Source organism: Salmo trutta, chromosome 7 (assembly GCF_901001165.1).
Source record: "Salmo trutta chromosome 7, fSalTru1.1, whole genome shotgun sequence".
NCBI lineage: Eukaryota > Metazoa > Chordata > Actinopteri > Salmoniformes > Salmonidae > Salmo > Salmo trutta.
Genome location: NC_042963.1, coordinates 51,465,710 through 51,609,888, shown reverse-complemented (window position 1 = coordinate 51,609,888; position 144,179 = coordinate 51,465,710). Strand labels below are relative to the sequence as shown.

The 144,179-nt window shown below is 42.8% G+C and overlaps 4 protein-coding genes across 14 annotated transcripts in view; 1 reads left to right on the top strand and 3 right to left on the bottom strand.

Annotated features, from left to right (window-relative positions):
- The window catches only part of LOC115197647 (CUGBP Elav-like family member 2), a 59,140-nt gene extending 31,499 nt beyond the window's left edge, over positions 1–27,641 (bottom strand). For 5 of the 8 annotated variants that reach the window (XM_029759371.1, XM_029759373.1, XM_029759372.1 and 2 more), the window contains exons 1-2: positions 27,439–27,641; positions 101–291 (exon numbers count right to left, since the gene is read on the bottom strand). In XM_029759371.1, coding sequence (XP_029615231.1) covers positions 101–291; positions 27,439–27,560 — 313 coding nt within the window. In that variant the 5' untranslated portion in view covers positions 27,561–27,641. Of the gene's footprint in view, positions 1–100; positions 292–20,624; positions 20,912–21,146; positions 21,455–27,438 lie in introns of those variants that run through there. The other 3 variants (XM_029759375.1, XM_029759378.1, XM_029759379.1) reach the window with 3 other exon arrangements.
- Positions 27,642–38,852: 11,211 nt separating this feature from the next.
- LOC115197643 (transcription initiation factor TFIID subunit 3) lies at positions 38,853–61,315 on the bottom strand. Its single transcript, XM_029759367.1, has 7 exons — positions 60,970–61,315; positions 59,974–60,225; positions 57,868–59,729; positions 57,663–57,745; positions 53,311–53,572; positions 51,902–52,008; positions 38,853–41,497 (listed from the first exon to the last, which is right to left on the bottom strand). The coding sequence occupies exons 1-7, from the start codon at positions 61,133–61,135 to the stop codon at positions 41,383–41,385; spliced, it is 2,847 nt and encodes a 948-aa protein (XP_029615227.1). The 5' UTR covers positions 61,136–61,315; the 3' UTR covers positions 38,853–41,382.
- Positions 61,316–61,358: 43 nt separating this feature from the next.
- On the top strand, positions 61,359–82,574 carry LOC115197644 (rab GDP dissociation inhibitor beta). Its single transcript, XM_029759368.1, has 11 exons — positions 61,359–61,514; positions 62,503–62,610; positions 63,716–63,815; positions 64,267–64,401; positions 65,270–65,468; positions 65,880–66,011; positions 66,301–66,400; positions 71,760–71,931; positions 72,290–72,434; positions 81,855–81,909; positions 82,023–82,574. The coding sequence occupies exons 1-11, from the start codon at positions 61,470–61,472 to the stop codon at positions 82,176–82,178; spliced, it is 1,347 nt and encodes a 448-aa protein (XP_029615228.1). The 5' UTR covers positions 61,359–61,469; the 3' UTR covers positions 82,179–82,574.
- Positions 82,575–82,634: 60 nt separating this feature from the next.
- LOC115197642 (uncharacterized) lies at positions 82,635–111,904 on the bottom strand. 4 transcript variants are annotated; one of them, XM_029759365.1, is made up of 24 exons: positions 111,851–111,900; positions 111,424–111,640; positions 110,676–110,824; positions 108,293–108,388; positions 108,003–108,075; positions 103,967–104,058; positions 103,586–103,723; positions 103,193–103,317; positions 103,044–103,060; positions 102,801–102,900; positions 102,456–102,550; positions 101,260–101,363; positions 101,073–101,145; positions 100,908–100,979; positions 97,762–100,791; positions 96,775–97,086; positions 96,282–96,594; positions 95,585–96,050; positions 91,517–95,467; positions 91,255–91,380; positions 90,956–91,109; positions 90,602–90,707; positions 84,534–84,715; positions 82,635–83,283 (listed from the first exon to the last, which is right to left on the bottom strand). In XM_029759365.1, exons 2-24 carry the CDS (start codon positions 111,452–111,454, stop codon positions 83,183–83,185), a joined length of 9,906 nt encoding a protein of 3,301 aa, XP_029615225.1. In that variant the 5' UTR covers positions 111,455–111,640; positions 111,851–111,900; the 3' UTR covers positions 82,635–83,182. The 4 variants fall into 4 exon arrangements, with proteins under 4 accessions (XP_029615225.1, XP_029615223.1, XP_029615226.1 ...); XM_029759363.1 differs by having other exon boundaries at positions 96,282–97,086; XM_029759366.1 differs by lacking the exon at positions 96,775–97,086.
- Between the last annotated feature and the right edge of the window lie 32,275 nt (positions 111,905–144,179).

Genomic DNA, 144,179 nt, shown 5'->3' with positions numbered 1-144,179 from the left:
TTAAATTGATTATTTGCTCTGCGGGTGTCTGGGTGCAGTGTGTGTGTGTGTGTGTGTCTGGGCGCAGTGTGTGTTCGCTCTGTGCCCGTCTCCCCCTTACCTTTGCTCTGGGGGGGTGTGGCGGTGCGGTCTCGGAGGATGTTGATCTGGTGGACGGCGCCGTAGGGCTCAAACAGCTCCTTGAGCTCGGTTTCTGTCCAGGAGCGAGGTATCTGGCCAACGAACATCTTGATGGAGTCATGGTCAGGCGTTTCCAGGTTCTCAATGGAACCGTTCATCTTGCTGCCGTTGCTGTGGAGGAGAGGTGAGGGATTATTAGACTGTACCAGAACCTGAAATATACTTTTGGGTCCACCAGTCAGGACCTGAAACATACTTTTGGGTCCACCAGTCAGTGTGGCTGGTACAGTTGCCTGGCACTAAAGCAGTTAAGTCGTGCTGCAGTATTACCAGAATAATTGCTCCCTAGCGATAGTTTGTCACATCTGTACCACGTTTATTTTTTTTACATACATTTTAGAGCACGTAACTAACAAGTCTGGCTGACAGAAAAAAAGAGCAGACTGATGAAAATAATCACACATCCTCTCCAAAATGACTGGACAATCCCCCATCTTTAATCATTGAATGTATGCTAAACGTGTAAGTGTTTGTTGACAGGTCCCATTTCAGTCATTGGCTAGCCTAACTATTGGCCCCTCCCACCACTTGGAGTTGGAAACTGGTGTATTAATTTGACAGGCAGCGGCTAGTCACAAGGATGAAGTGGGGAGTGTGTGTTTAATATTGATCTAATAGTTTGTACTTTTAATCCTTGTTTTAACCTTTTAGCATTCTAGTTGGTTTTATTTACTTTTACCAGCCAATGAAATAGTACTTCAACTTGCACTGTTTTATAAACAAACAATTCAGCGAGACGGTAACACAAGCCACACACCACCCCCCCTTGCTCTCTTCTCTCAGGGTGGGTCAGCGCCAATGCAAGGCAGCTCGACGGGCCCTGAGAGGAGATCAGCATTCTCAGGATGATTAAGTTAAGGCTAGACTAGGACTGATTAAGCTTAGTACTCTACACAGCACAGGAGCATACCTCACAGACCCCCACTATGATTTAGAGACCACGTCGTGAGCGTACCAGTATCACACAGTTCACTACAACACAGCAGAAGCCTCTCTGAGGACATGCCTCCACTGAGCTAGGCTGGGAAGCTGAGGGGGGCAGCATCTCACAATCTCTGACCATAGCCTTCCTGACTCAGCCAGGCTGGAAGAGGGCCAGGAGGCCATGACTCTGGTCCTACATTTAGCTGGGAGGGAGGGGAGTTCGTTGTGATTATGGCCCTAGAGCAGGGTTCCCCAACTGGCGGCCCACGGCTAAAAATAAAAACTGGAAATCAACTCGAAGTGATTTCAATTAAAAGAAATCTGTTCAAGTGGTGATCGTACACAAGACGCATGCTAGATCTGAAATGACCGTTTTGTCTTTTTGGGCTTCTTGCGGTCAATTTGCAGCCTACAAATTTTTCATTAAAGCCTCGCCGCCAAACAACCATTCCAGAAAAACAATGAAAAATATAAAATGATCGTCCCGCGGCTGAATCGAGTTGATCCCTGCCCTACAGTCTCCTAGGTACAGGTAATGCCAACGAGAAGTTATAATTCACTCACAGCAGAGCACACATGAGCTTGAGGAACACAAGTGTGTGTGTGGTGTACACACAGCCAGATGATGAGCAGAGGGACTCCTGGTGGATAGCAAGCTGGCGACACACCGATTAATTTTAATGGGATAGTAAGCAAAGGGCCTGAGGAAAACAAACAGGGTTAAGGTGACTAGGCTAAATTTAAATGATAAAAGGGTAAGTATACAGACCTTTGGACACGAGCCATCCATCTTTTACACACAGAGCCCAAACGCTCGGCCGACACACCAAGGGACGACCTAACCGACATGTTAACTGACAAGTCCCTTAGCGATTCTTCCTTTGGAAATCCAACTCTTAGAAAACACCCAAATCCAATACTTGTTAAGTAATCACACATATTTTAGGGTGGAAAAATAGAGGCACAAACCATCCTACTGTAGTCAATTCATCCAAGCAGCTATTCACCGCTACAAAAAATATATATATATATATATACACACACACACACACACACACACGACTGAAATTGGAAGCATAAGACGCTTTACAGTCCACACAAAGCCATGGGGCGACTTCACTACCCCCGCCACCCACCCTGACAGCTAGCTACACAGAATCCTCTCAGCAGGAAGGCCCCAGCACAGTAGGGTCAGTCAGCACAAATTGAAAGATAGCAGGCCGAAAACACAGGAAGGACTGAACTTCTCCAAAAAAAGACAAAAAACTCCTTTTGTATTTTCGTTACATAATGTTTTACCCTCTAAAAACAGTTCAGTAAGCAGAGGATTGTTGCCTGTAAACCATCACCATGTCACTCCTCAGGTATTGGTTTGGTTGGCAATGGAACAGGGAGTAACCTACCAGCGTTCCATAGACATAGAATTCTTAGAATGGACATCCCCTATTCCAAGTCAACCTACTGTGATAGCAGGTTCCATTCTACAAATTATTTTTCTATGCCATCCCCAGCACAGCAGCAGGGGAAACAAGCTTATATTGTTCAGATGCTGGAGAGAACACTTCACAGATACCCTCCACGATAACAATGGGCCTTTAGTGAGTCAGAAGGACGCTTTGTAATCCTCCCACTTAACGCTACGTCTAACTAAAGCAGCGGGCATTGTGTCGTGTGACACCATTATCTAGTAACCAGACAGCCTGACGCCATTTTGCTGAGTGACTTGCCTTCTGAACTCGTACATATGTACAGTGCATTCGGAAAGTACTCAGACCCCTTGACCTTTTCCACATTTTGAAACATTACAGCCTTATTATAAAATGGACAAAAAAACTCTTCTCAGCAATCTACACACAATGCCCCATAATGACAAAGCAAAAACAGGTTGACATTTTTTTATACATTAATGATATACATCTTATTTTCATACAGTAACAGTTGTTTCCAGGGTTTCTTTATTTTTACAATTTTCTACATTGTAGATTAATGGTGAAGACATCAAAACTATTAAATAACATATGGAATCATGTAGTAACCCGACCTCAAACCAATTTATTTAACTAGGCAAGTCAGTTAAGAACAAATTATTATTTACAATGACCGCCTAGGAACAGTGGGCTAACTGCCTTGTTCAGGGGCATAACGACATTTTTACCTTGTCAGCTCGGGGATTCGATCTAGCAACCTTTCGTTACTTGTCCAACGCACTAGGCTACCTGCCGCCCCAACTGAGATGGTTGAGTTGGACCGCAGAGTGAAGGAAAAGCAGCCAACAAGTGCTCAGCATATGTGGGAACTCCTTCAAGACTGTTGGAAAAGCATTCCAGGTGAAGATGGTTAAGAGAATGCCAAGAGCGTGCAAAGCTGTCAAGGAAAGGGGTGGCTACTTTGAACACATTTTTTTGGTTACTACATGATCCCATGTGTTATTTCATAGTTTGTCTTCATTATTCCACAGTGTTCATTTTTTTTTTTTTTAAATAAAGTAAAAATAAAGAAAACATTTAATGAGTAGGTGTCCAAACTGTTGACTGGTACTGTATTTCAGACCCTCTATGAGACTTGAAATTGGCGCATCCTGTTTCCATTGGTCACAACTAGGTTTTTACAACTTGGGAGTCCACCTGTGGTAAATTCAATTGATTGGACATGATTCAGAAAGGCGCACACACCTGTCTATATAAAAGTTTCCACAGTATACAGTGCATGTCAGAGCAAAAACCAAGACGAGGTTGAAGAATTTGTCCATAGTGCTCCGAAACAGGATCATGTCAAGGCACAGGTCTAGGGAAGGGTACCAAAAAAATGTCTGCAGCATTGAAGGTCCCCAAGAACACAGTGGCCTCGCCTCCATCATTCTTAAATGGAAGAAGTTTGGAACCACCAAGACTCTTCCTAGAGCTGGCCGCCCGGGCAAACTGAGCAATCGGGGAGAAGGGCCTTGGTCAGGGAGGTTACCAAGAACCCGATGGTCACTGACAGAGCTCCAGAGTTCCTCTGTGGAGATGGTTGGCCTTCTGGAAGGTTCTCGGTGCAGCACTCCACCAATCAGGCCTTTATGGTAGTGGTCAGACAGAAGCCACTCCTCAGTAAAAAGGCACATGACAGCCCACTTGGAGTTTTCCAAAAGGCACCTAAAGGACTCTGACCATGAGAAACAACATTCTCTGATCTGATGAAACCAAATTGAACTATGACCTGAATGCCAAGCATCACGTCTGGAGGAAACCTGGCACCATCCCTAAGGTGAAGCCTGGTGGTGGCAGCATCATGCTGTGGGGATGTTTTTCAGCGGCAGGAAATGGGACACTAGTAAGGATCGATGGAAAGATGAACGGAGCAAAGTACAGAAAGATCCTTGAAGGAAACCTGCTCCAGAGTGTGGTCCCAACACAGCACCATTTTGCTGAGTGCCTTCATTCTCCTACATGTACAATCAAGATTTTTATTTAACTAGGCAAATCAGTTAAGAACAAATTCTTATTTACATTGACAGCCTGGCCAAACCCTCCCTTAACCCAGACGACGCGGGGGCAATTGTGCGCCGCCCTATAGGACTCCCGATCATGGCCGGTTGTGATACAGCCCGGGATCGAACCAGGGTCTGTAATGACGCCTCTAGCACTGAGATGCAGTGCCTTAGACCGCTGCGCCACTCGATACAGACACAGTTGCCTGTCACATATGATTATCTTGATAACTATGCATGTGGTGTGAATTAGACCTGGATGATATGGCCAAAGAGTCAAAATATTTATACAAATAAAAACTACACTATATTTGGTTTTTCAATAATAAAAAGTTCAACATCTCACCCATCTACACACACAGCTCATAAATTACATGTTTAGAATTTTCTTCCATAACGTATTGAAAAGGAAATACAGAACTCATTTAAATAAGCATTCACACTCGAGTTAATACTTTATAGAAGCACATTTGGCGGCGATTACATCTTTGAGTCGTCTTGGGTGTGTATCAGTTTTGCACATCTGGATTTGGGGATTCTCCTATTCTTCCTTGCAGATTTTCTCCAGCGCTGTTAAGCTCGATTGGGAGTGGTGAATAGCAATCTTCAAGTCTATCCACAGGTTTCCAATGGGATTCAAGTCTGGGCTTTGGCTGGGTCACTCAAAGGGACTTCCACATTCTTCTTCTTTAGCCATTCCCAGGTTGCTTTGACTGTATTCTGGGGGGGGGGGGTCATTGTCCTGCTGCAATGTAAATCTTCACCCTCATTCTAAGGTCGTTTGCACTCTGCAGCAGGTTCTCATCAAGGATTTGCCTGTATTTGCCTTATGGTATAGTTTCTGCTTTGACATGCACTGTCAACTGTGGGGACCTTTTTATATAGACAGGTATGTTTCTAAATCATGTTCAAACTATTGAATTGGCCACAGGTTGACAATCAAATTGTATTGACATCAAGGACGATCAAAAGGAAAATTGGATGCACCTGAGCTCAATTTGGAGTGTCATAGCAGAGAGTTGTGAATGCTTATGTAAATTAGATCTGCATTTAATATATTTGCTAAAATTTCTAAAAACAAGTTTACACTATCATTATGGGGTATTGTGTGTAGACGGGTGAGAATATTTTTTTTAATCCATTTTGAAATCAGTCTAACAAAACGTGAAATAAATCAAGATGTATGAATACTTAAGGCACTGTAAATGCTAAGTGATTTTTAAAAACATGGGGCCATCCCCATTCTGATTGTTTTATACTGTTCAATTAAAACTTCAACAAAAATAATTCCTTGAGGAAACTTAATGATTAGTCACTTAAAGCACTCTCCAAGTAAAGGGGGAAAGAGAAAGGGTTATTCCATTTAAAAACGGAAGTCTCCAAAGTATCCAATAAGAAGAAAACACGTGCCCTTTTAAGTTGCAAAGCGTTTTGCTACATATGTTGTACCCCAATGAATACGACCCAGACCATGGAAAGACTGAGGCCTGGCGGCCCTATGATGTGGCAGGTGACCTGTCCCAAAGACACCCGGGAGCAGCTGACGCCTGGGCTCCAGAGGACTCCAAGGAACAAGTCTGAAATTAGCATACCTGCTGTTGCTCTTCCCATAAAATAACATGATTTACCGGGACCATATGCCTGACCTGGCCGTTCGCTGTGGTCTGACCGCAGAAGCATGTCAGCTACACTGCTGCTGCATCTTTCCTAGAAGCTCCCATTATAGCGAGACTGTCATGGAGGCAGCACCAGTCGCCAATATAAGGCTATATACTCTAGACTACATGTCAACCATCTTCTCAAAATGTGTCACCTGGTGTCGTTGGGTTCTGTATGAATCCTAAACTAATGGAGCATTAACACCAACCAGTTTAACTTAAAATACAAGCCTAAGGCTTTTCCTTGGCTTGGCTGGGATTGTTTGATCACTCGACTCTACCTAAAAAAAATATTATTATTATTATTTTAAATAAATTACGTTTTAAAATTCATAGGCCCATCCACACCCTGTGATATCATGCAGCGTTGCTTCATGTTTTGGTTCAATTCATAGTTGTGGTAAAATGGAGTTTGTGTAAATAGCCATGTTAACAAGAGGCTCTCCCTCGTTTGGGTTATAACTGATGCTCCCTTCCCTCGGGAGTCACTTGGCAGTAGGAGACGGCCTTAGGTTAAGGTCACAGGGCTATGTCGCCTCAGAATGGTTAGATCACACAGCAAGGCACATGACAACAAGCAACACAGAAATAGCAGCAGTTGGTTTCTGGTGTGTGTGTGTGTGTGTGTGTGTGTGTGTGTGTGTGTGTGTGTGTGTGTGTGTGTGCGCGCACGCGCGCGCTAGCCCCAGCACTACAAGGCTGTAAACCACAACGATTACATTAAATGACGTCACACAGGAAGGGCAGCCTGCACCTTGAGTCACTAGAGCAAGGCGCAACACCACATTCTTCAGTCTGATATCTCATCTGAATTCCATACAAGGTGCTGCAGACTGCTGAAAGGACTGTTGTCCTGGTCTATAATCAGTACATCGGTGCTCTGATGAGGGCCCCATTAAAAGACGTTTTCATCACAGGATTAACTCCAATTCTATCCTCAATATGGCCTCATTTTCATTGTTGCATTTCCCCTGATGAAGACAGATGTGTCCAATCAGTCTGTGACTAGAGCCCCATGTTAACAGGCTGTGACTAGAGCCCCATGTTAAACAACAAGCAGCCAGGGCCTGACAACAAGACCTACCCCATTAGCTTCTAATCTCATGGAGTGTCCCTGGTGACCATGGTTATGGATTGAAATGAATAAGTGAGTGTCCCCAGGTGACTGTGATTAAGGCCAAGGGGATGCAAATTAGGAGGTGAGTCAGGGTGTGAATGGATGCATGAATAAAAAAAATAAAAAAAAAATAAAGGACAATCAAAATGTCTCCAGAATAACGATTCAGAGTAAAGCAGGTGTGAGTGAATGCTCTAGAATGTAATAGGAACCTGACTGAGGATGATCCAAATCAACTGGGGTCTGGTCACACCTCGTCCAGCTGTGCTAGTATGCAAAATTATGCATCAGGCGAAGAGAAGCTTGTTGGCAGGAGCAGAGCCTAGATCCAAACTGAATTATGGGATCCAGGCTAGCAGCGAAGGGTCCTCAGGGGAAAAACTAGCAGCATATTAGAGACCCAAATACACTGAAGGTAGACCCAGGGGTTCCTAGTCTGGTGCTTAGAAAAGCACTCAATATAAAAATTGTTTTAATAAAGATACTACTGTAGCTGTTAAGACCAGAGTAAACTGCTGTTTGATTCTGTCCCTTAATGATTTAAAAAAGGAAAAATAAGAAACCTACTCAGGTCCAGTTATTTTTATGCAGTTAGTGATGCATTTTTTTTAACCAATACCCGACATTTTCCTTGCTGAAAAAAACTACAGCGACACTTAATTTTAGCGGCCTTTTAAGCATTCTAGTAGTTAAATAGTTAACACGCACACAGCGGTCTAAGGCACTGCATCTCAGTGCAAGAGGCAGAATAACAAACAAATCCTGAAAAATGTAAAAAAAAATGTAATAAAATGATTTGCATTTTAATGAGGGAAATAAGTATTTGATCCCTCTGCAAAACATGACTTAGTACTTGGTGGCAAAACCATTGTTGGCAATCAGAGGTCAGACGTTTCTTGTAGTTGGCCACCAGGTTTGCACACATCTCAGGAGGGATTTTGTCCCACTCCTCTTTGCAGATCTTCTCCAAGTCATTAAGGTTTCGAGGCTGACGTTTGGCAACTCGAACCTTCAGCTCCCTCCACAGATTTTCTATGGGATTAAGGTCTGGAAACTGGCTAGGTCACTCCAGGACCTTAATGTGCTTCTTCTTGAGCCACTCCTTTGTTGCCTTGGCTATGTGTTTTGGGTCATTGTCATGCTGGAATACCCATCCACGACCCATTTTCAATGCCCTAGCTGAGGGAAGGAGGTTCTCACCCAAGATTTGACGGTACATGGCCCCGTCCACCATCCCTTTGATGCGGTTAAGTTGTCCTGTCCCCTTAGCAGAAAACACCCCCAAAGCATAATGTTTCCACCTCCATGTTTGACGGTGGGGATAGTGTTCTTGGGGTCATAGGCAGCATTCCTCCTCCTCCAAACATGGCGAGTTGAGTTGATGCCAAAGAGCTTCATTTTGGTCTCATCTGACCACAACATTTTCACCCAGTTGTCCTCTGAATCATTCAGATGTTCATTGGCAGACTTCAGACGGGCATGTATGTCTGCTTTCTTGAGCAAGGGGACCTTGCGGGAGCTGCAGGATTTCAGTCCTTCACGGCGTAGTGTGTTACCAATTGTTTTCTTGGTGACTATGGACCCAGCTGCCTTAAGATCATTGACAAGATCCTCCCGTGTAGTTCTGGGCTGATTCCTCACCGCTCTCATGATCATTGCAACTCCACGAGGTGTGATCTTGCATGGAGCCTCAGGCCGAGGGAGATTGACAGTTCTTTTGTGTTTCTTTCATTTGCGAATAATCGCACCAACTGTTGTCACCTTCTCACCAAGCTGCTTGGCGATGGTCTTGTAGCCCATTCCAGCCTTGTGTAGGTCTACAATCTTGTCCCTGACATCCTTGGAGAGCTCTTTGGTCTTGGCCATGGTGGAGAGTTTGGAATCTGATTGATTGATTGCTTCTGTGGACAGGTGTCTTTTATACAGGTAACAAGCTGAGATTAGGAGCACTCCCTTTAAGAGTGTGCTCCTAATCTCAGCTCGTTACCTGTATAAAAGACACCTGGGAGCCAGAAATCTTTCTGATTGAGAGGGGGTCAAATACTTATTTCCCTCATTAAAATGCAAATCAATTTTTAACATTTTTGACATGCGTTTTTCTGGATTTTTTGTTGTTATTCTGTCTCTCACTGTTCAAATAAACCTACCATTAAAATTAGATGGATCATTTCTTTGTCAGTGGTCAAACGTACAAAATCAACAGGGGATCAAATACTTGTTTCCCCTCACTGTATGTCGTGAAGCTAATAGCAGTGACAATATTACTGTGTAACTCCGGTAGGGCAATATCTGAAAAATAGCACACTTGGTAGTGTGTACCGGTGCTCGGCCAGTCGGCGAAAGCCAACAACACCCACGACGGAGAACGGTTGATTGTCAAGGGCAACGAATTCTATTATTTTGGCTTTAATAGATTTCACCTTTAAGATCATTTCAGTGAGACAACTCTTTCAAATGACTGCCCGACTTGTTGACTGCTCGATCCACACAGCAGACATTGTGGGCTAGGTTAGGAATGCTGTGGCACGTGTAGCGCAAAATTGTGTGTGGCGTTATTACGTCCTGTACCTACGTTATATAGGTATGCACGGTAGCTTTGACATCGGGTTTTTAACGTCAGCGTTAAACTAGACACCGGGCCGATACCGTTGGCATTTTTAGCTAATATCGTGCGACTCCGATATGTTCACCGATATACCATGCATCTTTAACAGTTATGCGCTCCTTCCAGCGCTTCTTGGAACTGTCAGTCACCAGCTAGCTAGAAGCTTTCTGCTCCACTTAGGCCACTGTCCAAGAGGGAGAGGTCAACCTGCCTACACACTCCCCTGGTTCCCGAAACCTATCCAACACAAATGCCTGAAACAGTGAGGGACTATACAGAGCCGTTTAAAAAAAAAAAAAAAAAAAAAACGGGAAGGGACAAGGACTACCTGGGCTTGTCCAATAAGAAATTCTTATTTTCACTTTCCATTGGAAAACGTTTTCCATTGTGTACACCCAATCATAAACAACTTTTGCCTGGCAGCCGATTCCACCCAACTTTGACAAGACAGTGCTAACTCATCCCATGTGCCGTGTACCATGAGTCACCTGGTAGATCAAGTGCATGCCATTGCAATCTTCAAGATTTATTAGCAAGGCTTAGCTTCCTATATCATAATGTGCCACTTGTGTATGCCATAGGGGATGTTCCAACTTCCATACAAACGGGATTTTTCTATTTACCTTGGCACTGGTCAAATCCAAGACACCTTCCTGTCTCAACGGTTTCCATTTCCAAATCTAACACTGTGCATGTAATGTGAAAGTAGGCTCTACTTCCTGTCCCCGTGCTCTATAGAGCACCAGTTAGGTCCGGGACGACACCACTAACGCAATATTTTTCCCGCCCAAAATTACAAATGAAGCATACAAGACTCAGGAGAACGGTTTAAAGTCGATGTAGGCCACAGCATACGCAGTTTGATCTAAGCCTACATCTTCAGCCAAACTGGTTTTGGACCAGAGCAGACAACTTTTATTTTTATTTTTTATTTAACCTCGATACAGGGTGCATATCCAACATCACAACAGGTGACAAACCAGAATGGAGCCCTCTCAGCCGGCAACATCTGTCTGCACGGCTCCCTTTCTCCCTCTTGAACACACACACCACGAGAACAGCTGGTCACCACCGTCAGCCCCAGGACTCCGTGCCAAGAGGCCACACTTTGAGAGCAGACAGCCAGCTCAAATTTTATTAGTCACATGCTTTGTAAACAGGTGTAGACTAAGAGTAAAATGCTTACATACGGGCCCTTCCCAACAATGGAGAGGGAAAGAAAAAAAATGGGGAAATAAAGTAATAAATACAATGAGTAAAGATAGTGGCTATTTACAGTACCAGTCAAAAGTTGCCACCTACTCACTCAAAGGTTTCATTATTTTTTAAGTTGTACAGTAATAGTGAAGACATCAAAACTATAAAATAACATAGAATCATATAGTAACCAACTGTTAAATCAAATCAAAATACATTTTATATTTCAGATTCTTCAGAGTGACCACCCTTTGCCTTGACAGCTTTGCACACACTTAGCATTCTGTCAACCAGCTTCATGAGGTAGTCACCTGGAATTAGAGGTCGACTGATTATGATTTTTCAACGGCGATAGTGATTAGAGGACCAAAAAAAACACATACCGATTATATAAAGTTTGGAATAATGACTATTACAATAATGAATGAACACTTATTTAACTTAATACAAAAATAAAATCTATTTTGTCTCAAATAAATAATGAAACATGCTCAATTTGGTTGAAATAATGCAAAAGCAGTGTTGGAGAAGAAAGTAAAAGCGCAATATGTGCCATGTAAAAAAAAAGCTAACGTTTAAGTTACTTGCTCAGAACATGAGAAAGCTGGTGGTTCAATATTCCCAGTTAAGAAGTATTAGGTTGTAGTTATTATAGGAATTATGACCTGGCAACTATTTCTCTATACCATTTGTATTTCATATACCTTTGACTATTGGATGTTCTAATAGGCACTTTAGTATTGCCAGCCTAATCTCTGGAGTTGATAGGCTTGAAGTCATAAACAGCTGTGTGATTCAAACATTGCTAAGAGCTGCTGGCAAAGCAGTAAAGTTTGAATGAACGCTTACGAGCCTGCTGCTGCCTACCACCACTCAGTCCGACTGCTCTATCAAATCATAGACTTAATTATAATAAACACAGAAATACAAGCCTTTGGCCATTAATATGGTCAATTCCGGAAACTATCTAAAAAACAAAACATTTCTTCTTTCAGTGAAATACAGAACTGTTCTGTATTTTAATCGAACGGGTGGCAACCCTAAGTCTAAATATTGCTGCTACATTGCACAACCTTCAATTTTGTCATAATGACGTAAAATTCTGGCAAATTAGTTCGCAACGAGCCAGGCGGCCCAAACTGTTGCATATACCCTGACTCCATGTGCAATGAACGCAAGAGAACTGACAATTTCCTTAAATAATATTGCCTGCTAAGCATGAATTTCTTTTAACTAAATATGCAGGTTAAAAAAATATATGCATTGTGTATTGATTTTGAGAAGGGCATTGTTTGTTTATGGTTAGGTACATTCGTACAATGATTGTGCTTTTTTCGTGAATGTGCTTTTTTTTTTATAAACATCACCCGTTTGGCAAAGTTGGCTGTAATTCGATGATAAATTAACAGGCACCGCATTGATTATATGCAACGCAGGACAAGCTAGTTAACCTAGTAATATCATCAACCATGTGTAGTTAACTAGTGACTATGTGAAGATTGTTTTTTTTATAAGATAAGTTTAATGCTAGCTAGCAACTTACCTTGGCTCCTTGCTGCACGCATAACAGGTGGTCAGCCTGCCACGCAGTTTCCTCGTGGAATGCAAATGTAAATCGTCATCCAAAAATGCTAATTACCGATTTGTTATGAAAACTTGAAATCGGCCCTAAATAAAAATCGTCCATGCCGATTAAATCGGTCGACCTCTACCTGGATTGCATGTCAATTAACGGGTGTGCCTTGTTAAAAAGTTATTTTGTGGATTTCTTTCCTTTGTAATGTGTTTGAGCCAATCAGTTGTGTTGTGTAAAGGTGGGGGTGGTATACAGAAGATGGCCCATTTGGTTAAATACCAAGTCCATATTATGGCAAGAACAGCTCAAGTAAGCAAAGAGAAACGACAGTCCATTACTTTAAGACATGAAGGTCAGTCAATACGGAAAATGTCAACAACTTTTAAAGTTTCTTCAAGTGCAGTCGCAAAAACCATCAAGCGCTATGATGAAACTGGCTCTCATGAGTGCTACAGGAAAGGACTGTCGTTGCTCTTTGCTTATTTGAGCTGTTCTTGCCATAAAATTTACTTGGTCTTTTACCAAATAGGGCTCTCTTCTGTATACCACCCCTATCTTTTACAACATAACCGATTGGCTCAAACGCATTAAAGAAAGGACATTCCACAAATTAATTTAAATGCATTCCAGGTGACTACCTCATGAAGCTGATTGAGAGAATGCCAAGAGTGTACAAAGCTGTCATCAAGGCAAAGGGTTGCTACTTTGAAGAATCTCAAATATATTTTGTTCAACACATTTTTGGTTACTACATGATTCCATGTGGTATTTCATAGTTTATGTCTTCACCATTATTCCACAATGTAGGAAATAGTAAAGAAAGAAAAACCCTTGAATTAGTAGGTGTCCAAACTTGACTGGTACTGTAAGCAGGGTACCAGTACCGAGTAGATGTGCAGGGGTACGAGGTAATTGACTAAAAAGGCAAAAGGATAGATAGTGACAAGTCAAAACAGTTACTGCAACAAAAAAAAAAAAGGGTAAATGCAGATAACCAAACTACACCCGACAAAAATATAAATGCAACATGTAAATTGTTGGGACCATGTTTCATGAACTGAAATAAAATACATTTTTCATACACACAAAAAGCTTATTTCTCTCAAATTTTATTAACAAATCTGCCAGTGAGCATTTCTCATTTGCCAAGATAATCCATCCACCTGACAGGTGTGGCATATCAAGAAGCTGATTAAATAGCATGGTCATTACACAGGTGCACCTTGTGCAGGGGCCAATAAAAGGCCACTAAAAATGTGCAGTTTTGTCACAACAAAATGCCACCAATGTTGCGGGAGCGTGCAATTGGCATTTTGACTTAAGGGATATTCACCAGAGCTGTTGCTGGAGAATTCTGTTAATTTCTCAATCATAAGCCGCCTATGTCGTTTTAGACTGCAACTGGCCTCACAACCGCAGACCGCGTGACCACGCCAGCCCAGGACCTCTACATCCGGCTTCTTCACATGCAGGATTGTCTGAGGGGAGGGGGAGTGCTGAGGAGTATTTCTGTCTGTAAAAATGCCCTTTGGTGGAGAAAAACACATTTTGATTGGCTGGGCCTGGACCCCAGTGGGTGGGCCTACGCCCTCCCAGGCTGACCCATGGCTGTAACCCTGCCCAGTTGTGAAATCCATAGATTATGGCTCAATTAATTTCAAATTGACCGATTTCCTTATATGAACTGTTCCTCAATAATATCTTTGAAATTGTTAAGTTTATATTTTTGTTGGATGCCAAGCAGTTGCCATAAGAAGCTGTTCAGGTTCTGTTGGTTCCAGACTTGTTTAATAGGTACTGCTTGCCGTGTGGTAACAGAGAGAACAGTCTGACTTTGTTGGCTGGAACCTAGGGCAGTCCCCGGAAGAAAACAAATCTTTGTTGACCAAGAGTCGTGTGTTCTTTTGACCAATCTACAGGTAGAAGTTTTACAGTATGTATTTTTCCATTATTAGGACACAGCCTATGTTTTAAAGAAATCAACCATATGTAGGCTACTGGGCTTGTCTGACACTAAGCACACTGATTCAATAATTAAGACAAATAACTCAAGGAGGGAGCTAGAGATCAAGATAGCCTAACCAGCAGGGAAAAAAACCTGTTCCCGAATCTCCTCCGGCTGCTGCTGGCTTTCGCAGATTCTGCCATAACGCTCACGAAGTTGCCGGTAATAGGATACACCAGGGATCCGCAACCCTTTCCATTTGCAGTGCCAATTTGTGTCACCGTTTTTAACCAACCTGCGTGCCAGTTATGAGCTTCATCTAAATTAAAAATCATACAAATCTAAAAGTAACTTCTATTGCCATCACCAAACATGTAAAAAATTGCCTACATAAAGCCAACAAATAAAACACTGCAGCTGGAAAATATCCTGATAAAAAAAAATTCATCACATTGCCTTCTCATGGCTTGTCTGCAAGGAACTTGAAACATTGTATCAACAATCAACTTCATCCAGCCAGAAGCTTGCACTAACAAACGTGCAACATTATATAAATAAATAAATAAATATGTTTCCCCCCAGGCCTACTTTGGGATGTTTCAACTGGATCAGTACATAACTTTTTTTTTCTTTTTTTTCTTCACGCTGAGTGGTTATCGAAAAGGAGAGGGCTGCAATGATTTTTTCAAATAGGCTACATTGAGGAAGTATTTTCAAAGGACGTAAAAACAGACTTGATTTACTTGCCATTTCAGGTGAAGAAAACATTTAGTTTGAGAAGCTACACAGCTTATTAGTGGTGGTGAGTTAAAGACAATCAGAAATAGAAATCAGATCCCCAAATGGGCACATTTATAAGCCACATTTGCATGCAGGCCCCACTTCTTTGCATAATCGGGCCAACATCCTTACTCAACATTGACAGGAAAGCTCCAAACACAATAAATTGACAACTCGTAAATAGAACAAGTGTAGCCTAGGTTGTGCGCTCTGCTAACAAAGTGTACACTAAGACAACGAAAACTGTAAAAGACAAATAATATGAATGCATTAACAGAAATTACAGTAAACAAACAAATTCTAGATTAAAAATTATGGGAATTAACAGTAAATGTACTACTGGTGATGCTGTTGTGCCATCCAAGCGGCATTCACAATGGATTAGGCCACTGAGACAGGCGTCAAAACATTGACCCAACAAAATCGGTAAGTCGACTAAATGGAGTGAGCCCTACATCAAATGAAATTTGATTTGTCACATACACGTTTAGCAGAAGTTATTGCGGGTGCAGCGAAATGCTTGTGTTTCTAGCTCCAACAGTACAGTAATATCTAGCAATAGACAAGTCTAAAAGTAAAGGAATTAAGAAATACAAATATTACGGCCTTCCTCTGACACCGCCTTGGTATAGACGTCCTGGATAGCAGGGAGCTTGGCCTCAGCGATGGACTGGGCCTCTGTAGCGCCTTGCTGTCAGATGCCAAGCAGTTGCGATTCCAAGCAGTGTGAAGCAGTCAATCAAGTTGCTCTCACAAATGGTGCAGCTGTAAAAATGTGAGGATCTGAGGGCCCTTGTCAAATCTTTTCTGCCTCTAGGAGGAGAAAGAGGCATTATCATATCCTCTTCCCGACTGTCTTGGTGTATCTAGATCATAATAGAACCATAGTGATGTGGACAAGAGCCTTGACCCAATCCACCACAGCCCCGTTGATGTGAATGGGGGCATGATCAGCTCCTTTTTGTCTTGCTGAAGTTGAGGGAGAGGTTATCCAGGCACCACATTGCCAGGTCTCTGACTCCCTCCATATAAGCTGTCTCATCATCATAGGTGATCAGGCCTACCAACGTCATGTCGTCAGAAAACGTAATGTTGGGAGTCGGCCGCAGCCACACAGTCCTGAGTGACCAGGAAGCACTGGAGGGGACTAACCACGCACCCTTGAGGGGCCCCCCGTGTCCAGGGTCAGCATGGCAGATGTATTGATGACTTCCCTCACCACCAACGGGCAGCACGTCAGGAAGTCCAGTTGCAGCATTCTCACATAGGTGTTCCTCTTGTCCGGGTGGCAGTGGCGGTTCTAGACCATTTCAACTGGGGGGGCCAAGCTGGGGCCAGTTGTACTGTTAGAGGGCCAGTTGTACTGCCAGTTACATTAGACGTTATTGTTGTCATATAATTTTCTTCAGTGCATTGCAGGCATTAGCAGGCAAAATACCATGTTCATAATCATTAGTGTTCCGCGTTACCACTGTCTAACAACGGGTGTAAAAAAAGAACGATAGCAAACATTTGTTATGTAAAAATATTTCATACTGCACATTTAGGGGGTCCAAAATTGTTGTCACAGGGGTACTGCCCCCCCCCCCCCCAGAACCGCAATAGTCATATAGACAGGTTCCTTCTGCGTTTTTGGTATGGTATAGAATGGAGCTGCAATGGATAGCTGTTGTTTTACGGGCTCCTGGCCAATTCTGCAATTTTGTGTGTTTATTTGTGTCGATAAACTTTTGTGCGTAATGTTTCCACCATCGTTTCCTATGACTGAATAAAGCTTCTAAACATCAGAACAGAAACCACTAACCTGGATTTGGATGAAGATTCTACTTCAACGTTTCGGCGGCGCAGGACGTACTGCTCACCCCGGACAAGGCCCCAATACCAGAGACTCTGAAGAGTCTGCGTAAGATGCCAACGTGCGGGCACCCTGACAAACTACATTGGAAAATAAATCTGCCTCTACCCTCTGAGACTATTCTATCAACGGGACCTGAAGAAATGGAATATCCTATGTTCCCGAGTCGTGGCTGAAAAAGGACAATATATACTGCTCAAAAAAATAAAGGGAACACTTAAACAACAATGTAACTCCAAGTCATATCACACTTCTGTGAAATCAAACTGTCCACTTAGGAAGCAACACTGATTGACAATACATTTCACATGCTGTTGTGCAAATGGAATAGACAACAGGTGGAAATTATAGGCAATTAGCAAGACACCCCCAATAAAGGAGTGGTTCTGCAGGTGGTAACCACAGACCACTTCTCCGTTCCTATGCTTCCTGGCTGATGTTTTGGTCACTTTTGAATGCTGGCGGTGCTTTCACTCTAGTGGTAGCATGAGACGGAGTCTACAACCCACACAAGTGGCTCAGGTAGTGCAGCTCATCCAGGATGGCACATCAATGCGAGCTGTGGCAAGAAGGTTTGCTGTGTCTGTCAGCGTAGTGTCCAGAGCATGGAGGCGCTACCAGGAGACAGGCCAGTACATCAGGAGACGTGGAGGAGGCCGTAGGAGGGCAACAACCCAGCAGCAGGACCGCTACCTCCGCCTTTGTGCAAGGAGGAGCACTGCCAGAGCCCTGCAAAATGACCTCCAGCAGGCCACAAATGTGCATGTGTCTGCTCAAACGGTCAGAAACAGACTCCATGAGGGTGGTATGAGGGCCCGACGTCCACATGTGGGGGTTGTGCTTACAGCCCAATACCATGCAGGACGTTTGGCATTTGCCAGAGAACACCAAGATTGGCAAATTCGCCACTGGCGCCCTGTGCTCTTCACAGATGAAAGCAGGTTCACACTGAGCACATGTGACAGACGTGACAGACTGGAGACGCCGTGGAGAACGTTCTGATGCCTGCAACATCCTCCAGCATGACCGGTTTGGCGGTGGGTCAGTCATGGTGTGGGGTGGCATTTCTTTGGGGGGCCGCACAGCCCTCCATGTACTCGCCAGAGGTAGCCTGACTGCCATTAGGTACCGAGATGAGATCCTCAGACCCCTTGTGAGACCATACGCTGGTGTGGTTGGCCCTGGGTTCCTCCTAATGCAAGACAATGCTAGACCTCATGTGGCTGGAGTGTGTCAGCAGTTCCTGCAAGAGGAAGGCATTGATGCTATGGACTGGCCCGCCCGTTCCCCAGACCTGAATCCAAATGAGCACATCTGGGACATCATGTCTCGCTCCATCCACCAACGCCACGTTGCACCACAGACTGTCCAGGAGTTGGCGGATGCTTTAGTCCAGGTCTGGGAGGAGATCCCTCAGGAGACCATCCGCCACCTCATCAGGAGCATGCCCAGGCGTTGTAGGGAGGTCATACAGGCACGTGGAGGCCACACACACTACTGAGCCTCATTTTGACTTGTTTTAAGGACATTACATCAAAGTTGGATTAGCCTGTAGTGTGGTTTTCCACTTTAATTTTGAGTGTGACTCCAAATCCAGACGCCCATGGGTTGATAAATTGGATTTCCATTGATTATTTTTGTGTGATTTTGTTGTCAGCACATTCAACTATGTAAAGAAAAAAGTATTTAATAAGATTATTTCATCCATTCAAATCTAGGATGTGTTATTTTAGTGTTCCCTTTATTTTTTTGAGCAGTGTACATCTAGCTGTTTCTTATGCATCTTCAAGACCGTATGACAGCATCAAGGGGGCAGGGGTGTGTCTCTAACAACTGGTGCTCGAGCTCTAATATTAAAGCAAGGCTCAAGGTTCTACTCGCCTGAGTTTAATACCTCATGACAAGCTGTAGACCATACTATTTACCAAGAGAGTTCATGTATACTTTTCATAGCAGTCTATTTAAAAAAAAAAAATCAGTCAGAGTCCACAACAATGGGATCACAGCACCATCAAATGTAGCTTAGCCCAGATAACACAGTGTGTTCCAAATGCCACCCTATTCCCTATATAGTGCACTACTTTTGGACCAGGACCCATAGGGTAAAAAGTAGTGCACTATATAGGGAAAATGGCACCATTTGGGATGCTTCCCATGTCAGTGTTCGCTGCCAAAGGATCACACTTAAGCCCAGATATTCACCATCTCACTGTCCTTTATCAGAGGCTCAATCAAATCACAGATGAGTTGGGTTGAGATTGCATCACCTGTGTGTGGGTCCAAAGCCAAAAGATGAGATTCCTTTCATTTCTATAGTCCCAAACCACTGCTCTGCTAGGCTTTAGACACACAATCATGCAAGTGCCAGATAACCATGATGACCTTTGCACTCACTTAATCATCCCTTGTTTAGGTCACCTTTTTTCCTGTGTGTGTGTATGTATTTCAAATGCATGTAGTTACTACAGTATACTTGCTGTATGATGTTGACCTAGTGAGTGATAGGCGGGGATCACAGTAACATCATTCATAAATCCACACAACAGATGTGTGCAGGACAGGATAGAGGTCGAAAGAGTTCCCATGAGGATTATGACAGACCTATTTGTAGTAGATACAAAAAACAAAAATGGATTCCCTGTCGCTTAATGCTTCCTACTTGTCATTCACCATGTTTTTACTGCAAATCCATTTATCAGCCCATTTAATAATCAATATCGGGCTAAGGAGGCTGCTGTAAACATGTTTAAGTATGTAGCTTGCTATGTAGCTAAATAGGTTATGTTTCATGAACGTTACAGGGCCAAGCCCATTTCTAGAGCTAACTATGGGAGGGGGAGAGTGTACTCTCCCCGAGCAACGCACAGCCTTGAGCTGTATACCCTTTATATGGCTGAGAGTTAAAATCCAGTCATGGTAAGCCGAATTAGCCTCCGGGTATTTCTAAAACAACATGCATGTGTGTTTTTGACTGGCTTCTTTTGCTAACAATCTATTATTTCGGCGGTCACAAGATGTCCATTAAATTGCTCAATAATATACCACGTGTGTTCCGCAAACCACCCAACACGAACCTCCATTACGGGAAATCGATCGCTAACGGGGAACTACGGTCGCTACTCGCTACAAAAAGAAACGTATTTAGTTGCCTGCCCCTCGTGAAAACATCGAGTAGAAATGCATTTACTGTGTCGTGAAAAAAAAAAAGCATAACGTTTACACTATAGCGAATTATGCAATACATCGACTTGATATCAAAATCGTTGCAATAGGGTTGAATTTCGTGTTTGTTTTGAGCCATTTTCTATCATGGCCTACCTGTTACTGAACAGAAGACTCCGTTGCTGCCCTCTCTGTTCCTCTCTATCCGCTCAAGCAAGCGGCATGAACAAAAAAAAAGAAAAATCAAAAGGGCGGCTGCCGCGTGTGCTGGTTTTTCCTCTCACAGTAACCACACCGAAACACACAAGCAATTCTTTCTAACTGGCTATGTTAACAAACAAAACAAAAAAAACACACACACTTTAGAATGACGACTACCTAGTCCGATAATGTCTGGAACATGTTAACTCCGGAAGCACATGTCACTTAACTAGCATTTCCTTAGCCAAGAAGTAAACCTTTTTTCCCCCCCTTCTTCAGCTAGCAAGCTAGCTAGCTACCCATTTCACTTGCTATGTTACTCAGACATGTCGGTGAATTGTCTCGTAAAATTATCAGTGCGTTGAAATGCAACTTTTGTGGAGGTTAGTTTATTTATAGGCAATTAATGCAACGACAACAAACAAAAAAATATATTTAAAAATGTCGGTTATTAGAATCTAATAAACAGTTACTTACGTTGTATCTTCCGAGCTCATCATCAACCGGCTTTCTACCATCCTATCTGGATGAAAATCCAGACCACTGTACGTCGAAGTCATTTTCCCGAGCTACAACCAGAACCCACCACGCTGTAGTCAACAATGAAAGTGAGTGAAATCGCCTCGAGATTCAACTCCTGCGCGACCACAAGACGCAGCGGGACAGGTGCAGGGAGGGGGGCTTAATTCTAGCCTTTCTACTCAGAGCAGCAGCATGCGAATACTAATCATCAATCGTTTGACATTCGTATTCTTGCAATCCCCAGCTAATTTCTCCTACAGGCGCGCAACTGGGCGGATTCGATTATGTTGAACCGCGGGGCCCCGTTCTGTGGCCCATGACGTGAACGGGCAAAAGCGGCGATGGAGGAGCGCCCTTCTCAAATTGAACAATAACAGAAACATACATCTCTTTACCATAAAATAAGATTTAATTTTCTAACCAGTTTTCATTGGGAATCCAGACAAACCGTTTTTATTAAAAGTAATCACTTTTGCATGTGAACACACAGAACCCTACGCATTACTCCACATGCTTATTAACTTTACTTTTGTTTTAAGGGGACTTTGAAATGGGCACCTGGCTGACGCCCGGGAGGCAGCCCAGTTCCAAAACGAATGCAATCAATTTTCCCCCGTTGCGAAACACGTCTACCCGGACCAGGTTAATCGAATCCCCTCACTGTCAAAGCGACTGCAGATAGGGATAGCTAGAGAGGCGTGGCCACTTCCATTACATGTCAAGTATGTAAAAATAATGTAGGCTAGGCTAGTCCAGTCATCTTGGTTTACACTTCCACAGAATCCACAATGTGTTTGACTATTTTTTGTCAGTCTATTTAAATTAGGCTACACAAGTGTCTTCACTCACACCAACCAACCACGGCTCTCAATCTGACCTAAATGATGTGTTTAGGAAATATGGAAGGTGTTGATCCAAGGACATGAAGACCCCCACATTCCCTAGCTAGACTAGTACAGACCCAACACAGATGATAGCAGAAAGCAATTTACATTTTGTCTCAGAGGTAAAATATTATGAGAGAAAGGAAAAGTATACAGCAACCCAAACACCTTCCTTGAACCTTGACTACAGACACAATACCATTTGTGAGAGAGGTTAGAGAGTATAGGCTATATGGCAAACCCATTCCCTGAGGAGTCCTTAGCCCAAGCACTTCGCTATTGCTGAACCAATCAAGTAGCTATAGGAAATTCTCATTCTATAATCCTCTCGCCAATAATTCGAATGAATTGCTGCTCCAGATTTTAGGCTGAGCCACTCGACTCCGAGGCCAGTCCTTTCCTATTAGTATCTGGGCCAGTATTCAGAGTAGGAGTGCTGATCTAGGAGCAGGTCCCCCCTGTCCATTTAGTCATATTCATTATGATATGAAAGGTAAAACTGATCAGCACTGCTCTTCTACTCTGAGACTTTTTTGTGACTATAGGCCAGGAAGAAAACCAAGTGATTAACATCATTAAAATAAATAAAAAATCCCAGGCATCCTGAGTCTTTGGTACATTCCAAATGGCACCCTATTCCCTACAAAGTAGGGGCCCTGGTCAAAAGTAGTGCATTACATAGGGAATGGGGTCTATGGGCCCTGGTCAAAAGTAGTGCACTACATAGGGAATAGGGTGCCATTTAGGATGTACACTTTGCTTCTATAGAAGTCACAGTTCATGTTCCCCTTTTGTGATTTTGCTGGTGTTTTCCTGGGGGGGAGGAGCCTGTCTTTCTTTGTTGAACTGGACTTGCCAGGCGAGGTCTTCCTATATTAAAACCACTCCGAGGGGGGCTGAAACCACGGTTGTCAAGTACTGGTTGTACCAGAGCAGAAGGGAGCAGAGCAGGGGTGTATTCATTAGGCACCAAATGGAAAAAAAAATGTATTGAATCACAGAGGGAGGGAGGGGCTATCTGAACTTGCCTAATAAGAAACACTCGTTTTGGTTTGCTGTTGCAAAATGTTTTGGTATGTTGTGGCCTAATGAATACAACCCAGAGCAGAGAGAGTTTGGTAGCCTCATCAACTGGACAGGAATTGTTCATTATAACATTCGCAACAGCTTCACATTTACATCCCCCCTAAAATAATATTGGGAGTGACTCAGTCGCACTGATAAGGAATCTCCCATTTATGAAACCCCAGTTAATCCTGTATCCATAGCCATTTTCAAGGCAGACTACACTGCAGTTTGTGTTTATGTTAAGCAGAGTTTAAAAGAGCTTTGCTATGCATCGCCTACATACAGTTGAAGTCGGAAGTTTACATACGCCAAATACATTTAGACTCATTTTTTTACAATTCCTGACATTTAATCCTAGTTAAAATTCCCTGTCTTAGGTCAGTTAGGATCACCACCTTATTTTAAGAATGTGAAATGTCAAAATAATAGTAGAGAGAATGATTTATTTAAGCTTTTATTTCTTCCATCACATTCCCAGTGGGTCAGAAGTTTTACATACACTCAATTAGTATTTGGTAGCATTGCCTTTAAATTGTTTAACTTGGGTCGAACATTTCGGGCAGCCTTCCACAAGCTTCCCACAATAAGTTGGGTGAATTTTGGCCCATTCCTCCTGACAGAGCTGGTGTAACTGAGTCAGGTTTGTAGGCTTCCTTGCTCGCACATGCTTTTTCAGTTCTGCCCACAAATCTTCTATAGGGTTGAGGTCAGGACTTTGTGATGGCCACTCCAATACATTAACTTTGTTGTCCTTAAGCCATTTTGCCACAACTTTGGAAGTATGCTTTGGGTCATTGTCCATTTGGAAGACCCATTGCGACCAAGCTTTAACTTCCTGACTGATGTCTTGAGATGTTGCTTCAATATATCCACATAATTTTCCTCCCTCATGATGCCATCTATTTTGTGAAGTGCACCAGTCCCTCCTGCAGCAAAGCACCCCCACAACATGATGTTGCCACCCCCGTGCTTCACGGTTGGGATGGTGTTCTTCGGCTTGCAAGCATCCCCCTTTTTCCTCCAAACATAACGATGGTCATTATGGACAAACAGTTCTATTTTTGTTTAATCAGACTAGAGGACATTTCTCCAAAAAGTACAATCTTTGTCCCCATGTGCAGTTGCAAACCGTAGTCTGGCTTTTTTATTGCGGTTTTGGAGCAGTGGCTTCGTCCTTCCTGAGCGGCCTTTCAGGTTATGTCTGTATAGGACTTGTTTACTGTGGATATAGATCATTTTGTACCTGTTTCCTCCAGCATCTTCACAAGGTCATTTGCTGTTGTTCTGGGATTGATTTGCACTTTTCGCACCGAAGTACGTTCATCTCTAAGAGACAGTACGCGTCTCCTTCCTGAGCGGTATGACGGCTGCGTGGTCCCGTGGTGTTTATAATTGCGTACTATTGCTTGTACAGATGAACGTGGTACTTTAAGGTGTTTGGAAATTGCTCCTAAGGATGAACCAGACTTGTGAAGGTCTACAATTTTTTTTCTGAGGTCTTGGCTGATTTCTTTTGATTTCCATGATGTCAAGTAAAGGGGCACTGAGTTTTGAAGGTAGGCCTTGAAATACATCCTCAGCTGCACCTCCAATTGACTCAAATGATGTCAATTAGCCTATCAGAAGTTTCGAAAGCAATGACATAATTTTCGGGCCGTGCGGATGTTTTCTGTAAACCATGACTTCAGTTTGGGATGTGTACGTACGGTCACTGTGGAGACAACATCATTGATGTACTTATTGATGAAGCCGGTGACTGAGGTGGTAAAACTCCTCAATGTTATCTGATGAATCTCTGAACATATTCCAGTCTGTGCTAGCAAAACAGTCTTGTAGCTTAGCATCTGCTCTTCATTGGACCACTTCCGTATTGAACGTGATTTAAAGGTGATCTAGAGTTTTTTTCACCTTTAATTGCACAGGTGACATGCTGGTAAAAATGAGGTAAGACGGATTTCAGTTTCCCTTCAATAAAATCACTTGCCACTTGGAGCTCCGCCTCTGGATGTGCATTTTCTTGTTTGCTTGTGGCCCTTTACAGCTTGTTGAGTGCGATCTTAGTGTCAGCATCGGTTTGTGGTGGTATATAGACAGCTGTGAAAAATATAGATAACTCTCTTGGTAAATAGTATGGTTTGCAGCTTATCACGAGGTATTCTAACTCAGGTTAGCAAAACCTCGAGACTTCCTTAAAGGGATACTTTGGGATTGTGGTAATGAGATCATTTATCTACTTCCCCAGAGTCAGATGAACTCGTGGATACCATTTTATGTCTCTGTGTGCAGTATGAAGGAAGTTAGAGGTAGCTTCGCAAGCCAATGCTAACTAGCGTTAGCGCAATGACTGGAAGTCTATGGGTATCTATATGCAGAAACCCATAGACTTCCAATCATTGCGCTAACACTAGTTAGCATTGGCTCGTGTAACTAGCTCTAAATTCCTTCATACTGGACACAAATAATTGTGACTAATAATATTAGATCTCCAAAAATCTCATTAAGAAAAGAAGATAAATTTCAACAGTAGTCTCGTGGAATCCGACGAGTTAGTCTGAATATTGCAGCGGTTAAGAGAGTTGAGCCAGTAACCAAAAGGTCACTGGTTCGAATCCCTGAGCCGACTAGGTAAACAAATCTGTTGATGTGCCCTTGAGCAAGGCACTGAACTCTAATTGGTCCTGTAAGTCGTTCTGGATAAGAGTGTCTGCTAAATGACTAAAATGTACTAAATATAGTCAAGTCTGGCATGGGAGATCTGCAGTGAAGCCTTCAGTAGGCTATATTATGGGCATAAAAGGAACATATTGTGCAGAGATAGTAAAATAAATACTGTTTTATTGTTGCAATGGAAGTATGTTGCCGCCTCTCTCAGTGCTAGCTTCCCATGTTTAATCCATCAGATGATTACTATGATAATCTTATTGTAATCCCTACACATACCATGCCTTCCTTGTTTACATCTTTTCTATTGTATCCCTCTGTAATGTGGGACGATCCGGACTATTCCTAGCCCCTACGAATCAATTCATCCAGCATTTGATTTGCACCTCTTCTAAACCAATGGTGGAGCGGGTCAAGTAAAAATAGGCCAACTGCACAGAGCAACCCAAATGGGTTATGTCACGTCTGTTTGTATATGTCGCCATAAACTTGCTGCCTGCCTGCCTGCCTGCCTGCCTGCCTGCCTGCCTGCCTGCCTGCCTGCCTGCCTGCCTGCCTGCCTGCCTGCCTGCCTGCATGACTGCCTGCCTGCATGCCTGCCTGCCTGCATGACTGACATACTTTCTCTTAGCTCTGAAAGCATTTGCAGAATGGCAAACAACTGAAGCTGGCGCTCTCAAAATGGAGAAGGAGAGGATATGAGTATGACTCAATGTTGTAATCTAATCTGAAAAGAAATGCACAGCGTCGTAGCCTGGCTGTAACGTTGGTTAACACAAACCTTATCAGAGTAGCTTGAGTTTAGGTTTGTGGTACTGGTTTATGCAAATTCCTTATTGGCTAATGTAAATTGTCCCGTGCCTTGCAGAAGATAGCTCAGGGTTTATGCTGATTTTGACTAGAGGTGTTAGAGACAGGATGGATGAACTTGTTCTAAGTACTCTGCCCTGTACTTTCCAGTGGCCTCTCTGTCATTTTCAGGAGGTAGATTCTGTTTGCGTCACTGACAGCCTGACTGACAGAGCCCCATTTCTTCAGTTTTTAACTGTGAATGAGAGTCGCACCTATTTTTGTCTTCGACCCATTTATTTTTCTTCCATTTATTTTCATATCTGGGTGACCGCTGACCTTCAGAAGGGACATTCTTTAATTTAGATGCTGTTAATACATTAGTATTGAATACACAATTCTTTGGTTTTTAAATCAGATAATATAATGTTGTTTTTTTTACACAATTTATTTGAAGATAACTTCAATCAATAGGACTAATAGGTGCGTCCTGATCAGATCTGTCTGTTTCTTAAAGATGACGGAGCAAGGGTGGATTTTCGGGCAGAGGGGGGAGATTTTCCCCCAGATCACAAGTTAGATTGTGTCTCTTTTCTTTCAGTGAAAAACATACACATCATAAATCTACCCTAACCCACCATGGAATGGGAATGAATACTGCAAACAATGAATCCATCCTATCACAATAGCCATTATCCACCACCACAGGAACAAAGAAGCATTACAATCACTGACTATAGCTCCAACCACAACCACAACTACAACAAAAGCCAGCCAGTTTAGATCTGATTCCTTCTGAATGAACTAGGGGCCAACCCAACATCCAACCAACCCGACGGACGTACCTCAGAGATCCTAGGTCCTCATTCCTGACGGGGACACCAGCGGCGGAGGCAGAGGGGGGACAGCGCATGCTGTTAACATACAAGCTCTGCACCAGGGCTAGATCCGACGAGTGTTCCAACATCGCACGGTGCTCTTCCAGAAAAATCCAACTTATTGTGTGTGTTTAAATGGCCACTTGTCTTCTTCTCACTCTTTCTCCCTCTCTCCGGGTATCCTATTTCTCTCTCTCTCTCTCTCTCTCTCTCTGGCTCTGTCTCTCTGTCTCTCTCTCTGTGTCTCTCTCCCGCCCCCCCACCCCCTCTCTTTCTCTCCTCCTCTGGTTTAGTGCAGTAGAGCACCCCCTTCGCTAACTGGCGTAGCTGAAATAATCCTTTTTGACAGCTCATCGTGGGCTAATGCATTGTGCCGCCCGCGGCAGCCTGGTTCACAGGCTGCAAAGCTGCGGCCACAGTAGCACTCTTCCACTAATTGACACCCGTATTAGGAAGAGTCCAGGAAATTGGACAGGGTTGGTTGGTTCCTACTGTCACACTGGGCACACTAGGAGACATGGGGCAAAGAAGGGGAAACTTCTGAATAATTTGCCCATGGATCCTTGGATCTGTTTTTCACTCAGGTCCTGGGGTTCAGGTTGTTGTGGCACGATCCCTGTTTCATGTTTTACATGTATTTTCAATGATGCCTGGATACAGGAGAAATACAGTATAAATGTAGTTCAAACCCACGTCAAATGTAGGTCAAACCCAGGTGTTGTTGTGATGAAGCACATACATGGAAGCTAAACCCCAGGTGCACTTGTGGCAGGAAGTTTGGTCCAACCACAGTCTCTGGGTCCAACAAGAAAATCAATACAAAAAGAATAGCACCACACTCTTTTGTAACAGATAAAGGAATTTGTATATGTTTATAAACTGTATTCTGAAGTGTCAAACTTCAAATGTTGACATATTTCAATTTTCAAACTCCTACAACTACCAACTATGCAATTAAATGCGGGGCTTTTGCCCAAGATTTAAGCTGTGAAAACACAAAATATTTAACACCAGCAAATATTTATTGGGGCTCTTATCTAAAACCCATCTCCAATCCAGTCATAGCATCACTTCCTGAATAATCTCCTGTCTGACCGGAGGGGATGTGCATATGTCACATTCTCCAGATTCCCTCGGCTGATGGATGATAAGCCACAGGAGGAGAGAGAGAGAGAGAGAGAGGTACAGTGAAAGAGCAGAGACACAGAGGGTGTGATAGAGACATTGAGAGAATGGGGAGAGGGAGAGAGCGAGACAGTGTCATTATTACACTACAGTAGAGATGGGGGGGGAAGGATAGCGTGCTGCCTATACCGTATATGTTTAGTCAGTAAGCCAACAATGTGGTGAGCATGAGTACCTTTTAATAAAGGAAAGATTATGCTTGTCTCCTCTCTCTCAGACGGCATTTTGTTTGCCATCTCTGTCAGGCCGCATGTTGAGCCTGACCTGAACAGAAATCTCTGCAATACTTTTGCTAGATTAAATACTGTATATCCCCATTGAGACATGGTGTGCATCCTAAATAGACTCTATTCCCATAGGGCTCTGGCCAAAAGTAGTGCACTATAACGGGAATATGGTGCCTTTTGGGACACAACCGTGATCATATCCCATTGACAGTGTAGCATATTAGCTGTTTGACCATCTCTGTATGGTCATCAGATGTGCTTGTACTACAGACAGCGTTTCTTCTACTGTAACATGCGTTCAGTTGGCATGACAACACGAGTTAGAGAAGTTGGCTATTAGCACACTCAGATCTGACAACTTGGCCAGTCAAAATGCACTCTCATCAACCTCTTCACATGAGATAAGCATGCACACAAACAAACACACACACACACACACACACACACACACACACACACACACACACACACACACACACACACACACACACACACACACACACACACACACACACACACACACACACACACACACACACACACATACACACCAACACAATATGTTACCCAAACAGGTTCCAGAACTAAAATATTTACATAGTGTTGTCCCAGACCCTGGAGCCATTGGCCATCACCCAACTGACAACAGGAAGTGAAACATGAAGAGGCATACCCTAGTTTCAAATTACTTGTTTATTACTCTAATTACTAAAATATGACAACAGGAAGTGAAACATGAAGAGGCATACCCTAGTTTCAAATTACTTGTTTATTACTCTAATTTAGTTACTCATATCTCATCCGCCATCATATTTATCAAACTAAAGAGTATGGCAGGCAAGATGTTACATCATTTCCTGCTCATAGCCATATGTAGTTTCAAATTACAACTCTATTTACTTCGTTTGTAAAGCAACTCATCGTTGCTCATCCACCTACACTACATTGTTCAAAAATATGATCACTATGACATGCAATTATATTAGTTCCTGTTGATGCGTTTAGCTCCTCCTTTCATTCCAGGTACACCATGGAACAACCCAATGCTTTCGCCTAACCAACATTAAGACGACATTTTGAATGAGATTTGCTCTATGATATCCTTCTCTGACTCTGAGAGCCCAGGAGAAAATAAATCTAGGCCTCCGACCCCCATAGGTCTCTCTCTCTCTCTCTCTCTCTCTCTCTCTCTCTCTCTCTCTTTCTCTTTCTCTTTCTCTTTCTCTTTCTCTCTGTCTCTGTCTCTGTCTCTGTCTCTCTCTCTCTCTCTCTGTCTCTCTCTCTCTCTCTCACTCTCTCTCTTTCTCTGTCTCTGTGTCTCTCTCTCTCTGTGTCTCTCTCTCTCTGTATCTCTCTCTCTCTCTCTCTCTCTCTAACATTAAGTAGGAAAGGGATTTGAATGCAGTGCATGTGGATGTGTGTGTGTGCGTGCAGTGTGTGTGCGTGCGTGCAGTGTGCAGGCTGGGCGGGTATCATAGGGATAAGACTGACATGATGAAGGGGATCCTCTCTTCCTCTGATCTGAGCATAAATCCCTCCTGTTTCAGCCCTACTCTTACAGTCTTAGTTTCCACATAAATCATTTAACACTGATGTGGAAATACTAGCGAGTCTTTGTGATGTGTCTCTGCCTGTCTCTCTGCCTGTGTCTCTCCTGTGACTCTGCCTGTGTGTCTACCTGTGTCTCTGCCTGTGTCTCTGCCTGTGACTCTGCCTGTGTCTCTGCCTGTGTGTCTGCCTGTGTCTCTGCCTGTGTCTCTGCCTGTGACTCTGCCTGTGACTCTGCCTGTGTCTCTGCCTGTGTCTCTGCCTGTGACTCTGCCTGTCTCTCTGCCTGTGTGTCTGCCTGTGTCTCTGCCTGTCTCTCTGCCTGTCACTCTGCCTGTCACTCTGCCTGTCTCTCTGCCTGTCTCTCTGCCTGTCTCTCTGCCTGTCACTCTGCCTGTGTCTCTGCCTGTCACTCTGCCTGTCACTCTGCCTGTCTCTCTGTCTGTGTGTCTGCCTGTGTCTCTGCCTGTGTCTCTGCCTGTGTGTCTGCCTGTGTCTCTACCTGTGACTGTCTGTGCTAGGGGCAATTGTATATTCATATTCTGCACATCTACCATTCCAGTGTTTAATTGCTATATTGTAATTACTTCACCACAATGGCCTATTTATTGCCTTACCTCCCTTATCCTACCTCATATGCACTCAATGTATATAGACTTTTTCTACTGTATTATTGACTGTATGTTTGTTTATTCCATGTGTAACTCTGTGTTGTTGTATGTGTCAAACTGCTTTGCTTTATCTTGACCAGGTCGCAGTTGTAAATGAGAACTTGTTCTCAACTAGCCTACCTGGTTAAATAAAGGTGAAATAAAAAAAAAATATAAAAAAATGTATGAAGCAGAGAGCTAAAGTTCCTGGATTCTTGGCCTGCACTAAGTTAACTTACATTAGTATTTCCTGAAATACCTTTGATCCAAGTGTTACATTCTAACACTGTAGTATCTATGGTCTGATCCAAGTGTTATATTCTAACACTGTAGTATCTATGGTCTGATCCAAGTGTTATATTCTAACACTGTAGTATCTATGGTCTGATCCAAGTGTCACGTTCAACAGTAGGCTTGATTCTAATGGAAGCGATTTTGAAAGTAAAGCTGCATCTATTACAGAAACAGTGAAATTATATAATTCAGGAAATAACATAATAAAGGTAACACTTTTTAGAAGGTCAATATAATCTGAAAGGAAAGTCAACCACATCCGTTAGTCAAGCACATCCGTAGTATGAATGTGTTAAGCTACTGAAAGACATGTTTCAGTCTCTCTCTCTCCCCTCTCTCTCTCTTTCTCACTCAATTTAACTCAATTCAAGGGGCTTCATTGGCATTGGGAAACATATGTTTACATTGCCAAAGCCAGTGAAATAGATAATAAACAAAAGGGAAATAAACAATTAAAAAAATTACAGTAAACATTACACTCACAAAAGTTCCAAAAGAATTAAGACATTTCAAATGTCATATTATGTCTATATACAGTGTTGTAATGATGTGCAAATAGGGAAAATAAATAAACATAAATATGGGTTGTATTTACAATGGTGTTTGTTCTTCACTGGTTGACCTTTTCTTGTGGCAACAGGTCACAAATATTACTGCTGTGATGTCACACTGTGGTATTTCACCCAATAGATATGGGAGTTTATCAAAATGTGATTTATTTTTGAATTCTTTGTGGGTCTGTGTAATCTGAGGGAAATATGTGTCTCTAATATGGTCATACATTTGGCAGGAGGTTAGGAAGTGCAGCTCAGTTTCCACCTCATTTTGTGGGCAGTGTGCACATAGCCTGTCTTCTCTTGAGAGCCAGGTCAGCCTTTCTCAATTGCAAGGCTATGCTCACTGAGTCTGTACATAGTCAAAGCTTTCCTTAATGTTGGGTCAGTTACAGTTACACTGTGTAATCTCTGTTTAGGGCCAAATAGCATTCTAGTTTGCTCTGTTTTTTTGTGAATTATTTCCAACGTGTCAAGTAATTATCTTTTTGTTTTCTCAAGATTTGGTTGGGTCTAATTGTGTTGCAGTCCTGGGGCTCTGTGGGGTCTGTTTGTGTTTGTGAACAGAGCCCCAGGACCAGCTTGCTTAGGGGACTCTTCTCCAGGTTCATCTCTCCGTAGGTGATGGCTTTGTTATGGAAAGTTTGGGAATCGCTTCCTTTTAGATGGTTGTAGAATTTAACGGCTCTTTTCTGGATTTTGATAATTAGCGGGTATCGGCCTAACTCTACTCTGCATGCATTATTTGGTGTTATTCGTTGTACACAGAAGATATTTTTGCAGAATTCTGCATGCAGAGTCCCCTTTTGTGAATTCTTGGTTGGTGAGCGGACCCCAGATCTTACAACCATAAAGGGCAATGGGTTCTACAACTGATTCAGGTATTTTTTGCCAGATCCTAATTGGTATGTCAAATTTGATATTCCTTTTGATGGCGTAGGCCTTTCTTGCCTTGTCTCTCAGATTGTTCACAGCTTTGTGGAAGTTACCTGTGGCGCTGATGTTTAGATCGAGGTATGTATAGTTTTTGTGTGCTCTAGGGCAACGGTGTCTAGATGGAATTTATATTCATGGTCCTGGCAACTGGACCTTTTTTTGGAACAACATTATTTATGTCTTACTGAGATTTACTGTCAGGGCCCAGGTCTGACAGAATCTGTGCAGAAGATCTAGGTGCTGCTGTAGGCCCTCCTTGGTTGGGGACAGAAGCACCAGATCATCAGCAAACAGTAGACATTTGACTTCAGATTCTAGTAGGGTGAGGCTGGGTGCTGCAGACTTTTCTAGTGCCCACGCCAATTCGTTGATATATATGTTGAAGAGTGTGGGGCTTAAGCTGCAGCCCTGTCTCACCCCACGGCCCTGTGGAAAGAAAAGTGTGTTTATTTGCCAATTTTAACCGCACACTTGTTGTTTGTGTACATGGATTTTATAATGTTGTATGTTTTCCCCCAACACCACTTTCCATCAATTTGTATAGCAGACCCTCATGCCAAAAATGAGAAAACTTTGCCTTTGTTTTCTTGTTTGTTTGTCAATTAGGGTACGCAGGGTAAATACGTGGTCTGTCGTACGGTAATTTGGTAAAAAGCCAATTTGACATTTGCTCAGTACATTGTTTTAACTAAGTCTGCTGTTAATGATAATGCAGAGGGTTTTCCCAAGGTTACTGTTGACGCATATCCCCCTGTAGTTATTGGGGTCAAATTTGTCTCCACTTTTGTGGATTGGTTTCAAATATTGGGGAAGATGCCAGAGTTAAGGATGATGTTAAAGAGTTTAAGTATAGCCAATTTTAATTTGTGGTCAGGATATTTTATAATTTCTCAGGCACTCACATGCTCACCATGCCCCAAAGTGACAGGGTCAGTCTGTGTGGTGATCCACTGCAGGAGGCTTTTTTAACGATAAACTAAAACAACTACCAGCAGCTTTCCCTTTCTATTAGTGGATGCACTTTCACATGGGTCTGATTGTGAAAACAGATTCTGAAACTTCTGTCAGTCTGTGTCTTGTTTTCCATTCTTTTGTAGAAATGAAAGCTCCATCCATAGCTATTGGTTCTGGGTATTGGTTCAGGGTCTTGGTCGTTTTCTGGCCAGTGACTATGTCTATGAGAACCTCCAGTCCAAGCCCTGTGATGACCAGCTTTAATTGGGTCGTCTAAACACCCTCAGATAAACAATTTATGATGGAACAGATGACCCGGCAACAAGACCCGGCAACAAGCTGTGAATGTATGAGACTTGACACTCAACAGCATGTGGGAGGGGTGGAGGAAGAAAGAGAGAGAGAGAGAGAGAGAGAGAGAGAGAGAGAGAGAGAGAGAGAGAGAGAGAGAGAGAGAGAGAGACACATCTTAACTACCCAACACCATAAGATGCGTTTGGCTAAGATGATCAACAGGACCAGACAGTCATGGTCATCACGAGAGGAGGTCACAAGCATTCCTATAACCTTGTTTCTCCTGACGTCGCCCTATCCCTGTAGGTCTCACACATCTCCAATATATCTCCTAAGGTCTCACATGTCACACAGGAGAGGATACGGTTTGCTTGTAAGAAAGGATATGCTCGACATTGATATTATTCTTACATTAGCAGGGAAGAGCTTGTACAAGTCCAGTTCAATTTCAAATGCCAAACTTGTTTACAAAATGTTTACACCACTTTCTCTCTCTCTTTCGGTCTCTCTCTCTCTCTCCCTCTGTTTACACTTTCTGTAACAGTGACTTGACTTAAACCCTGCACATACTGTATAATGCTTCCTGGCTTTTTATAAGCACATCTGAGCATTCCACACTTTCTATAAAGAAAGGCATTTGAGGGAAATGTTTACACATTCAATGATCTATGAATTGTTCAATGAATGCATGATGTTGTATAACCTGATGAAGCTGGCAGAGATCTGCCATGAAAACACGTTTTAGTTATCTGTACAAAGCACAGTTGGTAAATGAGCTTATCTTGCAAGAGAACACTTTTCACTTCTCTTTTTCCAAGATCCTGTTTCACTTCCTCTGTGACTTCTTCACATCAGAAGACTGTCTCCTTCCCATCGAGGGCCAGCTGTGGCACACACACACACACTTTCACTCTTTATCTCATAACACTCTCTATACACCATTACATTTTTAGCACTCACCTACACTATCCACCCACCCAGCCACCCCCCATACAACACAACACAGCCCAAGCATGACAGTATAGTGCATCAGTTCTGCTTTCTGCCTGGCCAAATATTTCAATTTACTGTGAAGATTTCAACAAGATTTGGAGCCCACATCATCTGACTCAAGCAGCCTAAAATAGACCAAAATGAAACCCCCAGCATGAGATGTACCAGGTTGTGACAGACAGGCAGGCAGGCAGGCAGACAGACAGACAGACAGACAGACAGACAGACAGACAGACAGACAGACAGACAGACAGGCAGAGAGACAGACAGACAGAGAGACAGACAGACAGGCAGACAGACAAACAGGCATATAGACTGACAGAGAGACAGAGAGACAGACAGACAGGCAAACAGACAGACAGGCAAACAGACAGACAGACAGACAGACAGACAGTAAGACAGACAGACAGGCAAACAGGCATACAGACTGACAGAGACAGAGAGACAGACAGACAGGCAAACAGACAGACAGACAGGCAGACAGACAGACAGGCATACAGACTGACAGACAGACAGAGACAGGCATACAGACTGACAGAGAGACAGAGAGGCAGGCGTACAGACAGGCAGGCATACAGACAGGCAGAGAGACAGACAGACAGACAGACAGGCAGACAGACAGGCAGGCAAACAGGCATACAGACTGACAGAGAGAGACAGACAGACAGGCAAACAGACAGACAGGCAGGGAGACAGACAAACAGGCAAACAGACAGACAGACAGAGAGACAGACAAACAGGCAAACAGACAGACAGACAGACAGACAGACAGGCAGACAGACAGACAGGCAGGCAAACAGGCATACAGACTGACAGAGAGAGACAGACAGACAGGCAAACAGACAGACAGGCAGGGAGACAGACAAACAGGCAAACAGACAGACAGACAGAGAGACAGACAAACAGGCAAACAGACAGACAGACAGACAGGCAAACAGACAGACAGACAGGCAAACAGGCATACAAACTGACAGAGAGACAGAGAGACAGACAGACAGGCAAACAGACAGACAGACAGACAGACAGACAGGCAAACAGACAGAGAGACAGACAGACAGACAGACAGACAGACAGGCAGGCAGACAGACAGACAGACAGACAGACAGACAGACAGACAGACAGACAGGCAGCCAGGCAGAGAGATGGACAGGCAGAGAGAGACACAGACAGACAGAGAGACAGGCAGAGAGACAGACAGAAGAAAGGAATAGTGTAGGTATCTCCTTAAAGGTGCAATCTGCAATGGTTACAGCTATTCAATGGTTGTTTCAATTAATAATATATTATAGACACATTGGAGTACAGATTACAGATTCTGGTTTTAAAAGTCATCACGATGCAACTTACAAACCAATTGCCTCCTAACTCGTGGAGAGAAATGAGATAAAAAAATACTGCCTGTTACTATGGTGATGATTTCGCTGCTTGCATGGTGTTGCTATTCCTATTATTGGCACAGGTACTGTTATATACTGTACATAAAAGGATGAGAGATCTGGAGAGCGAAATGTAACATTAACATGCATCCTATTCATCCTATTAAAGACGGCAAAACAAGAACCCCATTCCTATTCACTGGGTTGCCGTGTCTAGTTATTTGACCTCTGAAGTGAAGGACCATAGGATTTGGCAAGATAGCACAAAAATATATATATATATATATATTTTTTTCTTTTCTTTTTTAAAATCAAACATTGCCAAGAGCACATGCCATTTTTACCTACAGACAGATGGGTAGCAATAAAATAGTCCCCTGCATGATATAGGCCTCATTATGGTCCAATCAGAAAATAAATTTACTCGTCTATTGTAATCCCATGGCACCTGTGGTTTGTTGCATCATGTGGGCTAGAAGACAGACACTATAAAAGCTACTGGACTTTCATTACAGTTCAAATTGCAGAAAGTGAAAGGGTGATACCTAGTCAGTTGTACAACAATGTATTCAACTGAAATGTGTCTTCCACATTTAACCCAACCCCTCTGAATCAGAGAGGTGCAGGGGGGCTGCCTTAAATCGACATCCACGGCGCCCGGGGAACAGTGGGTAGAACGACACATCCACGGCGCCCGGGGAACAGTGGGTAGAACGACACATCCACGGCGCCCGGGGAACAGTGGGTAGAACGACACATCCCACGGCGCCCCGGGGAACAGTGGGTAGAACGACACATCCACGGCGCCCGGGGAACAGTGGGTAGAACGACACACCACGGCGCCCGGGAACAGTGGGTAACGACCATCCACGGCGCCCGGGGAACAGTGGGTAGAACGACACATCCACGGCGCCCGGGGAACAGTGGGTAGAACGACACATCCACGGCGCCCGGGGAACAGTGGGTAGAACGACACATCCACGGCGCCCGGGGAACAGTGGGTAGAACGACACATCCACGGCGCCCGGGGAACAGTGGGTAGAACGACACATCCACGGCGCCCGGGGAACAGTGGGTAGAACGACACATCCACGGCGCCCGGGGAACAGTGGGTAGAACGACACATCCACGGCGCCCGGGGAACAGTGGGTAGAACGACACATCCACGGCGCCCGGGGAACAGTGGGTAGAACGACACATCCACGGCGCCCGGGGAACAGTGGGTAGAACGACACATCCACGGCGCCCGGGGAACAGTGGGTAGAACGACACATCCACGGCGCCCGGGGGTAGCCCCCGGGGAACAGTGGGTAGAACGACACATCCACGGCGCCCGGGGAACAGTGGGTAGAACGACACATCCACGGCGCCCGGGGAACAGTGGGTAGAACGACACATCCACGGCGCCCGGGGAACAGTGGGTAGAACGACACATCCACGGCGCCCGGGGAACAGTGGGTAGAACGACACATCCACGGCGCCCGGGGAACAGTGGGTAGAACGACACATCCACGGCGCCCGGGGAACAGTGGGTAGAACGACACATCCACGGCGCCCGGGGAACAGTGGGTAGAACGACACATCCACGGCGCCCGGGGAACAGTGGGTAGAACGACACATCCACGGCGCCCGGGGAACAGTGGGTAGAACGACACATCCACGGCGCCCGGGGAACAGTGGGTAGAACGACACATCCACGGCGCCCGGGGAACAGTGGGTAGAACGACACATTTTTACCTTGTCAGCTCGGGGTCAAACTATTCCTCAGAGACGATCCACAAATGGTTTCTACAGCATTCTGTGCACAAAATTAATTCCACTTCTTCACGCCCCAGAATCCAACATTGGATAAGAGCTCCACTCTCAATGTCGCGGCATGTAAAGAAACCTGCCAGTACCTGCATTAAGAATGACACCATGTGGTCATATGGAGAAATGCTGAATTTGAAGAATTTCTGTGTAATGGAACATGTAACTGTGCTGCATAGTGCCTGACAGACCTTAATACTGTGTATTACCACACCAGGAAGACATTACTTGTTAAACATTCTACCTACACTAGGATTTTTAAGTCTTATAAAGACATGAAGGATCATAGATGTCTTTAGCAAATAATAAAGCATTTTACCTGTCAACTTTAAGTAAAGTGTTACTGGAAAGTTTACACTAGGCTTTAGGCTCTACGTAAACGCTCTGCTCTACATGAGCCGTTTCTTGAATATTATACACAATACTTCTGTGTGTCAGTCTGTTTAATCTCTTGCCAACTCCTTATGGAAGGGGACTGTGGACAAGGGAGAGGAAACTACTTATTTTGGGCTGTATGACTCCATACTCCTCAGACAATTCAAATCCAAATGACAGCAAAAATGACACACTGCTTCTTTATCCAAACATTTCAGATTCATTTAACAAATTCAACTTCGGTTTTGTTAAAATATTTCCACTGTATTTCATGAATTAAATGCATCGAAACAAAATAAACGAATAAAAAAAAAGTATTTTAGGGTAAAAGGGTGAGGATTGCACACAGAACAATCAATGTAAAAGAAAATGTACGATGGAAGACAGAAGTGGGATATCAACCTGAAATCATGACGAGGACAGAGGCCTACAGAGAACTTGGGTACAGATGACGACCAACTACTCTTTCCATTTTTTAGGATGGCAATGACATTTCTGTGTAGTTAACAGCCTGTTAGGCTTTAATATATGAAATATCCGCAAAATTAGATACCTTTACAATGAGCACAGCTACTGTATAACTGATTGTCTCCCAATCTATATGAAAAATAAAAATACGAAACTTTCATTTAAAAAAAATATATATACATAAATTACAGAAAATCATTCAAGTTAAAAACCAATAATCTGGAAATGGATTTAACAAATTAGAATAAAAGTCCTAAGAACAAAATGCATGTGGCTTGGTTGGAAGTTGGTATTTACACACAAAGGCAGTCACCTCTATATACAATCCCCTACGTATTTATTTGGACAGGGAAGCTAAAACTTTTACATTTGGCTCTATACTCCAGCATTTTGGATTTGATCAAATGTTTGAGGCGACAGTAGAGAATGTCACTTTTTATTTGAGGGTATTTTCATAAATCTGTTTTACTCTTTAGAAATCTAAGCACTTTATGCATTTAGTCCCCCCCATTTGAAGTTGTCATTACAAGTACAGTATTTGGACAAATTAACTTATAGTGTGTTACATTTAGTCAAAAGTTTAGTATTTGGTCCCATATTCCTAGCACACAATGACTACATCAACCTTCTGACTCTACAAACTTGTTGGATGCATTTGCAGTTTGTTTTGTTTGTGTTATGTTGTGTCCAATAGAAATTAAATGAATGGTAAACAACGTTGTGTAATTTTGGAGTCTCTTTTATTGTAAATAAGAATAGAATGTTTTCTGAACACAACTACATTCATGTGGATGCTACCATGATTACAGATAGTCCTGAATGAATCGTGAATAATGATGAGTGAGAAAGTTAGAGGCATAAATATCATAACACCTTATAAAAAATGCTAACCTGTTTTTGTTAATGGTTAGAGGTTAGCATGTTTTGGGGGCATGATCTTTGTGAATATAACTTTCTCACTCATCATTATTCACGATTCATTATCCGTAATCATGGTAGCATCCACATTAATGTAAAATATTCTATTCTTATTTACAATAAAAGTGACTCCAAATTGACACAATACGTTATTTACCATAGATTTCTATTGGACACAACATAATCAGAAACACAGCCAAAACAAACTGCAAATGCATCCAACTCGCTTGTAGCGTCACAAGCTTTATGTAGTCATTGTGTGCTAGAAATATGGGAACAAATAGTCAACTTTTGACTAAATGTAATACACTATAAGTGAATTTGTCGAAATTCAAATAGGCAGACTAGATACATAAAGTGCATTAATTTCTAAACGGTATAACATATGTATGAAAATACCCTCAAATAAAATAGGACATTCTGTAGTCACCGCATATAAAATATTTGATCTCAAATCCAAAATGCTGGAGTATAGAGCCACATTAAAAGGTTTAGCTTCACTAGCTTGTCTCCAACTCAAGACAATAGCCATGGGAATTGGCAAGAGAGCACACAGATCTGGGACCAGGCTATGACAATACTAAGGAAACAACAAGAACAATATGGAAATGGATGGATGTAGACTTCTCTCTATACCCTGTTCTCTTTGACAACACTGAACTCAACAATGATCTGTTTGAAGCCATGATGATTGAAAAGCACGATCTCCGTGACGACATCGGAGCACCTGAACATTCCTTCCTGAACGCTGGGCTCTCACGTCAACAGAGGCTGCGTCCCGATTATCTACCCAAGTGTGCACTTGCAAGTGCGCACTCCAGGAGATTGTTCAATCCATGAAAGGGACTGTGCAAGTGCACACTTGGGTAGATATCCATGATGTGGAGTGCTAGTGCACACAGAGAGAAGGGTAGAGAACCAGGACGCAGGCTTAAAAGCACCCCCCCCTCCCCAAAACACTTTACAGAAGGGAGGGGAAGGAAGCGTAGTAACCATGGAACACACAGAACGGCGGTTGGACATGTGCTGGTTAAAGAGTCTGTATTTCTTTGTTTCCTACAGTCATACACGGGCGCCATCATATCATTAGCTCATCATGTCATTCACTAAAGTCATCAGGAGGTGTGAATGTCTCATCTGTCATGTTTCTCCACCTTCCTTTCAATCTTTCTTTCTCTCTCTCTCTCTCTCTCTCTCTCTCTCTCTCTTTCTTTCTTTCTTTCTTTACAGCAGTGCCAGGAGTGTTCCAAGAGGATGGCTTGAAGAAGCAGTCAGTCCAGCAAATGAACAGTCCTAAATCCAAAGTGAGCTTTGTTTTGCATAGTCTCTCTCAAAGCACTTTGTGTTTCCTCTTCTTGTGTTTTTTGTCCTTTTTCTTGCCGGCACACTTCACACAGAACCACTGTTGGTCCTCGGGAGGAGCCGAGACCATCCCGACACAAGGCCTGGGGGGAGAAACACAGAATCAGTGAGTGATAAAATGGAGGGAAGATGGAATGATCAAAACGAGATACATAGTAAGATTAGATCAGCTTTCCACAGCGAAGCATGAGTTGTATTCTTTAGGTTCCAACTAGTCAATGTTCCTCACTATGGTTCTACAGCAATAACTAGTCAATGTTCCTCACTATGGTTCTACAGCAGTAACTAGTCAATGTTCCTCACTATAGTTCTACAGCAGTAACTAGTCAATGTTCCTCACTCTGGTTCTACAGCAATAACTAGTCAATGTTCCTCACTATGGTTCTACAGCAGTAACTAGTCAATGTTCCTCACTATGGTTCTACAGCAATAACTAGTCAATGTTCCTCACTATGGTTCTACAGCAGTAACTAGTCAATGTTCCTCAGTATGGTTCTACAGCAATAACTAGTCAATGTTCCTCACTCTGGTTCTACAGCAGTAACTAGTCAATGTTCCTCACTATGGTTCTACAGCAATAACTAGTCAATGTTCCTCACACTATGGTTCTACAGCAATAACTAGTCAATGTTCCTCACTATGGTTCTACAGCAATAACTAGTCAATGTTCCTCACTATGGTTCTACAGCAATAACTAGTCAATGTTCCTCACTATGGTTCTACAGCAGTAACTAGTCAATGTTCCTCACTATGGTTCTACAGCAGTAACTAGTCAATGTTCCTCACTATGGTTCTACAGTAATAACTAGTCAATGTTCCTCACACTATGGTTCTCCAGCAATAACTAGTCAATGTTCCTCACACTATGGTTCTACAGCAGTAACTTAACTAGTCAATGTTCCTCACTATGGTTCTACAGCAGTAACTAGTCAATGTTCCTCACTATGGTTCTACAGCAGTAACTAGTCAATGTTCCTCACTATGGTTCTACAGTAATAACTAGTCAATGTTCCTCACACTATGGTTCTCCAGCAATAACTAGTCAATGTTCCTCACTATGGTTCTACAGCAATAACTAGTCAATGTTCCTCACTATGGTTCTACAGCAGTAACTAGTCAATGTTCCTCACTATGGTTCTACAGCAGTAACTAGTCAATGTTCCTCACTCTGGTTCTACAGCAATAACTAGTCAATGTTCCTCACTATGGTTCTACAGCAGTAACTAGTCAATGTTCCTCACACTATGGTTCTACAGCAGTAACTTAACTAGTCAATGTTCCTCACTCTGGTTCTACAGCAGTAACTAGTCAATGTTCCTCACTATGGTTCTACAGCAATAACTAGTCAATGTTCCTCACACTATGGTTCTACAGCAGTAACTTAACTAGTCAATGTTCCTCACACTATGGTTCTACAGCAGTAACTTAACTAGTCAATGTTCCTCACTATGGTTCTACAGCAGTAACTAGTCAATGTTCCTCACTATGGTTCTACAGCAGTAACTTAACTAGTCAATGTTCCTCACTATGGTTCTACAGCAGTAACTAGTCAATGTTCCTCACTATGGTTCTACAGCAATAACTAGTCAATGTTCCTCACTATGGTTCTACAGCAATAACTAGTCAATGTTCCTCACACTATGGTTCTACAGCAGTAACTTAACTAGTCAATGTTCCTCACTATGGTTCTACAGCAGTAACTAGTCAATGTTCCTCACTATGGTTCTACAGCAGTAACTAGTCAATGTTCCTCACTCTAGTTCTACAGCAATAACTAGTCAATGTTCCTCACTATGGTTCTACAGCAGTAACTAGTCAATGTTCCTCACACTATGGTTCTACAGCAGTAACTAGTCAATGTTCCTCACACTATGGTTCTACAGCAGTAACTTAACTAGTCAATGTTCCTCACTCTGGTTCTACAGCAGTAACTAGTCAATGTTCCTCACTATGGTTCTACAGCAGTAACTAGTCAATGTTCCTCACTATGGTTCTACAGCAGTAACTAGTCAATGTTCCTCACACTATGGTTCTACAGCAGTAACTTAACTAGTCAATGTTCCTCACTCTGGTTCTACAGCAGTAACTAGTCAATGTTCCTCACTATGGTTCTACAGCAATAACTAGTCAATGTTCCTCACACTATGGTTCTACAGCAGTAACTTAACTAGTCAATGTTCCTCACACTATGGTTCTACAGCAGTAACTTAACTAGTCAATGTTCCTCACTATGGTTCTACAGCAGTAACTAGTCAATGTTCCTCACTATGGTTCTACAGCAGTAACTAGTCAATGTTCCTCACTATGGTTCTACAGCAGTAACTAGTCAATGTTCCTCACTCTGGTTCTACAGCAATAACTAGTCAATGTTCCTCACTATGGTTCTACAGCAGTAACTAGTCAATGTTCCTCACACTATGGTTCTACAGCAGTAACTTAACTAGTCAATGTTCCTCACTCTGGTTCTACAGCAGTAACTAGTCAATGTTCCTCACTATGGTTCTACAGCAATAACTAGTCAATGTTCCTCACACTATGGTTCTACAGCAGTAACTTAACTAGTCAATGTTCCTCACACTATGGTTCTACAGCAGTAACTTAACTAGTCAATGTTCCTCACTATGGTTCTACAGCAGTAACTAGTCAATGTTCCTCACTATGGTTCTACAGCAGTAACTAGTCAATGTTCCTCACACTATGGTTCTACAGCAGTAACTTAACTAGTCAATGTTCCTCACTCTGGTTCTACAGCAGTAACTAGTCAATGTTCCTCACTATGGTTCTACAGCAGTAACTAGTCAATGTTCCTCACTATGGTTCTACAGCAGTAACTAGTCAATGTTCCTCACACTATGGTTCTACAGCAGTAACTTAACTAGTCAATGTTCCTCACTCTGGTTCTACAGCAGTAACTAGTCAATGTTCCTCACTATGGTTCTACAGCAATAACTAGTCAATGTTCCTCACACTATGGTTCTACAGCAGTAACTTAACTAGTCAATGTTCCTCACACTATGGTTCTACAGCAGTAACTTAACTAGTCAATGTTCCTCACTATGGTTCTACAGCAGTAACTAGTCAATGTTCCTCACTATGGTTCTACAGCAGTAACTAGTCAATGTTCCTCACTATGGTTCTACAGCAGTAACTAGTCAATGTTCCTCACTCTGGTTCTACAGCAATAACTAGTCAATGTTCCTCACTATGGTTCTACAGCAGTAACTAGTCAATGTTCCTCACACTATGGTTCTACAGCAGTAACTTAACTAGTCAATGTTCCTCACTCTGGTTCTACAGCAGTAACTAGTCAATGTTCCTCACTATGGTTCTACAGCAATAACTAGTCAATGTTCCTCACACTATGGTTCTACAGCAGTAACTTAACTAGTCAATGTTCCTCACACTATGGTTCTACAGCAGTAACTTAACTAGTCAATGTTCCTCACTATGGTTCTACAGCAGTAACTAGTCAATGTTCCTCACTATGGTTCTACAGCAGTAACTTAACTAGTCAATGTTCCTCACTATGGTTCTACAGCAGTAACTAGTCAATGTTCCTCACTATGGTTCTACAGCAATAACTAGTCAATGTTCCTCACTATGGTTCTACAGCAATAACTAGTCAATGTTCCTCACACTATGGTTCTACAGCAGTAACTTAACTAGTCAATGTTCCTCACTATGGTTCTACAGCAGTAACTAGTCAATGTTCCTCACTATGGTTCTACAGCAGTAACTAGTCAATGTTCCTCACTCTAGTTCTACAGCAATAACTAGTCAATGTTCCTCACTATGGTTCTACAGCAGTAACTAGTCAATGTTCCTCACACTATGGTTCTACAGCAGTAACTAGTCAATGTTCCTCACTATGGTTCTACAGCAGTAACTTAACTAGTCAATGTTCCTCACTCTGGTTCTACAGCAGTAACTAGTCAATGTTCCTCACTATGGTTCTACAGCAATAACTAGTCAATGTTCCTCACTATGGTTCTACAGCAATAACTAGTCAATGTTCCTCACACTATGGTTCTACAGCAGTAACTTAACTAGTCAATGTTCCTCACACTATGGTTCTACAGCAGTAACTTAACTAGTCAATGTTCCTCACTCTGGTTCTACAGCAGTAACTAGTCAATGTTCCTCACTATGGTTCTACAGCAGTAACTTAACTAGTCAATGTTCCTCACTATGGTTCTACAGCAGTAACTAGTCAATGTTCCTCACTATGGTTCTACAGCAATAACTAGTCAATGTTCCTCACTATGGTTCTACAGCAATAACTAGTCAATGTTCCTCACACTATGGTTCTACAGCAGTAACTTAACTAGTCAATGTTCCTCACTATGGTTCTACAGCAGTAACTAGTCAATGTTCCTCACTATGGTTCTACAGCAGTAACTAGTCAATGTTCCTCACTATGGTTCTACAGCAGTAAATTAACTAGTCAATGTTCCTCACTATGGTTCTACAGCAGTAACTAGTCAATGTTCCTCACTATGGTTCTACAGCAATAACTAGTCAATGTTCCTCACTATGGTTCTACAGCAGTAACTAGTCAATGTTCCTCACTATGGTTCTACAGCAATAACTAGTCAATGTTCCTCACTATGGTTCTACAGCAGTAACTAGTCAATGTTCCTCACTATGGTTCTACAGCAATAACTAGTCAATGTTCCTCACTATGGTTCTACAGCAGTAACTAGTCAATGTTCCTCACTATGGTTCTACAGCAATAACTAGTCAATGTTCCTCACACTATGGTTCTACAGCAGTAACTTAACTAGTCAATGTTCCTCACACTATGGTTCTACAGCAGTAACTTAACTAGTCAATGTTCCTCACTATGGTTCTACAGCAGTAACTAGTCAATGTTCCTCACTATGGTTCTACAGCAGTAACTAGTCAATGTTCCTCACTATGGTTCTACAGCAGTAACTAGTCAATGTTCCTCACTCTGGTTCTACAGCAATAACTAGTCAATGTTCCTCACTATGGTTCTACAGCAGTAACTAGTCAATGTTCCTCACACTATGGTTCTACAGCAGTAACTTAACTAGTCAATGTTCCTCACTATGGTTCTACAGCAGTAACTAGTCAATGTTCCTCACTATGGTTCTACAGCAGTAACTTAACTAGTCAATGTTCCTCACTATGGTTCTACAGCAGTAACTAGTCAATGTTCCTCACTATGGTTCTACAGCAATAACTAGTCAATGTTCCTCACTATGGTTCTACAGCAATAACTAGTCAATGTTCCTCACACTATGGTTCTACAGCAGTAACTTAACTAGTCAATGTTCCTCACTATGGTTCTACAGCAGTAACTAGTCAATGTTCCTCACTATGGTTCTACAGCAGTAACTAGTCAATGTTCCTCACTCTAGTTCTACAGCAATAACTAGTCAATGTTCCTCACTATGGTTCTACAGCAGTAACTAGTCAATGTTCCTCACACTATGGTTCTACAGCAGTAACTAGTCAATGTTCCTCACTATGGTTCTACAGCAGTAACTTAACTAGTCAATGTTCCTCACTCTGGTTCTACAGCAGTAACTAGTCAATGTTCCTCACTATGGTTCTACAGCAGTAACTAGTCAATGTTCCTCACTATGGTTCTACAGCAGTAACTAGTCAATGTTCCTCACACTATGGTTCTACAGCAGTAACTTAACTAGTCAATGTTCCTCACACTATGGTTCTACAGCAGTAACTTAACTAGTCAATGTTCCTCACTATGGTTCTACAGCAGTAACTAGTCAATGTTCCTCACTATGGTTCTACAGCAGTAACTAGTCAATGTTCCTCACTATGGTTCTACAGCAGTAACTAGTCAATGTTCCTCACTATGGTTCTACAGCAATAACTAGTCAATGTTCCTCACTATGGTTCTACAGCAGTAACTAGTCAATGTTCCTCACTATGGTTCTACAGCAATAACTAGTCAATGTTCCTCACTATGGTTCTACAGCAGTAACTAGTCAATGTTCCTCACTATGGTTCTACAGCAATAACTAGTCAATGTTCCTCACTATGGTTCTACAGCAGTAAATTAACTAGTCAATGTTCCTCACTATGGTTCTACAGCAGTAACTAGTCAATGTTCCTCACTATGGTTCTACAGCAATAACTAGTCAATGTTCCTCACTATGGTTCTACAGCAGTAACTAGTCAATGTTCCTCACTATGGTTCTACAGCAATAACTAGTCAATGTTCCTCACTATGGTTCTACAGCAGTAACTAGTCAATGTTCCTCACTATGGTTCTACAGCAATAACTAGTCAATGTTCCTCACTATGGTTCTACAGCAGTAACTAGTCAATGTTCCTCACTATGGTTCTACAGCAATAACTAGTCAATGTTCCTCACACTATGGTTCTACAGCAGTAACTTAACTAGTCAATGTTCCTCACACTATGGTTCTACAGCAGTAACTTAACTAGTCAATGTTCCTCACTATGGTTCTACAGCAGTAACTAGTCAATGTTCCTCACTATGGTTCTACAGCAGTAACTTAACTAGTCAATGTTCCTCACACTATGGTTCTACAGCAGTAACTTAACTAGTCAATGTTCCTCACTATGGTTCTACAGCAGTAACTAGTCAATGTTCCTCACTATGGTTCTACAGCAGTAACTAGTCAATGTTCCTCACTATGGTTCTACAGCAGTAACTAGTCAATGTTCCTCACTATGGTTCTACAGCAATAACTAGTCAATGTTCCTCACTATGGTTCTACAGCAGTAACTAGTCAATGTTCCTCACTATGGTTCTACAGCAATAACTAGTCAATGTTCCTCACTATGGTTCTACAGCAGTAACTAGTCAATGTTCCTCACTATGGTTCTACAGCAATAACTAGTCAATGTTCCTCACTATGGTTCTACAGCAGTAAATTAACTAGTCAATGTTCCTCACTATGGTTCTACAGCAGTAACTAGTCAATGTTCCTCACTATGGTTCTACAGCAATAACTAGTCAATGTTCCTCACTATGGTTCTACAGCAGTAACTAGTCAATGTTCCTCACTATGGTTCTACAGCAATAACTAGTCAATGTTCCTCACTATGGTTCTACAGCAGTAACTAGTCAATGTTCCTCACTATGGTTCTACAGCAATAACTAGTCAATGTTCCTCACTATGGTTCTACAGCAGTAACTAGTCAATGTTCCTCACTATGGTTCTACAGCAATAACTAGTCAATGTTCCTCACACTATGGTTCTACAGCAGTAACTTAACTAGTCAATGTTCCTCACACTATGGTTCTACAGCAGTAACTTAACTAGTCAATGTTCCTCACTATGGTTCTACAGCAGTAACTAGTCAATGTTCCTCACTATGGTTCTACAGCAGTAACTAGTCAATGTTCCTCACTATGGTTCTACAGCAGTAACTAGTCAATGTTCCTCACTCTGGTTCTACAGCAATAACTAGTCAATGTTCCTCACTATGGTTCTACAGCAGTAACTAGTCAATGTTCCTCACACTATGGTTCTACAGCAGTAACTTAACTAGTCAATGTTCCTCACTATGGTTCTACAGCAGTAACTAGTCAATGTTCCTCACTATGGTTCTACAGCAGTAACTTAACTAGTCAATGTTCCTCACTATGGTTCTACAGCAGTAACTAGTCAATGTTCCTCACTATGGTTCTACAGCAATAACTAGTCAATGTTCCTCACTATGGTTCTACAGCAATAACTAGTCAATGTTCCTCACACTATGGTTCTACAGCAGTAACTTAACTAGTCAATGTTCCTCACTATGGTTCTACAGCAGTAACTAGTCAATGTTCCTCACTATGGTTCTACAGCAGTAACTAGTCAATGTTCCTCACTCTAGTTCTACAGCAATAACTAGTCAATGTTCCTCACTATGGTTCTACAGCAGTAACTAGTCAATGTTCCTCACACTATGGTTCTACAGCAGTAACTAGTCAATGTTCCTCACTATGGTTCTACAGCAGTAACTTAACTAGTCAATGTTCCTCACTATGGTTCTACAGCAGTAACTAGTCAATGTTCCTCACTATGGTTCTACAGCAATAACTAGTCAATGTTCCTCACTATGGTTCTACAGCAATAACTAGTCAATGTTCCTCACACTATGGTTCTACAGCAGTAACTTAACTAGTCAATGTTCCTCACTATGGTTCTACAGCAGTAACTAGTCAATGTTCCTCACTCTAGTTCTACAGCAATAACTAGTCAATGTTCCTCACTATGGTTCTACAGCAGTAACTAGTCAATGTTCCTCACACTATGGTTCTACAGCAGTAACTAGTCAATGTTCCTCACTATGGTTCTACAGCAGTAACTTAACTAGTCAATGTTCCTCACTCTGGTTCTACAGCAGTAACTAGTCAATGTTCCTCACTATGGTTCTACAGCAGTAACTAGTCAATGTTCCTCACTATGGTTCTACAGCAGTAACTAGTCAATGTTCCTCACACTATGGTTCTACAGCAGTAACTTAACTAGTCAATGTTCCTCACACTATGGTTCTACAGCAGTAACTTAACTAGTCAATGTTCCTCACTATGGTTCTACAGCAGTAACTAGTCAATGTTCCTCACTATGGTTCTACAGCAGTAACTAGTCAATGTTCCTCACTATGGTTCTACAGCAGTAACTAGTCAATGTTCCTCACTATGGTTCTACAGCAATAACTAGTCAATGTTCCTCACTATGGTTCTACAGCAGTAACTAGTCAATGTTCCTCACTATGGTTCTACAGCAATAACTAGTCAATGTTCCTCACTATGGTTCTACAGCAGTAACTAGTCAATGTTCCTCACTATGGTTCTACAGCAATAACTAGTCAATGTTTCTCACTATGGTTCTACAGCAGTAAATTAACTAGTCAATGTTCCTCACTATGGTTCTACAGCAGTAACTAGTCAATGTTCCACACTATGGTTCTACAGCAATAACTAGTCAATGTTCCTCACTATGGTTCTACAGCAGTAACTAGTCAATGTTCCTCACTATGGTTCTACAGCAATAACTAGTCAATGTTCCTCACTATGGTTCTACAGCAGTAACTAGTCAATGTTCCTCACTATGGTTCTACAGCAATAACTAGTCAATGTTCCTCACTATGGTTCTACAGCAGTAAATTAACTAGTCAATGTTCCTCACTATGGTTCTACAGTAATAACTAGTCAATGTTCCTCACTATGGTTCTACAGCAGTAACTAGTCAATGTTCCTCACTCTGGTTCTACAGCAATAACTAGTCAATGTTCCTCACTATGGTTCTACAGCAGTAACTAGTCAATGTTCCTCACACAATGGTTCTACAGCAGTAACTTAACTAGTCAATGTTCCTCACTCTGGTTCTACAGCAGTAACTAGTCAATGTTCCTCACTATGGTTCTACAGCAATAACTAGTCAATGTTCCTCACACTATGGTTCTACAGCAGTAACTTAACTAGTCAATGTTCCTCACTATGGTTCTACAGTAATAACTAGTCAATGTTCCTCACTATGGTTCTACAGCAATAACTAGTCAATGTTCCTCACTATGGTTCTACAGCAGTAACTAGTCAATGTTCCTCACTATGGTTCTACAGCAATAACTAGTCAATGTTCCTCACTATGGTTCTACAGCAGTAAATTAACTAGTCAATGTTCCTCACTATGGTTCTACAGCAATAACTAGTCAATGTTCCTCACTATGGTTCTACAGCAGTAACTAGTCAATGTTCCTCACTATGGTTCTACAGCAATAACTAGTCAATGTTCCTCACTATGGTTCTACAGCAGTAAATTAACTAGTCAATATTCCTCACTATGGTTCTACAGCAGTAACTAGTCAATGTTCCTCACTATGGTTCTACAGCAATAACTAGTCAATGTTCCTCACTATGGTTCTACAGCAGTAACTAGTCAATGTTCCTCACTATGGTTCTACAGCAATAACTAGTCAATGTTCCTCACTATGGTTCTACAGCAGTAAATTAACTAGTCAATGTTCCTCACTATGGTTCTACAGTAATAACTAGTCAATGTTCCTCACTATGGTTCTACAGCAGTAACTAGTCAATGTTCCTCACTCTGGTTCTACAGCAGTAACTAGTCAATGTTCCTCACTATGGTTCTACAGCAATAACTAGTCAATGTTCCTCACACTATGGTTCTACAGCAGTAACTTAACTAGTCAATGTTCCTCACTATGGTTCTACAGTAATAACTAGTCAATGTTCCTCACTATGGTTCTACAGCAGTAACTAGTCAATGTTCCTCACTATGGTTCTACAGCAGTAACTAGTCAATGTTCCTCACTATGGTTCTACAGCAGTAACTAGTCAATGTTCCTCACTATGGTTCTACAGCAATAACTAGTCAATGTTCCTCACTATGGTTCTACAGTAAACGAATTAATGAATAAACAAATTAATGAATTAATCAATGGATGGATGAACAAACCAATTAACAAATAAATGAATTAATGGCTGGATTAATGAATCCAAACCTCTCTCTTACCAGTGGTACCAGTCATCACAGTCATCACACCCAATCATGGGACTACCGTCGTCAGGCTTGTTACAGCCAGGACAGATCCAGACCTTGTTTCCCCACTCATCACGGACCTGCAGGGAAAACAACGTCAGCAACAAGACACTCAGGAGTAGAATATCTGGGTTCCCCACTCATCACGGACCTACAGGGAAAACAACAAGACACTCAGGAGTAGAATATCTGGGTTCCCCACTCATCACGGACCTACAGGGAAAACAACGTCAGCAACGAGACACTCAGGAGTAGAATATCTGGGTTCCCCACTCATCACGGACCTACAGGGAAAACAACGTCAGCAACGAGACACTCAGGAGTAGAATAGCTGGGTTCCCCACTCATCACGGACCTACAGGGGAAACAACGTCAGCAACAAGACACTCAGGAGTACAATAAGAATAATGCATCACATAAAACAAACGTGTTTATTATGTATGCTTATGTACACAGTGTACAAAACATTAAGAACATCTGCTCTTTCCTAGGTGAATTCAGGTGAAAGTTGTCATCCCTTATTGATGTCACTTGTTAAATCCAGTTCAATCCGTGTAGATGAAGGGGAGGAGGCAGGTTAAAGAAGGATGTTTAAGCCTTGAGACAATTGAGACATGGATTGTCTATGTGTGCCATTCAGAGGGTGAATGGGCAAGACAAAAGATTTAAGTGCCTTTGAGCAGGGTATGGTAGTAAGTGCCAGGCAATTGGTGTCAAGAACTGCAACACTGCTCAACAGTTTCCCGTGTGTATAAAGAACAGTCCACCACCCAATGGACATCCAGCCAACTTGACACAACTGTAGGAAGCATTGGAGTCAACATGGGCCAGCATTCCTGTGGAACGCTTTCAACACCTTGTAGAGTCCATGTCCCAGTGAATTGAGGCTGTTCTGAGGGCAAAAGGGGGAGCAACTCGATATTAGTGAGGTGTTCCTAATGTTTGGTATAGTCAGTGTATATCCATTACCTGTTACTATCCAGAGCAATGGAGAACATGCTCAAGACTATGTATGCTGCAGTAGTTGCTAAGTTTGAATTATTTCGCCACTATGGCCTATTTATTGCCTTACCTCCCTTATCTTACTACATTTGCACTCACTGTATATATATATATATATTTTTTTCTTCTATTGTATTATTGACTGTATGTTTGTTTATTCCACGTGTAACTGTGTGTTGTTGTTTGTGTCGCACTGCTTTGCTTTATCTTGGCCAGGTCGCAGTTGCAAATGAGAACTTGTTCTCAACTGGCCTACCTGGTTAAATAAAGGTGAAATAAATAATAAATAAATGAGATGTATATGAGTGATTAAGGGGGTCCCTCAGGAAGACAGAATAGTCAGGAGAGATACATGAGTAATAAAGTGGGGTGGCACTCACCACATATGTCTTGACAGTTTCAGTGACCACGCTGCGTACACATGTTTTGCCGGAGGATGCGGGGGACAGCATGGCAGGGGGAGGGCTGTCAGGGGGAAGATGGGATGCAGGAGGTGCCAACGAGGGTATTGGAGGGAGGATTGGAGGAGGTGGCGGCAGCTGAAGGCGATTGCCGGGTCCAGATTTGGTGGCGGGGGTCTTGGGAGCTGGCATCTTAGGCGGTGGCGGCGGCTCGGAATTCACGACCACCTTGCTGATAACTCTGGAGACAGGCAGAAAGAGAGAGAGAAAAAGAGGGAAGGCAAGAGAGAGAAGAGAGACATCAGAACAGAGCCAATGAGAAATGACTTCATGCGGGTCAAAATGAATCAGGCCCTGAACCACATAGGACCAGCCACAGCACTTGTTTTGTACATCTATGTAGAATTATTCCTGTGTCAGTGTGTGCTATACATGTTTGATGCAGCTGAATGCCGCAGCCAAATTAAGTTAAAAAGGTGCAATATGTAGAAATTGCTCAGCATTTCCTTGTTACTAAAATTCTAATAGTGTGCTTAATTTCAATGTGTGACAAAACAAGCAATGTATAGTGTAGATAATCATTGTACCATCTAAACCGCTGTGAAATCTATTTTCAACAACCAAAGATATTGTATTTTCAAATGTTTGAAGCTGGTGTACAAAATCAAAAAGACACAAAAATGTGACTTAAGTACGGGAAGCATAGAAATAGCGCCACATAAAACAGATTTACCTACATACACCAGTCAATGGTTTAGACACACCTACTCATTCAAGGGTTTTCTTTATTTTTACATTGTCAAATAATAGTGAAGACATCAAAACTATGAAATAACACATATGGAATCATGTAGTAACCAAAAGTGTTAAACAAATCAAAATACATTTTATATTTGAGATTCTTCAAAGTAGTCACCCTTTGCCTTGATGACAGCTTTGCACACACTTGGCATTCTCTCAATCAGCTTCATGAGGTAGTCACCTGGAATGCATTTCAATTAACACATGTGCCTTCTTAAAAGTTAATTTGTGGAATTTCTTGGCTTCTAAATGCATTTGAGCCAATCAGTTGTGTTGTGACAAGGTAGGGGTGGTATACAGAAGATAACCCTACTTGGTAAAAGACCAAGTCCATATTATGGCAAGAACAGCTCAAATAAGTAAAGAGAAACGACAGTCCCTCATTACTTTAAGACATGAAGGTCAGTCAATACGGAACATTTCAAGAACTTTGAAAGTTTCTTCAAGTGCCGTCGCAAAAACCATCAAGCACTATGATGAAACTGGCCCTCATGAGGACCGCCACAGGAATGGAAGACCCAGAGTTACCTCTGACGCAGATGATAAGTTCATTAGTTACCAGCTTCAGATTTCACCCCAAATAAATGCTTCACAGAGTTCAAGTAAGAGACATTTCAACATCAACTGTTCAGAGGAGACTGCATGAATCAGGCCTTCATGGTCGAATTGCTACAATGAAAACACTATTAAAAGGACACCGATAAGAAGAGACTTGCTTGGGCCAAGAAACACGAGCAATGGACATTAGACGGTGGATATCTGTCCTTTGCTCTGATGAGTCCAAATTTGAGATTTTTGGTTCCAACCGCCGTGTCTTTGTAGACGCCGAGTAGGTGAACGCATGATCTCCACATGTGTGGTTGCCACCGTGAAGCATGGAGGAGGTGTGATGGTGCTTGCTGGTGACACTGTGTGATGTATTTAGAATTCAAGGCACACTTAACCAGCATGGCTACCACAGCATTCTGCAGCGATGACCTGGCCTCCACAATCACCTGACTTCAACCCAATTGAGATGGTTTAGGATAAGTTATACCACAGAGTGAAGGAAAAGCAGCCAACAAGTCCATGCACCGAATACAACAGGTGTAGGTAGACTTTACCGTGAAATACTTACTTACAAGCTCTTAACCAACAATGCAGTTTAAGAAACAAAGCTAAGAAAATATATACAAAATAAACTAAAAGTGTTTGTTTTTTTACAAAAACAAAAGTAAAAAAGTAACAAGAAAATAACATAACAATAATGAGGCTATATACTGGGGGTACCGAGTCAATGAGCGGGGGTACAGGTTAGTCGAGGAAATTTGTAAAGTGACTATGCATAGATAATAAACAGCGAGTAGCAGCAGTGTACAAACAAAGGGTGGGGGGTCAATGGAAATAGTCCGGGTGGCCATTTAATGAATTGTTCAGCAGTCTGATGGCTTGGAGGTAGAAGCTGTTAAGGAGCCTTTTGGTTCCTAGACTTTGCGATCCGGTACCGCTTGCCGTGCGGTAGCAGAGAGAACAGTCTATGACTTGGATGACTGGAGTCTTAGACAATTTTTTGGGCCTTCCTCTGACACCGCCTTTTATATTGGTCCTGGATTTCAGAGCTTGGCCCTAGTGATGTACTGGGCGATACGCACTACCCTCTGTTGCGCTTTACGGTACCAGGCGGTGATGTAACCGATCAGGATGCTCTCGATGGTGCAGCTGTAGAACTTTTTGAGGATCTGGGAACCCATGCGAAATCTTTTCAGTCTCTTGAGGGGGAAAAGGTGTTGTCGTGCCCTTTTCACGACTGTCTTGGTGTGTTTGGACCATGATAGTTTGTTGGTGATGTGGACACCAAGGAACTTGAAACTCTCGACCTGCTCCACTTCAGCCCAGTCGATATTAATGGGGGCCTGTTCAGCCCTCCTTTTCCTGTAGTCCACGATCAGCTCCTTTGTCTTGCTCACATTGAGGGAGAGGTTGTTGTCCTGGCACCACACTGCCAGGTCTCTGACCTCCTCCCTATAGGCTGTCTCATCGTTGTCGGTGATCAGGCCGACACTGTTGTGTCGTCAGCAAACTTAATGATGGTGTTGGAGTTGTGCTTGGCCACATAGTCGTGGGTGAACAGGGAGTACATGAGGGGACTAAGCACGCACCCCTGAGGGGCCCCAGTGTTGAGGATCAGCGTGACAAATGTGTAGTTGCCTACCCTTACCAGCTAGGGTCCTTAGCTTAGTGATGAGCTTTGTGTGCACTATGGTGTCGAACGCTGATCTGTAGTCAATGAACAGAATTCTCACGTAGGTGTTCCTTTTGTCCAGGTGGGAAAGGGCAGTGTTGAGTGCAATTGAGATTGCATCATCTGTGGATTAGTTGGGGCGGTATGTTAATTGGCGTGGGTCTAGGGTTTCCGGCATTATGGTGTTGATGTGAGCCATGACCAGCCTTTCAAAGCACTTCATGGCTACCGACGTAAATGGGGCAGCAGGTAGCCTAGTGGTTAGAGCGTTGGACTAGTAACCGAAAGGTTGCAAGATCGAATCCCCGAGCTGACAAGGTAAAAAAATCAGTTGTTCTGCCCCTGAACAAGGCAGTTAACGCTGTCATTGAAAATAAGAATTTGTTCTTAACTGACTTGCCTAGTTAAATAAAGGGAAAATAAAAAAGTGCTACGGGGCAGTAGTCGAAAAGAGTTTGCTACGAAAAGACTCTGCTACGGGGCAGTAATCATTTTAGCAGGTTACCTTTGCTTTCTTGGGCACAGGGACTATGGTGGTCTGTTTGAAACATGTAGGTATTACAGACTCAGCCAGGGAGAGGTTGAAAATGTCAGTGAAGACACTTGCCAGTTGGTCCACGCATGCTTTGAGTAGTGTTCGTCCTGGTATTCCGTCTGGCCCCGCGGTTTTGTGAATGTAGACCTGCTTAAAGGTCTCGCTCACATTGGCTACGGAGAGAGTGATCACACAGTCGTCCGGAACAGCTGGTGCTCTCATCCATACTTCAGTGTTTCTTGTCTCGAAGCGAGCATAACAGGCATTTAGCTCATCTGGTAGGCTCGCGTCACTGGGCAGCTCGCGGCTGGGTTTCCCTTTGTAGTGCTCAGCATATGTGGGAACTCCTTCAAGACTGTTGGAAAAGCATTCCAGGTGAAGCTGGTTGAAAGAATGCCAAGAATGTGCAAAGCTGTCATCAAGGCAAAGGGTGGCTACTTTGAAGAATCTAAAATATATTTTGATTTGTTTAACACATTTTTGGTTACTACATGATTCAATTTGTGTTATTTCATAGTCTTGATGTCTTCACTATTATTCTACAATGAAGAAAACAGTAAAAATAAAGAAAAACCCTTGAATGAATGACTAGGTGTGTCCAAACTTTTGACTGGTACTGTCCAATGCCGCTCTGACATATATGTATATATATTCTTAATCAATTCATTACTTAGATTTACTTGTATTTTGGGGTAGGTCAAGGGGTCTTAATACTTTCTGAATGAACTTTAAATGGACTATTAAAGTTGTATTGATTTGAATTGAGAAACTTACATTTTGTCCTGTCCAGCCCCCACCCTCAGGGTCAGCCTGGGGATGACAGGAGACGGGACAGTCACTGGAGTCTCCACCCTCACCTGGAAAAGTGGGAAAAAGAAGAAGGAGCAACGTTTTATTGTGTGTGTGTGTGTGTAAGATGCTTCACTAATATTTTAGAAAACGCTACACTACAAACCAATACTGGGAAAAGACAAGTTACCTTTTCTAGTCTGATCTTCTCTTTTTCCTTCTCTTTCTTCTTCTCATCTTTTTCTCTCTCTTTCTCCTTTTCCCTCTCCTTTTCCCTCTCCTTTTCCCTCTCCTTTTCCCTCTCCTTTTCCCTCTCCTTGTCTTTATCCTTCTTCTTCTTCTTCTCCTTCTTGTCTTTCTTCTTGTCCTTCTCTTTGCTCTTCACATCCTTGTCCTGGAGGATGGGGGGAAGAGGGGGCAACATCGAGGGGATGCGGAGACACGTCAACGGGCTGAACGGGACAGGCATGTCACCCAAACTGAACGGGGTGAGGGAGGATATCTTCTGTCTGTCCTTGCCCTTCTCCCGCTTGTCTTTGTCCTTCTTGCTCTTCTCCTTGTCCTTCTTCTTGTCTTTGTGTTTGTCCTTCTCCTTCTTGCCACTGCCATCCCCTCCAGCACGGGACTTGATCTTGATCATGGAGCCATCCGGACTGCCAAACCCTGGCATCTGACCCTGGAAGTGTTCCCTGAGTTCATCCTTGTTTCCAAAGTCCTTCCATGGCATCTTGGACTCTTTAGAGAAAGAATCTTTGCTCTTGTCCCTGTTCTTATCCTTGTTCTTCTCTTTCATCTTCCCCTTATCCCTCTCTTTATCTTTCGGCTTCTCTCCTTTCTCCTTCTTCTTTGTCTTGAGCTCCTTCTTCAGTTTCTTCTTGATGTCAGCCGAGGAGACAAGCTTGTTCTTCTCCTCGTACATCTTGAGGAGGGGCTCTGGCGTCGGGGGTGAGGCGGACGTTGAGGAGAGGTACGATTCGTCCTGGGGTTGTCCTGCCGAGGGATCCCCCTGGTTTACCTTGCGTATGACCTCGTTGATGGAGTCGTCCATGGTCCAGTTCCCGGGGCCGCCACCTGCGTTGAGGTGTAGTGGCGTGGACAGGTCTTTAGCCATGCTGTTGGCTCCCAGTGAGAGCTTAGGCATTCCTCCTGGCTCCATGATAGTGAGCTTCCGGGGAGAGAAGCCATCGTTCTCCGACTCGCAGCCCGACGAGAAGGCGAAGGGGTCGGGCTCCCGCTCGGCGCATGCCCTGGCAATCACAGTGTCGATGGAGTCATCAATATCGGCGTTGTCGGTGCCAGGTTCGACGAGTTTACTTGAGACGAAACCTGCAAGTTCGTGGTCCTCCAGGCTTTGCACGTGGATATTCTCCTTCCCCATCCTCTCACTGAGGGCTGACAGGGGCAGCCTCTGTAGGCCAAGGGCCTGAGCCTCCGACTTGCCCTGGGGGTGAGACCCAGACTTGGCTCCAGAGCCTATCTTGGGGCTCTTGGGACTTTTAGGGCTCTTGGTCCGGCCAGGGGACTTTTTCCTTTCCTTGGAAGATTTGGGCGAGCGGATGGGGCTGCCTGACATAGCCCCACCAGCGTTGACCCCCTTGGGGGACTTAGTCCGTGGCCTGCCGGGGGATGAGCCTTTGGGCCCTTTGCGGCCTTGACTGCCATGTGACTTATGATCCGAGTGTCTCCCGGGGGTCACCGGCTGGGGTCTGAACGACGTTGGAGGCCCAGGTATCTCAGGGGACAGAGACATTGAACCCAGGCTTTCGTGAGAGTGGGAGGCCATCATGCCTGGAGGAACACGCTGGGGGTTGAGGGAGGTGAGGGGCTCCCTGGGCTCCATGCTCCAGTCGGGGCTGAAGCCAGGGTGCATGCGAGGCCTCTTGGAGGTGGGCATCATACCCATGGCGGCGTCGGGGCTGTCCAGGTGTCTCTTCACAGGGTGGTTCTCATCGTTCACCGCCTCGTCATCATCCATACCCTCGTCGGTATCGTCCAGCGGGACCTGCATGGCCTCGGCAGAGGTGCCCATGTCAGCCAGGGCTTCCTCCTCTTCTGCAGTTGAGAGAGAGAGAGATAATACTGAGTTAAATCAAATCACTCAATCTTCCAGGGTCGGATTGGCATTGAATTAAAGGTCAAAGATAAAAACATTATCTGTTTGACAAAACCCCATAAACACACAAATACAGAAGCATACTCTCCCCATCACTCCCCATCTCACAACATTATCCGTGCACAGCTGTTCTCCATAGAGGTAAGTTGTGTAACACAAACACACACTATGCTACAGCCTTACCTTCCTGTAGTGAAACCAAGGGTGGCATATAATCTGGAATGTAGTCCTTCCTCTCCTCTGCGTTCCCCCGGACCCCCACTCCAGGCTGAGGGAACTGCAGCATGTTGTTCTTGCTGAGGGGGAAGAGGGGCGTCTGCTGGGCGAACCCTACGGGCTCCAGGTTGTGGACATAGTCCTCCAGCTCAGATAGACTCACCCCCAGCAGCCTAAATGCCTGGCCTACGTCATCCAGCACTGGGTCTGTTCTCCCATCTAGGAACAGACAGGAGAATGCATGAGACATCACCCCGAAAGGTCTTCTTTTACATGCATCTTCCTAAGGGTCAAACCCAAGGGGGTGAGACTGAATGGACAACAAGGATCATATCATACCAGGACTTGTCTGCATACAGTATTTCCTTTGTCCTACAGATCATCCTCTTTCTTAAATCATGGTTTGATTGAGCCAAAAGGAAGATATCCTAAACCATTAGCTGTTATGTCTTCTGCAAATAGTTCGATTTTCTGTAATTTCATCTCCAGGAGAAAGACGTGCAATTATTGACAAACCTACAACATTTATAGGACAGTATTTTCTTAAAAGCCATTCTAAATGAGATAGCACACTGTTTTCCTTCTCTGCCATGTTGAACACTCCCCTGTGTTGACATCTGAGCTAACCATGTCGGATACAGCATGACCGGTTTTAGAGAAACACAAATACACATGGCCAAAACATACACAATTTAGCTAACTAAACAGCTACATAAACGCAATACGTAGAAAATGTATACTCGCAAACATAACTAAGTCTGGTCATTGATTACATTATGTGGTTAACTAACATAGTTGGTTAGCAGCTTGGATATCTTTACTAAAAATGTATATTATTAGCACTAACGTTAGGCCTCGGTTGGAGGGAGCGCTGGTCACAGAGCCGGGAATAAACAACGTGACTCAATACCTAGCCAGATCACTTTCACTTCCAAGTAGACATATCACAAATACAGTACTTACAGAGCTCCGAATATCGATGACAACCCCTGGCCAACTGCTGGATATATCTGTGCAGAACATCGGAAAGCAGGTCGCAGGCGGTGAGCTGCACTGCATCCCAGCCCAACGCCTGGCAGATCTGCGCCACCGACACACGCAGCAGCGAGCGGGCATAGCTCTCGCACATCACGCTGACTTTAGTAACGGTCGTGGCTTCGTCAATCCCTACTGTAGAACATCTTCCTGGTCTTCATGATGCATGAAATACATGCAGGTCGCGAACCAAAACGCTCGATGAGGGTTAATTTTGACATCTTGTCAGAGCCGCCATCTTGTTTCCACCGACAAACCCGTCGATTAGACATGCGCAAAAACATGGGACCAACCCACTGAAGAAAGGTACGTTCGCAGGGATCATTACCTGCGCTGCGCAGCCGGAAAACTTTTCAACTAGCAAACAGCCATTCCATTTTCACTGACAGAAATAACCGTAGGAGTAAAGTAAAGAAGGACACTCCGCTATGGATGAAGATTATGATGTTATCGTTCTCGGTACCGGCTTAACGGTGAGAAAATGGACAAAGAAATAGTACGAACTTCCAATAGTCGAAGCGTGATCATGCATGACATGTCACAGTTAGGTGTGTAGGCTAATCTGTAGGCTAAATGTCATGGCTAACTAGTGCTAAATTAGCTTGCTTTCTCTTTTGTTAGATATTCATTTTAAGTTATTTTCAGAAATGTGTCTGCTTTGTTTTTCAGTAGTGTTATTTGTGTGTGGTGTTACTTTTCACAGTCTGCAACAAGTGACAGCTCACGTACAAATAACTAGTATTTCCTGTTATTTTCAACTAGAGTAAAATCACAGATAGAACAATGAGACAGATATTTCACAGGATGTATAAATGTGAAGCATCCGCTTGGCGTTTCCACTCACTACCAAATATGGTAGTGAGAGGAAGCCCACTGGCGGCAGTGGGAGGAGAGGGATTTTGGCCGACATTCTGCAAATTCTTATCGACAAAACATTTGATCTCAATACAGTTTTCCGTAGCCAAAACTAAAATATGCTATGAACAGAGTGGACCAAGGTTTGTAGACTTTACCCTTTTGTGAACGTTTTAAAAAGTATTGTTGTTTAGAAGTAATGCAAAGGCGGAATTAGCTATTGCAAACGCGCCCTTCACAGAATAGGCGTTCCCTAACGGAAATATGCAAATGATGCTAGAACGCGCAAATAGGATTTCGCTCACACGTGCCTGGCGCTTCGCCCCTCCTTCCTTGTTCTGCCCACTATGACTCACGTTTTCACATTGGAAACGACAGGCTGTGGTCTATCTTGGTTTAGTTATAAAAAATCTTTGGTAAAATGTAGCTAACGTTGGCTACACTAGCTAGCTACCAGTAGCCAGTTTAGCTAGTTGTGGTGTTAAGCTGTTATACTGTTTACATTGTTCTTTAAACATCTGTCTAAAACATAAAATACCACTTTTTATACATCTAGTTTTGTGTAACTAACTTACCTATCTGACTTCTATCTATTTATTTCCAAAGGAATGCATTCTGTCTGGCATTATGTCAGTGAAGGGGAAGAAGGTGCTTCATATGGACAGGAACTCGTACTATGGAGCAGAGAGCGCTTCCATCACACCACTGGAAGACGTAAGCGAAGGCACACAAGATGACCATTTTCATGCTATCATGCCTGTCCTGTTTTCTTTTAGTCAATCCTTAACTAGGCCAGCACAGTAATTGGCTCAACTCAGATCAGTAGTGTGGAAAGGGTATTAACCTGGGCTGTATTCATTATTCAAATTCCGTTGCAAAACGTTTCATCCTTTGCCAAACGTTTTGCAATGCAAACCGTTTACCATTTACTCTAGAACCCAATCGGAACCAAACGGGGAGGGACCTACCTGAATTTGTCCAATAGAAACTTGTTTCCGTTGCAAAACATTTTTCAGTTTGTAGTAAACCAAATGTTTTGTAACGGAATCCAACTAATGAATACACACCAGTGGTTCTAAAACAGCCCACATCATGTGGTGCTATCACACAAATATAGAGTTACATGTTATATTGTCTATGCTGTCACACAAATATAGAGTTACATGTTATATTGTCTATGTTGTCACACAAATATAGAGCTACATGTTCTATTATCTATGTTGTCACACAAATATAGAGTTACATGTTATAGGTCTTCCCTGTGGCTCAGTTGGTAGAGCATGGTGTTTGCAACGCCAGCATGGTGTGTGCAACGCCAGGGTTGTGGGTTCGATTCCCACGGGGGGCCAGTACAAAAAAAAAAAAAATGCATGAAATGAAATGTATGCATTCACTACTGTAAGTCGCTCTGGATTAGAGCGTCTGCTAAATGACTAAAATGTAATGTAAATGTAACATGTTCTATTATCTATGTTGTCACACAGACATAGAGTAAGTAACATGCTATGTTATCTATGCTGTCACATCTCATTATTATTGTTGAGGCACAGCTGAGTTTGAGCTACTCAAACTGACAGCACTGTTTTACTGTCAAAGAAATTAAGTAATCAAATCAAAGTTTATTTGTCACGTGCGCCGAATACAACAGGTGTAGACCTTACAGTGAAAGGCTTACTTACAGGCTCTAACCAATAGTGCAAAAAAAGTTATTAGGTGAACAATAGGTAGGTAAAGAAATAAAAACAACAAGTAATAAAAAAGTAATAACAAATAAAATGTTTAATCATTCCTGTTTTGTTTTTTTCTTGTGTCACCCCAGTTGTACAAGCGCTTCAGCCTTCCAGGTAAACCTCCGGAGTCCATGGGAAGAGGTCGGGACTGGAGCGTGGACCTCATCCCAAAGTTCCTGATGGCCAATGGTAGGAAAGCAATATGGCATTCTAGATATAATACTGAGTGCAGGGTTGTGTTTATTAGCCAACACACAGGGGAGGGACTGGAACAGGAAGGGACTGGAACAGGAAGGGACTGGAACAGGAAGGGACTGGAACAGGGAGGGACTGGAACAGGGAGGGACTGGAACAGGGAGGGACTGGAACAGGAAGGGACTGGAACAGGGAGGGACTGGGACTGGAACAGGGAGGGACTGGGACTGGAACAGGAAGGGACTGGAACAGGAAGGGACTGGAACAGGGAGGGACTGGAACAGGGAGGGACTGGAACAGGGAGGGACTGGAACAGGGAGGGACTGGAACAAATGGAACAGGGAGGGACTGGAACAGGAAGGGACTAACTGGACTTGTCCAATAAGAAATGTTTTCTGTTGCATGCCCTAATGACCAGGTCTCTTTTCCTCTCGGCTCTACCCAGGTCAGCTGGTGAGGATGTTGCTGATCACTCAGGTGACCCGTTACCTGGACTTCAAGGTGATCGAGGGCAGCTTCGTCTACAAGAAGGGAGCCATCTACAAAGTGCCTGTCACTGAGACAGAGGCACTGGCCTCCAGTGAGTGTATATACACTAAGTGTACAAAACATTAAGAACACCTGCTCTTTCCATGACCGACTGGCCAGGTGACAGCTAAGATCCCTTCTTGATGTCACTTGTTAAATCCACTTCAATCAGTGTAAATGAAGGGGAGGAGACAGGTTAAAGAAGTATTTTTAAGTCTTGAGACAATTGAGACATGGATTGTCTATGTGTGCCATTCAGAGGGTGAATGGGCAAGACAAACGTTTTAAGTGCCTTTGAACGGGGTATGGTAGTAGGTGCCATGCGTACCGATTTGTGTCAAGAACTGCAACGCTACTGGGTTTTTCACGCTCAGCAGTTTCCTATGTGTATCAAGAATCGTTCACGACCCAAAGAACATCCAGCCAACTTGACACAACTGTGGTCAACATGTTCTGAGCACAATAGCGGGGGGTGCAGCGCAATATTTGGAAGGTGTTCTTAATGTTTTGTACATTCAGTGTATATCAATGGGATTCTCAGATGCTTATTCCTATAATATTATGCCATTAAGCACAAAGAAACTTACAGTACAGTGAGTGCATACATTTGTTGGTATGTATATGCTATCTTCTCAGTTGATTATTTGTGGATGACCTATGCTCCCCAAGGAGAGAAAGTTAAGTCTAGTAAGTTGTATTCTATTAACTTATGCTATAGCTATACCACTTAACCAAAACTATTATCCCAAGCGACTTACAGTATTTCTGAGCGCATCCATTTTTTTTGTATGTGTATGCGACCCCCACAGGAATTAAATCCACAATTGAACCCACAACCACACAGGACCACATTCTTAGTCTCATTTCAGACAACAGCAGCTTTTTCTATTTCTGTCTGACTGACTTTTCTGACACCTCAGGTTTGATGGGGATTTTCGAGAAGAGGCGGTTTAGGAACTTCTTGATCTTCGTTGCCAACTACGACTTGAACGATCCCAAAACCATGGAGGGTGTCGACCCCAACAAGTCGACGATGCGTGACCTGTACAAGAAGTTCAGCCTGGGCCAGGATGTGATGGACTTCACTGGTCACGCCCTCGCTCTCTACAGGACAGACGAGTAAGTCTGAAATAGGACAAATATAAGCACCAACATTATTATTATTATAATAATAATACAATTATATGGAATTGGGTGCCATTTCTATATATACTATATGTGTGGATGTTTCTTGTGTATCAGCGTTACTATACATGTGGATGTTTCTTGAGGTTTTATTTAGTATTTTTATTTAGTATTATTTATTGTGAGAGCTCGGGTAAGTACGATTTTTGTCTTCTACACTGTTAGAAACTTGCATGATGGGAATTAGTAGGATGGACGACTGTCCACTGTGTTCAGGCAGGTACAAATAATTCAAGGGGTGGCAAATATAAAATATGTAACATCTATAAGCATTTTTGATGGCTTATTCATGAACATTTTAACAAAGTAACCGTGTTACAATCTAGTATTTGTGTGATCTCTCAGCTACCTGGATCAGCCCTGCATCAACACTATCAATAGGATCAAACTATACAGTGAGTCTCTGGCCAGATACGGCAAGAGTCCTTACCTCTACCCTCTCTACGGCCTGGGGGAGCTGCCACAAGGCTTTGCCAGGTAAGATGACTTTGTCCCCGCCCTGCTATTATGTAATTGTTCCTGATTAATCAAGAATTCCTGCTTTTCTGATGCTATCGTTTTCAGTACATACTAGAGCTGAAGTTAACCTACTCCCAAACCAATATCCTACTGATTTCAGTTGTTCTGATCGTATAAATAAAATCTCATTCTAGTTCTGTGGTTCTGATCACATCCCTGATTTGACTGTTTTTAGCCTTTTGCTTAACTAACCCATCCCATACTCCACTATTCACCAGTGTCTTTGACTTGACTTCTCTCCCTCTAGGTTGAGCGCTATCTATGGTGGGACCTACATGCTGAACAAGCCCATAGAGGAGATTGTTATGGAGAATGGAAAGGTGGTGGGGGTCAAGTCAGAGGGAGAGGTGAGTTTTTGTCACATTTTTGCCTCATGTTATAATTAAGCAATAAGACCTGAGGGGGTGTGATATATGGCCAATATACCACGGCTAAGGACTGTTCTTATGCATTACGCAACTCGGAGTGCCTGGATACAGCCCTTAGCCGTGGTATATTGGCCACATATCACAAACCCCCGAGGTGCCTTATTGCTATTATAAACTGGTTACAGACTTAATTAGAGCAGTACAAATATCTTTGGGATTAATACCCGTGGTATAGGGTCTGATATATTTTTGGTCATGTAGTGTATGCGTACACCTGCTCGTCGGCATTAATATGGAGTTGGTCCCCCTTTGATGCAATAACAGCCTCCACTCTTTTGGGAAGGCTTTCCACTAGATGTTGGAACATTGCTGCGGGGACTTGCTTACATTCAGCCACGAGCATTAGTGTGGTCGGGCACTGATGTTGGGCAATTAGTCCTGGCTCACAGTCGGCGTTCCAATTCATCCCGAAGGTGTTCGATGGGGTTGAGGTAAGGGCTCTGTACAGGCCAGTTCTTCCACACCGATCTCGACAAACCATTTCTGTATGGACGTCGCTTTGTGCATGGGGGCATTGTCATGCTGAAACATGAAAGTGCCTTCCCCAAACTGTTGCCACAACGGTGGAAGCACAGAATCATCTAGAATGCTGTAGCGTTAAGATTTCCTTTCACTGTAACTAAGGGGTCTAGTCCAAACCATGAAAAACAGCCCCAGACCATTATTCCTCCTCCACCAAAATGTACAGTTGGCACTATGCTTTCAGACAGGTAGCGTTCTCCTGGCATCCGCCAAACCCAGATTTGTCCGTCGGACTGCCAGATGGTGAAGGGTGATTCATCACTCCAGAGAACGTGTTTCCACTGCTCCAGAGTCCAATGGCGGTGCGCTTTACACCACTCTAGCCGATGCTTGGCATTGTGCATGGTGATCTTAGGCTTGTGTGCTAATGCTCGGCCATGGAAATTTTATTCATGAAGCTTCCGACAAACAGTTTGGAACTCGGTAGTGAGTGTTGCAACCGAGGACAGCGGTCCCGTTCTGTGAGCTTGTGTGGCCTACCACTTTGCGGCTGAGCCGTTGTTGCTCCTAGATGTTTCCACTTCACAATAACAGCACTTACAGTTGACTGCGGCAGCTCTAGCAGGGCAGAAATATGACGAACTGACTTGTTGGAAAGGTGGCATCCTATGATGGTGGCACGTTGAAAGTGACGGAGCTCTTCAGTAAGGCCGTTCTACTGCCAATGTTTGGCTATGGAGATTGCATGGCTGTGTGCTCAATTTTATATACCTGTCAGCAACAAGTGTGGCAGAAATAGCCGAATCCACAAATTTGAAGGGGGTCCAGATACTTTTGGCTGATAGCTGTGGTACACTATATATACAATCAGCATTCAGGGCTCGAACCACCCAGTTTATAATTATTGTTTTATCAAATTGATTTATAAAGCCCTTCTTACATCAGCTGATATCTCAAAGTGCTGTACAGAAACCCAGCCTAAAACCCCAAACAGCAAGCAATGCAGGTGTAGAAGCACGGTGGCAAGGAAAAACTCCCTAGAAAGGCCAAAACCTAGGAAGAAACCTAGAGAGGAACCAGGCTATGAGGGGTGGCCAGTCCTCTTCTAGCTGTGCCGGGTGGAGATTATAACAGAACATGGCCAAGATGTTCAAATGTTCATAAATGACCAGCATTGTCAAATAATAATCACAGTAGTTGTCGAGGGTGCAACAGGTCAGCACCTCAAGAGTAAATGTCAGTTGGCTTTTCATAGCCGATCATTGAGAGTATCTCTACCGCTCCTGCTGTCTCTAGAGAGTTGAAAACAGCAGGTCTGGGACAGGTAGCACGTCCGGAGAACAGGTCAGGGTTCCATAGCCGCAGGCAGAACAGTTGAAACTGGAGCAGCAGCACGGCCAGGTGGACTGGGGACAGCAAGGAGTCATCATGCCAGGTAGTCCTGAGGCAAGGTCCTAGGGCTCAGGTCCTCCGAGAGAAAGGGAGAATTAGAGCGAGCATACTTAAATTCCTCATGGTGAATGTCTTTTGACAGTGTATACAACTGACAAAATTTGAATGGTTCCAGATGGCGGTTCGCTAACTCTTACATGGTGCCGACAGAGATGGTCGCTTCGCGTTCTTAGGAAACTATGCAGTATTTTGTTTTTTGATGTATTATTTCTTACACTGTTACCCCAGGAAATCTTAAGACTTATTACATACAGCTGGGGAGAACTATTGGATTTAAGAACAACGTCAACTTACCAACATTACGACCAGGAATACGGCTTTCCCGAAGCGGATCCTCTGTTTGGACCACCACCCAGGACAATGGATCGGATCCCAGTAGGCGACCCAAAACAACGGTGCCGCAGAAGGGGCAGACGGAGCGGTCTTCTGGTCAGGCTCCGTAGACAGGCACATCGCTCACTGCTCCCGAGTATACTACTCACCAATGTCCAGTCTCTTGACAACAAGGTAGACTAAATTCGAGCAAGGGTTGCCTTCCAGAGAGACATCAGAGATTGTAACATTTTCTGTTTCACTGAAACATGGCTCACTTGGGATACGTAATCAGAGTCGGTACAGCCACCCGGTTTCTTCACGCATCGCAGCGACAGAAACAAACATCTCTCTGGTAAGAAGAAGGGCGGGGGTGTATGCCTTATGATTTACGAGTCGTGGTGTGATCATAACAACGTACAGGAACTCAAGTCCTTGTTCACCTGACCTAGAATTCCTTCCAATCAAATGCCGACCGCATTATCTACCAAGAGAATTATCTTCGATTATAATTACAGTCGTGTATATCCCCCCCCCCCATCCCCCAAGCAGACACCTTGACGGCCCTGAAAGAACTTCATTGGACTCTATGTAAACTGGAAACCACATATCCCGAGGCTGCATTTATTGTAGCTGGGGATTTTAACAAAGCTAATCTGAAAACAAGGCTCCCTAAATTTTATCAGCATATCGAATGCGCGACCCGGGTTGGCAGCATTCTGGATCATTGTTATTCTAACTTCTGCGACGCATACAAAGCCCTCCCTCGCCCTCCTTTTGGCAAATCTGACCACGACTCCATTTTGTTGCTCCCAGCCTATAGACAGAAACTAAAACAGGAAACGCCCATGCTTAGGTCTGTTCAACACTGGTCCGACCAATCTGATTCCACGCTTCAAGATTGCTTCGATCACATGGACTGGGATATGTTCTGGATAGCCTCAGACAACAACATTGATGAATACGCTGATTCGGTGAGCAAGTTTATTATCGAGTGCATTGCTGATGTTGTACCAACGGTGACTATTAAAACCTTCCCCAACCAGAAACTGTGGATTGATGGCAGCATTCGCGCAAAACTGAAAGCGCCAACCACTGCTTTTAATCAAGGCGACCGGAAACATGACCGAATACCAACAGTGTAGCTATTCCCTCCGCAAGGCAATCAAACAAGCTAAGCGTCAGTATAGAGACAAAGTAGAGTCACAACTCAACGGCTCAGACACAAGACGTATGTGGCAGGGTCTACAGTCAATCACGGATTACAAAAAGAAAACCAGCCCCGTCACGGACACCGAAGTCTTGCTCCCAGACAAAGTAAACAACTGCTTTGCTCGTTTTGAGGACAATACAGTGCCGCTGACTGGCCCGCTACCAAAACCTGGGGCTCCTCCACCGCAGCCAATGTGAGTAAAACATTTAAACGTGTTAACCCTCGCAAGGCTGCCAGCCCAGACGGCATCCCTAGCCGCATCCTCAGAGCATGCGCAGACCAGCTGGCTGGTGTGTTTACGGACATATTCAATCAATCCCTATCCTAGTCTGCTGTTCCCACATGCTTCAAGAGGGCCACCATTGTTCCTGTTCCCAAGAAAGCTAAGGTAACTGAGCTAAACGACTATCGCCCCATAGCACTCCCTTCTGTCATCATGAAGTGCCCTACCTGACACCCTAGACCCACTCCAATTTGCTTACCGCCCCAATAGGTCCACAGACGACACAATCGCAATCACACTACCTTAACCCCTCTGGACAAGAGGAATATCTATGTAAGAATGCTGTTCATCGATTACAGCTCAACATTTAACACCATAGCACCCTCCAATCTCGTCATTAAGCTCAAGACCCTGGGTCTCGACCCCGCCCTGTGCAACTGGGTCCTGGACTTTCTGACGGGCCGCGCCCAGGTGGTGAGGGTAGGAAACAACATCTCCACCCCGCTGATCCTCAACACTGGGGCCCCACAAGGGTGCGTTCTCAGCCCTCTCCTGTACTCCCTGTTCACCCACGCCTCCAACTCAATCATCAAGTTTTCAGACGATACTACAGTGGTAGGCTTGATTACCAACAACGACGAGGCGGCCTACAGGGAGGAGGTGAGAGCCCTCAGAGTGTGGTGTCACACTCAATGTCAACAAAACAAAGGAGATGATCGTGGACTTCAGGAAACAGCAGAGGGAGCACCCCCCTATCCACATCGACGGGACAGTAGTGGAGAAAGTGGAAAGTTTATTTTTATTAAAAAAAAAAATATTTTTTTAATTCTCCCTCGGCGTACACATCACAGACAAACTGAAATGGTCCACCCACACAGAGAGCGTGATGAAGAAGGCGCAACAGCGCCTCTTCAACCTCAGGAGGCTGAAGAAATTTGTCTTGTCACTGAAAACACTCACAAACTTTTACAGTTGCACAATCGAGAGCATCTTGTCGGGCTGTATCACCGCCTGGTACGGCAACTGCTCCGTCCACAACCGTAAGGCTCTCCAGAGGGTAGTGATGTCTGCACAACGCATCACCGGGGGCAAACTACTTGCCCTCCAGGACACCTACAGCACTCGATGTCACAGGAAGGCCAAAAAGATCATCAAGGACAACAACCACCCGAGCCACTGTCTGTAGCCACTTTAATAATTAAAAATTGGATGTAATAAATGTATCATTAGTCACTTTAAACAATGCCACTTTATATAATGTTTACATACCCTACATTACTCATCTCATATGTATATACAGTACTCTATACCATCTACTGCATCTTGCCTATGCCGCACGGCCATCGCTCATCCATATATTTATATGTACATATTCTTATTAATTCCTTTACACTTGTGTGTATAAGGTAGTTGTTGTGAAATTGTTATATTACTTGTTAGATATTACTACACGGTCGGAACTAGAAGCACAAACATTTCGCTACACTCACATTAACATCTGCTAACCATGTGTATGTGACCAATAAAATTTGATTTGATTAACTCTGAACCTATCCTAACCCACCCTCACCTGAATTATAAACCCTAAACACTACCATCTCTCCTTTCCTCTCCAGATAGCCCGCTGTAAGCAGCTGATCTGTGACCCCAGCTACATCATGGACAGAGTCAGCAAGGTCGGCCAAGTGGTCCGTATCATCTGTGTCATGAGCCACCCCATCAAGAACACCGGCGACGTCAACTCCTGCCAGATCATCATCCCTCAGATCCAGGTCAACAGGAAACATGGTGAGACCCCTGGATACCAGGGTACCTAGCCTACATAAGGACTTCGTAACACATTTATAACCCATACATACCACATTCATAAGCAGTACATGAGCATTTCATCAATTCATGTGTGTGTGAAATGAAGTTGCCACTAGTTGTGACTTTTTTGAATGGCATCGCCTGTGTTCATTCGGCACCAGACGGAAGAAAACAGAAACAGGGAGGGTCTACCTGGAAGACACGCAGATGTTTTTGCTTTTTTTTTTTCTGTTTTCAAAACGTTTTGCTACTTTTTACACCCTACTGAACACAAGGCAGTGGAGCTTAATTGAGGGTGTATGAGATGTCACTGGTCTCTTGTGCTTTTTTGTGGCAGACATCTACGTGTGTATGATCTCCTCGGCCCACAACGTGGCAGCGCAGGGCAAGTACGTTGCCATCGCCAGCAGTGTAGTGGAGACTAACGACCCAGAGAAGGAACTCAAGCCAGCCCTGGATCTCCTGGAGCCCATTGAACAGAAGTAGGCTTTTGATTCTATGTTGCTATACTGTACTGTACTCTACTATAAGATACACTGTTATACTACTGTACTGTTACTCTAGTGTCTAGTAAAGGGTCTTCACTGACATTGTCAACCTATCCCTGACCCGGTCTGTGATACCAACTTGTTTTGAGTAGACCACTATAGTCCATGTGTCCAAGAACGCCAAGGTAACCTACCTAAATGACTATCGCCCTGTAACACTCATATATACAGTAAGAATATGTACAGTTGAAGTCGGAAGTTTACATACACCTTAGCCAAATACATTTAAACATTTTTTTTCAGAATTCCTGACATTTAATCCTAGTAAAAATTCCTTGTTTTAGGTCAGTTAGGATCACCACTTTATTTTAAGAATGTGAAATGTCCGAATAATAGTAGAGAGAGTGATTTATTTCAGCTTTTATTTCTTTCATCACATTCCCAGTGGGTCAGAAGTTTACATACACTCAATTAGTATTTGGTAGCATTGCCTTTTAAATTGTTTAACTTGGGTCAAACATTTTGGGTAGCCTTCCACAAGCTTCCCACATAAAGTTGGGTGAATTTTGGCCCATTCCTCCTGACAGGGCTGATGTAACTGAGTCAGGTTTGTAGGCCTCCTTGCTCGCACACAGTTAGGGTTCTGCCCACAAATTTTCTATAGGATTGAGGTCAGCTCCCTGCCATCCAGGACCTTTATACCAGGCGGTGTCAGAGGAACGCCCCCAAAATGTTCACACTCCAGTCACCCAAGCCATAGACCGTAATCTCTGCTACCGCACGGCAACTGGTACCAGTGCACCAAGTCTGGAAACAACTGCTTAATAAGACAACTAAATAGCTACCGTAATTTCCGGACTATTAAGCGCACCTGAATATAAGCCGCACCCGCTGAATTAAAAAAAATATATATTATTTTGAACATAAATAAGCCGCACATGTCTATAAGCCGCAGGTGCCTACCGGTACATTGAAACAAATTAACTTTACACAGGCTTTAACGAAACATGGCTTGTAACAAAAATAAATAGGCTTTAACGAAACATGGCTTGTAACAAAAATAAAATAGGCTTTAACGAAACACGGCTTGTAACAAAAATAAAATGGGCTTTAACGAAGCACGGCTTGAACAAAAATAAATAGGCTTTAACAAAACACGGCTTGTAACAAAAATAAAATAGGCTTTAACGAAGCACGGCTTGTAACAAAAAATAAAAAATTAGCAGTAAACAGTAGCCTACCAAGAAAGTCATTGGTCACTATCTTCCTCCTCCTGTGCACTGAAACCATCTCCTTCGGTGTCGGAGTTGAATAGCCTCAGAATTGCTTTATCCAATATTGGATCGTTTTCATTGTCGCTCTCGTCACTTTCATCCGGAGGCAAATCCCCCGCTGAGCCCTCTTCAACACGCAGCAGTCCAGCCTTTCGAAACCCGTTGATGATAGTGGATTTTTTGACAATGCTCCACGCTGTCAGGACCCACAAATTTGAAAGCGGGAAAAATCCATATATTAGCCGCGTCATTGTTTAAGCCGCGAAGTTCAAAGCCTGGGAAAAAAGTTGCGGCTTATAGTCCGGAATTTATGGTAATCAAATGTCTAAATGGACATTTTATTTTTTTACTAATTATTGCACTGACTCTAAGCACACATACTGGACTCTACCCACACACTCGCACCAACACACACATACTGGACTCTACCCAGACACTCGCACCAACACACACATACTGGACTCTACCCACACACTCGCACCATCACACACATACTGGACTCTACCCACACACTCGCACCAACACACACATACTGGACTCTACCCAGACACTCGCACCAACACACACATACTGGACTCTACCCACACACTCGCACCATCACACACATACTGGACTCTACCCACACACTCGCACCAACACACACATACTGGACTCTACCCACACACTCGCACCATCACACACATACTGGACTCTACCCACACACTCGCACCAACACACACATACTGGACTCTACCCACACACTCGCACCATCACACACATACTGGACTCTACCCAGACACTCGCACCAACACACACATACTGGACTCTACCCAGACACTCGCACCAACACACACAAACTGGACTCTACCCACACACTCGCACCAACACACACATACTGGACTCTACCCACACACTCGCACCAACACACACATACTGGACTCTACCCAGACACTCGCACCAACACACACATACTGGACTCTACCCACACACTCGCACCATCACACACATACTGGACTCTACCCACACACTCGCACCAACACACACATACTGGACTCTACCCACACACTCGCACCATCACACACATACTGGACTCTACCCACACACTCGCACCAACACACACATACTGGACTCTACCCACACACTCGCACCAACACACACATACTGGACTCTACCCACACACTCGCACCATCACACACATACTGGACTCTACCCACACACTCGCACCATCACACACATACTGGACTCTACCCAGACACTCGCACCAACACACACATACTGGACTCTACCCACACACTCGCACCATCACACACATACTGGACTCTACCCACACACTCGCACCAACACACACATACTGGACTCTACCCACACACTCGCACCATCACACACATACTGGACTCTACCCAGACACTCGCACCAACACACACATACTGGACTCTACCCACACACTCGCACCAACACACACATACTGGACTCTACCCACACACTCGCACCAACACACACATACTGGACTCTACCCACACACTCGCACCAACACACACATACTGGACTCTACCCAGACACTCGCACCATCACACACATACTGGACTCTACCCACACACTCGCACCATCACACACATACTGGACTCTACCCAGACACTCGCACCATCACACACATACTGGACTCTACCCACACACTCGCACCATCACACACATACTGGACTCTACCCACACACTCGCACCAACACACACATACTGGACTCTACCCACACACTCGCACCAACACACACATACTGGACTCTACCCACACACTCGCACCATCACACACATACTGGACTCTACCCACACCCTCGCACCAACACACACATACTGAAAGTATTCATACCCTTTTACTTATTCCACATCTTGTTGTTACAGCCTGAATTCTAAATAGATTCGTTTTTTTTACCCATCTAGACACAATACCCCATGATGATAAAGTGAAAACATACTTTTAGAAATGTTTGCAAATTTATTGAACATGAAATATAGATATCTAATTTACTTAAGTATTCATGCCCCTGAGTCAGTACTTTTTGTATAATAACTTTTGGCAGCGATTACAGCTTTATGGGTAAGTCTCTAAGAGCTTTCCACACCTCGATTGTGAAAAATGTGGCAGTTCTTTTTTTTATTTTTCAAAATTCTTCAAGCTCTTTCAAATTAGTTGAATTTATCTCCCAGTATCTGGTGGAAAGCATACTGAACCAGATTTTGCCAGTGCTTAGCTTCCATTCTGTTTACTTGTTATATCCTGAAACTCCCTAGTCCTTAATGATTACAAGCATATCCATAACAAGATTCATCAGCCACTATGCTTGAAAATATGGAGAGTGATACTCAGTAATGTGTTGTATTGGATTTGCCCCAAACACAACTTTTTGTCCTGAATACAAAGTGTTAACTGCTTTGCCACATTTTTTGCCAATACTGCATCCTGTTTGCCTTGTTGCAAACAGGATGCATGTTTTGGAATAGTTTTATCCTGTACACGCTTCCTTTTGACTCTGTAATTTAGATTAGTATTGTGGAGTAACTACCCTGTTGATCCATCCTCAGTTATCTCCTGTCACAGCCATTAAACTCTAACTGTTTTAAAGTCACCCCCCCCCAGCAACTGAGTTAGGAAGGATGCCTGTATCGGTGTAGTGGTTGGGTGTATTAATACACATAAACATTTTTTTGCCCATTTAGCAATAGGTGCCCTTTGTGAGGCGTTGGAAAATCTCCCTGGTCTTTGTGGTTTAATCTGTGTTTGAAATTCACTGCTCGACTGAGGGACTTTACAATTATGTGTGGGGTACATTCAAAAGGTCCATGCAACTTATAATGTGACTTGTTAAGCAAATGTTTACTCCCGAATTTATTTAGGCATGCCATAACAAAGGGGTGGAATAATTATTCACTCAATACATTTCAGCTTTTCATTTTTTCATTTGTTAAAATTTCAAAAAACATAATTCCACTTTGACATAATGGGGTATTGTGTGTAGGCTAGTGACCCAAAATATCTACATTTGAATCTATTGTAAATTTGGCCTGTAAACACAACAAAATGTTGAAAAAGTCAAGGGGTGTGAATACTTTCTGAAGGCACTGTAAATATTTTGTCTTGCCCATTCCCCCTCTTAATGGCACACAGTCAATTGTCTGCAGGCTTAAAAATCCTTATTTAACAGGTCTCCTCCCCTTCATCTACACTGATTTGAAGTGGATTTAACAAATTACATCAATAAGTGATCAAATCTTTCACCTGGATTCACCTGGTCAGTTCATGGAAAGTGCAGGTGTTCCTAATGTTTTGTACACTGTGTGTATTGATCTATCTAGGGCCCGTAAGTAACCATTTCAGTCATCACGTTTCCATCCGCAGTTTTTATGCGAATAAAGTCATACCGTATTATAAATGCCGACCGGTCATTTATTCATTCGACATGGTAGAAACGTTTTGTGTCTTTATAATTAAATTAGCGAGAAATGGCAGTTGGAAATGCCTTTATGTGCAAATATTACTATAATAACCATCATATCGAAGTAAACTTCACGCGATAATATGGTGTTTGGTATTCCCATTACGACTCGGGAAACCATGTAGTTTATTAGGTTTACAGATGATATAAATGATGATCTTCACAGGGGGGGTGAAAGTGATCTTGATTATTTTTTCCAATAAATATCGAAGGTCTTATTCTGGTGACCTGATGATCGATGCTTGACTTTTGACAAATAAACATATTGTCGCTCATCCATCAGCCTACCTGCACTGTATTTGCGAGCTGTTGGCTGGCTACCAAGACCATAGTACTGTAGGTATATTTGCTATTTGTGATAAAACTACAAGTAGAGTTGAACATGTGATGAAAACATATTGAACTTGACATTTTTATACGGTAAATGAAAATGTAGAGCCACTGAACACGCCGATTGGCACGTTTTTCTGTTGCTCATTAGAACAATTTGTATTTCAGTCATGGAGGTGTGTTTCCTGAACGATTTCAACGTTAGGTTAATGATGTTTGTCCCCCATGAGACACTAGATGTGGAAGCCAATTTAACTTCCGCAAAATCCACAGAATGAATCTAAGATAACTGAAGAAATCAGTAATGTTGATGTTTTTGCCAAATATGTTTAGTTGTGCAATTTTACATCAAACGTATGTGTCTGGTGCAATAAGAAAATGTGCGACGTGTTGTATTATATAAACAAAATCAGAGCTGCTGGGTAGGTCTGTCCCACTGAACAAGTCCGTTTGGTGGAAATACCACTGTTGGAAAATGCTAATATTTTATTTATGCAGATCTTTGAATATTCGCATGAAAATCTGTCACCGATTGGATGGAAACGCAGCTACTGTTAGTCTACACCTGTTGTTTACGAAGCATGTGACAAATACAATTCGGTTTTTGGTTTACTACTGTAACTATTATACTGTTATGTAAGGGATAATCATCAGGGGCTATGCAGTGTAAGGAAAAGTGTGTTTCCAGAGTTGCATTGATGTCCGTAAAACGCATATAAAATGTGAAGTAGCTAGTTAGCTAGCTAGCAAGTTTACTAGATAGCTACAGCGGTTACCATGGTAACTAAATAGACTTACTAGTTTAGCTAACCAAACCATCAGTCCTAGCTTGCTATTATGAAAGTCGAATTTAACAAAAACAATATTTTCAATTCCACTTTTACTTCCAAAAGCAGCTCAAACAAAATATGTAAAAAAAAAATAAAAAAATAAATGAACTATTGAATTGTACTGTGGGCTATTTAAGTGATAATGCCCGAGAAGCCAGTGTTTGGAGGATTTATATATCCGGCTTCGAGGGCATTATCACTTTTATGCAACGGGTTACCAACATATTCAAATAATGATTTACATACAGTACCAGTCAAATGTTGGGACACACCTACTCATTCAAGGGTTTTTCTTTATTTATATTATTTTCTACATTGTAGAATAATAGTGAAGACATCAAAACTATGAAGTAACACATATGGAATCATGTAGTAACCAAAAAAGTGTTAAACAAATCAAAATATATTTTAGATTCATCAAAGTAGCCACCCTTTGCCTGATGACAGCTTTGCACATTCTTGGCATTGTCTTCACTATTATTCTACAATGTAGAAAATAGTAAAAATAAAGAAAAACCCTGGAATGAGTAGGTGTCAACTTTGAACTAATACTGTATTTTCATAAAAGACGTTATTGTGATGAATTCCACAAGATATAGTCCAGACACAAATCTAGGGTTGCAACCCAAGCCGGCTGACCCAGTCGTTCAGTCTTTTTGTTCTGCATCTATGGACACAGCCTATGGAACACTGTTTGGGTCTTGTCAAAAAAGATACACATCAAATAAGATTGTTGACCAATCAGGAGCTGAATATGACTACACGTCACATAATAATTTTACGTAGTTATTACACATTGATTACACAATCACTCGTATTTCATATGTCACAACGATTCATCGATACGTATGCTATGATGCTAGTAAAGTTCTCGCGCACATACAGTGCTGGTCATTTAAAAAAAAAAAAAAAAGGTAGCTAGCTCATGGATGCAAACAATGTTCTTCCCCAAAAACATAGAAACATATTTCAGTAGCTATAGTTAGTATGCTATCTATATAGCTAGGTGTCATCATCTAAAATAACCCTAATTTACAAGACAGTTCTTATTTGATTAATGGTGGAGAACATTAGTGTTATGTTATTGCGGGACTGAAACAACTAGTGTAACAGTGTAGGTTCCGTCCCTCTCTTCGCCCCAACCCGGGCTCGAACCAGGAACCCTTGCACACATCAACAACTGACACCCCACGAAGCATCGTTACCCATCGCGCCACAAAAGCCGCGGCTCTTGCAACACAAGGGGAAACCCTACTTCAGGTCTCAGAGCGAGTAACGTCACTGATTGAAACGCTATTAGCGCGCACCACCGCTAACTAACTAGCCATTTCACATCGGTTACACCAGCCACATTTATCGTCAGCCTATGTGTATTGAACACTATTCCTGAGGAAAAACAATACTGCGTGGATGTTTTGGAGTCTGATAACTCTGAGGAGTATGTTGGTTAAAAAAAAAATATTGGGTATTGAGAAGACTGATACCATTTCATTGATCCCCAATCCTTAGGTAAAGCTGTACAGTGCAATATGAATGTCAATACACACAATAGGCTGACTCACAGTCCTGCAATAAGAGCTACAACGCTAATATTTGCTTAAACTCTTCACATGTGTGTTCTGTGGGTGTTACAGAGTAGACTCACATTCCAACCTTGTTTAACATTATCAAGTCTAAATATGGCATAATTTCACTAATTTCTAACCTTCTTTTGCATCACTTTCAAATAGGTACTTTTATTTTGAAGTTCCACTATTGTGCCTAATCCTTATTGTGGCGGAGCTTCACAACACATAACCCGGTCAGGTCGAGCCTCTCTAGCCAGATGAAGCAAAATGGCTGCTTATCATGTTAGCTTTGGGATACAGGGTTAAGTAGCTGGCTAGCTAGTTACATTTCAATAGGCTAACAACAAGTGACTACCTTGCTAATACTTACTCACAATGATTCCTAAATCATTGCTAAGAATAATTAAAATGACTGCAGTTTCTACTGGTCATTGTTTTCAGGCTGGTTGTATTGGTGTTAGCTAGGTACCAAGCTATAGCTAGCTACCCAAGAATTTGCATTACCAACGTGGTATTGTAAACACATCGTTCGTAACCGGTGTGTTTGCTGACTTTTTTTGTACAGCATTGACAGTGGCGCTTGGCTTGCATATGCAAATTCAGTACACACAACGTTCAATAATATAACGGTGTTATTTGACGTGTCAAATTAAAAGCTTATTTCACTTTTTTGACACGCAAAGACCCAAACTGCGTTCAATAGCAACCCAGTCATTCATTATACATTTTCCATTGCTATACTGCTAGATAGCCAACTATGGCTAACTTAGTCACGTCAAAAAGTGCAGCCAGAATAACAGCAAAGTAACCGCATTTGTTAAAGCTGTTTTCTAGTGACATTTATTTAAATGCATCCATAACAATGAGCTAATGAGGTGCGATTTCGCCTGGCTTAGAAAATGTGCTCACTCGTCAGAACACTGGTCTTTCAGAGGAGCTAGCCAACAACACAGCTAACACAATCACTTCAAACTGACGCTGGAAAGACTGCAAACTAGCTGCACTTCGTTTCGTTGTAACTTTTTTCAATTAACATTTATTTGTATATATCCATAAAAATAAGGCCAGCTGATTCATGATTTGACTGGCTGAAAAACGCTGCATGAGTTCATTACTATGGGACAGCTGGAGATCAAATTTGAATATTGAAACAATGTTGCAAATGTCGGAGAGACAGACAGCAATGTTTATACAAATCTCTGCTGTTGAAGACTGTTGGTCTAAAAGAAATGTGAGATAATGTCTGATGTTTTTTATAGTGGAGATCAAGTTGATAAATTGCTTGGCTGGGCTGATGACAGTGGATTGTGCAGTCAGATGGAACAGAGTAAATGGGCATTTTAATGTCATAGATTTAGCCGGTGGTAACTTGTGGAATATACACCGGCTGGAATGCGGTTTAAACCAATCAGCATTCAGGATTAGACCCACCCGTTGTATAAAGGAAATTATAAACTGGGTGGTTCGAGCCCTGAATGCTGATTGGCTGACAACCATGGTATATCAGACCATATACCACGGGTACGACAAAACATTTTTACTACTCTTAATTACATTGGTAAACTGTTTATAATAGCAGTAAGGCACCTTGGGGGTTTGTGGTATATGGCCAATATACCACGGCTAAGGGCTGTGTCCAGGCACTCCGCATTACGTCGTGACTAAGAACAGCCCTTAGCCCCGTGGTATATTGGCCATATACCACACCACCTCGGGCCTTGTTGCTTAAATAATGCATGCTCTAGAATGCCCTTCAAGCCAATGAGAAACAAGCATTCAACAATGCCATGGTATGAACTGTTATACTACTAGCACAGGGGCTCACACCACTGGAACACAATGCTGTAAATATCATTTTCACACTACTGAGATGTACTGCACTGGCCTGGTAACGTATCCTCCATTCGTTGATGTTTCCTGACCATGTTCAAACCTTCTCTCCTCACAGGTTTGTGAGCATCAGTGATCAATATGCACCAACTGACATGGGAAAAGACAGCCAGGTGAGTGAATTAGTCCTAATCCTCATGTTGGCCTGCATTTTATTTATTAATTTTTTTTAAATACATGGTCAAAATGTATCTATCCCTTCTATGCTTCTGGGATATCTATGCAGATATTTATTTCACGTACGTATGACGCAACGACCCACTTTGAGACCACCTGTGACGACATCAAGGACATCTACGAGCGTGCGATGGGCACTGAGTTTGACTTTGCAGAGATGGAGCGCACAAAGAATGACATCTTTGGAGACGCAGGTGATCAGTGATAGTATAACCAACGTGTTTGTGTCCAGACAACTCCAAATCTTAACAAACTGGTTTATAATCCAAATGTATTGTTGGAATCTGTATCTATGACCCTTTAAAACAATGGAAATACATTTGTAGAAAAAGAAGAATGAAATATTTTACTAATAAGCGAACAATTTGTGGTGGCTGCGTTTTGTAGGCTAATTTGTTTGACAGTTGGTTAAAAACATGCAATGATCACATTGCGTGACATCATGAAGGTTTCTTCACTTTCTGACAAATGTGAATGTCGCCAAATAATTCGTTTTATTCGGGTTTATACGTAGACAATATAAATGTGATATAAATTGTATTTTTTACATAAGGCACTATTCTGTGTTGGTGAAATAAAGATGTATTTTATCTGGAATGGAGAAAAGAACCATGGTCACTTTCTTTTTTTGTTGCATGTTGAAAAGAAAAGATGAGGAACAGTACTTCAATTTCTTTATATCGCAAAAGTACAATAAATGTCTTTACAAACATACATATAAATACACAATTGATGAAATATAATGCCTGAAGCAGATGTTAATCTATACACAATCTAGCTGTTATAAAAAAAAATATGAATAAATAAATACATGGAACTGAAGGCAATTTACACAAAAGGAACCAAAACGTTGATCTAAGTAAATGTTTTTAGCCTTGATATAAACATTATATCTTTTTTTTGTATTATTACACTACAATGATTTAGATCTGGGTTAGATCGTCAGTATGTATTAAACTTCTGAGAGAACTCCCAAGAATTCCCTAAAAAGTAGATTTTGGAATACAAATGCTTATTTCTTAAAGGGGCCTCCCCCTTCCGAGTGGTTCCTCTCGAGGTTTGAAGGTTTCCTTAGAGTATTTCTTTGCTCATTGGCCTCTTGGTCAGGTTAATTTAAATCACTTTGACAACTAAAAAAAGGGCTTTATAAATAGAATGTTATTGCATTTTGATGTACTGAGGACTTCTGTGGACAGCTTCCCCATCAGCTTAAGAAATAGTGCATGTGTCACTCTCAGAAATCAGCAGGAAAGAGTTAATATTCATTGTGAAGATCCCATGTTTTGCAAACGCTTTGTCTGCCGTTGTGTCTGCAAAATAAATAAAGAATTATGTCAGAAACAAGCTTTCTTGCGACTAAGAATCCTCATGCACATTGAACAAAAATATAAATGCAACATGCAAAGTGTTGGTCCCATGATTCATGAGCTGAAATAAAACATCCCCGAAATTTCCTATATGCACAAAAAGCTTATTTCTCAAAAATGTTGTAAAAAATTATAATTTACATCCCTGTTAGTGAGCATTTCTCCTTTGCCAAGATAATCCATCTACCTAACAGGTGTGGCATATCAAGAAGCTGATTAAACAGCATGATCATTACACAGGTGCACCTTGTTCTGTGGACAATAAAAGGCCACTCTGAAATGTGCAGCTTTGTCATACAACACAATGCCAGATGTCTCAAGTTGAGGGAGCGTGCAATTGGCATGCTGACTGCAGGAATGTCCATTAGAGGTGTTGCCAGATAATTGAATGTTAATTTCTCTACCATAAGCCGCCTCAATCTTGTTTTTTAAAGAATTTGGCAGTACGTCCAACCTGCCTCACAACTGCAGACCACGTGTATGGCTTTGTGTGGGCGAGCGGTTTGCTGATGTCAACATTGTAAACAGAGTGCCCCATGGTGGAGTTATGGTAGGGCAGGCATAATCTATGGACAATGAACACAACTGCATTTTATCAATGGAAATTTGAATGCAGAGACAACGTGACAAGATCCTGAGGCCCATTGTCGCCATCACCTTATATTTCAGCATGATAATGCACTGCCTCATGTCGCAAGGATCTGTACACAATTCTTGGAAGCTGAAAATGTCTCAGTTCTTCCATGGCCTGCATACTCACCAGACATGTCACCCATTAAGTATGTTTGGGATGCTCTGGGATCAACGTGTACGACAGCGTGTTTCAGGTCTCGCCAATATACAGCAACTTTCCACAGCCATTGAAGAGGAGTGGGACAACATTCCACAATCAACAGCCTGATCAACTCTATGCGGAGGAGATGTGTCGCACTGCATGAGGCAAATGGTGGTCACACCAGATACTGACTGTTTTTTTAATCCACGCCCCTAATCCCCCCCCACCGTTTTTTTAAAGGTATCTGTGACCAACAGATGCAAATCTGTATTCCCAGTTGTGATATCTAGCCTAATTAATGTATTTCAACTGACTCAGTAAAATCTTAGAAATTGTGTTTTTATATTTTTGTTCAGTATATTTATTAGCTACACATGTAATCTTAACGAATTCTGTATAGGAAATTCTGATATCTCACCAGTTATAAATACAGGTAAACGAGCAGATACATTCTGGACCTGCAGGCGAACTAGACAGTGGAGGTAGTTGGGTCGTTCCCTTGAAATGACATCACATTCATGGTAGGGTAAGACCTCCACCATTCCAGCCTCCTGACAGACATCCATGAAGATTTTTTTGCCTTGTGCTTCCGCACTAGACCTGTAGAGAGAGGTAAGAACAGTTATGGCAGTTAGGATTTTACGGGATCATTAGTTACCTTGAAATATAAAATTGACTTTGTCCAAGATTCAAATTAAATGCAGTGTCTTTGACTACCTGCCCTAGACCTGTATCAAATAAAATCTACCTTAATTTTAAAGTGCATTTAAAATCGCAACACACTACAGTAAAACAATACAATTTTGCAAACAGAAGAATAAAAAGTGTAATGAACAATTCTGGTGGTTAGTAAGGATCTTTTACAGGATGATTAGTTCCCTTTAAAATATAAAAATGTACTTTGGCCGACATTAAATGAAACGCAGTGTCTTTGATGACTAGTGCACAGCAGTCGACTTTTAAAGGGGATTTCTGCTTGAGCTGACATCTGTGGCATTTACAGAATTAATTCTCTAAAATATCAAGTCATCACTAGGGCTGTGGCGGTCATTAAATTCTGTCAGCCGTGATTGTCAAGCAAATAACTGCCGGTCTCAAAGTAATTGACCGTTAATTAACAAACACATTTTTTAGCATCTCCTGGCTTCCACACTGATGCAGACCTTTGGAACATCTACATTTTTAAAAAGTCTATTAAATCCATTTAATATAGCCGACACCATCACAATAAATCCATTATTTATTTTAGACGTATAAAGAAACATGATATGAAGAAAATGAAGTCTATTTCAGAAGAGCAGAATAGCATACTATATTGTCCTTATGGTAGCGCGCACATGCGGCTATTCTGTGTTGAGCGGTTTAACAAAGAAACATATCCTCCTATATGCTTCATTTAGAGTATACATATACATATACAACCCACCACTGCGACCTGTATGCTCTCGTTGGCTGGCCTTCACTTCATAATCGTCGCCAAACACATTGGCTCCAGGTCATCTACAAGACCCTGCTAGGTAAAGTCCCCCCTTATCTCCGCTCACTGGTCACCATAGCAGCACCCACCTGTAGCACGCGCTCCAGCAGGTATATCTCTCTGGTCACCCCTAAAGCCAACTCCTCCTTTGGTCGTCTCTCCTTCCAGTTCTCAGCTGCCAATGACTGGAACGAACTACAAAAATCTCTAAAACTGGAAACACTTATCTCCCTCACTAGCTTTAAGCACCAGCTGTCAGAGCAGCTCACAGATCTCTGCACCTGTACATAGCCCATCTTTAATTGAGCCCAAACTACTACCTTTTCCCCTACTGTATTTATTTATTTTGCTTCTTTGCACCATACTATTTATATTTTAACTTTTAACTTTCTTCAAACTACAAATCTACCATTCCAGTGTTTTTCTTGCCATACTTTATTTACTTTGCCACCATGGCATTTTTTTGCCTTTACCTCCATTATCTCACATCATTTGCTCACATTGTATATTGTATATAGTCTTATTTTTTTTCTACTGCATCATTGATTGTATGTTGTTTTACTCCATGTGTAACTCTGTGTTTTTGTATGTTGTCGAACTGCTTTGCTTTATCTTGGCCAGGTCGCAATTGTAAATGAGAACTTGTTCTCAACTTGCCTACCTGGTTAAATAAAGGTGAAATAAATGAAATAAAAGAGTTACAGTTGAAGTCGGAAGTTTACATACACCTTAGCCAACTACATTTAATCTCAGCTTTTCACAATTCCTGACATTTAATCCTAGTAAAAATTCCCTGTCTTTGGTCAGTTAGGATCACCACTTTATTTTAAGAATGTGAAATGTCAGAATAATAGTAGAGAGAAGGATTTATTTAAGCTTTTATTTCTTTCATCACATTCCCAGTGGGTCAGAAGTTTACATATACTCAATTAGTATTTGGTAGCATTGCCTTTAAATTGCTTAACTTGGGTCAAACGTTTCGGGTAGCCTTCTACAAGCTCCCCACAATAGGTTGGGTGAATTTTGGCCCATTCCTCCTGACAGAGCTGGTGTAACTGAGTCAGGTTTGTAGGCCTCCATGCTCGCACACGCCTTTTCAGTTCTGCTCACAAATTTTCTATAGGATTGAGGTCAGGGCTTTGTGATGGCCACTCAATACCTTGACTTTGTTGTCCTTAAGCCATTTTGCCACAACTTTGGAAGTATGCTTGGGGTCATTGTCCATTTGGAAGACCCATTTGCGACCAAGCTTTAACTTTCTGACTGATGTCTTGAGATGATGCTTCAATATATCCACATAATTTTCCTGCTCATGATGCCATCTATTTTGTGAAGTGCACCAGTGCCTCCTGCAGTAAAGCACCCCCACAACATGATGCTGCCCCGTGCCTCACGGTTGGGATGGTGTTCTTTGGCTTGCAAGCCTCCCCTTTTTCCTCCAAACATAACAATGGTCATTATGACCAAACAGTTCTATTTTTGTTTCATCAGACCAGAGGACATTTCTCCAAAAAGTACAATCTTTGTCCCCATGTGCAGTTGCAAACCGTAGTCAGGCTTTTTTATGACGGTTTTGGAGCAGTGGTTTCTTCCTTGCTGAGCGGCCTTTCAGGTTATGTCGATATAGGACTCGTGTTACTGTGGATATAGATACTTTTGTACCTTTTTCCTCCAGCATCTTCACAAGGTCCTTTGCTGTTGTTCTGGGATTGATTTGCACTTTTCACACCAAAGTACGTTCATCTCTAGGAGACAGAACGTGTCTCCTTCCTGAGCGGTATGACGGCTGCGTGGTCTCATGGTGTTAATAATTGCGTACTATTGTTTGTACAGATGAACGTGGTACTTTCAGGTGTTTGGAAATTGCTCCTCAGGATGAACCAGACTTGTGGAGGTCTACAAAAAAAAAAATTCTGAGGTCTTGGCTGGTTTCTTTTGATTTTCCCATGATGTCAAGCAAAGAGGCACTGAGTTTGAAGGTAGGCCTTGAAATACATCCACAGATACACCTCCAATTGACTCAAATTATATCAATTAGCCTATCAGAAGCTTCTAAAGCCATGACATCATTTTCTGGAATTTTCCAAGCTGTTTAAAGGCACAGTCAACTTAGTGTATGTAAACATCTGACCCACTGGAATTGTGATTAAGTGAAATAATCTGTCTGTAAACAATTGTTGGAAAAATGACTTGTGTCATGCACAAAGTAGATGTCCTAACTGACTTGCCAAAACTATAGTTTGTTAACAAGAAATTTGTGGAGTGGTTGAAAAACGAGTTTTAATGACTCCAACCTAAGTGTATGTAAACTTCTGACTTCAACTGTATATATGCAACTTTAGTTGTGATACAAACGTTAGGCTATATGTTTTGATTTTTAATAGATTCTAAGGCTGCATGATGCGAGTTGCATGAAAGGCATGAGCTCTTTGTTTTTTGAGCAGGCTGTTCTCATTCACAATTTGACAAGCGGATGAATCAGAATTAGTTGGGTAATATAGATAATTAAGATGTTTTAGAATGAAACATTGTCTTCATATGTGAATGTGTCTTTACCTAATCTTAAACCATGTGAAGGGATGGCGTGATTAATGGGGAACCAATTATTTGTCTCCACAATGTCTGTGTGCAAGTCACTCCCCTCAGTGAGCTTGTCCTGGAGTGGGGTCAAGAGGGGGTTTACTTGAGATGGGAGTATCTAGAGTTGACAATTGATATATGCCATTGGATGAAATTGTGTTTTTGTTCTATGAAATACCAGGGACGAGATTAGAACCTCGTCATTAGGGATCAAACTGAACGATAATTTATAGCGAATGCTATCTGGCTGTGGATACTCCTTTCTAAAGTATAAGGTCCCTTTGTGAACTGTTCCTAAGAGCTGTGGTTCGTCATGTACATTGAAGGGGTGGTTCTTGGGTATAAAAGATCTTTGTACTTTTGTGTAATCACTTTTCAAAGGCATCATTGAAGGTCAAGTGCTTTTGCAAAAGTATCTTAATTATTAAAGATGTAGTTTAACTCAGACTGTTGTGTTTGTAACTCTCCTCATTTGGTAATGCAGAAATTAGCCACCACACTTGATAATGCCTCGAATTTCCCGGTGACATCTCCCTAGTGTGGCCGTAATGCCCTCTAATAAAATCTAATAAAAACATGCATTTTGTGGCCGTTGTGCCCTTGGGCTGAATATAATAATTATAATTCCCTTCTCCCGGCTGCATGTTCCGACGCACCTCTCACTCACATGGTTCTCAGATATCTCAATTCTTATTAGCCAATGCCCGTAACGTGATCGGGTTCTTCTTACAGGCATCTATCGCAGCTCTGAAGTAGGCTACAAGTGAAGACAAGACACATCGAGGACGCAACTGCGCTAATCAATCTTATCAAATTCCGAGGTGCATATTGAAGATGCTAGAACTGTCCACGTTTACTTTTCGCCAGCTAACAAGAAGAGTAGGCCTAACGAAGTGCAAAAGCACTAGCCTATGTCAATCTACATTTTTTTTCAATTTACCTTTTTATTTTAACTAGGCAAGTCAGTTAATAACACATTATTATTTACAATGACGGTCTAGGAACAGGGGGTTAACTGCCTTGTTCAGGGGGCAGAACAACAGATTTTTACATTGTCAGCTCAGGGATTCAATCTTGCAACCTTTCGGTTACAAGTTCAACACTCTAACCACTAGGCTATCTGCCGCCCCACTATCCCCCATAGTTATAAAGTTGACCTATTTGATTGGTCTGAGAAACATTCCAAACAGTCTGGGACAGATGTGGGATGCGATTAAATACCAAATGAATACAACTACTTGCATAAAAAAAAACTTTCAAAAGCAATGAGACTGAAACAACAGATCAGAAAATTTTTGCTTAAAATGTTGCTAAACTATTAGGCTATTTCTTCACCTTTATAAGCGCAGCAATGCGCACACGGCAGTAGGCTATAAGCGCGAATGTTCCAAAATGCAATCAATTAGCGGAAAAACACCATTCTCTAAAGTGACCACATGCAATTATACATGTAATGCTTTATTATAAAGGTGCATTTTTATGGTGAAAATTATCTTCCCCAGACTTGAAAATCACACACCGCCTATGTATGCCACTGGTTACAAAGCAGATTAATGTGCTTAATTTTAAGAAGTTATTTGGCTACTTTAGTTGTGAAACAAACCTTATCAAAACATATAGGCCTATGGGCTAGGCTACATGAGGTGTGCGACTATGATTTGAAAAAGTCGCCAAAAAAAAAGGCATGCGCTGTTTCTTGCCTTACTACACACAAGCTGGGCATTATTCACAAGTGATTATATATCATTCACAAGGGATAGGGTAATATTGTCACCCATCAGACTATTCTTGATTTAATCTGGTCTTTACATATACTAAATAATATGTGTGAAATTTGTTTTGATTTAACATGCACCTGTCTCGGGGCAGGGGGAAATACGTCATCTATGCACTTAAATAGCGAATGGAGGACGCTTTTCCCCATGCTTCATTTTCATGCCAGCCAGGTAGGCTATACTCCTGTTGAAAAAATAAGCAATGTGCTTAATATTAGGAAAGTTGAGAAATATAGTATGCCTAGCCTATAGAAAGCTGATGAGATCCTCTTTTTAAGAGGTCTTCAAAACTGTTTTCTCACACAATTGCATAGCCTATAGAATTGTTGCACAACATGAGCTCATGAGCAATCATGAAGTGTTTGATTTGATTTTCAAAACATTTGCATTGATGTCAGAGTGATTAGCGGGAGAATAGAGTTCTGAGTCCCAGGCAGTTAGTACGTTTGGTAGGCTACTAATGACCATCAGCAGCATCAGAGCTGGAAGAAGCCTAGTTACCGTGACTAAACAGTCACGTGGAATTTGACTGTGGTCATGACTTGTGACTGCCGGTGTGGCGGTAATATGGTCACCGCCCTAACAGCCCTAGTCGTCACCACACATCTAAAGTAGCCATCGTAAAGGTTCTTACAAGCGCAAGAATAAGCTTACCTTGCGTTCTCTTTAAGCTTCCGGCTGTCTCTGTAGTGCAACAGCCATTTCCACTTCCCTTTTTTACTCAGTCCCTCCAGAAAACCAGACATTTTCTTCATGTTGCCTGAGAGAGAGCGAGAGTTACTCAGCGACTCGCACATTCCATGCCATGTTGGAAGTGGACATAGCCTGGCCCCAGATCTGTTTCTTGCCAAACATCAGCCATAGGAGTTGGCAAGATGACACAAACTGACCTGGGACCAGGCTAGGGACATCCTAGTTGCTTGTAGAGATAACCGCTGTTAAAAAGATAATGACATGTAGAAAATGCACTTCTTATATGTTCTCTTGCAAATAGAGAAGCGTCCATACTGAGACTGAGTGTGTGCAGAGCTGCTCCCTCAAACACCACGAAACCGCCTTTGCCGAAGAGTTCTTGGTGGGTCAGGTTCACGATGTCATCAGGACGGTCAATACCAGCAAACAACACATTCTGAGCCTTCTTCAACTCAAGCAAGTGAGGGACCTGAGGGTAGAACGGAAATCTCAAAATGACGATGTAATGACAAAGTATACCGATTCAAAAGGTTGGATTTCCAACCTGGATTGGTTATTCTTTTCCGGGAGTTTGAGATACTTTTTATAAGTCTACAATGGTATAACAGTCTTACCTCACAAATGTGTTCAGCAATATCTTCATTCCTTAAGATGATGTGTAGAGGGCACGATGGACTATCCTTTCCAAGGCAGAATTGAGACTGTTCTACTGCAATGTGGCCCTCTGCCTCTAACAGCTCCTACAAAATTAAAATGCTTGTTTTTAAACACAGCGGAATAATTCATTTTGGCTTTCATTGTTGTACTAATGGCTTTCATAGACTAGTCCCAGATCTGTTTGCACTGCATAGGCTAACGTTTTTACGTTCATCTTACCTTCGTCTCTCTGAAGAATGGGTCAGATGATGTCACCAGTATGTAGAACCTGAACTTGTTCTTACATGACTGTCTCACAACAGAGTTCAGATTATCATGCAGGCTGTCATACATGTCCTCCTTCATCTGCCCACAGAAGTCTTTGCTTGGAGCTCGAGACTTTGGTGAACTGTTTCTCTTTGCTTCTTCCCTCTTGAGTCTCTCAGTTCTGGATGGGTATTTTTTGCCTGCGCAGACCTCAGTCATCATAGCATGGTATGCCTTGAAACTATCCACAACCAGATCTGAAACTTTTACATGCGTCATCTCACTGCCCTTTGTACAGGAAAGTTTCTTAAGATGCTGAGGTTCTCCATCTGTCTCTTCAGTCATAGCCATCCTTTCAGGCATCTCCACTCTGATCTTTTGTCCTGCAAGTGACGGTATCGCCTCCCAGTGCTCCTCTGAGCTGTCCTGATCCTCCTGTAGACTGGAAAAGTGCACTGTCACAGCCGGGCTACTGGTGGAAGCTCTTTCTTCTACGTTTGACCTGCGGTGTCTCGATCGGTTGTACCTGCTGCTGCTACTACTCTTGCGTTTTAGCATCTGGTTCATTCTCTCTGAGAAGATGAGGGTCTCCAGATCCATAGATGACTGAGTAAGATCAGATTCATCAGCGTTATGTGCATCATCCCACCTCTTGGAGAACTCCAGAAAACTGCTCAAGCCCTGTCTGTTCGAGTCAGGAACTGTCCGTGTGTGCATGCTTGCTGTAGGTTTCAAAACGGGATAGTTTTCATAGGTGATTCTGTTTCCTTTGTGATCAAAAACAGTAACTAAGCGTGGCTTTGCCACTGAGGAGTCTTCTTCCTTGGTCATATCCATCTGGCTGCCACTCCTCTTAGCCCTACAATACTTTAACCACTCATGTTGGTTCTCTTCCATATGGGAAAGTATTTTGTCTGATTCTTCAGACTGGAAGGTGACCGACGAGGAAGTGCCTTGCTTGCTGAAGTCCAAAACCCCATAAAATTCCCTTTGCTCCCATTCCTGAGACTGGCGTAAAGAGTTGATGAAGTCAAGTCTTGTTTTATTCAACCGGAATTTACTTCTTAAATGTTTGTCATTTGATATCCAATTGGTCTCTAAACTGGATTCAATGTTGTCTTTATCTACAGAAGGCGCCTCATTTTCAGCCATAACATCCTCATCAGCCATAACATCCTCATAATCTTGCAAAACTGCAATCTGTCTCATCTCTGTGGCATACTGTGTGTTATAAGGCTGAGCATTAGTGTTTGAGCGGACAGGGGTATCGGTTTGTTTGCTTTTTAGGACATCTGAAGACATAGGGTCAATATCTGTTTGTCCTTCTTCCCAGTTGTACTGTCCTCTGCTGTCCTCACTCTTGGAGAGATTCACAATCATGGCAGGTTGCTGGCTGTTTGGCTGGGGCTGAGTAAAACTGTGCACTGAAAAGTTCTGAGAAGCTGCTTTAGGTCCACTGCCGGATGGAATACTCAGACGGGTGGACTGTAGGATGAGCTCACTTAAGGCAGGACGCAAGCAAGTCTCTCTTTCTAAAGCGATTTCACTAAAGTTCCCAGTTAATGTTGTTTCATTGGACAGGACTTCCGGGTGGATTGATGGCACAGAGAAAGCAGCTTTCTCTGTTACGGAACAGTGGGTGTTGGGAAACGAGTAAGAGAAACTATGCAGCGAATGGCGACTTGAATGAGCATGCAGGTCTGGTTCAACAGCGGCAAGTCGCATATTTGAATATGGATCGTAATCGCTTCTTCCCTTTAAAGAAGATGAGGGAGTGTTGAGAGGTGTGCTAGTGGCGATTGGGTTCTTGCGAGGATCAGCCAATACTTGAGAGAACTGATTATCAATGGCTTCCAGATTATTTGGTTTGTTATTGTTGCTGGATTTATGTAGCTTGTGCAACCCAGTAGCAGCCCTAGCTTTATAGAGACTAAGACTTGGTTCATGATGATCCTTTTCATTTTCAATGAGCGCAAGACTACTATCGAGGTTGGGACTGTTGGTGTCTTTCGCATTGGGCAACAAAACAGTGTTTGGTGAGTGATGGTCATAAGAAAATCCTGGAACGAAAGGTGGCTCGTCTTCTGTCGGAGTTGGGCATCTGCTGTAACCTTCCCCAGTGCTGAGGGGTTTGCTGACCCCATCGGCATCGCAGATGGCCAAGGAGGCACTGCAGATGTCAGGAATGGGGATGTAACCATACAGCACCTCATCCACAGTTGGGCATCGACTGACAGATTCTGTTCCCTTTGAAACTATTTTTGCTAGCATTTCACCTGATAACACATTAGCACTATCACAGACTGTGATCCGTGTCTCTTTCTGACTTGGGTGAGTATCATGCACCTCTGTGTGATTGATATCCTGGCTATCCTTCTCTACTCCAATGAATGGTATTTCTTCTCCAAAAAATGGAATTTCTACCTGACTTTGCGCTATCTCTGATGCCTCACCTATTGAATGTAGAACATCTGTGTGTGCGATGTCTTCACTGGGAATCGGTGGTATTTCTACCTGACCTGTCAGTATTTCTAATGTCTCGTCTTGAGAATGTTGGTACCCTGGCGGGAATGTTGTGGAACTTTGAGTTGTGACATCATCAGATTTACTCTGACCCTGCATCAATTCTTTTTCCTGTTCTTTAGTTTCTACATCAGCCTCATCTATTTCATGTCTAGCCACTCCTAAAACATTATTGGGCTGAATGAGTGTGTCAAACTCGCCTACAAAAGGCATGTTCCCATCGCATACTGGAAATACTTGCGCGGGCAGTACATCATCTTTACATTTAATCTCACCATGCATCTCTGGCAGTACTCTGCTAGTCCCAGCAGAAACATCCCTACCCTGTCCCATTGGTAGTTCCTCATCCGTGGAACCATTTATATCATGCACTACAGTGGGTTCTACGTCTATGTACAGCTTGCCATTACATTTCACAGGTAGTGTCGTACCTCTCGGATCATTTCCACCATGCACCACTGACTGTGTTGCGTTTTGGGAATCATTTTCAGTATGTGATATCTCTGGTAGTACCTCAGCCACAGATGTATTCCCATCACACACCACAGGTGGTGCTTTATCTCCTGAATCTTCTCCACAAACCATCGCTGGTAGGGTCTCATCTCTAGTATCATTCCCATCCTGCATTGCAGTTTGCACCTGGTCTTTGGTGTTTTCATAATCTCTGGGAACATTTTCACTGTGCACTGCTTTGAGTGCCTTATCGTTCTCAATTAAATCCTTCCCAACATGCACAGCAGTTTGTGCTTTAGTGATTTCCTTGTTTGTGGTATCTTTCCCAGCATGCATCGCTTCTGGTTTTGCGGCTTCAACAGAATCCTTCACGTTGTGATCTATTTTGTGCATCTCCTCTTTTGACTCACTGCCATCAGAGATGGCAACGTGAGCCCCATCTCTGGCTTCATTTGCATTACGCTCAACTGTGTCAGCCATATTGGCAGCATCACCATCCATCTGCACTTCTGTGTATGGTATTGTTTTGACTGAATCGTTATCTTTAAGTTGTTGCTCCTTATTGACATCTTTATAGCCCATGGTTTTAAGACGCGCTGCGTTTGGTTCTCCATCACCCGTCATCTCCTCCTCCTTTTGGAGGAGCTTTTTGTTGTTGCCCTCCAAAACCTGAGCAGTTTCAGTCTCCAGGAGATTTTTGTTGTTGCCCTCCAAAACCTGAGCAGTTTGAGTCTCCAGGAGCTTTTCTTGATGAATGTACACACTTGCTGCCTGTTCACACAGAAGTATGTACGATCGATCACTTTCCAAAGTTCTTTCGTAAGGGGACACACCATTTTGGAGGGTACCCTTGCTGTCATTCTCATGGTTGTTGGTTTCATAGTCTTCATCATCACCCAGGTCACTTGATTGTTCTGACATCACGCTGTCCACACGGTCTCTGTAAACCTGTAGAGAAAGAGAACACCAAGATAAACAATTAATCATTGCAAAAAAAAATTAGTAAAAAAAACATTTATTGGAAAACATATGTGGTTTAAATATATAATATATTTGTTTTCCAACCTTTAACTCAACACCTGTACTTCGTTTTGGACAAGAGATGGTTTCCTTGTGCAGGCCAGTTGCTGGTAGGTATACTGGATGATTTTTTAAATCTATTCTCTGCTTAGACTCTGTGTCTAGAGAGTCTAGCACAGTTGAGGTTGTTTTCATTGAAAGGTCCAATACCTCAGCTTCCAGGCTTAATGGTTGTGCTTCTTTTTTACCCATGTTACTAAGGTCCAAAACTTCAGGTTCTGGTATCCTGGAGAGGGCTATATAAGCAGGGGAACTTGTCTTGGTCTCAGGTTGAACATGGGCTGGTACCATTCCATGAGCCACTTCTGTAGAATCCTTTCTTCCCAAACATGTTAGACTTGAGTCTGCCTGGCAGAACCTCGCAGTGGACCTGCTGTAGAAAAGACCTATCCACATGTGGATAATGAGCTGAACCTGTTCCTTTGTGTCCTTAATGTCAAAATCCCATGGGCTGTACAGAGAGGGAGTGCAAGAGGGATGAAGGGAAAGGACAGAGAAAAATCTGAGTTTTAATTTGCAATTCCAGTCAAACAATTAGTCGACCACTGTGAGTAATATAGTAATATAGTATCAGCTTTTGGTCTCTAGCAAACTCTTCAGTTATCCTTTCTTCTAGCTACTGTATGCATAACTAATCAAACTGAAGACATTAGTATTTAAGGTAGTGATTGTAAGTACATACCCATGTAGGGCTCTAATAACTGTTTTATCCTTAGGGTCGTTGGTAAACTTGCTGTCTGAATTAAAGTTATAGTTTTCCTTCCACAGCCTTGTCACTTGAACTGAGCCATCTTTTTCAATGAACTGCCGGAAGCGATGGAACTTCTGCCTGCACCCGATTCCTTTGCTCAGGGATTCCGGAGCCAATCCGGGTTCCTTCCTGTTCTGGTCCTTCTGCTGACACAGGAAGGCCCGTAGTGTTTGAGTTCCGTCAGCAAAGATATCCTTGCGATGCTGCTGAAGTCCCTCCGAAATGGGGACTTGAAGGATTGAACCTGACAAACCCAATAGTAGAGAGGATGGCGGCAGTGAGTATGAATGTTCTTGTGAGACTAACACAACCCGCTCCCCACTCCCCACCACCAGCCCCTTGGGTGACGGAGACTGAGGGGGGAGTTTAAGCCTAGCAGCAGAAGGGTGCTTCAGCAGAGCAGGAAGGACAAATTCTGGCTCACCATCTGGATCATGAGGAGAGACGCCATCTTTGACACTGTTGTCACTTATCACCAAACTTGGGTGGTCATCTTGTTTCTCAAGAGCCTTTGGGTCTGACTGTTGTTCCAGTACCTTGTCATTACTAGTACTGCGAGCCATATCGGCCAATAGGGTCAGAGAATCTGCAGGTGGGCATGATACAGCGCTGGCACCTTCGCAGGGCCTACCCCTACTGACAACACGGCTGACATCCGGGTCAAGTGTCACTAGTTGGGAGGATATAGCTACTTTCTCACTTTCTAAAGAAGCTGGTGAGCGATAATGCAACCACCCTGTAGAAACAAAAGACACAAAGGAGACAGAAGAAACGGCATGAAAACAAAAACACAAAGTAGCGCATGGTGATGATTAATACCTACATGGCTGTAAAGCAGTCCCCTGCATGCAAATTGGTTAGTAAAGATTTTTATTTTTTAAATTTTTGAATCTGATAATGTTTTTCTTGCAATAGTAAGAAATATCCTTGCCAACCCACTGAACCTAATTTAAACATGATCTGTAATAGATGTAACTTTATGTTCAACAGAGGGACCGCAGCAATAGGGGAGCTAGCCAAACAACACACAGCAAGATGAGGCAGAGGCGGCAGCAAGAGGTCCCAGATCTGTTTGTGCTGTCTTGCCACGTGCGTTACAATGACCATAGGATGGCACAAACTGATCTGGGACCAGGCAAGCAAGAGGCCATTAGCACATTACTTCAGAATGCCGCTTTGCAGTTCAGATGAAAAAGGAAATATAGAAATGGAATCGTCAGGAATTCAAGACATCCGGATTATTTCGGCATATTTCAACATTTCAGCACATACATTAACTGTAATCACAACTCAATGATGAAGAACATTGCTATCTAATTTAGCATTTGGTTTAATGAGAACAAAAGAAAATCCCATCTGCATGTTTTGTTATTTGCATGACATGTGAAGTTCACAACAACCATGAACTTACATTTTTTCCTAATGGAGTCTGCGTGCTCGTGTTTCTTTTTGAATGGTCTCCTCTGACTCGCTAAGATGATTGTTGTTGAAGGGGAGCTAGGCAACACCTCAGACGTTTGGTCAGATGTGGCTTGAGGTGGGACCAGGTCCAGTCTGCTCTGAATATCTTTCTTTAATGGAATATCACTTTTTTCTGGAGATTTGTGTGCGTCATTATGCAACTCCGTAGGAGTCAAGCCTAACGCTAATGCAAACTTTGGGTCTAGGCCAAATGTCTGTTCCTTTACAACTTCAACAGCACCTGTGGTTCTGTCCGGGTTGGCTTTGTTGATATTAACATTTTCCATTTCATCCATGCCAGGAGTATCAGCCTTGCTTTTCTTGTTCAAGGGTGATGTTTGATCTTCTGGAGCAGGATTGATGGATGTACTCCTCTTTCCCCCTCTTGAAAGAACTGTCTTTAGTTGACTCAGGGATATTGCGACATATTGACGCTTCTTTTTGTGTTTTCCTGAGGAAGGAGAATCCGTGTTTTTGTTTAGGACCAGTTCTGAGGGATTCAGAGAGGCCATCTTGCCTACATCAGCCATTTTGACCTCATGCAGACTGTCTTTACTGTCTAACATCCCTATGGGCAAATCTTTGTTCTCATCTGACTTGTTCAACTCTAGGTTAGGTCCATCTCCTGTTTCTATGGGTTGGGGGACTTTGATACAAGCTTCAACCATCATCTCATCAGCACATTGTTTGTGATCTAACACTTTCCCCTTAATTTTCAAAGATTCTATATCCTTGGCGATAACTTCTGAACCGTGAGGGACAAAAATTCTACCACATTCGGAGATGATTGCCTTCAAGTCCCACCGTTCTGTCTTCTTTTTCAATGGATGGTCATCATGAATCAAATCCATACTTTCTTTATTTCTCAATGGGTGATAGTGGATTAAATCCTTTTTTTTCATTTTCAATGGGGGATCTTGGATCAAATTCCTCAATTCTCTTGGCATTTTCAATGGGTGAACTTGGGTCACATCCATCTTTTCCTTCTTTTTCAATGGGGGATCTTGGATCAAATTCATCAGTTCTCTTGGCATTTTCAATTGGTGAACTTGGGTCACATCCATATTTTCCTTCTTTTTCAATGGGGGATCTTGGATCAAATTCATCAGTTCTCTTGGCATTTTCAATTGGTGAACTTGGGTCACATCCTTCTTTTTCAATGGGGGATCTTGGATCAAATTCATCAGTTCTCTTGGCATTTTCAATGGGTGAACTTGGGTTACATCCATCCTTTCCTCCTTTTGCAATGGGTTAACTTGAATTATATCCATCCGTTCCTTTCTCTTTTTCAATAGGTAGACTTCACTTGAATCCATACTTTCCATGTCCTCTTTTTCTTTCTCTTCAAAGTCGGCCACTGTAGACCTCAAGATCCTTTTACCCAATCCGCTAAATCTATGACGTTTCCTTGGCCGTTTCCTCCAATCAGATATAGAGGAATGACTGACCTCTGTGGGTTTTGAAGGCTGATTGGCCTTGCCACATTGCCCATTGAGAGCACTTCCGTCCTTATCCTGTACTTTGGCGCAAGGCAAACTGGAGGAGTTATTTGATGTGGACTCTGTGTTGATCAAGTCAAGGTTCTCATTGTGAGGTAAAACGGTTGCAGTTCTTTCAGTGGCAGTGATGACTAACACTGTTGGGAGGTTACCTGATGCAGGTGAGGTTGAAACCTCTGTCACCTCTGTGGCCTTTTTCATCACTCTCATACTGGCTATCCCAAAAGCCTTTGGCGACACTGCAAGCTGGGAAAGATCAGAGGGAACCTCCTCTTGCACCTCCTTCTGAGGCAAAGTTCTCACTTTATCCTCTACGCCTGCCTCTGGTGCCTTGCTGTTGGGCTTGGTCGCCAGGGCCGGACTAGGTTTCCTCAAGACCTCTGCAGAGACTGGAGGCTGTGAAACATGAGAGGGCATATCCTTTTGCACCTCCTTCAGGTACAAGTTAGTCTCTTCATTCGCTACTCCTACCTCTGGTGCATTACAGTCTGCCTTGCCCAATGTTGCCAGGTCAGCTTTCCTCAAGTCCTCTGCAGAGACTGCAGGCTGTAAAAGATCAGAATGCACCTTTTCTTGTACATCAACTTCAACCTCTGGGTTCAAACTTGTCCCTTCATCCTCTATTCTTACCCCTTGTGCATTACAGTCAGCCTTGGTCTTCCCAGGTTTTTCAGAGTCATCTGCCGACACAGCAGGTTGAGAAAGATCAGAGGGGAGCTCCTCCTGCTCCTCTTTTCGAGGCAAATTTGTCCCTGGTGCATTACTGTGTGCCTTGTTCAAGCCAGGTTTCCCAAAATCCTCTGCAGGGATTAGAGGCTTGCTAAGATCAGAGGGCAACCTTTCTTGCACTTCCTTCGAAAGCAAGTTATTCCCTTCCTTTACTGCTTTGTCTGGTGCATTACTGTCTTCCATAGTCTTACCAGGTTTCTCAAAGTCCTCCATTGACACAACAAGTGCTTTACTAAAGTCTGCTGCTGTGTCAGCTGTGTCTCCTGGGGACTTTCCCCCTGACTGCTGCTCCTCTGGGCCACCCAGACTAGCAGGACTCATGGGGGACCCCTCTGGAGATGACAGACAGTAGTAGACATCATCATCCGGCTCATCTCCTCGCTCCTCTCGCCCTGCCATCAGAAGCTCCGTGGCTCTGGACACCGACAGCTCAAAGGAGCCCGGCTGGTGGAAATAAGATTTGAGACGTTTCCATCCCATCTCAGTCCACTTGGGGGCGGAGTAGAGGTATTTGAGGGCATCAGGAACATCAAACTGATCTGGGAAGATGCTGGCCTCCCTGGATGGACTGATGGTAAGCCCAGGGTGGATGAGGGAAGCGTAGCTCTGAATATGCTGCTCTAGTAAACCACGTAGCTCCCCGCTTGGCGAAGGGAGGCACTTTTCCACCTCTGCCTCTGCGTAGTTCAGTGCCGGCACCACCTGGAGGCACTCTGGTGAGAGGAAGGGCTTCTTCCAGCAGACCTTGGTGTCTGTGGTAAAAAATAAAATGGCATTACATAAAGATACATTACAAAAGATTAGATAAAAATTACTACTGTATACAAGGGCATAAGTGTGCACAAATTAAAGTTGGCCACACACACACCTCTATGTATAGCTCTGCAGTCTGGAAACACAAACATCCCCTGCAATACCTCTGGCTTACTGGACCCAGTATCTGGAAATATACAATTATAATGTCATGTTAGAAGCTAAATATCTATCTACAATATCTAAATACAGTATGTTGTGTATACAGGTTCTGTCTTACCTTCATATGTGAGGAAGTGAGATGAATGTAACAGTATAAGAAAACCATTATCATTCAGCTGTATTGTGAGGGCCTGTTAGTAAGAAAAATATAATTTATTTGAATCAAAGTCTGACAAGGCAACAATGTACTGCATTCCGTTCTTCAAATAGACTGTGAGCCAAATTTAAAAACAATGATAGCTCACCAGGTCTTTCTCCTTGACGTCCTGTGTGAGCTGAGCGAGAGAGGTGTCTTCAGCCTCACTGGGTGCAAGCTCATACAGACTGCAACCCATTCCTTCCAGAGACACTGAAAAATAGTACAACTCAATATAATAAAGTACTCCTAGTGTGTAAAGTTTGTTATTGCAAGAAAATACAAAATACTGAAAAAAAGGTGATCATTTAGACATTCAGCATTCCAGGGTAAAGAACGAAAAATAAATCTGTGTAAAGCTAATATAATAAAATCTACCATTTAGCAGAAGCTTTTATCCAAAGTGACTTACAGTCATGCGTGCATACATTTCATGTATGGGTGGCCCCGGGAGTCAAACCCATAATCCTGACATTGCAAGCGTCATGCTCTACCACTGAGCCATACACAGACTTATCAAAGCTGAATAAATAAACAGTTTAATCTTTATTCAGATAAGCAACACATAAACATTTCCTGAGAAGGTTTTGTTTGTGGTGACACTGCTCAAACAAAATGCTATCAAAATGAAACCCCTTTTTGAGTACATTTACAAATTCTTCGGGATCAGTGTCCCTTCCACGGGACGGTTGAGCTAATGCGATTAGCTTGAGGTTGTAAGTAAGAAGAACATTTCCCAGGACATAGACATATCTGATATTGGCAGAAAGCTTAAATTCTTGTTAATCTAACTGCACTGTCAAATTTACAGTAGCTATTACAGTGAAATAATACCATGCTATTGTTTGAGGAGAGTGCACCATTTTGAACATGAAAGTTATTAATAAACAAATTAGGCACATTTGGGCAGTCTTGATACAACATTTTGAACAGAAATGCAATGGTTCATTGGATCAGTCTAAAACTTTGCACATATACTGCTGCCATCTAGTGGCCAAACACGAAATTGCACCTGGGCTGGAATAATACATTATGGCCTTTCTCTTGCATTTCAAAGATGATGGTACAAAAAAATACAAAAGAACGGTAGGTTTATTCTTTGTATTATCTTTTACCAGATCTACTGTGTTATATTCTCCTTTCACATTTCCACAAACTTCAAAGTGTTTCCTTTCAAATGGTATCAAGAATATGCATATCCTTGCTTCAGGGCCTGAGCTACAGGCAGTTAGATTTGGGTATGTCATTTTAGGCAAAAATTGAAAAAAAGGGCGGATCCTTAAGAGGTTTTAAACATGACTGTACCTTCACCGGAGAAGCAGGTTTCAAATATAGCCTTCGGTAATTTCTGCCTCAGATCTGACATTTGAATTGCTCCGTCAACTGACATCATTGTTGGACTGCAATCAACCAGAAGGAAGGAAGTGTAATTCATGTGACATTCTCAAGTTATGGTACCACATGAAAACAGAATAAAATGGGGAGGTACTGAAATGTGTTTTTAGATTTTCCATTGCTTAATGTTTTTCCATGGTGTGCCCTACTGAACACGACCCACATCAAGTCAATTGGAGATATATTTAGAAGATATTTTTAAAGTCATATCATAGGGAGAGACAGTACACCTTCACAAGGTAGCATTGAACTTACAGTTTAGCTGGAATTAGGGGTCCTGTGCTGGACTTCAGAGCCACATGGTAGATCTGGGAGCTGATTTGGAGCTGGCCCCTCCACGGATAGTAGTGAAAGACTGTAATCGTATACCATTACCATTATCATAACAGTATCCAAAAGCACCAGTGCAGTGTACCAATACACACAAAAAGTCAAATTCATATGGATAACACACTAGATATAGACACATTGATAAGTAGCCATCAGTTCATTGCTCACCTGTTTTTTCTTCCGCACTAAAAAGACAGGGAGACATTTTTATTTCATTAATCATAACAATAACAGTTTAATTCCTTTTCACCTAATATTTTCTTTTGAGCATAATGTCGTTTGTTACAAACCCCATGAGGGTAAAGAGGGAAATGTACCTTTTCTCCTGCTCCTCTGATGCGGGTGTCTTGGTATCCCAATAGGAGAAAGCCACGATAGCGAATGGGCAGACATGGCTGGGAGGCTGGACTGGCCCTCCAACAGGCAGCTCATACATGTAGTACTGCAAAGACCAACACAAATCTTGTCAGCTTTGCTATTGTGTTGTATTTATCACCACTGTGTCTGCAGGTGTATTTCATCAACTTGGCTAAATGCCTGTGGCAAAAAGACGAATAATACATAATTACATTTTTTCGTTAGAGGTAGCTTACTAAATAACATTTTTATTTTATTGCTTTGACACACTGAGTGCATATTTGACAATTGAAGGCAACATAACACACCATGTGAGAGGGAGGGATGATGGTGGAAGGAGGGAGGAGTCTCACCTGTGTTCTCTCGAAGGCCAGGAAGGAGCTGGTGTTGGCTGACACAGAACTGAGCTGCTCTGATACATGACAGTCAAACCCATTAGAGGGAGAGGTGTAGTTTACTGTGTAGTTCTCAGTCACCTCTCTGACCCTGCCCTGTAGAACCCCACAAAATGAGAGAATTAAATTGCTGGAAGTGTTTTTTTTTTGTAGCAGGTTAGGAGAACTTACGCAGTAGGTTACAAGAATTAACGTGGCAGGTTATGAGACTTAGGTTAAGGTTAGGAAAAGAGTAACGGTTTAAAATGCTCTCATAACCTGCTACAAAAAAAGTAACTTCCGGTCGTAGTTGTACTTCCTCTAGTCAGCACCCCTATTGCCCTGCTACTGTGTAAATACCTTGGTGAGCCTGATGATGGCGATGTACCCAGACTTCCCGTGGTACCAGCGGTTTAAGTCCAGGCAGTCCGAGTACTTGGACACGTACACACCTGAGTTAAACAAGAACATTCACAACATTGACAAGTCTGTTTCCACAACAAGAACATGGGGTGGTGGGTGTTCCAGTATCCCCCCTCCTCTTTCTGATTAAACCAAAACAATAAGAACATGGGGTGGTGAGTGTTCCAGTATCCCCCCTCCTCTTTCTGATTAAACCAAAACAACAAGAACATGGGGTGGTGGGTGTTCCAGTATCCCCCCTCCTCTTTCTGATTAAACCAAAACAACAAGAACATGGGGTGGTGGGTGTTCCAGTATCCCCCCTCCTCTTTCTGATTAAACCAAAACAACAAGAACATGGGGTGGTGGGTGTTCCAGTATCCCCCCTCCTCTTTCTGATTAAACCAAAACAACATGAACATGGGGTGGTGGGTGTTCCAGTATCCCCCCTCCTCTTTCTGATTAAACCAAAACAACAAGAACATGGGGTGGTGAGTGTTCCAGTATCCCCCCTCCTCTTTCTGATTAAACCAAAACAACATGAACATGGGGTGCTGGGTGTTCCAGTATCCCCCCTCCTCTTTCTGATTAAACCAAAACAACAAGAACATGGGGTGGTGGGTGTTCCAGTATCCCCCCTCCTCTTTCTGATTAAACCAAAACAACATGAACATGGGGTGGTGGGTGTTCCAGTATCCCCCCTCCTCTTTCTGATTAAACCAAAACAACAAGAACATGGGGTGGTGGGTGTTCCAGTATCCCCCCTCCTCTTTCTGATTAAACCAAAACAACAAGAACATGGGGTGGTGAGTGTTCCAGTATCCCCCCTCCTCTTTCTGATTAAACCAAAACAACAAGAACATGGGGTGGTGGGTGTTCCAGTATCCCCCCTCCTCTTTCTGATTAAACCAAAACAACAAGAACATGGGGTGGTGAGTGTTCCAGTATCCCCCCTCCTCTTTCTGATTAAACCAAAACAACATGAACATGGGGTGGTGGGTGTTCCAGTATCCCCCCTCCTCTTTCTGATTAAACCAAAACAACAAGAACATGGGGTGGTGGGTGTTCCAGTATCCCCCCTCCTCTTTCTGATTAAACCAAAACAACATGAACATGGGGTGGTGGGTGTTCCAGTATCCCCCCTCCTCTTTCTGATTAAACCAAAACAACAAGAACATGGGGTGGTGGGTGTTCCAGTATCCCCCCTCCTCTTTCTGATTAAACCAAAACAACAAGAACATGGGGTGGTGGGTGTTCCAGTATCCCCCCTCCTCTTTCTGATTAAACCAAAACAACAAGAACATGGGGTTGTGAGTGTTCCAGTATCCCCCCTCCTCTTTCTGATTAAACCAAAACAACATGAACATGGGGTGGTGGGTGTTCCAGTATCCCCCCTCCTCTTTCTGATTAAACCAAAACAACAAGAACATGGGGTGGTGAGTGTTCCAGTATCCCCCCTCCTCTTTCTGATTAAACCAAAACAACAAGAACATGGGGTGGTGGGTGTTCCAGTATCCCCCCTCCTCTTTCTGATTAAACCAAAACAACAAGAACATGGGGTGGTGAGTGTTCCAGTATCCCCCCTCCTCTTTCTGATTAAACCAAAACAACAAGAACATGGGGTGGTGGGTGTTCCAGTATCCCCCCTCCTCTTTCTGATTAAACCAAAACAACAAGAACATGGGGTGGTGGGTGTTCCAGTATCCCCCCTCCTCTTTCTGATTAAACCAAAACAACAAGAACATGGGGTGGTGGGTGTTCCAGTATCCCCCCTCCTCTTTCTGATTAAACCAAAACAACATGAACATGGGGTGGTGGGTGTTCCAGTATCCCCCCTCCTCTTTCTGATTAAACCAAAACAACATGAACATGGGGTGGTGGGTGTTCCAGTATCCCCCCTCCTCTTTCTGATTAAACCAAAACAACAAGAACATGGGGTGGTGGGTGTTCCAGTATCCCCCCTCCTCTTTCTGATTAAACCAAAACAACATGAACATGGGGTGGTGGGTGTTCCAGTATCCCCCCTCCTCTTTCTGATTAAACCAAAACAACAAGAACATGGGGTGGTGGGTGTTCCAGTATCCCCCCTCCTCTTTCTGATTAAACCAAAACAACATGAACATGGGGTGGTGGGTGTTCCAGTATCCCCCCTCCTCTTTCTGATTAAACCAAAACAACATGAACATGGGGTGGTGGGTGTTCCACTTTGAAGAATCTCAAATATAAAATATATTTTTTATTTGTTTAACACTTTTTTTTGGTTACTACATGATTCCATATGTGTTATTTCATAGTTTTGACATCTTCACTATAATGTAGAAAATAGTAATAATAAAGAAAAACCCTTGAACGAGTAGGCGTGTCCAAACCTTTTACTGGTACTGTATATCTGAATGTAAGCAGACGTTTAAGATCTGTGTGAGAACAATTAAGTGAGAAATATTTAAGAGGCTGTGAAACTTCACACGTTTTTTTTTTAGGTTTAGTGGTTTACAGTTCCAACACTGCATAATGTAACTGAGGTGGTTTGGCAGAATTGGCTCCACACGCACATAATGAACTTGTTGGCTCCCTAAGCTAATGCCTAGGCTTTAGCACAGCAGGCGAACACTGTCTTGTGGCACACAGGCACATGCCATGGATATGTGATTAGATGTTCTCTTTCCTTATAATTTAATCTCACCAAAGAAACCTGCGTCATGTTGATTAACCTACAAGTGACAAAACAGGAAAAACGAGTTGAAGGACATAAGTGACAAGTGAAGAAACAATACGTGAATGAAAAGGGCTGACAAAAAGTACTATTATACTGCTACAGAAAGAAGAAAAAAACACTTCAACTCTTACAGGGCTTCTTCTATGGTGATCTCATAAACATCTAGAACTGTAAACTTGGAACATGACGAAACAGAACACTAGACTACACAAGGACTTTGACCACTGTTTCCTTCCTCCATAACTATGGCAGTTATCGCAATCTGAGCCTAGTAGATAAAAAAAACTAGCAGACTTTGTCCAACTGTAGATAATCTTCCACCACCCTCCCCCTTTTCCACTAGGGCCTGCAACCGAACACAGCCTGGCTCACTATGTAACCTGAAGTAACGGAGATTTCTATTGAGGAATTCTAACTTCAAACAAAGAAAGATATTTACCAGAGTTTCATTGTATGTATGTTCAGAGCTAAACTCTCATAACATAATATTCTGTTGATAAAGTAGAATCCTCCCTCATTCCAATGAGGTAAAATCTAATTTCTATATCATTCAAACATTTTTACTGCAGGCCCCTAAGTATAGACTAATGCTAATATCTGGTCCTAGCAAACACTACTGGTCTCTCCTTCCACTTTCTCTTTACACTATCATGTACGTAAAGCAGTTTCACTTTCAAAAGCAGAAGGACAATTGACCAAACATGTACTGAAACCGTTGGTAGAGCATGGTGTTTGCAATGGTGTTTGCTACGCCAGGGTTGTGGGTTCGATTCACACGGGGGGCCAGTACAGGGAAAAAAGAATGTATGAATTGAATTGAAATGTCTGCATTCACTACTGTAAGTCGCTCTGGATAAGAGCGTCTGCTAAATGACTAAAATGTAAAAATGTAATTATCCTAGTAAGAAAACGTATTTAAATCTCACTACTTATGTTTTGACATGTCTTTAGCCATATAGTCCACACTCAAATATAATTAGTTTAAGTTCGTGGCTAGAGAATACTCCATGTCATGTAGTGTGTGAGTTGCCTCTATATTTAAAATGTAAAAGCTTAGAAATGCTCCATTGTTTAGGTGAGGCCTTGTTCGATGATATGAAAAAGGTTTCAGTAGAAATAGTTCAAACCAGTTTTTCTCATATTGCCTTAACCCAAGACAAGTTGTTCTTGTTTTTATCGAGGCGTTATTGTCCTAGTGTATTTAACTCCCATGCTGTGGAAACCCAGGCGTCTTGTCTGATATCTCGTTATTTACACAATATGGCGCAGCTCATTTACCCTTTGAAGGATCTCCAAGTGTGGTACATGTGCTGTGTCCAGGGACAACACCAGTTTCTCCCACTTTATTTGCCTTTAAAATAGAAGAAGAGTGATTATTAGCGATTGGTAACTTGATTACAATGTTTTGAGGTTGTTTTCTATGACACAAAGTTAGATATGGGTTTCTCCATAAAACATTTTTGGGGGGAGAATACATTGTGTGTGACTTTACGTTTTCTACAGAAATAGATGTATGAATGACTATAAACATTATTGTGAGATATACATTGAAATATTTATTTTGTTACCTTATTTTCGTCGTCAAACAGCAAGAAGCCATAGGACTCCTCCATTTCTTCCTCTGAGTATCCCATGTCTCTCCTCTTTGTTCGGAAAGCCTCATACTGTCAAACAACAAGCAATAGTTTAGCCTATCTCAAATATAATAAAAATTGTATTTGTCATATGCACCGAATAAAACAGGTGTAAACTTTAACATGAAATGCTTACTTACGAGCCCTTTCCCAACAATGCAGAGTTAAAAATTAGAAAAATAAAAACTGATAACACAAATTAAAATAGTAACACAAGAGGAATAAAATACACTAGAATGAAGCTACATACAGGAAGTACCAGATCAATGTGGAGCTATATACAGGAAGTACCAGATCAATGTGGAGCTATATACAGGAAGTACCAGATCAATGTGGAGCTACATACAGGAAGTACCAGATCAATGTGGAGCTATATACAGGAAGTACCAGATCAATGTGGAGCTACATACAGGAAGTACCAGATCAATGTGGAGCTATATACAGGAAGTACCAGATCAATGTGGAGCTACATACAGGAAGTACCAGATCAATGTGGAGCTACATACAGGAAGTCCCAGATCAATGTGGAGCTACATACAGGAAGTACCAGATCAATGTGGAGCTATATACAGGAAGTACCAGATCAATGTGGAGCTACATACAGGAAGTACCAGATCAATGTGGAGCTATATACAGGAAGTACCAGATCAATGTGGAGCTACATACAGGAAGTACCAGATCAATGTGGAGCTACATACAGGAAGTACCAGATCAATGTGGAGCTATATACAGGAAGTACCAGATCAATGTGGAGCTACATACAGGAAGTACCAGATCAATGTGGAGCTATATACAGGAAGTACCAGATCAATGTGGAGCTACATACAGGAAGTACCAGATCAATGTGGAGCTACATACAGGAAGTACCAGATCAATGTGGAGCTATATACAGGAAGTACCAGATCAATGTGGAGCTACATACAGGAAGTACCAGATCAATGTGGAGCTACATACAGGAAGTACCAGATCAATGTGGAGCTACATACAGGAAGTACCAGATCAATGTGGAGCTACATACAGGAAGTACCAGATCAATGTGGAGCTATATACAGGAAGTACCAGATCAATGTGGAGCTATATACAGGAAGTACCAGATCAATGTGGTGCTATATACAGGAAGTACCAGATCAATGTGGAGCTATATACAGGAAGTACCAGATCAATGTGGAGCTACATACAGGAAGTACCAGATCAATGTGGAGCTACATACAGGAAGTACCAGATCAATGTGGAGCTACATACAGGAAGTACCAGATCAATGTGGAGCTACATACAGGAAGTACCAGATCAATGTGGAGCTACATACAGGAAGTACCAGATCAATGTGGAGCTACATACAGGAAGTACCAGATCAATGTGGAGCTACATACAGGAAGTACCAGATCAATGTGGAGCTATATACAGGAAGTACCAGATCAATGTGGAGCTATATACAGGAAGTACCAGATCAATGTGGTGCTATATACAGGAAGTACCAGATCAATGTGGAGCTATATACAGGAAGTACCAGATCAATGTGGAGCTACATACAGGAAGTACCAGATCAATGTGGAGCTATATACAGGAAGTACCAGATCAATGTGGAGCTATATACAGGAAGTACCAGATCAATGTGGTGCTATATACAGGAAGTACCAGATCAATGTGGAGCTATATAAAGGAAGTACCAGATCAATGTGGAGCTATATACAGGGAGTAGCAGGACCAGATCAATGTGCAGGGGTACAAGGTATTGAGGTAGATATGTACATAGGTAGGGGGAAAATGACTAGGCACCAGGATAGAACTTCCCTGTAGCTCAGTTGGTAGAGCATGGTGTTTGCAACACCAGGGTTGTGGGTTCAATTCCCACGGGGGGCCAGCACATGAAAAAAATGTATGAAATTGTATGAAATGTATGCATTCACTACTGTAAGTCGCTCTGGATAAGAGTGTCTGCTAAATGACTAAAATGTAAATGTAAAATAATAATAAGAGTAAAACATTTAAATAAAAACAACATCCTACTGATATTAAGTTCAATTATTTGATGTTGTAAATATGTACTTAACGACTGAAGGAGCAGCACAAAATGACTTAAGTAATACACAAATATACTATCAAGTATTACACAGATATGTAACAGTACATATACTAACATGTACTATCAAGTATTACAGAGATATTATCATGAAATAGTACATATACTATCCTGTACTAAGTATTGCACAGATACTATAAACTGGACTCTATGGGCAGAGTCAGGGCTGGGATACCGTACACCAAGGAGTAAGCCAGGGTTGGCCAAGTTTACCATGTACTGTAGTGAAATACTGACCCGTTCCTGCAGAGTAGCATTCTTTATCAAGAAAGCAGAGTTGTATCTGAAAGACTGCTTAGACTCCTTGTACATGTACGAGTTTTGCAGTGGAGGCCGAATGCTGTTGTCGAAGTTTTTCGAACCTGGTAGCACAGGTACCAACACACCTGGAGGTTGCAACAGGAACAAGGTTAAAAAGTGACTACTGTAGAGTTGCAAACTCGTTCTGTTTTTACCAAAAGGTGCCATGCATTTTATTTTCTATTCTATGCATCTTGTATTTATAACTACTATACTGATATATTCTATTCTATGCATATTGCATTTGTAAATAACATATTGATATATTCAATTATTGTTTTCTATTCCATTCTATTTAATTATAGACTAGGTGTCTTGCATTTTTAACCTTTATTGATTATATTCTACATATATATTTTGAGGTAGGTCTAACATTGGTGAGCATATTGTTAAAAAACACTATAAAAAGATTTATGCAACAACAAAGAAATGTCTCGCCCATGTGAACACATTATTCTCGCTGCTAACGAATTACAATGGCAGTCAACTTCTTTCGACCAGTATGCGCACTTGATAAAATACTTCAAACTGTAAATACTGTAATCCTTTAGGCTAAACTAAAACAAATGATGTATGACTAAAATCAACATTGTCGAGTTGTTAAAATGTTAAATTATGAATAGTAACCATAATAGAAAAGTGATATAACATTGTGATTGAACAAAAAAACATTACTCGACGTCACCTTCTCTCACGGCACCATTATCGATTTCCATGGTTGGAAATGTATTAAATCAGTTTGTCTCTATTTCTCTGGACATTTGCAGACCACCTCTGTCTTCCATTGACATTTCGACACTTAATTTCTCTATTCCAAGGAAAATGTTGCCAATCCATATGAGCGATTTGGCGCAATCTTCGTGCCAAAATCAAATCTCAACATTGTCAGTGAGTTTGGTAGGCTGAGGAAAAATATATTGCAACCAGGAAGTAAGAAAGAGCACAAGGAAAAACTTCGCCATTAGAACACATTTCGATATTTTGTGATTTTTTCTGAGTTTATGCTCAGATATGTTTTACATATATCTTATATATAATGACCAAACAATGTAATCCTAACTAAACGTGAAGTATTGCTTCCAAAAAAGAAACAGAAACTTAGCTATAACTACCTGCATCCATTTCGAGACTGCTTCGCTTTCATTTCTTCACTTGCCTACCGCTAGTAGACGCAGTTATGGAAGCCCGTTCCCGCCACCCCCACAAAAAATATCTGACTAAGAATTATTAGATAGTAAGTCATAATTATAAAATAGTAACTCATAATAATAATATACTAAGTAATAATTATGAGATAGTAAGTCATTATTTTGAAATCTGTATCACATTAATCCAATGTGTACTTTGCATCAGGCCCTTCTAAACTTTCAAGGGTAACCTTATGTATATCCTATTGTTGATCACACCTGTGTGTCTCTGTGTGTGTGAGAGAGAGTTTGTGGTGATATTTTTTCCATATCAATGTATCAGAGATTTATGTTGAAATGAGTTGGTGCCTGCTTGCTGACATCTCGTTGACATCCGATTTAGGACCCTGATCAGTTTTTTTATGTAAATTGCATGTTATAGAAGGTTTCAGTGTCACGACTTCCGCCGAAGTCGGTCCCTCTCCTTGTTCGGGCTGCGTTCGGCGGTCGACGTCACCGGCCTTCTAGCCATCACCGATCCACTTTTCATTTTCCATTTGTTTTTGTCTTTGTCTTACACACCTGGTTTCAATAACATTTGCATTTTTACATTTATGTCATTTAGCAGACGCTCTTATCCAGAGCGACTTAGAAATTGGTGCATTCACCTTATGATATCCAGTGGAACAACCACTTTACAATAGTACATCTGTATATTTTTTTGGGGGGGAGGGGAGGGGGGTTAGAAGGATTACTTTATCCTATCCCAGGTATTCCTTAAAGAGGTGGGGTTTCAGGTGTCTCCGAAAGGTGGTGATTGACTCCGCTGTCCTGGCGTCGTGAGGGAGCTTGTTCCACCATTGGGGTGCCAGAGCAGCGAACAGTTTTGACTGGGCTGAGTGGGAACTGTGCTTCCGCAGAGGTAGGGGGGCCAGCAGGCCAGAGGTGGATGAACGCAGTGCCCTTGTTTGGGTGTAGGGCCTGATCAGAGCCTGAAGGTACGGAGGTGCCGTTCCCCTCACAGCTCCGTAGGCAAGCACCATGGTCTTGTAGCAGATGCGAGCTTCAACTGGAAGCCAGTGGAGTGTGCGGAGGAGCGGGGTGACGTGAGAGAACTTGGGAAGGTTGAACACCAGACGGGCTGCGGCGTTCTGGATGAGTTGTAGGGGTTTAATGGCACAGGCAGGGAGCCCAGCCAACAGCGAGTTGCAGTAATCCAGACGGGAGATGACAAGTGCCTGGATTAGGACCTGCGCCGCTTCCTGTTTAAGGCAGGGTCGTACTCTGCGAATGTTGTAGAGCATGTACCTACAGGATCGGGTCACCGCCTTGATGTTAGCGGAGAACGACAGGGTGTTGTCCAGGGTCACGCCAAGGCTCTTAGCACTCTGGGAGGAGGACACAATGGAGTTGTCAACCGTGATGGCGAGATCATGGAACGGGCAGTCTTTCCCCGGGAGGAAGAGCAGCTCCGTCTTGCCAAGGTTCAGCTTGAGGTGGTGATCCGTCATCCACACTGATATGTCTGCCAGACATGCAGAGATGCGATTCGCCACCTGGTTATCAGAAGGGGGAAAGGAGAAGATTAATTGTGTGTCATCTGCGTAGGAATGATAGGAGAAACCATGCGAGGATATGACAGAGCCAAGTGACTTGGTGTATAGCGAGAATAGGAGAGGGCCTAGAACTGAACCCTGGGGGACACCAGTGGTGAGAGCACGTGGTGCAGAGACAGATTCTCGCCACACCACCTGGTAGGAGCGACCTGTCAGGTAGGACGCAATCCAAGAGTGAGCCGCGCCGGAGATGCCCAACTCGGAAAGGGTGGAGAGGAGGATCTGATGGTTCACAGTATCAAAGGCAGCAGATAGGTCTAAAAGGATGAGAGCAATTCCCCAATTACTTGTTCATTATTTAACCCTCTGTTCCCCCATGTTTGTTTATGAGTAATTGTTTATTGTATTGCGGTCCGTATTTGTGGCCTTGTATTTATACAACGTGTATTGTGATATATTGGAGTAAATTGCTTTCATTACTCATATCTGCTGTCCTGCGCCTGACTCATCTCACCAGCTACACACAGACGCTTTACAGAATTACTCAACTGAATGGAGTCAGCAGGAGCAGACAACCCCCCTTTTGCGGTCGAAGAGCGCGTCCAGCAGCACGCGACCATGTTACAACGTCTGGGCACCGCCATTGGATCAGGGGCTGCAGACGATGGATAGATGGGAGAGAGAAGGAGGTCTTCAAACACCTCCCAGCCCCACTACAGCAGGCTCCACTGTCCACCCCTCCTTCACCCGGTCACAGCGGGATTTGGCTCGCACTCCGGAGGGAGTATGATGGGACGGTTCCTACTCCAGCTGGAGCTCTACCTGGCGACCGTCCACCCGGCTCCTTCGGGACGTGAGAGCGTGTCCGCACGCAGGATTTCGCTTTGGACTTCCGGACCCTGGCCGCCAGCGCGGGATGGAATGACAGGGCCCTGATCGATCACTACTGGTGCAGTCTGCGCGAGGACGTCCGTCGGGAGTTGGCCTGCCGAGACATCACCCTCACGTTGGACCAGCTGGTGGACCTGTCCATCCGGCTGGACAAACTGCTGGCCACCCGCAGACGTCCTGATCAGGGCCCGTCAGTTCCATCCCCCAGCACCTCCGATCCGACGCCCAGGGAGCTGGGAGGTGCTGCGTTTAAGGCGACTGGAGGAGGGGTCATTCCCTGCACCATTTGTGGCCGCAGAGGGCACACTGCTGGTCGGTGCTGGGGGGGTTCCTCAGGGAGTCGAGGCAGCAGGCAGGGCACTATCGTGTCACCCCAGGTGAGTCGGCACCAGGCTCACCCAGAGCCCCCTGTTGCTCACATGTATGTGTTTATTACATTTCCTGAGTTTTCCCCGCATTCCCAGCATAAGGCGCTCGTAGATTCATGCGCAGCTGGGAATTTTATTGACCTTTCAATTGCCCATAGTTTAGGGATCCCCCTTGTTCCTGTGGATATGCCCTTCCCTGTGCACGCCCTAGATAGTCGACCATTAGAGTCAGGGCTGATTAGGGAGGCCACTGCTCCACTAGACATGGTTACGCAGGAGGTTAACAAGGAGAGAATCAGTCTCTTCCTTATTGATTCTCCTGCGTTTCCCATGGTGCTGGGCCTACCCTGGTTGGCCTGTCATGACCACACTATTTCGTGGCAACAGAGGGCTCTCAAGGGGTGGTCACGAAAGTGCTCAGGGAGGTGTGTAGGGGTTTCCATCGGTGCGACTACGGTGGAAAGTCCAGACCAGGTCTCCACCGTGCGCATCCCCTATGAACATGTCGATTTGGCTCTCGTCTTCTGTAAGAAGAGGGCGACTAAATTACCACCCCATCGACGGGGGGATTGCGCGATAAATCTCCTGGTAGACGTAGCACTTCCCAGGAGTCACGTGCATCCTCTGTCACAGGAGGAGATGGCGGCTATGGAAACATATGTCTCCGAATCCCTGGGGCAGGGATACATTCGGCCCTCCACTTCACCTGCCTCCTCGAGTTTCTTTTTTGTGAAGAAGAAGGATGGGGGTCTGCGCCCGTGTATTGACTATCGAGGTATCAATCAGATCACTGTGAGGTACAGCTACCCACTGCCTCTCATCGCCAGTGCGATCGAGTCAATGCACGCTTCTTCACAAAATTGGATCTCCGGAGCGCTTACAACCTGGTGCGTATCCGGGAGGGGGACCAGTGGAAGACGGCATTTAGTACCACCTCAGGGCACTATGAGTACCTCGTCATGCCGTACGGGTCTTCCAGACCTTTGTTGACGAGATTTTCTGGGATCTGCACAGGCAGGGTGTAGTGGTGTATATCGACAACATTCTGACATACTCCACTACACGCGCCGAGCATGTGTCCATGGTGCACAGGGTGCTTGGTCGACTGTTGGAGCATGACCTGTACGTCAAGGCTGAGAAATGTCTGTTCTTCCAACAATCCGTCTCTTTCCTAGGGTACTGCATTTCCACTTCAGGGGTGGAGATGGTGAGTGACCGCATTTCATCCGTGCGTAGTTGGCCGACTCCCACCACGGTAAAGGAAGTGCAGCGGTTTCTAGTGTTTGCCAACTACTACCGGAGGTTTATCCGGGGTTTTTGTCAGGTAGCGGCTCCCATTACCTCACTGCTGAAAGGGGGACCGGTGCGGCTGCAGTGGTCGGCAGAGGCGGACAGGGCTTTTGGTCACCTGAAGGCTCTGTTTACCTCGGCTCCTGTGCTGGCTCATCCAGATGCCTCCTTGGCGTTCATAGTGGAGGTGGACACGTCCATGGCTGGGATAGGAGCCGTGCTCTCTCAGCGCTCGGGCACGCCACCAAAGCTCCGCCCCTGTGCTTTCTTTTCGAAGAGGCTCAGCCCGGCGAAGCGAAACTATGATGTGGGGGACCAGGAGCTGTTGGCTGTTGTCAAGGCTCTGAAGGCGTGGAGACATTGGCTTGAGGGGGCTAAACACCCTTTTCTCATCTGGACTGACCACCGCAATCTGGAGTACATCCGGGCGGCGAGGAGACTGAACATCCTGGTTGTTGTGGATCAGTTTTCTAAGTGGGCGGCATTCATCCCCTGAGCAGAGATGGCCCAAACTCACTCCGCCACTCCTCCACTAACCTCTCTCCCTTCCAGTGCATACTGGGGTATCAGCCGGTTCTGGCACCTTGGCATCAGAGCCAGATCGAAGCTCCTGCGGTGAACGAATGGTTTAAGCGCTCGGAGGAGACCTGGGACGCCGCCCATGTGCACCTGCAATGGGCCGTGAGGTGACAGAAGGCAAGCGCCGACCGCCACCGCAGTGAGGCCCCAGTGTTCACACCGGGGGACCGGGTCTGGCTCTCGACCCGAAACCTGCCCCTCGGCCTGCCCTGCCGGAAGCTGGGTCCGCGGTTTGTGGGGCCATTCAAAGTCCTGAGGAGACTGAACGAGGTATGCTACAGGTTACAGCTTCTCCCATATTACCGTATTAATCCCTCGTTCCATGTGTCTCTCCTCAGGCCGGTGGTGGTTGGTCCACTCCAGGAGTCTGAGGTGCGGGAGGTTCCTCCGCCCCCTCTGGACATCGAGGGGGCCCCGGCGTATGCTGTTTGAGCCATCCTGGACTCAAGGCGTCGGGTGAGGGGCATTCAGTACCTCGTGGAGTGGGAGGGGTACGGTCCGGAGGAGAGATGCTGGGTGCCGGTGGAGGATGTCTTGGACCCTTTGTTGCTGCGGGAGTTCCACCGTCTCCATCCGGATCGCCCTGCGCCTCGTCCTCCGGGTCGTCCCCGAGGTCGGTGTCGGCGCGCTGCTGGAGCCGCGCGTCAAGGGGGGTACTGTCACGACTTCCGCCGAAGTCGGTCCCTCTCCTGTTCGGGCGGCGGTCAACGTCACCGGCCTTCTAGCCATCGCCGATCCACTTTTCATTTTCCATTTGTTTTGTCTTTGTCTTACACACCTGGTTTCAATTCCCCAATTACTTGTTCATTATTTAACCCCCATGTTCGTTTGTGAGTAATTGTTTATTTTATTGCGGTCCATATTTGTGGCCTTGTATTTATACAACATGTATTGTGATATATTTGAGTAAATTGCTTTCATTACTCATATCTGCTGTCCTGTGCCTGACTCATCTCACCAGCTACACACAGACGCTTTACATTCAGACACTTTTCTTTTAATTTGTTTTTGAGAAACTTGCCCCAACAGCAATTTACTTCCTGAGCCTCATTCAGGCGATCCAGGGCATCCAAAAAAAAATAATTAACAAAGACTGCAAAGCTCTGTATCATGATGCAGGTCTTTAGATGTTGTACACATGAAACTGTGTCATGCCAAACTTTATCCACAACGTTATAATCCCTTTTGTTGAATTCGAAGCGATAATTCCTGGTATGCATGCGTGTACTTCCTTGTTATTCTCGCTACTGCGCACATGTCAGTAGGTGGCGTGCTACCGGTACTGGTACTAGTTAGCTAACCAGTTAGTTACGTTGTCAGTCACTCACTCACAAGACCATCCAGGCGTCGAGACAAGGGGACTGAAGTAGTATTTGTTGTTAGGTTATTTGCTGAATATTGTTGAAAATGGTTTGCAGATGTGCAATCTCAACATGCGACAACGCAATGAGAAAACACAATCCAATAACTTTAACGGACCTCCTTTGGATCACCCAGATGTACTGAGTATTTTTTGGGGATAGTTATTCCGCATAGACACATAAATACTCCAATCCAGAGACTTTGTGCATTGGATATACGTGTTTGTAACAAGTATTTCTCTGACGAGGACTGTAAATGCCCAACAAGAACAATTATTGGTAAAATAATACAGTACCAGTCAAAAGTTTGGGCACACGTACTCATTCAAGGGCTTTTCTTTATTTTTACTATTTTCTACATTGTAGAATAATAGTGAAGACTTCAAAGCTATGAAATAACACATATTCAGAATCATGTAGTAACCAAAAAACTGTTCAACAAATCAAAATATATTTTATATTTAAGATTATTCAAAGTAGCCACCCTTTGCCTTGATGACAGCTTTGCACACACTTGGCATTCTCTCAACGAGCTTAACCTGGAATGCTTTTCCAACAGTCTTGAAGGAGTTCCCACATATGCTGAGCACTTGTTGGCTGCTTTTCCTTCACTCTGCGGAACTGACACAGACCAGAAACAGCTTTGCCGCCCTGAATCCAGAGGTTCCGGAGCCTTCGTACGTGGTGGCTTCCCAATCAAGATCGGATCCGGAGATACCTGCATCTTTGTCCTCGGCTTTGTCTACCTCTCCGGTGGCTTCTACCTCGGGTTCAGATCCTCGGAGCTCCCAGCCTCACCAGACCGTGAGGCTGCCTGAGAGACCGGCCCATTCAACATCACCAGCTGTCATCATAGGCAGCACTATGGTGAGAAACATCTCGGTCCCAAGGCAAAAACCCTGTGCTACCCAGGAGCATGAGTACAGGACATCACAAGGCTGCTTCCGACTGTTCTACCACAGATGCCGGGAGCTGACACTGTCGTGGTCCATGTGGGGTCAAACGACATCAGGAGGGCTAGCTCGGAACATTTGAAAATGGATTTTAAAGAACTAATTTTAGCATTAAAAGACTCCATAAAATGGCCAATAATTTCAGGTCCAGTACCATTGTTGGGCCGCGGGTGTGAAAGATTCAGCAGACTGCTGGCATTACACATCTGGCTGAAAGACTACTGTAGCTCTGCTGGAGTCACTTTTATTGATATCTTTGAAACCTTCTGGAAACAGAAGATACTCTACAGGAATGACGGATTCCATCCAAGTCATCTTGGCTCCTGGACTCTGTCCACGCATTTCAAGGCTGCATTGAAACAATGACTGGTAAATGATCCAAGACCAGCTCAGTTAATCCCTACCATTGTGACAATGAGTCGTCATAATGCTGAATCAAATGTACGTGATCTTAGGGGCATTGGCAAACACAGTGTAAGTAATTTAATTTATGTACCCCTAATTGCACCGAATACATCTGTTTATCCTACAGCTATTGTAAGCAGTAATAATGAGCCTATAAACCAGAGTTACACTGTTAGCACAGAGGCGGTGTGCAATAGTAGGAAGACCACTTTATGCAGCTCACCCTGCACTATCAGCTCCAATGTAAATAACATGAGTAAGTCTACCATAGTTTTTAATGCTTTACTGGGAAGCTTGTCAATCAAGCAACCCAGAAAAGTGCTAAAAGTAGTCCATATTAACATATGTAGCCTTAGAAACAAGGTCCATGAAGTCAATAACTAGTTTGTAACAGACGACATCCATATTCTGACTATCTCTGAAACTCACTTAGATAATACCTTTGATGATACAGTGGTAGCGATACATGGTTATAACATCTACAGAAAAGACAGAAATGCCAACGGAGGCGGTGTTGCAGTCTATATTCAGAACCACATTCCTGTAAAGCTTAGAGACGGTCTAATGTTAAATACTGTTGAAGTAATATGGCTACAGGTTCATCTGCCTCACCTAAAGCAAATTCTTGTGGGAAGCTCCTATAGACAACGAAGTACTAACAGTCAGTATGTGGATAATATGTGTGAAATGCTTGATAATGTATGTGATATCAACAGAGAAGTATATTTTCTGGGTGATTTAAATATTGACTGGCTATCATCAAGCTGCCCACTCAGGAAAAAAACTTCATACTGTAACCAGTGCCTGCAACCTGGATGATCAACATGTACAGTGAGGGAAAAAAGTATTTGATCCCCCTACTGATTTTGTACGTTTGCCCACTGACAAAGAAATTATCAGGCTATAATTTTAATGGTAGGTTTATTTGAACAGGGAGAGACAGAATAACAACAACAAAAATCCAGAAAAACGCATGTCAGCAAATGTTATACATTGATTTGCATTTCAATGAGGGAAATAAGTATTTGACCCCCTCTCAATCAGAAAGATTTCTGGCTCCCAGGTGTCTCTTATACAGGTAACAAGCTGAGATTAGGAGCACACTCTTAAAGGGAGTGCTCTTAATCTCAGCTTGTTACCTGTAAAAAAGACACCTGTCCACAGAAGCAATCAATCAATCAGATTCCAAACTCTCCCCCATGGCCAAGACCAAAGAGCTCTCCGAGGATGTCAGGGACAAGATTGTAGACCTACACAAGGCTGGAATGGGCTACAAGACCATCGCCAAGCAGCTTGGTGAGAAGGTGACAACAGTTGGTGCGATTATTCGCAAATGGAAGAAACACCAAAGAACTGTCAATCTCCCTCGGCCTGGGGCTCCATACAAGATCTCACCTCGTGGAGTTGCAATGATCATGAGAACGGTGAGGAACCAGCCCAGAACTACACGGGAGGATCTTGTCAATGATCTCAAGGCAGCTGGGTCCATAGTCACCAAGAAAACAATTGGTATCACACCATGCCGTGAAGGACTGAAATCCTGCAGCGCCTGCAAGGTCCCCCTGCTCAAGAAAGCACAAGCACATACATGCCCGTCTGAAGTTTGCCAATGAACATCTGAATGATTCAGAGGACAACTGGGTGAAAATGTTGTGGTCAGATGAGACCAAAATGGAGCTCTTTGGCATCAACTCAACTCGCCGTGTTTGGAGGAGGAGGAATGCTGCCTATGACCCCAAGAACACCATCCCCACCGTCAAACATGGAGGTGGAAACATTATGCTTTGGGGGTGTTTTTCTGCTAAGGGGACAGGACAACTTCACCACATCAAAGGGATGATGGACAGGGCCATGTACCGTCAAATCTTGGGTGAGAACCTCCTTCCCTCAGCCAGGGCATTGAAAATGGGTTGTGGATGGGTATTCCAGCATGACAGTGACCCAAAACACACAGCCAAGGCAACAAAGGAGTGGCTCAAGAAGAAGCACATTAAGGTCCTGGAGTGGCCTAGCCAGTCTCCAGACCTTAATCCCATAGAAAATCTGTGGAGGGAGCTGAAGGTTCGAGTTGCCAAACGTCAGCTTCGAAACCTTAATGACTTGGAGAAGATCTGCAAAGAGGAGTGGGACAAAATCCCTCCTGAGATGTGTGCAAACTTGGTAGCCAACTACAAGAAAGGTCTGACCTCTGTGATTGCCAACAAGGGTTTTGCCACCAAGTACTAAGTCATGTTTTGCAGAGGGGTCAAATACTTATTTCCCTCATTAAAATGCAAATCAATTTATAACATTTTTGACATGCGTTTTTTAGGATTTTTTTTTTGTTATTCTATCTCTCACTGTTCAAATAAACCTACCATTAAAATTATAGACGGATCGTTTCTTTGTCAGTGGGAAAACATACAAAATCAGCAGGGGATCAAATACTTTTTTCCCTCACTGTATTGATCACATTTTTACTAACGCTCCAGATATTTGCTTCAAAGCAGTATCCAAATCTATAGGATGTAGTGATCACAATATAATAGCCATATCTAGGAAAACCAAAGTTCCAAAGGCCGGGCCTAATATAGTGTATAAGAGGTAATACAAGTTTTGTAGTGATTCATATGTTGATGATGTAAAGAATATTTGCTGGTCTGTGGTGTGTAATGAGAAGAAACCAGATGCTGCACTTGACGCATTTATGAAACTACTTATTCCAGTTACTAATAACCACGCACCCATTAATAAAATGACTGCAAAAACTGTTGAATACCCATGGATTGATGAGGGAATTGAAAAATGGTATGGTTGAGAGGGATGAGGCAAAAGGAATGGCAATTAAGTCTGGCAGCCCAACTGATTGGCAAACATACTGCAAATTAAGAAATCATGTGACTAAACTAAATACAAATAAAAAGAAACTACACTATGAAACAAAGATAAATTATTTAAAGAATGATAGTAAAAAGCTTCCCAAAATGAAATTTTGGGAAAAAAAGCCAACTCGGTTCCTTCATTTATTGAATCAGATGGCTCATTCATCACAAAGCCCACTGATATTGCAAACTACTTGAATGACTTTTTCATTGGCAAGATAAGCAAACTTAGGGATGACATGCCAGCAACAAACGCTGACACTACACATCCAAGTATATCAGACCAAATTATGAAAGACCAGAATTGTACTTTTGAATTCCGTAAAGTCAGTGTGGAAGAGGCGAAAAAATGTATTATTGTTGTTTATCAACAATGACAAGCCACCAGGGTCTGACAATATAGATGGAAAATTACTGAGGATAATAGTAGACGACATTGCCACTCCTATTTGCCACATCTTCAATTTAAGCCTACTAGAGAGCGTGTGCCCTCAGGCCTGGAGGGAAGCTAAAGTCATTCCGCTACCCAAGAATAGTAAAACCCCCTTTACTGGCTCAAATAGCCGACCAATCAGCCTGTTACCAACCCTTAGTAAATTTCTGGAAAAAAATGGTGTTTGACCAGATGCAATCCTATTTTACAGTAAACAAATGACAACAGAATTTGAGCATGCTTATAGGGAAGGACTCTCAACAAGCACAGCACTTACACAAATGGCTGATGATTGGCTGAGAGAAATTTATGATAAAATGATTGTGGGGGCTGTCTTGTTAGACTTCAGTGCAGCTTTTGACATTATTGATCATAGTCTGCTGCTGGAAAAACTTATGTGTTATGGCTTTACACCCCTTGCTATAATGTGGATAAAAAGTTACTTGTCTAACAGAGGGTGTTCTTTAATGGAAGCCTATCAAATATAATCCAGTTAGAATCAGGAATTCCCCAGGGTAGCTGTTTAGGCCCCTTGCTTTTTTCAATTTTTACTAACGACATGCCACTGACTTTGAGTGAAGCCAGAGTTTCTATGTATGCGGATGACTCAACACTATACACGTCAGCTACTACAGCGACTGAAATGACTGCAACCCTCAACAAAGAGCTGCAGTTAGTTTCAGAGTGGGTGGCAAGGAATAAGTTAGCCCTAAATATTTCTAAAACTAAAAGCATTGTATTTGGAACAAAACACTCACTAAACCCTAAACCTCGACTAAATCTTGTAATGAATAATGTGGAAATTGAGCAAGTTGAGATGACTAAACTGCTTGGAGTAACACTAGATTGTAAACTATCATGGTCAAAACATATTGATGCAGTAGTAGCTAAGATGGGGAGAAGTCTGTCTATTATAAAGTGATGCTCTGCCTTCTTTACAACACTATCAACAAGGCAGGTCCTACAGGCCCTAGTTTTGTCCACCTTGACAACTGTTCAGTCATGTGGTCAAGTGCCATAAAAAACGACTTGCAAATTGCAATTGTCTCAGAACAGGGCAGCACGGCTGGCCCTTGGATGTACACAAAGAGCTAATATTAATAATATGCATGTCAATCTCTCCTGGCTGAAAGTGGAGGAGAGATTGACTTCATCACTACTTTTATTTATGAGAGGTATTGACATGTTGAATGCACCGAGCTGTCTGTCTAAACTACTGGCACACAGCTCGGACACCTATGCATACCCCACAAGACATGCCACAAGAGGTCTCTTCACAGTCCAAAAGTCCAGAACAGACTATTGGAGGCACACAGTACTACATAGAGCCATGACTACATGGAACTCTATTCCACATCAAGTAACTGACGCAAGCAGTAAAATTAGATTATTAAAAAAAACAGATCAAAAAACACCTTATGGAACAGCGGGGACTGTGAAGCAACACCAACATTGACACACACACACACACACACACACACACACACACACACACACACACACACACACACACACACACACACACACACACACACACACACACACACACACACACACATACACACACACACACACATACGATAATGTATGCACTATACATACACATGGATTTAGTACTGTAGATATGTGGTAGTGGTGAAGTAGGGGCCTGAGGGCACACAGTGTGTTGTGAAATCTGTGAATGTATTGTAATGTTTTAAAATGATATAAACTGCCTTAATTTTGCTGGACCCCAGGAAGAGTAGCTGCTGCTTTGGCAGCAGCTAATGGGGAGCCATAATAAATGCAAATACAAATGCAAGCCCTTACAAAGCCTGGAGGAGTTTTGAGTCATTGTCCTGTTGAAAAACAAATTATAGTCCCACTAAGCACAAACTGGATGGGATGGCGTATCGTTGCAGAATGCTGTGGTAGCCATGCTCTTTAGGTGTGCCTTGAATTCTAAAGAAATCACTGAGTGTCACCCGCAAATCAACCCCACACCATCACACCTCCTCCTCCGTGCTTCACTGTGGGAACCACACATGCGGAGATCATCCGTTCACCTACTCACCGTCTCACAAAGACACGGCAGTTGGAACAATTTTTTTTCGCTCATCAGACCAAAGGACAGATTTCCACCGGTCTAATGTCCAAATCAAATCAAATCAAAGTTTATTTGTCACGTGGCTTGGGGGTAAAAACTGTTGAGAAGCCTTTTTGTCCTAGACTTGGCTCTCCTTTACCGCTTGCCATGCGGTAGTAGAGAGAACAGTCTGTGACTGGGTGGCTTGGGTCTTTGACAATTTTTAGGACCTTCCTCTGACACCGCCTGGTGTAGAGGTCCTGGATGGCAGGCAGCTTAGCCCCAGTGATGTACTGGGCAGTACGCACTACCCTTTGTAGTGTCTTGTGGTCAGAGGCCGAGCAATTGCCGTACCAGGCAGTGATGCAATCAGTCAGGATGCTCTCGATGTAGCAGCTGTAGAACCTTTTGAGGATCTCAGGACCCATACCAAATCTTTTTAGTTTCCTGAGGGGGAATAGGCTTTGTCGTGCCCTTTTCAGGACTGTCTTGGTGTGTTTGGACCATTCTAGTTTGTTGGTGATGTGGACACCAAGGAACTTGAAGCTCTCAACCTGCTCCACTACAGCCCCATCGATGAGAATGGGGGGCATGCTCGGTCCTCCTTTTCCTGTAGTCCACAATCATTTCCTTAGTCTTGGTTACGTTGAGGGATAGGTTGTGATTCTGGCACCAGCTGGCCAGGTCTCTGACCTCCTCCCTATAGACTGCCTCGTCATTGTCGGTGATCAGGCCTACCACTGTTGTGTCATCTGCAAACTTAATGATGGTGTTGGAGTCGTGCCTGGCCATGCAGTCGTGGGTGAACAGGGAGGTAAGGAGCGGACTGAGCACGTACCCCTGGGGAGCTCCAGTGTTGAGGATCAGCCTGGCAGATGTGTTGCTACCTACCCTCACCACCTGGGGGCAGACCGTCAGGAAGTCCAGGATCCAGTTGCAGAGGGAGGTGTTTAGTCCCAGGATCCTTAGCTTAGTGATGAGCTTTGAGGGTACTATGTTGTTGAACACTGAGCTGTTGTCAATGAATAGCATTCTCACATAAGTGTGCCTTTTGTCCAGGTGGGAAAGGGCAGTGTGGAGTGCAATAGAGATTGCATCATCTGTGGATCTGTTTGGGCGGTATGCAAATTGGAGTGGGTCTAGGGTTTCTGGGATAATGGTGTTGATGTGATCTCTGTGTCACGGTTTGTTGCTTTTTCATTCAGTGTATTTATGTATTGCATAGTTTCACAGTATAAATAAAATGTGGAACGACACACACGCTGCACTTTGGTCCTCTTCTCCTTTCGACAGCCGTGACACTTGGTCATAAAATATTGCCTTTTGTCGAGATTGAAGCTGTCTTTTTCCTTACATCACACACACACACACACACACACAACTGTTGCTACTGCGCAACTACCTATGCCACGTTATACAACGGGTGGGTCTAATCCTCAATGCTGATTGGTTAAAACTGCATTTCAGCCGGTGTCTATTCCACAAGTACCACCGGCTAAATGTCTGTTTACTCTGTTCCATCTGACTGCACAATCCACTGTCTCATCAGCCCAGCCAAGCAATTTAGAAACTTGATCTCCACTATAAAAAGCATTTAGAAATTATCTCACATTTATTTTATACTAACATTTAGTTGTCAATTGAAAAAAGTTCAAACTAAACAAAACGAAGTGCAGCTAGTTTGCAGTCTTTCCAGCTTCAGTTTGAATTGATTGTGTTAGCTGTGTTGTTGGCTAGCTCGTCGGAACAACAGTGTCCTGACGAGTGAGAAAATGTTCTATGCCAGGCGAAATTCCATCTCATTAGTTCATTATTATGGATGAATCCAAATAAATGTCACTAGAAAACAGCTTAAACAAATGCAAATGCGGCTACTTTGCTGTTATTCTTGCTGCACTTTTTGAAGTGACTGTAAATTAACCGTAGTTGGCTAGCTAGCAAGCAAGGGATAAGAACATTGCCAGCCAGTATGGCAATAGAACATTTAGAATGAACAACTGTCCATAGATATAGAACAAAAAGACTGAACGACTGGGTCGCGTCTCTAGCAATCGAACCGATAGAATGAATGACCAGTTGGCTTGGGTCCCGACACAACCCTCGATTTGTGTCGGGACTATATCTTGTGGAAGGATGAAATAGTATAAATAACATAACGTTTTTTTAATGAAAATATGTCAATCATTATTGTAACATGTTGGTAACCCGTTGTATAAAAGTGATAATGCCCTCGAAGCCGGTGTTCGGAGGTTATACTGTATTGGCACGGTTTGCTGGCCATCGACTTTGTCTCGGGCCACGCCAATATATCCTCCAAAAACCGTCTTCGAGGGCATTATCACTTAAACAACTACCTCTTACTTGACTCAACTGCAATGCACCCACCCAACCTACTGTAAGCGTTATTACTATATATTTTACTGTTCAAATCCAGTCATTTTATCCTACCAACCACCATCTAGCTAACTGAGGCTACTGTACTGCGCTGATATTGTGGAGAATCCCCTCTGAACCCTCTCTCTTTGACCCAGGGAGTAAGGGAGAGTTTGTGACTATCTCTGGAACTCTCCCAGAAGGCTCCCTAGTAACCTCCCTAACAACGGCATTGTGAATTGCCCTCTATTGCAAAACAATAGTCAGGCTCCGGTTGGGGGATGGTAAGCTACTTGATGCAGCTTGTTAATAATAAAACTCCCAGGGTCAGAGAGAGAGTTCAGATGGAATTTTCTACAGATACTGTCAGTATATTATTATGTATTTCATCTGTGAAATAAAACTCTTATACATGTTCATTCCTCTTTTGGAAATGTAAAGTTTACAATGTATTATTTTCACTCAGACAACTATTCGAAAGGATTATACTGTTTTTGGTCTTGTTATACATCCATAGCACAGGTGTCAATTGGGATTTTTCAAGGCTATGTGTTGCATGTATAGTAAGGAGTATTTGATCTTGTACACATTGGCAGTAGAATTGCAGTATACAAACAAAACATTTATGAATGAGAAAATGAGATATAGAAGCTAAGGGAAGGGAAAGGTGATGAGCCATCGATGGAAGGTTGTTCAAAGGATTCTGAAGGCGTCATCTGCCTCCTTGAATTCAGCGTAGACACCAGTGGGTGAGGGGCACTTGTCGCGGACGGTTCTGACGACATAACTGGGTAACACTCTTCTCTGACCGCTGCCATGTCGTACGCTTTTCAATCCTCATTCCAAGACCACTCTGTGAGCCACAGGTCTACACTGCCGAGAAAATTTGTGAAGGAAAAAAAACAAGTCAGCTGTGTGAAAGCAGAATAGCAATAGGTAGATGTTATTGCGGGTGCAGGGAAATGGAATTCAGAATGTTGAAGAAATGCATACTGAGGGCAAATAGAGAATCCCATCACAAATGACCACTAACCCAAACAGGTATATAACAGATAAAATACTAAATATGTTATAACTTCCCCAGGTCTGCCTAACTAGTAAGAGCAACTTTCAAACAATATTCTACATTCTTCCCTACCACTGACTTCAAATCAAATCACATTTTATTGGTCCGTACACTGAGTATTTATCAGATGTTATCGCGGGTGCAACGAAATGCTTGTGTTTCTAACTCCAACACTGCAGTAAAATCTAACAATAAACAACAATACACACAAATCTAAAAGTAAAAGAATGGAATTAAGAAATATAAAAATATTAGGAGGAGTCTGGAGTGTATATATATATATATATATATATATATATATATATGTAATGGGATGTATAGACATTATGGACAGTGTGTGGATAGAATAGTATATGTACAGCAATAGTTGAATAGGATGGATTTGACTAGAATACAGTATATACATATGAAGTGGGTAAAACAGTATGTAAACATTATTAAAGTGACCCGTGTTACATTATTAAAGTGGCCAGTGTTCCATGTCTATGTACATAGGGCAGCAGCCTCAAAGGTGCAGGGATGAGTAACCGGGTGGTAGCCAGCTAGTGACAGAGGCTAAGTTCAGGGCAGGGCACTGGGTGGAGGCCGGCTAGTGATGGATATTTAGCAGTCTGATGGCCTTGCGATTGAAGCTGTTTTTCAGTCTCTGGGTCCCAGCTTTGATGCACCTGTACTGACCTCGCCTTCTGCATGACAGCGGGGTGAACAGGCCGTGGCTCGGGTGACTGAATACCTATATAAAAATGCTGTTCATTGACTACAGCTCAGCATTTAACTCCATAGTACCCTCTGAACTCGTCATTAAGCTCGAAACCCTGGGTCTTGACCCCGCCATGTGCAACTGGGTCCTGGACTTTCTGACGGGCCGAAACAACATCTCCACCCCGCTGATCCTCAACACTGGGGCTCCACAAGGGTGCGTTCTCAGCCCTCTCCTGTACTCCCTGTTCACCCATGACTGCGTGGCCATGCATGCCTCCAACTCAATTCATCAACTTTGCAGACGACACTACAGTGGTAGGCTTGATTACCAACAACGACGAGGCGGCCTACAGGGAGGAGGTGAGGGCCCTCGGAGTGTGGTGCCTGGAAAATAACCTCTCACTTAACATCAACAAAACAAAGGAGATGATCGTGGACTTCAGGAAACAGCAGAGAGAGCATCCCCCCATCCACATCGACGGGACAGTAGTGGAGAAGGTGGAATGTTTTTAGTTCCTCTGCGTACACACCACGGACAAACTGAAATGGTCCACCCACACAGACAGTGTGGTGAAGAAGGCGCAACAGTGCCTCTTCAACCTCAGGAGGCTGAAGAAATTTGGCTTGTCATCTAAAACACTCACAAACTTTTACAGATGCACAATTGAGAGCTTCCTGTCGGGCTGTATCACCGCCTGGTACGACAACTGCTCCGCCCAGTTGTCTGATGCGGTCTGCACAACGCATCACCGGTGGCAAACTACCTGCCCTCCAGGACACCTACAGCACCCGATGTCACAGGAAGGCCAAAGAGATCATCAAGAACAACAACCACCCGAGCCACTGCCTGTTCACCCCGCTATCATCCAGAAGGTGAGGTCAGTACAATTGCATCAAAGCTGGGACCGAGAGACTGAAAAACAGCTTCTATCTCAACGCCATCAGACTGTTAAACAGCCATCACTAACATAGAGGGGCTGCTGCCAACATACAGACTCAAATCTCTTGCCACTTTAATACATTTAATAAATGTATTAATAAAGGTATCACTAGTCACTTTAAATAATGGCACTTTAATAATGTCTACATATCCTACATTACTCATCTCATATGTATATCCTGTATTCTATACCATCTACTGCATCTTGCCTATGCCGCACGGCCATCGCTCATCCATATATTTATATGTACATATTCTTATTCATCCCTTTACACTTGTGTGTATAAGGTAGTCGTTGTGAATTTGTTAGATTACTTGTTAGATATTACTGCACTGTCGGAACTAGAAGCACAAGCATTTCGCTACACTCGCATTAACATCTGCTAACCATGTGTATGTGACCAATACATTTCATTTGACACCGGGTGCTGTAGGTGTCCTGGAGGGCAGGCAGTGTGCTCCAGTGATGCGTTGGGCTGACCGCACCACCCTCTGGAGAGCCCTGCGGTTGCGGATGGTGCAGTTGCCGTATCACCAGGTGGTGATACAGCCTGACATGATGCTTTCAGTTGTGCATCTGTCAAAGTTTGTGAGGGTCTTAGGGGCCAAGCCAAATTTCTTCAGCATCCTGAGGTTGAAGAGATGCTGTTGTGCCTTCTTCACCACACTGTCTGTGTGGGTGGACCATTTCAGATTGTCAGGGATGTGTACGTCAATGAACTTGAAGCTTTTCACCTTCTCCACTGCGGCCACGTTGATGTGGATGGGGGCGTGCTCCCTCTGCTGTCCACGATCAGCTCCTTTGTTTTCTTGATGTTGAAAGAGAGGCTATTTTCCTGGCACCATGCCGCCATGGCCCTCCCCTCCTCCCTGTAGTCTGTCTCGTCATTGTTGGTTATCAGGCCTACCACTGTTGATGATTGAGTTGGAGGCGTACGTGGCCACGAAGTCATGGGTAAACAGGGAGTACAGGAGGGGGCTGAGTACGCACCCGTGTGGGGACCCTATGTTAAGGATCAGTGTAGTGGAGGTGTTGTTGCCTACCTTCACCACCTGGGAGCGGCCCATCAGGATGTCCAGGACCCAGTTGCACAGGCAGGGTTAAGACCCAGGGCCCCAAGCTTAATGATGAGCTTGGAGGGTACTATGGTGTTGAAGGCTGAGCTGTAGTCAATGAACAGCATTCTTACATAGGTATTCCTCTTGTCCAGATGGGATAGGGCAGTGCAATGGCGATTGCATAATCTGTGGATCTATTTGGGCGGTATGCAAATTGCAGTGGGTCTAGGGTGACAGGTAAGGTAGAGGTGATAGGATCCTTGACTAGTCTCTCAAAGCACTTCATGATGACAGAAGTGAGTGCTACGGGGCGATAGTCATTTAGTTTGGTTACCTACGCTTTCTCGGGTACAGGAACAATGGTGGACATCTTGAAGCAAGTGGGGACAGCAGACTGGGATAGGGAGAGATTGAATATGTCCAATAACACTCCAGCCAGCTGGTCTGCGCATGCTCAGAGGACGCGGCTAGGGTTGCTGTCTGGGACGGCAGCCTTGCAAGGGTAAACACGCTTAAATGTCTTACTCACGACGACCACGGAGAACGAGTGTGCACAGTCCTCGGGAGCGGCCTGTCGGTGGCACTGTGTTATCCTCAAAGCGGGCGAAGAAGGTGTTTAGCTTATCCGGGAGCAAGACGTTGGTGTCCTCGACATGGATCCCCTTTATAATCTGTGAGTGTCTGGAGTCTCTGCCACATAAGTCTTGTGTCTGAGCTGAATTGCGACTCCACTTTGTCTCTGTACTGACGTTTTGCCTGTTTGATTGCCTTACGGGGGGCAATACTGGACTCTTTGTATTCAATCATATTCCCAGTCAACTTGTCGTGGTTAAATGCGGTGCTTCGGCTTCAGTTTTGAGCGAATGCTGCCATCTATCCACGTTTTTTGGTTTGGATAGGTTTTAATCGTCACAGTGGGAACAACATCCCCTATACACTTCCTGATGAACTCAGTCATACGTCAATATTATTTTCAGTATCAACCTGTTACATGTCCCAATCCATGTGATCAAAACATTCTTGAAACATGGATTCCAGTTAGTCTGACCAGCGTTGATAAGACCTTAGCATGGATACTTCCTGTTTGAGTTTCTGCCTATAAGAAGGGAAGATAAAAATGGAGTAGTGATCTGATTTGCCGAAGGGAGCTCAGGAGATGGCCTCGTAGCCATCCCGGAAGGGAGAGTAACAATGGTTGAGAGTTTTTGAAGCGCGAGTACTGCAGGCGATGTGTTGATATAACTTCGGTAGTGTTTTCCTCAGATTTGCTTTATTAATAAAGTCCTCAGCTATAATAAATGGGGCTTCAGGATATGCAGTTTGCAGTTTGCACAAGGTCCAGTGTAGTTCCTTGAGAGCTGTTGTGGTATCAGCTAGAGGGGGAATATACACATATACAGTGGGCTCAAAAATTACTGGCACCCCTGACTGGCAATGCACAAACAATACTTTAAAAAATATAAACAATATAATTATAGAGAGAAACTCAAAATACCAACATGTGAAAAATACTGTACTTTATTAATGTTTCAATGGAACCAACTAAAATCATTTATTGATGTAATTAAAAATCATTGTCCTCCAAATCAAGGTTTCACAATTAATGGCACATTTAAATATTATTGTAAATAACATCTACCAAAATTAAACCAGGAATTAAATTCTACTTATTTAAGTTTATCTAAGTGTTAAGGAACTATATTGAGCCATTACATCACTTCCCTTTTCACTAGGGTATAAAAATGAGGTAACACGCATGCAATATCCCTTTGTCTTCCAACACCATCAAGAAAAGAAAAGACCTGGCAGTTCAAAAGGGACAGATGGTCGTAGACCTTCATAAATCTGGTAATGGGTACAAGAAGATCCACAAACGATTGAATATACCACTGAGCACCCTCAGGGCAATTATTAAAACATTCAAAAGATATGGAACAGTTGAAAACCTCACGGGTAGAGGACGCAAATGCATTTTGCCCCCCAGGATAGGGGGGAGGATGGTGAGAGAAGCAACAAAATCCCCAAGAATCACTGTGAAAGAATTGCAGGCCTTGGTGGCGTCTTGGGGTCACCAGGTTTAAAAAAGGACCATCAGACGCCATCTCCACAACCACAGGCTCTTTGGAATGGTTGCCAGAAGAAAGCCCTTAATGACCCCAAGACACAGACGCAAGCGCTGGGAGTTTACCAAACGTCGTTTAAATTATGATTGGAAGAAGGTGCTCTGGTCAGATGAGACCAAAATTGAACGTTTTGGTCAGATACAGCATCAGCATGTTCGGTGTCGAAACAGCGATACATACAAGGAGAGGCACCTCATACCCACGGTGAAATATGGTGGTGGGTCAGTGATGTTTTGGGTCTGTTTTAATTCCAGAGGTCCAGAGGCACTGGTTAAGATTGATGGCATAATGAATTCCACCAAGTATCAGGCAATTTTAGCTGACAATCTGGTTGCCTCTGCCAGAAGGCTGGGACTTGGCCGTATGTGGACTTTCCAACAAGACAATGACCCAAAACATACCTCAAGATCCACACAGAAATGGTCCTGTGACAACAAAATCAATGTTCTGCCATGGCCATCTCAGTCACTGGACCTCGATCCAACCGAAAACCTGTGGGCTGAGTTGAAGAGGGCTGTTGTTAAGCGCAAACCCAAGAATGTGAAGGATCTTGAAAGGATCTGCATAGAGGAATGGTCCAAAATCCCTCCAGATGTGTTCCTTAACCCTGTCAAACATTACAGGAAGAGACCATGCTGTTATCCTTGCCAGAGGTGGTTGCACTAAGTACTAAATGAGGAGTGCCAATAATTATGAAACCTTGATTTTGGTGAAATGTATTTTGTATTAAATAATTGTATGATTTTGGTGGGTTCCATTGAAACATTAATAAAGTACAGTATTTCTCACATGTTAGTATTTTGAGTTTCTCTCTATAATTATATTGTTTATATTTATTTAAGTATTGTTTGTGCATTGCCAGTCAGGGGTGCCAGTAATTTTGGAGCCCACTGTATGTTCTCTCTGCTATCGTACGGCAAGCAGTACCAATGCACCAAGTCTGAAACCAACATAACCCTGAACAGCTTCCACCCCCAAGCCATGAGGCTTCTAAACAATACTGCTAAAGAGCTAATGACTCTATGCACACACACTGGCCTCTTTACACACACACACACACACACACACACACACACACACACACACACACACACACACACACACACACACACACACACACACAGACACTATATACACATGCACTTGACATGCACTCACATACATTCTGACCACACACACCACACACACTTTCACACTCCCCACATACGCTGCTGCTACTGTCTGTTGTCTATCCTGTTGCCTATATCTATCCTGTTGTCTGTTGCCTATACTTTACCTATATCGTGCCTTTAGAAAGTATTCACACCCCTTGACTTTAAAAAAAAATGTATTGCCTGAATTTAAAATGGATTAAATGGAGATTATTTGTCACTGGCCTACACACAATACTCCATAATGTCAAAGTGGAATAATGTTGTTAATTTTTTTTTTAAACAAATTAATTAAAAAGGAAAAGGTGCAATGTCTTGAGTTAATAAGTATTTAACCCCTTTGTTATAAAACGCCTAAATAAGTTTAGGAGTCAACATTTGGTTACTGAAGTCACATTGACAAGAGTAGTAGATTAAGGCCCTAAGATTAAGGCTCTCTGTGACATTTTAAAAACACAACTTGCAAACGCCCACGCACACACACTCACGAAGAAGTTTCACTTTCACACACACACAGAGCACAAAGAAGAATGAACACTGAGAGGGATTTGGTATTGATTAAAGAAAATAAGAAAAATATTTTAAAAATGAATGAATCGGGATTGGCATTTATTAAAATAATGATAAAAGGTTAAATATGTTAAATGTTGGAGGTTGGAAACAGGGGGAAATATACAGTGGAAGATATTAAAGGGTCATTAGAGGAATGCAGTAAATGGTTAACAGTTTTATAATGTTGTTTAGGGCCCATAGGAGGGTAATAATGAAATGTTATGTTGTTTGCTTTAAGGTACGATGCATATAGACTATGTTTGTTAAGCTTAGAGGAACCTTAGACCATGTTGATAATGAAATGTTATACTGATGAAATGTTGTAATGATGAAATGTTTAAGTTGGTGGATGTTAAAGATGTAATGGGGTGGTAATACGTTTGGTTGGAGTAAGATTAGAATTGAGTGGAGTGAGGAAGGTTCATGATTAAAAATGACTGTTTTAAATGTTAAAGGTAATTAAATATAATAAGGGAGTCAGTTGGATTTGGAAATCCCTAGGTTAGAGCGGTTAAGGGGTTGAAGCGGACATCCTGCTTAGGTGAGAAAAAGGTGGGAGTTAAGGGGGCTGAAAAAGCACCTTTTTGAACGATGGCCCCATTAGGTGTTTGTTCACCACTGGATGCATCATTGGGGTAGGTGTTAGCCACAGTGAGTTAGCAGAAAGAAAAATGATTTTGGATGAGAACTCTTTTTTTGAGCTTGCTAGAAGAACCTGTCAACTGCTGGAAGAAGATTTTTGCTGTAGCCTTTTAGCTTAAAATGCATTTAGATTTTTATTATACTTGGTTTTTACTCTTAAAGTAAAGTAAGTGTTAGGGCAAAAAACAAAACGTTCCCCTTGGTATGGAGACAGGGACAGCGGCGGAAGCTCTACTGTTAGCAGCAGGGGGTGGCAGGTGTCCTAGTGATTAGAGTGTTGGGCCAGTAACCGAAAGGTTGCTAGATCGAATCTCCAAGCTGACAAGGTAAAAATCTGTCGTTCTGCCCCTGAACAAGGCAGTTAACCAGCCCGCTGTTCCTAGGCCATCATTGTAAATAAGAATTTGTTCTTAACTGGCTTTCCTAGTTAAATGTTAAAAAAGCACAGTTGACATTGGTTTTACTGGTGCTGTTTACCTGGCTCCAGTTGGGCTCAGCTTGACGGCTGTGGAGCGAGTTTAGAGGGGGTGAATGTAACGGAGTTAAGAGCTTACTGTAAACTTACTCCACAGCTAGCTTGAAATATGGCAGATGGATCTATCCAATTGAATCCTTTTGTATAGCTCAATCGCTTTGTACATTGTCAAGCGGAATGTCACGTTTGTTGACGAGGTAGAGGACCCTTATTCAAGCACAGTCAGAGGCAAGTTGAGGGAGGCAGAGCTATATGCTAAGCTAGCACACTGACTCTGGTTATACAACCACATTTTTATTTTCGTATGGATGTTGGGAGCCGAAACTCTGGTGAAATGTATTGTCTCAGTTCAAAAGGTTTATTTGAACAGTGAGAGACAGAATAACAACAAAAATATCCAGAAAAATGCATGTCAGAAATGTTATAAATTGATTTGCATTTTAATGAGGTGTAACGATCATCTGAAAGAGGGGACCAAGATGCAGCGTGGTGAGTGTTCATATTGAATTTTAATAATACAAAACACTTGAACATAAGACACAAACAAACGCCAACAGTTCTGTCAGTGCAAACCACACAACAGAAACAACTACCCACAAAACCCCAAAGGAAAACAGGCTGCCTGAGTATGATTCCTAATCAGAGACAACGATAGACAGCTGCCTCTGATTAGGAACCCTACTCGGCCCAAAACAAAGAAATACAAAAACATAGAAAAAGGAACATAGAACGCCCACCCAATGTAACACCCTGGCCTAACCAAAATAAAGAACAAAAAACCCCTCTCTATGGCCATGGCGTTACATGAGGGAAAAAAATATTTGACCCCCTCTCAATCAGAAAGATTTCTGGCTCCCAGGTGTCTTTTATACAGGTAACGAGTTGAGATTAGGAGCACACTCTTAAAGGGAGTGCTCCTAACCGCAGCTTGTTACCTGTAAAAAAGACACCTGCCCACAGAAGCAATCAATCAGATTCCAAACTCTCCACCATTGCCAAGACCAAAGAGCTCTCCAAGGATGTCAGGGACAAGATTGTAGACCTACACAAGGCTGGAATGGGCTATAAGACCATCGCCAAGCAGCTTGGTGAGAAGGTGACAACAGTTGGTGCGATTATTCGCAAATGAAAGAAACACAAAAGAACTGTCAATATCCCTCGGCCTGGGGCTCCATGCAAGATCTCACCTCGTGGAGTTGCAGTGATCATGAGAACGGTGAGGAATCAGCCCAGAACTACAAGGGAGGATCTTGTCAATGATCTCAAGGCAGCTGGGACCATAGTCACCAAGAAAACAATTGGTAACACACTATGCCGTGAAGGACTGAAATCCTGCAGCGCCGCAAGGTCCCCCTGCTCAAGAATACATATACATGCCCGTCTGAAGTTTGCCAATGAACATCTGAATGACTCAGAGGACATCTGGTGAAAGCGTTGTGGTCAGATGAGACCAAAATGGAGCTCTTTGACATCAACTCAACTCGCCGTGTTTGGAGGAAGAGGAATGCTGCCTATGACCCCAAGAACACTATCTCCACCGTCAAACATGGAGGTGGAAACATTATGCTTTGGGGTTGTTTGTCTGCTAAGGGGACAGGACAACTTCACCGCATCAAACGGACGATGGACGGGGCCATGTACCGTCAAATCTTGGGTGAGAACCTCCTTCCCTCAGCCAGGGCATTGAAAATGGATCATGGATGGGTATTCCCACTATGACAATGACCCAAAACACACGGTCAAGGCAACAGAGGAGTGGCTCAAGAAGAAGCACATTAAGGTCATGGAGTGGCCTAGCCAGTCTCCAGACCTTAATCCCATAGAAAATCTGTGGAGGGAGCTGAAGGTTCGAGTTGCCAAACGTCAGCCTCGAAACCTTAATGACTTGGAGAAGATCTGCAAAGAGGAGTGGGACAAAATCCCTCCTGAGATGTGCAGAAACCTGGTGGCCAACTACAAGAAACGTCTGACCTCTGTGATTGCCAACAAGGGTTTTGCCACCAAGTACTAATTCCTGTTTTGCAGAGGGGTCAAATACTTATTTCCCTCATTAAAATGCAAATCATTTTATAACATTTTTTACGTTTTTCTGGATTTTTTGTTGTTATTCTGTCTCTCACTGTTCAAATAAACCTACTATTAAAATTATAGACTGATCATTTCTTTGTAAGTGGGCAAACGTACAAAATCAGCAGGGGATCAAATACTTTTTTCCCCCACTGTATGTTAACTAATCTCATTTGAGTACGAGGTACTAAAACAAGTGCCATGTCCGAGTACCCATATGTGCGTTCTAAATAGTAGGCTAATTGGGTACCTGAAAATAGATTTTATAGTAGGCCTTTTTGGTAAATGTTGAACATTTATGCTTTAAAGGCCAGAATGTAAACTCGTTTATACTTTTCATCTAGAATTCACTGCACATTATTGAATCTTTTCAGACTCACATGTGTTTGACAACAGCTGATACATAGCTGATAATTAGATATGAACGAATGGCGGGGAAAAAACGCAATGGCGGGAAACAATGCAATGGCAGGAAACAACGCAATTTCGCATTAGATGACACATTCTCAGTATGGGTGAGCCCAGCATGTTGATTTGTTGACACTTAAGACAAGTATCTAGCATTGTGGTGTAGAATTTGTGAATTTTGTCTTTTATATAAGACATTCTGTACATATATTTTTTCTGGATTAAGCAAACATTTTCGTTAACTGTAATTCCATTAGTTTTGTTCCAACACTCCCTCCATCTTGTGCCAATATCAGTTATTTTTAGGTCTTGGTTCCATTAGTTTTTTTTCTAAGAGATTGTCAGTTGGATATGCTTTCTGCAAGGTTTTGTATATTTTACCTGTCATATGAATATTATTTTCTGACTCAAAGAGAGTTCCCCCAACATTACTCTGATTTCCAAAGATTTCAGATCGAAATGTCTTGATATTTTAAGTTGCATGTATTTGAAAATGTCTACATTGGTCAGTCCAAGTTGCATTTTAATTCTGTAAAGTAAAAAAATGTATTTCCTGTTACTAAGTCATTTATCGTTTCTATGCCTTTAGTTTTCCATGTGGACCAATTTATCGGTGAATTCTTGAAAAGTTATCCAAGGATTGTTCCATCAGGTTGTGTTTTTAGGTATTGATATTGGTTCTTGTTGAATCCGTTTCATTTTCTTCCATATCATTATAATGTTCTTAACTATGAAGTTGTTCATGTTCCTAGCGCCATCCTTTGAAAACAGACATGTGAAAAGATTCTGGGGATGAACATGCGCATCTTCAATATGTACCCACTGTTCTTCTTTAGTGCATTTAACAATATTTTAAAGAATGTCTTCAGCTGGGTAATTGGTATTACCTGAAGAAGAAAAAAATGTTGGGAGCCATGCCATTCTAAAGAGGTTTATTCTACCTGTAAGATGTATGGGAAGATTGTTCCATTTAATTAGATTAGCTTTCATGTTGTTGAGTAATGGGATAAAGTTATCTTAATATATTTGTTGTTTGTTGTCCCTAATTAAGTATCCTAAGTATTTGATATTTTTTGTGGTCCTTTTTTGTGATTCTTTTTCTTTTTCCTATTGCCATTATTTCAGTTTTTCCACATATATTTTATATCCTGAGATTTTTTGGTATTTTGAAAATATTTTTTACAAAGCGGGGCATTGAGTTTTCAATATTAGTCAGGTATGTCAAGAGATCGTCGGCATTCATGCTTACCAATACTGATACTTGTTAGGTTTGGTCCTGTCTAATTCTTTCAGCAAGCGGTTCAAATGCCAGTGCAAACAGGAGGGGGGAGAAAGTACATCCATGTCTTGTGCCCCTTTCTAAAGCAGATAATGTAGCGTAGTTGTGCAGTGTCTTATATTTATTTTGGGTGATTTCTATTTTTTCTTTGTCTGCTGATAGTTGATTCAGGGTTATTGAGTCTAAGAAGGCTGTAGGACCAATCCAACTTATTTAATTCTGATTTATATATATATTCATAAAAACTATATTTTTTATTAATAGCTTTGTTGTTTCTAATTAAAGCATTTGTATCCTTATCTTTTAAAATTATAACTGGTTTGGCGTGTATTCTTTTTGTGATGGCTGCGAGGTGTTAACCAGGTTTATTTGCCATGAAATAGTATACTTTATTTGAGTTGCACCTGTAGTTGTTAGCTCTCTTCAAAGGTAGAAGATCATATTCCTGGTTAATTTCACAAATTGCATTTTCTTCTTTACCTTGTAAAGATTTTTTATGGGCTAAGATAGTGATTTATTTATATTTTCCTTTAATTTGAATTTCTAACTCAGATGTAAGTTTAGCAGAGTATGAGATTATCATTGCTATAATGTACGCATTAAAAGCATCCCAAATTATGTTGGGGGTCGGCTTTTCTCTGTCCTGTATGTCTACATTTGTAATGGTAAAGGTTTTAATTATATCATTTATATTTTAAATACATTTTGGGTCTTGAAGTTGCGCTCTGTTCATTCTCCATATTCTGTTGTTAGGTGTATTTTCTGTTTGTATATTTAAGCATGATACAGGAGAATGATCCAATATCACTTTATCATGGATTTTTGAACCCAGTATATTGTTGAGTGCATTTTTGGAAATACAAATGTAGTCAATTCTTGAATAGCTTTTCTTATTTTGAGAAAAAAATGAGTAGTGTTTTGTAGTTGGGAATCTCCAGGGGTCCTGTAAAATATTTGTAGAGATTCAATATTTCTACCTCTTAGGAGGCTCCTTGAATTTCCTGTTTTTATTGCTATGTCTGTTTAACTTGCCGAATGTCTGATTTATGTTGCCTGCTAAAATAAGAATTAATGTCTGGGTTTGATTTAATATAGATTGAATTCTATCTAAAAACACCACATACAATGAAAATCAATGCGTATTTTTCACCATGTAAGGTACTGTCATGACATTGGCCTGTGGGTAAGGTTTATGACCCCCCCCCATAAATACCTTTCTCCCTTCCCCTCTCTTACTGACCCTACTGAAGGACTGCTGTCCTGTTAAATATAGAGAGTCTGGGAACATCAAACAAATGGGGAAAGGAACCATATTTTGGTAATAAAACCAGTTGGAAATATGCTTTGGAACGTAATGAGTATGGATGTCAGTTCAGTTGTCATCTGAGACATTATGACTGATGACAGGACGACATAAACGGTACCTGGGAAAGTATCCACCCTCTAGTTATCAGAGTCACATGGAATTGTTATGCAATTGAAATGTTTGATATTGAAATTGTTTGTTAGGAGATTAAAAGTAATTTTAGCTTCCAAATGAGAGAATTGGGTTTTCATAAGGAAAGTGCCCTGCTTGATCAGTGGCCCACCCCTGTGAAGAGACAGGGGTTATAAACGATGAAACACATCCTTCCCCCTCTCCACTATATAAGCCTTTGACGAAAAGATAACGTTGTTCCAGTACGTGAGGTCGGCAGCCTCTACGTTAGAAGGACACACGTCAAGTACAGAACTAAGCCAACCTCAGCGTGAGCTTTGGTGGCGAATGGTATGAACTTTGAGCTTAATCACTACAGAAGTGATACTTCCTAGCCGTTGAGTTAGCAGCGGCCGCTGTAGACGGGGGCTAGGAAAGGACGGACGACGGATCCAGTCTAACAGACGGACGAAGATACCACCACGTATCCAATGTACCACCAGAGACATTCTTCTGAGGACAGGAAGATCTGTTGGCCAACCCGGCCAGCATCTACGACCAATCTACCGAAGCGCAGCTCAGAGTAAATATTTATTGCATTTTCCTTTTCCAAATGGGCGGTAATTTAGAATGCATAAGATACTGTATTTACGATAGCATAACTGCTGTTTCTTTGTTCCTAAGTCTTCCCGCTCTTTCATTCAAGCCCAACCCCCTTTCCTTTGTGTAACCAGCCATCATGTATGACATCATTTGTATTCGGTGTATTTGTAATTCTGTGTGATTAGTTTAGGTATTTAGTAAATAAATAATTAAACCCAATTTTGTATTGCTGATTCAACTTGTTAGCCAGGGTTCGTGAAGATAACCAAGAATTTACAACTTTCATTATGAGACTGAAAATAAAATGATTAAGATGACGGCTATCGATGTAAAAGATTACTAAGTATTTTAAGAGTTTATTCGGAAGATAACGGCTCTATAAACGTTCTTCCGTGGTGCCCCAACTTTCTAGTTAATTACATTTACATGATTAGCTTAATCAGGTAATATTAATTACAGAGAAAGGATTTTATAGAATAGCATGAAATATCACTTAATCTGGCATAGCCAAAGACACGACAGTACAATTCAAAATTAGTAAACGTCCTTCTTGGTCCATGTGCTGGGATATAAGGGAAAAGGGTGTATTCTTATTCATCTGGATACCTATACCTCTGCTGTTACCACAGTAGGTGGAAGCATAGGCCTCTCCAACCCAGCTGCTCTTTAAATATTCAATTTCTCCTTTTTGGAAGTGTAATTCTTGCAGGAAAACCACATCTGCTGACAATCTCTTTAAATGTTCAAGAACATAATGTTTCTTTTTCTCCATCATGAAGCCTGTGCACAATGTAATCAGTTGGATTTTGTTGGCTTTTACTTGTATAGAATCAAAGTTAACCTTGTCTGTCATTGAAGAACCAGATAAAACATTTGAGCAGACATGTCTTATGAGTGTGTTGGACATCCCGTGGGTATAGAAGAATGATAGTATGAGTACATAGTTATTGTATACATTACATATAGAGAACGTGTGAACATGTAGGCTGAGCAAACATTTAACAGGGAACAGACAAAAAACATAAAGAAAGGACTTCTTATGAATTATACCTTATCAATTAAATTAAAGTATAGTGGCTGGTGGGGCTCTACATGGGGAGAGTGGGTCCACCGAAAGAACAAAGTGAGGTGAGTGGAGGCACCACTCATACTTCAGGGAAGTGTCGGGTGTACTCCCAGCCCCCCCCCCCCCCCCATCTTAGAGCCAATCTCCACTCTCACCAATAACCACCATTGGATCTTAGCTATAATGGCAAACAAGGAATAATAATGACTTGATATCCTCTCCTAATTTGGCCAGAACTCATTCATTTCACAGCATTTTACATTGTAGTATAGATAAATCCTTCCTTTCCCAAGCCAAGATTATCCCTCTCCATCTTCCCCACCCCCCATCCCAAGCTTGTCCCAACCTCCCATCCTTGCCCACCCTTATACACAGAAGCCAAGCTTGTCCCAACCTCCCATCCTTGCCCACCCTTAGCCACCCAAACCAAGCTTGTCCCAACCTCCCATCCTTGCCCACCCTTAGCCACCCATGCCAAGCTTGTCCCAACCTCCAAACCTCCCATCCTTGCCCATCCTTATACACAGAAGCCAAGCTTGTCCCAACCTCCCATCCTTGCCCACCCTTAGCCACCCAAACCAAGCTTGTCCCAACCTCCCATCCTTGCCCACCCTTAGCCACCCATGCCAAGCTTGTCCCAACCTCCAAAACTCCCATCCTTGCCCATCCTTATACACAGAAGCCAAGCGTGTCCCAACCTCACATCTTTTCCCACCCTCCCTTCCTTTCAGACAAATTGACACATATCCATCCATCGACTTACACATCCATTCTCATCCATTCTCACACAACATTACCCTATGCATCGACACATCCATTCTCATCCATTCTCACACAACATTACCCTATGCATCGACACAGCCATTCTCTCCCACCCTCCTACACATATTCATATTCACCCTCCCTCACACCTCTCTCACATATCCATTTATATACACACATGTAACAATAAAAGTAACCAATGCCAACAGGCTACATTGACACTGATAAGACCATTCAAAGGGGGAAATATAGCATGTATGTCAATAACTGTTCTATGGATGGGTGTGGGTATGAGTGTTTGGACACACCTACTCATTCAAGGGTTTTTCTTTATTTGTACTATTCTCTACATTGTAGAATAATAGTGAAGACATCAACACTATGAAATAATACATATGAAATCATGTAGTAACCAAAAAAGTGTTCAACAAATCAAAATATATTTTATATTTCAGATTCTTCAAAGTAGCCACCCTTTGCCTTGATGACATCTTTGCACACTCTTGGCATTCTCTCAACCAGCTTCATGAGGTTGTCACCTGGAATGCATTTCAATTAACAGGTGTTCCTTGTTAAAAGTTAATTATTCAACACTTTATTGGTTACTACATGATTCCATATGTGTTATTTCATAGTTTTGATGTTTTCACTATTATTCTACAAATGTAGAAAATAGTAAAATAAATAAAAACTCTGGAATGAGTAGGTATGTCCAAACTTTTGACTGGTACTGTAAATAGAGAAGAACAGTCTGGGGAAAGTAGAGATTGTATTGGGGTAGGGGGAAATAATATTTTCACAACATACGATAAGCAGGTCTTAGGTATCACTGTATGTAACCTACCTGGCTTTTTCCCACTCCGTCTT

Coding starts and splice junctions, on each gene's coding strand:
- LOC115197643 (XM_029759367.1), bottom strand. CDS start 61,135: ATGTGCGAGAGCTATGCCCGCTCGCTGCTGCGTGTGTCGGTGGCGCAG. Junction 60,226..60,969: donor TCATCGATATTCGGAGCTCT/GTAAGTACTGTA, acceptor GTCTGTTCCTAG/ATGGGAGAACAGACCCAGTG. Junction 59,730..59,973: donor CTTGGTTTCACTACAGGAAG/GTAAGGCTGTAG, acceptor TCTCAACTGCAG/AAGAGGAGGAAGCCCTGGCT.
- LOC115197644 (XM_029759368.1), top strand. CDS start 61,470: ATGGATGAAGATTATGATGTTATCGTTCTCGGTACCGGCTTAACG. Junction 62,611..63,715: donor CCATCACACCACTGGAAGAC/GTAAGCGAAGGC, acceptor GTGTCACCCCAG/TTGTACAAGCGCTTCAGCCT. Junction 63,816..64,266: donor AAAGTTCCTGATGGCCAATG/GTAGGAAAGCAA, acceptor GGCTCTACCCAG/GTCAGCTGGTGAGGATGTTG.
- LOC115197642 (XM_029759363.1), bottom strand. CDS start 111,454: ATGGAAATCGATAATGGTGCCGTGAGAGAAG. Junction 108,076..108,292: donor TGTTTGACGACGAAAATAAG/GTAACAAAATAA, acceptor TCTATTTTAAAG/GCAAATAAAGTGGGAGAAAC. Junction 102,551..102,800: donor CCCCTAATTCCAGCTAAACT/GTAAGTTCAATG, acceptor GGTTGATTGCAG/TCCAACAATGATGTCAGTTG.